This window comes from Symphodus melops (genome assembly GCF_947650265.1).
Source record: "Symphodus melops genome assembly, chromosome: 15".
NCBI lineage: Eukaryota > Metazoa > Chordata > Actinopteri > Labriformes > Labridae > Symphodus > Symphodus melops.
In genome coordinates this window covers 3,109,199-3,253,377 of record NC_136705.1, presented here as the reverse complement: position 1 = coordinate 3,253,377, position 144,179 = coordinate 3,109,199, and the positions used below count along the sequence as shown (strand labels likewise).

Genomic DNA, 144,179 nt, shown 5'->3' with positions numbered 1-144,179 from the left:
CGTGACGTCACAGAGACGCTGTCACAGCTGCAAGTACTGCAAACTGGGAAATAACTCAGGTCTTTTTTATGTCTTATTGTTCTCAGTCATTGTTTTCGAATGGTTTACCGAACGAGATCATCTTTTGTTTTTTTTAAACATCTGCCTCGGCCCTTGGTCATCGTCGCGGCGACGGCGCAGACTTCCCAGGGATCAGCTGTCCGTCAGAGTGTGTGGGCAGCATGACGTCTTTCTCTTCAGGGATTTTTTTTTTTCTTTTTTAACCTTTGATGTCGACGTCGTTGTTGTTGAGTTGTTCAGCCGCGGTGGCAATGATTGCCACTCATGCTCTGCACTTCTGTATATTCTGAACCCACTGCACATGCGAAATCCATCACTTCCTGTGCATCCAGACCATTTGTCTGAACAAAAGGCCGACTGTGCCTGATCAATCCTGCACATGCACAATTATAAGGTTTTTGTAGAGCAGCCATGACACCTAGCTGTGCCTTTACACTGACTTATATTTGCCATGTCAAAACATAATGCATTTGAGACAACAACAACAAAAACACTATCTTATGGGTTATGTATGTTTGATATTGTATTGTTTATGAAGTTAAAAAGCTTACAGACTGCTGTAAAGTTAAATGAACACAGGTGCATGGTTCAAACTTGAGTATGCAAACGTGCAGAGTGGACAAAGACACGAGCTACCTGTAAATGATCTCACTGTGCAGTTTGCATGTTGTGCTGTTTATGATTCCGTTTCCTTTCGACAACTTAACACTTCTCTTGTCACTGTGCTGGCCCCGCTGCAATAAGAGGTCAAAGGTCACATTCAGTCCGAGGCCAATCAAATTCAAGGTTTAATCATCACGTGATGTCTGTTGAGTGTGTATCACAAATCAGAGACCCAGCTTCAAAGACACAAATGTAAACTAAAGGAAAAGTATGCAATGTGTTAAAAAACATAAAAGTTGAATAAAATGTAGGATTTAACCCTTTACAGGGCACTCATTGAAATACTTTGAAATTTAAAAAATTCAACCTCAGAGTGTCATTGGGGGGACATAACAGAACTTTGTTTCTGTTTAAAAAAAAATTCAAACGTTTTTAATTTCACTTAGAAAAATCAACATTGACAAAGTTACCATATTTGGTTCAAATGCCACAACAGCAGGAGGGTGATCTCTTCTGATTGGCTGAGTGAGGATCACATGCTTCTTGACCTTTCTGAGGTGCAGAAGGGTGGCCATTTGAAATGTGTACCACAATTACCAAAAATAATCACTTGCCCGATGAAGGGTTAAGCAAGCACAAGTCTCTATTTCTCTTTTGATGCTTCTTGATAACCATTCTTTGTTCTCCGGGAACGTCCAACTTATAACAAAAGATTGTATGAAATTGTTAATTTCCCCTTAAATTTACTTGGATAGATTTAACGACTCTGCCTCAATTCTTTATTAGGCGAGGGAATATGAGCATGTGTGCATCAAGCATGACCAAACAGGATAAAGGATAAGCCAGCAGCATGCTCTGGACTATCTCTGCAGAAGCTAACATTTCACAAGGAGGACTTCAGGTTCTATTCTGAGCAAACATAAAAAAATCATTACTTTTCCGATCCGTGTTTTTATTACTGCATCCAAAATTTGTAAGCACTGAGGTCCAATTTTTTTTTCTTTTGAGTTTCCGTCTGGATTGCAGACGCACTCTGCAAACACACACCCACACATTTACAGCAGGACAATAATCAGCAAATATGCAGTTTATGGAGGATTTTCATGAGCGCTGAGTATAAAACACAATAGAGCCTGTTGGCCTCGCTGGCACATTATTAGCTTTTCCAGTCATTCCAGAGGCCTGTTGTATGTGTTATCCTTCAACTGATGCTCTGCACACCCCGAACATGTTTACATTCAGTAAAGCTCATTCAAAATGTCGACACAGTCAGATTCTCGCTGCACTGGGAGACAAACGCTGCAGTTCAAATGCTGCACTTGAGTCCACTAAATAAAAAATCTTGTGTTGAGAAAGAAAGACGGAGCAACAATAGATTAGTAATGGCAGCCAGTGTGTGAAATCTCTTTGTAGGCTCGCCGGGATGTGCTTCAGCATGAGACACACACACACACACACACCACACACACACACACACACACACACACACACACACACACCAAACATACTGTAATTGATTCAGTATCAATTGGCTTTCCCTGATTTGCATTGACTGTTAATGTTGCAGGGAGAGAGACGGACGCATGAGCCAAAAAGGGAAAAAAAAGAAAAAAAAAAAGAAGAAGAGGAGCGAGAGAATATGCATGCGACAGAGAGAGATCTGACACCGAGCCAGACAATGATGGGTGTTAAAAATGCACTAATGTGTATTGAGGTGGGTCATTAGATCACAGGCTAACAATTCTCATATTACAAGGCTAGAAGTCAGGAGGCTCTTCATATTTCAGGAGAGAAAATATTCATGCATCTAATAAATAAAGATTTGTGTGTGAGTTGACAACATGCACAACAATCGATATAATCTCTGTTAATAACCAAATATCACCATGCTAATATAGCTTATCAGTCAATATTGCTCAATAAAATCAATGGTCAATAAAATGAATAATTCTTTGCACTGGCTGAGTATCAATTTCAGCTCATTAACACACATATTATCACTGATTTCCCATTGAGGGACAGATTAAATTCCTGTTGCCAATTATGAGAAATCAATTGGCAAAACCGGACAGCGGAAATGGTATTTACAGCCGAAATAATCCACAAAGAATTCCCTCTAAATTTTCAATTTCCAAGCCAAGAATTTTTTTCTTCTTTCAGTTAAAAGAGACATGGCCATTTACCCATCAACCTACAGACACACACACACACACACACACACACACACACACACACATGCAAACCGTTCTCTTTTGAGACATTAGCGATGCTGTTTCTGAATGAGGGGTGCCTCAGGGATTATAATCAGAATTTTCATCTCAGTCAGGGATTAATAGAATAAATGGGCAAGAGAGAGAGCACTAACGGTGTGTGTGTGAGTGCGAGTGCATGTGGTGTGTGTGTGTGGTGTGGGTGGGCGGGTGTGCTGCCTTTTTTGCATCCCTGATCGGCATTTTGCCTGTACAGTCTTCTCTTTCTCACACACACACACACACACACACACACACACACACACACACACACACACAGGTAATGTCTGTTCACGGTCGAGGCTGTTTGATATGTAAATAGCAGCGTTCCGGCACAAGTCCGACGCTTTGTGTTCCTCTGAGCCTTGCAGCAGCCAAAGGAGCTCTCTCTCTCTCTCTCTCTCTCTCTCTCTCTCTCTCTCTCTCTCTCTCTCTCTCTCTCCGACCGAGGACATAGATACACAGACATCCCATTATGTAGGCAAGATGCATGCAGAAAAACATGCTACATATGCAGTGATAAAGGAAAAAGAATCACAATATCTGCATCATAGGGGGAAAATATTCCCTCGATACCACGAGACAGAATAAAAACAAAACATTTGGATTGTGATGTTACCGAGTAAAACTTTCAATCTGCTGACATAATGTTTAATGTGAAATATTTAGTGTTGATAGTCAGTACAAAATACTTGAAATGCTTTTTTCAGTTTAGTTATTGTGGTGAATTTGATGCCTTCTTGCTGAGCTGAGGCCTTATTGTGAAGACGGTCGACAGTGGAATGCCAAGCCAGCATTTACAAATAAGAAACACACGCATTCTTCCCTTGCCTCCTTTTATTGTCATTAAGAATGCTTTTTTGGACGCCGATCATCATGGCTTAAATTCCTGCAGATTTCTTTTTTTTTTCTGCCTTTCACATATTTACCTCAGCGTGACAGTTTGGGGTCAATTAGGATGAAAGCTGGGGTCGGGGAGGGAAATACTGGCTTTAATTATCGCCTGTGAGGATGGATGTGTTGCGTAAATTCAGCCTGTGAGGTGGTGTGTGTGTGCCCAGTGGCTGAGACCAGCTCCTGAGAACTCTCTGATTAAAGAGGAGGCATGTAAATAAAATGATGCATTCACATTACAGATGGATATTTTACGAGCCAGTTTTTCTCCTCGGTTTAAGCGTTTAATAATGCTCGGTCTGTCTGCTGCTTCGGCTTGACGTCAACTTCAGACAAGATATATAACGCTGCTGTCCTGTTTTCTTCTCCTCCTGTCTGAGTGTACAGCTGTTCCTACCAAGACGTTCCCACACACAATGCTATTGAAGCAACCAGACGCCTGTATTATGATGTAAATCGCTCTAATAACCCAGTTTAGCCGGTGAGTGTCTGTGAGTGAGTGTGTGCGTGTGTGTGTGTGGGAGTGGGTGTTGAAATGTATTGTCACAGCAGAGATACAAGCAGCTTTTTCCCCCCCCCAAAAAATAAAATAAAAGTGGCATTACGTCCTTAAAGCTGACGCACAGCAGACACAAATGCATCTTTGACAAAACTTTTCCTAATCGCCCCGTCCTGCCTCTGAAAACTGTGAGAACTGAGATAATTGACGACAACCGCTCATTGTGCTTCGACTTCCTCAAATGCAGCCTAACTCTAAAATGGAAACAAACTGCAACATTTAGGAATCCTGAGTTGCGTTCAGCGAGCAGAGTGATAAAGTGTGTATTTTGCTGCTGTGTTTCCGCTGCTCTATTTCATCTTCACCCCTTTTTTTTCCCCTCCCCTTTTCTCTCTTTCTGTAACGGCTAATTTAGTACAGGCAGCCCGCCACTAAAAACTACTGCTAATTAAAATGCACGAGGAAAAAAAAAAAAATGGCGCTGCAACAAATAATTAGTGGCGTTAAGACGCTTTAAATAAACGACTTTCCCTACTAAGAGAAAAACTAAAATTGGCGTTTCCCTTTCGCCACTCGCCTCTCATTTGCACTGAGAAAAGAGGCGGAAGGAAATGGAAGATAAAACTGGAGTAAAATCGAGTATTTCACCTATGAAGTTTGGTAGGGAGGTAAACTGAAGAGAGGGAAACAAATGAAAGGGATGGAGAACTGGGCTTCTGCGGGTAAGATGGCAGTGAAAGGGGGGGCAAAACCACACCGAGAGCAGGACACATCTGCTAGGGCCACATGAGAGAACTGCACACACAAATACACACACACACACACACACACACACACACAAGTGTTATGCAAGAACACACATTATGCATACCCAATCCCAGAAAGAGGCTGCAGTTACTCCCCAGACGAAAAGTCGCACACAAACACAGTTTTTCCAGCATCCAGTGCAACACACACACACACACACACACACACACACACACACACACACACAATGTGGTCTCCCAGGAGCACTCACACACTGACCAGCAGTACTAAGTCAAGGTCATCAAGTCTCTTTGCATCTGGCCCACAGGGGTTTGGGTACCATGGCTAAACTGGGGAAACTGGGAGGACACATGCATACTTTTTTTTTTTTTTTTTGCATTGTTTTCCCGTGGATCAGTCAAAGGACAAATAGGCAGACGTGGATCTGTAACATTATCCGAGACACACTAAACACTGCCCTTTACTCGAGACAGTAAAGACAGAAGACGATTCACACACAAACTCACAGACGGAGGGAAAGCTGTCGTAAATCAAAGCAGTGTGTGTCCCTTTTTTTGTGTGCTATAAATGAAAACAGAGGCGTACTCTCTCAGGTTTCCTCCCCACCTGTGACGTCCCTCTGTTGTTGTTTGTCTGAAACTTTCCCCCCAAACAGTGCTCAGCCAATCACATGTCTTTCCATCGCCATGATTGACATGTGTGTCCCCTAAAAACGCACTTGAGCTCAGTCAGCGACGGCCCACACACGACCAGCAGGAACATGGACGCCAGACTGGAAACTACCACGACACTCGCACATTGTGTCACTGGTAGAAAAACAAGGCCTGATGTTACACACAGACGTAACCCTATCAGCGGGTAAATCCCATTTAGACAGGTAGGATGGGGACAAAGAAAGCTGGAAGAGTTCATTTATCCGTCAGTGTGGATCAAATGTTTGTTATAAATACATCTCTGATTGATTTATCATATTTAACTTCCTTTTATCTTCACATAAGCCAATAATCACTCCCTCTGCAAAGACTCACAGCCTCAGAAAGACGCGTCTGTCTGAATTTGAGTACCTGTGCAACTGTGGTTTAATCCAGACAAAGGCAGTGTGTTGGTGTAAAAACAAGTCTGGTTACCTGGGAGGGGCTCCAGTTTGGGAAAAATCCCTCGAGGCGTCGAGAACCTGTCCTCGTCGTCTTCTGCCAGTGTGGCCTGGACGCCCACCTCCACAGGCCTCCTGCTGCGCCGGGAGCCCAGCGCAGGCGATGGTGTTAGGGCGAGGCCAGGGGACGGCGAGGGGGGCTTGTCCAGCCCCCGGCCAACAGTCAGACAGGGGGGCCCGTGGCATCGCTTCCTCTTGTGCTCAATGAAGAGCAGGATGTCCGCCAGGGGGAAGGTGGCCTGGCACTGGCCGCAGGTCAGCAGGTCCTGCTCCAGAGAGGGGTGAGAGGGGTCATGACCCAACCGGGCCAGCCGGCCCACGGCCGATCCTGGGTGGTGCCCATTGAAGTTGCTGCTCTCCTCTGAGTGCTCCGAGCAGCGTTCCGACAGCTCCTCCGACGAGATGACAGCCGTGGACAGAGGTTCGGCTGCTGGCGAGGCGGAGGGGGAGAACAGGCATGGAGGAAGAAGAAGAGGAGGGTGGGAGGGAAGAGGGAGAGTGAATTAAGCAAGTGACGGTTACGCTCAACAACAAAAGCAACAAGCACATGTTCAGATTTGTTCTATAATTAAAACCTATTGATTGAACTATTTGTGAGAATAAATGACAAGAGGAAAGGAAGTCACACAGAGGATCCGAGCTCAAGAGTCAAAGCTAAATACAAGCTGACATGTAGTGCACACAATAAGGGGACGAGAAAATGTGCCTTGTAATGATAGAAATGCATGCAATATGGGAGAAATGATTACAGCAGGAGCTGGTCTGGATCACACATCAGAAGAGTGAAATGGTGGGAAAGAATATGCTGAATAGCTGCAAAGCTCAAATCAGATTCCTCAAAGATAACAATTTCCGAGCCAATGACAGGGAGAGCTTAGAAAAATGACGGTTAAACACATAAGCTAAATATGTGGATGACTTGTCTATCCTTGTTTGTACAGATTTTGATCCTGTAATCAGCAGAAGGGAGAACTGTCACAGAGCAGCGTCAGAGCCGAGGAGAGGACGGGGAAGGCAGGCGGCTCGGTGAAGTGCGTCAGCGAGAAGGAGAACTCTTCCCTCTGCCCTGATTACATGAGCCTGCCTTACAGTTCTTAAATATCAGCTGCTTGTACAGCGAGAAATCACCCAAAAAAGAGCCGTTCAACCCGATTCCTCACCCCTCCGAGGGCCGGATTAACTCCTAACTACTTTTTTTAAGCAGCCTTTTGTGAGAGCTCAGCCCGTCCTGCAGCAGAGGGAGAGGAGTGTGAAGAGAGCGGCCCGCTGAATTAGAGGAGCGAGACGGGAGGACATAATTCACTGTCCCTCTTTTAAAGGAAATCTTCCAGTCCAAGGTGAAGAGTCTGACTCTGTGCTAGCCGCCTAATGCATGTTGACCTTCTTTACTCAGCCGCCAATTTCACATTTTAATGAACTTAAAACCACTGAGAGTCAAAAAATAGATTTTAATTTTCACTGTCTGGGTGATTGGTACAGATTTTGTCTGATAAAAGGGATCCTGTGCATGGATGTGTAACAATGTGTGTGTGTAGGTGTGTGTGTTCGTGTGTGTGTGTGTGTGTGTGTGTGTGTGGGAATGCACAAATGTACAAATGTGTGTGTGTGTGTGTGTGTGTGTGTGTGTGTGTGTGTGTGTGTGTGTGTGTGTGTGTGTGTGTGTGTGTGTGTGTGTGTGTGTGTGTGTGTGTGTGTGTGTGTGAGAGTGTGTTAGAGAAAGAGAGATAGGGTCTGAATGTGGACTACATCCCCTCAAGGAAATATCATTTGAATGCTGCGATCCTGCACGACATCTGTGCACAAACTGGGACATGGAGATAACATGATAAATTCCCGGATCGTACCAACACCACCACTAACCCCCACCCATCCTATCAACACCCCCCCCACACACACACACACATACACCCCACCCTGCTCCTCTTTGATTTAACTTTAGGTCAATACAATGCACGTTACACAACAGATCAAGATAAAAACAAAAAACAAAAAAATCTAATGAAAGCTGCATAAGCCCCTCACCTCTGAAGTTGAACTCAAGAGTAGATATCCGCTGATATGAAAAAAACAAACATTCAGTTGGATTTAACTGAAGTCGAGGAGGGAAGGGTGAAACCTAAATGTTATATTTTTTTTTTTGATTCTAGCAAGTCTCCATCCACAGAGTTCATTTTCCCTAAAATAAAAACATGCATGAATCACATGTGTATCTTCTTTTCAAGGCTCCACAGCTGGCTAGAATAAAGAGAGGTACAGTGAGTGTCTGTGCTGTCCGTTAATCTATCAAAACATGCATATTCACCTTCCCTACAGGACGGGGAAAGGAAGGAATAAATGTCCTGAACCGAGTAAGCATGAGGTCGACAGTTCTGCCAGCCTAATAGATCGATAGAAGCACGTAGTAAACTTATGTGTCTGTCTTTCTGCCCCAAATAATGTGATAGGATATTATCTGAACTTTTTGAAGAAAAAAAAATAATAATCAAAATGTGATCTTAATTCTCGGAAGGAGATGGCCATATATTAGTTAACGTTACAAAAAGCACTGCTTTATGGTGGTAACATTTTACAAGTCGATTGTGAAGTGACACCACAAACACCGGAGATGCACTGCTTGCTCAGAAATCCGTTAAAAATGTAGAATAAAAGGAAAAGAAAGAAAAGAAATCGCAGGTGATCTAACAAGAAACAACCAACAATGGGTGTTTTCTTTTAAGTGATACTGTGCTTCAATAGTAACTCAACCGATTATATGCAAACATATGTGGGGTGTAACGTTAGAGAGGGTAAACGGAGAGGTCTGCAGGCATATTATAGCGTAGCTTCATGCTGATTTCAGTCTGCACTTGTGTACGAATGTGATGCAAGGAGATACAAGCAAAGGAGGTGGGTTTGATGTGATGAAGAGGATGTGTAGATTTGGATATAGGGAGGTGTTGGGGGGAGGGGGGGGTCCTTCTCCCTCCCTCCCGTCCTTGCCATGTCTTGTATACTATCCCTATATTCTAAAGAGATCGCAAAATAGTAGCCCGTGTAGATAGGGGTGGCAGTGAAACTGATCAGGTTCGAGCTCAGTGCTGGATTTTCTGATCGCGCTCTGCCTCCTAGCGACGGTTCGTGGACATAGTGGCTGCGCTGTCACCCAGCCGGGGCCACACACACACACACACACACACACACACACACACACACACACACACACACACACGCGCGCATACATACATACATACACGCATTACACATACATACACAATCTCTACCCAAAGAAAACATACGAGAAAGCCAGCCAACAAACCGAAACATAATCAAGCACTGATTGGTCAAAAAATGGCCAAATATCTCCTGGTTTTAGATGTTCGGGCCACTTTGAGAGCCTCAGAAACGCTGCAAGGTGGCGTCCAGTGCTGCACATGGTGCGGTGATAGGCACCACTTTAATAATCATCCCGCAGTTTCAAAACACACATATCTGCTCTCTCGTGTCGTCTCATATTTAGCCATAATAAACTTGTCAATATGAAGTTTAAGTGCGTAAAGTCGGATTTTTTTCCCCAAACACGTTTCGAATTTTGCTCCTTTTAAAATAATATTCTGTGTTTAAATGAGCTGACTCTTAGTCCTCACTTCAACTGCACATGAAACTTTGGGGTCGTGTGACTTTTTTCCTTGGTTTAAATTTATAGCTTAATAAGAAATAATCCCAAATTGACAGGACTGAGTGAGGTGTCCTGTTGCTGTGTTTCTTGTCTCTCTAAGTCTTAGCAGTAGCAGCTGTAGTGCCGGCTTAGTGAAGGAAGCTTCTCATCTGAACTAAACATCAACAAACAGCTTTTACAAGGGGAAGCAATATCATGTTATGCATTCAGATAAATAGATTTGTGTTTTATCTACTGCCGAGCTGCTGACAGGAGGAGGTAGTTGTAAACAGTCAAACACAAGATTTCCCCTTCGTTCCAAAAATCCAAGTTGTTGTTTTTTTTTTGTTTTTTTGTTGGGTTTTTTTTAACCTGAATATTATCCTCAAATAGAACAAGAGAGTAAGAGAGCGAGAGAGCAGATGAGAACCGTCCTGCAGAGCAGCTATCAGACGGCGATATTCCGGGCATGATTTCTCCACGGAGCTCCGCGGAGAGAACGCGCTCTGCTACCGGGAGCTCTGCGCGCTTCCACTGACCGGAGACCGAAGGGGCATCGGAGACACAGCGCGTGCATCTATCAGCATATGAATGCACATTCTCACCGTGTGTCAAAAGTGCGGTAAAGGTTGTAAACCGAAAAACAAAACTTTTTTCTGTCTTTCGGGCTTTTGAGATCTCAGAATGGCTTTACGCACGGAGCTGTCGCACTTTCTCTCCATGCTGGTAAGTCCAGGGTCCGAGCGGTGCGTCCGGTGTCCACAAGCTCCCTTTTTCCTCCCTTTCCCCCTCTGTGCTGCATGTATTGTAAAGGAGCCAGAAGTGACATGTTTTCTTTCTTTTTGTTATCTCTACTTACGCGAAAAATCCCGCTTGCTTAAGTGCTGAGGTTTGCCTTGCTTGCGGCGAGACATGGTGACTGGCGGCGGCGGCGTTCAGCGCGGATCACATCGGGGAGAGCCGGGGTTACAGAGGAGACTCCGGTGGGGCAGAAAATATCTTCATCCAACGCCTTTGACATCCACAAGAGGAAAAAAATAAAAATAAATTAGAAATAATACAAAGATGGCGCGGAGGCGAAGATGGATCGCAGAATCGCCGTCATGGCTTTTTTGAGAAAGGAGAGCGGAGAAAAAAGAGAGAGAGTGTGTGAGAGAGGTAGATGGAGAGAGAGAGAAGGGGAGAGAGATGGAAAAAATGGCAAAAGCCCCCCCCTCCACCCCCCGCCCGCCACCCCTCCCCTCCCCTCAACCCCCCCTCTGAGCTGTGCAAGTTCAAGTGCACGGACGTGACGTTCCCGGCGAACTTGAACGTCAGGCGATGGACGGACACCCGACATACAAAAACATGGGCAGGGCCGAGGCACCCGAGTGGGAGTGGGAGTGGGAGGAGGGACGGACGGGACGCGCAATAACAACACCAATGGACGGTCATTAGAGGGAGAGAGAGAGAGAGAGAGCGAGAGAGAGGGAAGGGACGGGAGAGGGAGGGGGGCTGGACATGAGAAATAGACCCAGTGGAAGCCAATGGACATAGAGATCAGGGGGGCCGGACTTGAAGCACTTGGAGGGAGGGAGGAGTGTGTGTGAATGTGTGTGTGTGTGTGTGTGTGTGTGTGTGTGTGCGCGCAAGTGAGAAAGAGGCAGAGATGTCTAATGAAAGCAATATGCAGAGAGAGAGAGGGAGGTGGACGCAAAACAGGGCAAAGGAAGCCGCGGACAGGAGCTCACTGGAGGGGGGCGGATATAACACGGCTGCATACACTACAGACCGAAAGAGTGTGTGTGTGTGTGTGTGTGTGTGTGTGTGTGTGTGTGTGTGTGTGTGTGTGTGTGTGTGTGTGTGTGTGTGTGTGTGTGTGTGTGTGTGTGTGTGTGTGTGTGTGTGTGTGTGTGTGTGTGTGTGTGTGAACGAACAAAGTCTGTCGCATGTGGTGGCCACTGAATCAGTCCGAGAAAAGCGTTCAAAGCTATCCAAAATTTCACCTGCTGAACGCGCGCGTGCATGTACATATGTGCATACGTTTGTGTCCTTAAAGCGCGTCCCCCATATAGATGCTATGTTTGGCACACATGCAGAGGGGACGAGATGGTAGAATGTCGAGGAGCGCAGCAAACTATCTGGTTTCAGCGAACAGGGCGAACAGGTTGAACAAGCAGCAGAGACACAGACCATAACCTGGTGGCTTCACACATAGAAGGCTTTACATGAATATGCACAGAGATCTGCTTACAGATAATAATCACTTCCCGTCCCCGTTAAACAAAGAAGGGACGTTATTACATGCAATATCGAGGCTGGTATTCAAAATATTGCATTTTTTAAAGTAATATAAAACAGTTCTCTAACTATGTTTATGAGATTTATTAGAATATGTCCCACAGTTGTGCATTGTGATTATATGGATTTTTACAGAGGGTTGGACATTTTCCTCAATTTTATATATTTGTACAAAACAGCTATAAAAAAAAAAGTATCAGTGGTTGAACCGTCATGTATAATTCTTTGGAGTCATTGGAGGAAGTCCAGTCTCGTCTTGAGGTCTTGGTCACTTTAACGCCAGTTTTGTGCCATAAATTAAATTCAGCTGTTCCGATGTGAGTAAGGCGCACAGTCTGTACAGTATGTGGAGGTGTACAGTGTGTCTTTTTTTAAAAACGGGAAAGTTCACTATAGGGTCCTCAGCCCCTCTGCCCGCCTGTTTGTCTGTATGTATCTGTCTGCGTGAAATCCACACTGCAGCCGCCCGCGTGCAGACCGTGGGAGCGCGAGCGGGCACATAAGCGCCCCATGTAATAACTTTCAGATGTGCCTCAGGTTCGAGCTGCATACGGTACAGGGGAGGGTGTGATGGTGGAGGGGGGGTGTGGAGAGAAGAGGAGGAGAAGGAGGAGGAAGAAGAAGAGGAGGGGGAAGAGATTGTAAATACTCTTGTAATAAAGGGGGTTTGGTAATATAAGACGCGGGGCTTAAAACGGCGAAGTCGCCGCGCATCAACGGTGCGATCCGGGTTTTAGGACGCAGACATCAAGAGAAGAGGCACGGCGCAAAATTTTTGAAGAAGAGAGCTAAAGGTGTGGACAAGTTGAAATAAAAATGAGAAGGATGACACGGAAGGAGAAGGCAGAGAAATTCGCCCGAGAAGCGGCACCAGCAGGAGCAGCTGTCGCCGGGGTGCAGAGGAGAAGAAGCCCGGAGAGGAAGCAGCAGAGGCAGCGGCGGCGGAGGCAGCGGCTACTCTAGTGGTGCTTCGGAGACCTGGAGCTACGCGCACTGACCGAAGAGGACGCGCACTTAATACCAAGGGGTGGGGGTGGTGGAGGGGAGGCAAGACAGAAAAAAGGAGGAGGAGGAGGCGGGAGGTGATGGGAGAGGGACATAGAGGAAGAGTGGAGAGAGAGAGAGAGAAAAGCCGGAGGAGGAGGTTCAACGTCAAGGGGGAAAAATGCATGACCAGTGAGTGAAATATTTTGCAGGTTGTAACTCGCTGCATGGCTTATTAGGCGGACCGATGTACTGCAAGACTGTATGTGTTCGCGCGTGCACGACAGTGTATGCGTGGCGATTATCCCGCACAGGGTGATTATCCCGTTTTCGATAGTTTGTCAAAGTTTAGGAAGGATTTTAACCTCGCACGGGAGATTTCTGTTTTACTTCATCTTAACGAAAATCCTACATTTATAGCCATAATGTGTTGTTATACAACATCCACGCTCGACATAGTCACTTAAAAATAAATGATGACAGATTTAAACTGTTGATTTTAACTGCACTTGATATGACCATTATAGTTTTATGATTATTGAAACACAATTTATTTCCCCACCACGGAGAAAACAGGGGGATCAATGTAAGATTACAGAGCTACATTTTTACGACACAATTACTGCACTATTTCCGACAATAAGATGCGCGTGGGTATATGTTTGGAAGATCGGTTTAAAACGTGATCGATATTTTTTCAGCATCAACGTGAATCAGAAAAGGTGAAGACGTTAATGGTCACAGGGAAATTTAGTTTATATTTTGTTAAGCATCTTGTTTGAGGAGGAGGGGTTTCGGTTTCTGTCAATTTGAAGATTTACAATAAATTGCCAACATTTATTCTTCAGTCGAGGATCTTCTCCTCTAACTTTTTACCTGAATTTTGGGGAACTATGAGCGCAGTGTCCACTCCCTCGCATCTGTGCACTGATGGGGATTAAAGATGCGTAAAAACACTTGTAAAGTGCACAAAGGCTTTTGTTTGGAGTTTTTTCCTAAAAAATGACTCGTCCTTTTAGAGGGAGTAATTGGGGTAAATTATTCGTGACACTCGGCTTTCTCTTCATTGGGCATTGGGTGTCCTGAGTGGCCTGTTGCTGGCCTGGATGGCGACAGGCGGCTACCGCGCCCACCGAACTTGATCCAGTAACTCTAGAAGCGCTTACAGGCTCGTTGACACGGCGGCGTGTCCAACGCGGAGTTGAAAACATGAGGAAACATAGACTTCATCATGTTCCTCGTGTTTATGATGAGGTTTTTCACTGATGCGATACTGGCCGTTTGTGAATTTGGACTTCATTTCTTCAGGCTGATCTGCCAAATGTCTTGCATCCTTTGGCACCAAAACTTTTACCCACATATGGAGAGATGTATTTCTGAACCTTTTGACAGAATCCGAGCTCCGCAGCTCATCTGTTAGGCAAAAAATCGTTCTTCCGAGACCATGCCACCCCCAATTGGTACCCACACTTGAGGGGGCCCTCGATTTTACACCCCCAATACACACATCCGAGAGCACTAACCTTGACCTCTCCCTCCACCCCGCTCCATCTGTTGGCAACAAAGAGTGTTTTTTCCTTTTTCTCTTCCTCTCTTCTGCTCCTATCTCATTCTCCCATCTACTCCTCCTCTGACTTATACACCCCTCAACAAACACGCACGCACACACACACACGCATACGCATGCACATGCAAGGCAGGACATTGATCAAAGCCCGCAGAGCTGCTCGGACGCGGGGAGCGCGCGGGGGGATCTCTATATGTAAATGGAAGCAGCGCGTCGCCGGTTCCGTCATACATCAGTCAGCCTGCATGTTTAATGCTGTGGAGGTGCAGCGGTAATATACATGTATGGATGGGGAAGCAGGGCCGGATTGCATGTTTGTGTATACTTTTGTATGAATACATGCAACACCGAGAAACAGATTTTTATATTTGATTTTTTTTATTGGAATAAAACAAATAAAATGTAACCATTTTACCAGCAAGTCACAAGCGGCGTTCAGGTGTTTGTTAAGCAGAAAAAAAAATTTTTTTGCGCCGTATGTAGGCCACACTCTAACTTTATTCCTCCCATTCAGCACTTTTATTCGCTGGTTAAAGCGGATGCTACTCTCCCCAGCCTATATATTCAGTACATATATGCAGTTATTGAACGGACTTTGATGATGCGCCATAAAACAGAGAGAGGGAGAATCTCGGTTCGTAAGGAGCGTGAAAAGAGCGGACATGGCAGCAGAGCGGCGGTGGTCACATGCGTGCCTTCCCTGCACGCACGACAGCTCCGGGGAAATTGAGTGACTGGGGGCGCATTTCAATATATGGAAATGACCGGGGGGCTCCTGAGATAAATCAGCTCCAATCCCTGCACACCCCCAACCACCCTACACACAATATCCCCCCTCCCTCTTTGCCATGCTTCTCTTCATACCTTAATGTCCCCCTTTCTCTCTCTCTCTCTCTCTCAAGCCGCTGCTTTTGTTACTTTAGTTGTAATTTCCGAAACTGTGCGTTGTAATTCAACAATGCAGGCGTTCATAAACAAGGTCAGAACGAAAGGGTTTACTAAATGCATCCAACCCACGAAGGCTGATTCCGATGGGCGAACATTTTCTTTTTTTAAAACCAAAGATTTGATCTCAGTCTGATCAACGTGTGCAGAACCTTGGGTGACCTAAATGAAATTCAAAATGATTTATTCCTAAACATTTACCCTTTAAATCTAAAATCAATTTGACATAATTGGAAAACACAAAAAGAAATGTATTTAAAAGGCTTTTTATAAAAGTCTGTCTATACACCGCTGGACTCACCGGAGCCAAACTTAACCTGACTTTATGCATTTAATTAAATCCTCAGCAGCGTGGCCCCTGTGCCAAACCAAATAATTCTTTGTTTGGCTTTTAATTTGTTCATCCTGTTATTCAGTTGAACTCGTTAATAAAAAAATGTTTTATTTTATTTAACGCCTAAATCACAAAAAATTTGTTCCTGAAAGAAAGCATTTGACTTGTTTGGTTACCTGTGCTGAGACAGAAACACAATTGTCTGGGTTTTAATGTGTTCTTTTTTTATTTCCGATGGGAATTATCTTCAAATCCCTGTTAAATCTAGTCTCTGGCTTTTGCGGAGGAATTTCAGGCTTTGGTAGTCCCCCTCACATCCCCATACATACGCTCACAAACCCGGTGTACCACCACGACACTTCCATTTCCAAAAAGCTTAACAATAAAAGGAACGGGGTGGATTTCACAACGTGCCATTATCACATCGGGGGATGTGCGCGCACGCCGTTGCGTCCGCCCGGTGGTATTAGATGAAATCAGGCGGGATTACACGGCTATAGACCAAATTATCAGACCCCCTTTCCCCCCCTCCCCTCACCTCTTTCCACCCCCTTTTCCTCCTCCCTGTATAATGCCTGGTTCTGATGTGTCGGGGAATCCAAACTTTGTGCAAATATTTAAAACGTGGTTGATTTGAGCAGGTGGATTTTTCAAATCAAGTGACGGTAAATCTCTTCTTTTGCTGCTGCGTTAGGACTAATTGAAAATCCCCGACAGCATCCCTGAAGGGCCCCAGGAAGCCAAAGACCCCCGCTGCAGACTGTACGGGGTCCTATGTCTTTAGACAGTCATGCACTGTGCAGATTTTCTCTCCTCACCACCTCCACCACCACACCGCACATTCATCCATCTGCCTGTAATGCACGGACGTGTTTATGGCCGCCGTAGTTAAGTCGTTGTTAATTTTACACTAAACGGGTTGTTATGAAGATGAATGACGGGGAGGAGGAATGGCTCACATGGGACATCTGAGCGCCTTCCTGCTCTGAGAGGAGCCTATAGACTATAGGAGAGTAAAGGCAGGAGACGTGAGAGTGGATTGGTCTGCAGGGGCCGATTTGTGGAGATGTTCTTAACACGTCGTGGTTATAAGTCACTGATGACTTGTAGAAGGACAGACGCTGAAAGCTGCTTTAGTCCAGCATGCAACACTAACAATATGATACACTTATTAAAGCTAAAATAATATTTAACCTGATAACTTTCGAATGAGTTGACTCTCCTAATAGCCCCATAATCTGTAAAGCAGGAGATAAAACCTTACATTGCACCCAGTACATAGCGGAGTAAATGTCATCTCACAGACATGGACTCTAGCTCCCCCTAGTGCCTAAATGCAGTCAGTGTCAGAGCGCAGGGAAAGGTAAAAGAGGCCCCTGTAGGATGAGGCCGCCGACGAGGGCCCGCAGCGGGGAAAAGAAAAAAGAGCGTCAGTGTTGATTTGAAGGATTGGACTGTGAGCGATTGTGAGGCACCGATTTGGAATCATTCTTCTAAATCAGCAGATTTGAAATCAGCTCCGAGAAAAGCTCGTCAATGAGATAAAACACAAGGTGGAGGAGTGGCTCGAATTGGGAAGGGACTAAAAACCCAACATGTTCAATAACAACGCATTTAGTTTGACACTCAGAGTGATCCGCTGCTTCTATGCTCGCGTCCAGATTGTCGTTTCTGATGAAGTCACAAAATGAAACCAAATCCTTGAAATCCACAACAAGCATCACCTCTCATCTTCCCGTGCTTTGAATATCTATTGTCTATTTAGATGAACACAGAAGATCGTGCTAATAAACGGATACAATTGCATTCAACCCCAGATTTATCATTTCCTAAAGTCTAGCACGGTCACTTTTTTTTACCTCTCAAATAACCACCAAACAGCTGTTCTGTCGCAAGCCTGCTCTCATACATTTCTGCATTTTATTGATCAGACGTCAAACACTTTCTGTTTGACGTATTTTTGGTATTCTTTACTTTGAACAGGCTATACGGATAAAGTTTTTTTTCTCCAAGGCCTATTAAATCCGCGTGGCTTTTCACCTCCTAATAATGCCATTAAGGAAAGAAACTATTTTTAATCATCCATGATTTAAATATCGCCCGTGTGGTTTAGTTTTTAAGGGATTATTAATCGCGTCCAATAATCCCGCACCAGCGATCAGCGGCTGTAAATGAAGTCTGATCCTGTAAATCTTGTTCGTCTGATCAGGCTACACGTCAGAGAGCTCGGTGATAAATCAAGATTTTTAATGAATATCAATAGAAGAAGCAGAAGCCTCGAGAAGTAATGAGATTAAGCAGCGGCCGTGCGGGGCTGCGTGCGCGTGGCGGTGCGGGGCCGGAGTTACGGGGGAACACTATGGGAATGACTGCAACGACTTTTTTTTGTACATTGGAGGCTTAAAACATTAACACAGATAGGTGGTCACATTACAAATCTAATGGGTATGACACCTTTTTATTTGATCCGGGTCTGCAGGTCAGCTAAATCCAGTGGACTTCTGCGCGTGCTGATGGCAGAGTGGGTGATTTATTATCACAACTGAGCAATTAGACGCCACCATGTTAGTGGAGATTAAACAAGAAGAAGAGAATTTAACTTGAGTTTGTACTTTTAGTCTTTTGTGTCCTCTGCAATCCCACAGCATCCGTCACCTCTCCTCCCAGGCGTGCCTACAATCTGTAATGTAACTTCATGGGAATAAAAAAAAATTACACAATCATTTATAATAAAAATAATTTATAACAGGACAAAATGATTTCTTCAGTCATTTATTTATAATTGTTTTCGCTGTAGTTGGTGGAGTCATTGCTGCATCGACTAAGAAGAAATGACCATCCATCGTGATCAAATTATAAGTGATCAAGTGGAAATCTCGGTACAGGAAGTCCCGCATCATCCTCTCTCCTCCATCTATTTACAAGAATGGAAAAGATAACTGAAACCGTTTTAAATTAGACTCTATTTATCCCTCCCATAAGAGTGCATTATCAGATGACAAGATTGTCTTCATGGCATCCATGACATGTTCATTTATTTATTGCTCGAGTTTAGCAGAAGTTTGACAATACATTATTATAACGAGTGCACCAGTTGTAAATCAAACAGTTCCTGGAGATCAGCACTCAGAAGGAAGCTGACTAACCTGAGTTTAATGTGTGAGTCTCTTGTGCCCCCTAGAGAGAGACGCTCAAACAGCACACGGCTCCACTCTCTCAGTGACGGAGTGCAGGAGGTGACTGACTGGAGGACAGATTGGCTTTCTTGTCTCTTCTTTTTTACATCAGTGTTTATTGCAGATCTTAAAACAGTCGTGCAGCATGCTTCCATTTTCAGTAAAGTTTAAGGTCTCAGGTGAAAGCAGCTGTTCATGTTATTGTCACAACTTATCCTAAAATGAAGTCATTCTCCATCAAATACACTGTGGCATAAAACCCTCACACAGGCATAAGGGATGGACAAAATTAAATCATTACTGCAGGAAACCAGCTAATGCCGAAATCATGAGATACATAAACTGAGAACTCAAGAAAACAGGTCAGATTTTGGCTATTTCTTATCATAGTAAAAGTAAGTTAAATAGTTTGATGTGTGTCCGCTGAGGGCTTCTGTAGAAACATCCTTGCCCGACTGTAGACAGAAGTTATAAACTTCCTATCAGATTCAGATGAGATCAATCAAATCATTGACAGTCTTCTTTTCAACACGTTGGTTAAAAAAAAAGATAAAAAAAAAACTACATAAACAATCATCCCCACCACAGAAAATGATCAAATCTCTTCTCGCCTCAGTTTTTTTTTTGTCTCTCACAACATGAAGACATGAGCACAGACAACCAACAATGTGATATCAGAATGAAGAAACAGCGCCCTCTAGTGGGACTGGAGAGTGCACTGTAACCACCCACTCCTGTTACAATCAAACTTTTGCTGCTAAATGTCAGTTGTCTACAAGGATCCTGATTTGGTGTCCAAGCGGAGAACAGAACAGGCAGATAGGTGAGACAGGGGAAGGTCACCACTTCTCCAGACATCCATCCAAATTATTTAGAGAGAAGACCAACCAAATCAATCACCTCCATGAAACGTAACACGTGTCTGCTAACAACATCGTTTCTTACTTATAATGGCACATGTCTATAATATTTAGGGAAATGGAAGAGGTCTGATATTTCATCCCATCCAAACCTGTGAGACAAAAGTAATAGTAGTAAATCTTTGAAACACACACAAAAAAAAAACATAGTTTGTTTTCCTTTGATGATAAAAACCTTTCTTTTCTTTCTTAATCTCTCAACTTGTTTATTTCTTATCTAAGCTTAACAGCGCTGCTTTCACACTGTTGTCCTGTTGTTTGGGAATGAAGTTTGGTTAAAGGAGAGGTAGAGGTCATATTTAGAAAAACCCAAGTAAACGTTTCAGTGGATTATATGTTGGTGTAATGTAAGAGGGCAACTCCTAATGGCAACATGCATCAATTCAAGTTGGTGACAGAAGCGCTGCTTGTCAACAGGCAAGACAGGTAACTGCTTGGGGCCTGAGGCCAAGCCCTGAGGGCTCACAAACCTTACACCAAAGCAGCCACTCAAAATGTACAAATCCTGCAACAACAGTAGGAAACCTCCCGAAGGGGGCGCTGCGAAACGCTACATGAAGTATTTCTTTGAAAATCCGAAGTTTATCGATTAAAGTAAAAACAGAAAAATGAAACAGGAAGAAAAAGAAACAGGGAGGGGCCCTTAGTTGATTATTACCTCGGGCCCCAACAGAGTCCTTCGCCACTGGTTTGTGATGGCAGCATTTAGAAATACTCTCATGGTCTTAAAACGATGATGCGGTCAAAGATGTGACTTTTGCACGTGCACAGAAAAGACAGACAGATATTTTCCCTGAGACACAGAGAAGCTCACACAGCTGTTCAGTCCTAAAACCTTACGAGGCCTTAAGGGGCGTGTAGCATGAATAAATGTCTATCTACAGGCATCAAATCATAACATGAGTACACATCTGTATTACGAGAGAAACAAGAGAAACTCTGGCTGCCTAAACGAGGATCTTAACCATAAGACAGTCGCTGACATTCCTACTCATTCCAAGTCATCAGTTCATGTCAAGTGCCTTCAATTAATGAACTTAATATACTTCATAACTCACCTTGCATTACAAAAACTCACAGATCCAGTGTGTTTGTCTTTAAAATGAGAGAGGTTATGAATCTCTCCTCAGCTGCCTTTTTCTATGAATGAACTCACTTTCATTTGAAGAAGTAACACAGTGTACAAAACTGCTGACATGAAAACAGTAAAGACAGTTCTGAACGTACATTAGGGCAGCGCGGGGTAATTAGTGCCAATTTTTACTTTCAGTGCATTTCAAGCAAGGGGATTCCAGTCATGCATACAACTTAAATATGTACATATAGGATGTTGTGCATCCCTGGGAACAATTACTTTGGATTTCAAATCAACTGATGGGAAATATAGCTTTAGAAAAAAAAAAAGTGGATCAGTGGCACAACTTTCCCCAAGCACGGAGTGAGTTGTGCCATTCCAGAGAAGTCAGTGGGGTAAATTGTGCCATTAAGAAACTGAAGTAAAAAAAAGCAAGAACAATTCAATACAAATTATTTATTTAGCATTGATGTAATATTTACATTAAATCAATAATGTTTATATTAAAAAAACAAGGCCAAGCATCACATGAACACATAAATAAAAATGGCAAATGAGCACCTAATGATTTCTGAGCACTCCTGGACATCTTATTTGTCGAGGCTGCAGGGGAATGTAAATTTGTGTCTAACAATCCAACATAGTTGTAGATGGATTTCTTATCGGCAAACTTCACAATGACCACCAGCAGTCATCAGCAGATTGACTATTGTCCCATCATCATTATCATCATGAATCTGGACATCTGAACTCTCAAATTCAGTGGAATTGGAAAGTCTCTTCTGAGCTACTGGAGAGCATCTTCTTTTTGGGTTTGGTTGGTTTTGACCCCTTCAGAACTTCCTTCTTATTTCCTTTTTTTCCTGTTCAGCTGGTTTATGTCCTCTGTTGTGTGTCTTTCTACTGAGCTCATATACACTGCTGTTTTCTTCTTGGGTTTGATTAGATTTCAAAGCCCTTTTTCTCTCTGTGTCATTCTTTTTATTTTCCTGTTCAGCCTTTTTATCTTTTCTTTGTTAGCCACTGGTACAATTTACCCCAACCCCCTCGCATGTTTTGAGCTTGCATTATGTTCATAACTCTATGACTCATTGTGTATCTTACTAAAGCACTAAAACATGTGTGAACTGTTTTCAAAGTTTTCTATGATTGTTAAAACACAGCAATCAAAAAACCTTGATTGCAGAAGTTTTACTTTGGAGATCAAAAAAGTGTTTTTTTTAAGCTTAATTGTGCTTACCTCTCAAACCATGTGGCTCCCTTCTTTACAGGGACAGTGAAATGGATGCCTCTTCAAAAATAGGTGGTCACATGACTAATTTCTTCTATAGTTTTAGAGATAACAGGGGTGGAAATAATTACCCTTATAGGCACAAATTACCCCCTAATGTAAATATTACATCAATGCTAAATAAATAATTTGTATTGAATTTTTCTTGCTTTTTTACTTCTCGAATGGCACAACTCACCCCGTGCTTGGGGAAAGTTGTGCCACTGAACCACTTTTTTTTTTCTAAAGCTATATTTCTCAAACAGTTGATTTGAAATCCTAAGTAATTGTTCCCAGGGATGCACAACATCCTAAACTGTATGTTATATGTATCTATTCCAGGCTTCGTCCAGCTTCAACGGCATCCTGCAACAAGCTAGAAAAGAAAATGAGCGCAGTGATTTGACCCATTGTGGGCTCGGAAGTCTTTTTCAATGGGAATCTGGGTTTATGTTGCATTTCTCCAGAGGTCGTTTAACCCGTTCAGAAACAAGAACTGTAAGCCAACAACACTAAGTTTATATCGTTATTATGTTTATATTACTCACATTGTTTACTGAGGTGTGGATTTGATCTAAGAAAATAAACCGCAGAATGTGGAGAGAACAAATTGCACGTCATTCCAAATACCACCACACGGTGGCAGCACGAGCCTCTTTTTAGTCTGAGACCAGCAATAGTTAGTCCAAGTTGGAGTTGAAATGAACGAAGACACCAGTGTGATGTAAATGAACATATGTTGTGTATTATTTGTGCATGTGTGTTTGTCTGTGTGCATGTGTGTGTGTCTGTGTGCATGTGTGTGTGTGTGCGTGTGTGTGTGTGTGTGTGTGTGTGTGTGTACACCAGTTTAAATAGTCTTGTTTAATCTGTGAAAACGTTTTTTAAAGTGAAATAATTCAGAAGAAAGGGAGACCACTCTGTTCCAAAAAGCCATCATCTTCTTCCACACAGTCTTTTATTTGTAAATAATAAAAATGAACTCTTGAATATAAAACATACACATCAGTAGAGCCACATCTGTTATACAAACAAGAACTGTTGCAGTGAATACTTAGTCTTTCATCTAAAATTGTGGTTTGGGAGTGGGGAGCCATGGGGTGTAAACAATCAGTATTCCTGGAGTAATACTGAAAAAGGAAAGGGCAGCCGGCCACACCGCCAAGGGTTTCAACAGAAACATCCGCAAAATATGTCTGCAAAAATTAGATTTCTTATTGGCTTCAGAAGTCCAGTCCAAACCAATATCATCATAGACACGGGTGAGGGGATTTAAGGAGAAGAAAGTCAACTTTGTTCCAATGGGTTCTACTTGTTTTCTGCAATCAGGACAAAAATAAAGGCCTATTAGCGCCCCCTTGTGGCTCAGGGCCGCTCAGCGGCTTGAGCACATCCACAGGACGCAAATTCCCTTCTACAAGACCAGGAATGTTAGTGTGTCAGCAATGTTTTTATTTGTTCTTAACTTAATTCAAGCCTCTCTTCCTGGTTTGTATGTACAAGGTGTACTTGTGTGTGTGTGTCGGGTGTACAGTCAGATACACTCTTTTTATAGTCATACATCTTTATAATTTCTGTCAAACTCATAATGATACTTCATATATATTTAGCTGTTATACACACATTCTCTATCTCTGTCTCTAGCCCCGACTGTGTTAAACTACAGTTTAGACACCTACACCCGCAGATACGCCAGGGGCTCGAGTATGCTCAGTACTACAGAACAGCACTGTTATTTAAGGGTTGAAAGAAAAATGGAAACAAAGATTTTTTTTCTTTTTCCGGAGACTTCCTAATATGTATATTTAGACCCAGAGTGATAGGCGTGGCCTGGGTAGAGTTGTCCCCCCCTATTGGTCCGCTCCTGTTAGGGGGCGGGGATGGCTTGGCTTTTCTCTGTTTGTATTCATATTCAGTACGAGCAAACTGTACAAGAACATGCAACATACAAGCTGGCCTAAAAGTATGTGGAACTAACACACATAGTCTAGTCTTTTTTTCTGTTTCTGTTTTTTTTGTTTTTTTTGAGAATTGTTCGTTAATTTGTCTCGTCTTCTATTTTACAAAAAAGTAGAGAACAAAACAAAAAACGAAACAAACAGAACAAAAAGTAACGTGCATGCAGCTTGGGGGCCGATCCGGGGCGTCCCCGAGTCATGCTGCTCCCTCCTACAGGGGGAGTTAGAGGTCAGGAAGGGGAGGAGACAAAGAATGGGATGAGGGTTGGGTTAAGGATGTTCAGGCGAATCTGACCGCACCTTTATGGTCGGGCTTTGGCGCAACATCACTCGAAAACCAAACACACACATACACAGAGGGAGTGTGCACCGTACGGTACCATTCTGAAACCTGGGCGAAACAAAGAGACAAAAACAGCAAATTAAATCAAAGCAAATAATCATTGGCCTCTTTTACCTCTCCTCTTTCTTGAGACAAAGCGCAAAACTCTGTTTGCATCTGTCACTGAGCCAAGCTTCTCTTGTGCTTGCTTTCATCAACCACTAGAGGGCTAAGAATGTGCACCAGCGTGTGCAGCCTCACTTCACCGAGAGCTTATCGAACCACTGCCACACAGACATATCATGACAGTGTTACCATGGTTACACTCTAGAGACATCAGAGAACGTTTAGGTCATGGTACAGCTGAGGGCAGCTGCCGTCCATGCATCCGACTAACTCACACATTGTTAACACTACTCATCCCTGTGTTCTAAAAGTAAGCTTTGCTCTGATTGGCTGGAGGGCTACTACTGGGCGTGGGGGGGGGGGGCTCCACATATAACAGGTGCTTTAGAAGGGGCCGCACAGGAATGTCAGGAGAAAAGAAAGACAGAAAAGCAGTAAAGAGAGGTGAAGAATGGTGGACAGAAAAGTCTCCTGCTGCAGGAGAGAGAGAGAAAAAACAAAGAAAGCAAAGTTTGAAACTGAAAAGGTGTACAGAGGACGAAGAGGGAAGGTGTGAGACATGATTGTCAGACTCCAGCTAAGCTTTGATTGGCTAGTTCAGTCTCTCCCTCTCTCTTTTTCTCTCTTGCATTCCCTGTCGCTCCGTCTGGCTTTTCATTTGTTGAGCGAAGGCGTCTTGTTGTCGTCCTCAGGACGTGATCTCGCCCTCTGCTCAGTTCTGGTCCAGTAGCTGTGGTCCATTATTTCGTCATTTAAGAGATATTTGGGGTGAGGGTTGTGGTCGCCATTCGGTCACTAGGACCGAACGCCCGGTGGTGGTCCTGAGCTGTCCAATGACGTCTGAGACGCCAGCCGCGTGAGCGGAGCTAATGTAGGGTCCACCAATGAGGATGGTGGAAACAGTTTGTACCAGCCAATCACCGTGCTCGAGAGGTCCAGGTCCTCCAATAAAATCTGTGCTACACCCATAAAACATTTATGATCCAATCGTCCATAATCGCCCCAAACTATCACCTGCAGGAGAGAACAGAAGAGGAGAGTTAGCAAGAAAGGCTTCTTTTAAGAAACGTCAGCTCGTCCCCACACACACACACACACACACACACACACACACACACACACACACACACACACACACACACACACACACACACACACACAGGAGTTTACCTGAAGCACCTTGCCCTGGGGACTCTCATCAAAGAGCAGGTGCTGCTGGTAAAGCGGCTCCAGTGTCTTTCGTGCAATCTTGGTTTTCTTTTTGGCTTTACATGATCCATTATCCAGCAGGTACACCTTGACGTAGGGGGCTGGATACAGAGGGAGGGAGTCAAAGAGGGGGGGGGGGGCAGAAGGAGTAAAGGGATGGGGAAACTTTGTGTAACTGCGCTTGAGTTTGAGTGGGATATTTTGGTCGTGTCCTGAAGTGTTGTGCGTTACCTGGGAGGGATTTGGAGCCTGGTTTTTGGGTAAGGCCTCGTGCCCTGATCACCTCCACCTCCAGCTGGCCTTTCTTGTCCATCAAACCGATCTGAACATCGCCTTTATGTGGAGGAACACACATCTTCTGTTTTACTCCATTGTGATCTGCAGTTTCATTTTATAAATCTTGGGAATATGAAGTGGACTTTGACCGTGATGGAGGCGTGACTCACCCATCGCAGGTGTTGCTAGTGTTTGCCTGCCAACCAACTGACCGGGGCCTAAACCATCCAGGAAGTCACTGAACTGACTGTCAGCACCTAACCGCATACCTGAGAAGATCAAACTGACACACACACACACACTCACACAGTTATTCACAGTTCCTCTCTCTTTGTGAAATCTTGCATCCTACAGGACACAATCTGAGCCTTAAACAATCCCATTCTTCTAAATGAATAGAAATGAAGAGGTTAAGGGAAGCCGAAATGACAACATTATTATGAGACTTTATAAAAAGTGTCAATTCAAACTACAGCTGTCACTTTAACGCGTTAAGGACATTAATTAATTACAAATCCATAATTACAAATCCTGTAATTAATTAGATAATTTTTTTAATCGACTGACAGCACTAATTCAAACGTTGTTAGAAGGAACAGGACAGCAACTTTAAAAATGCTTTTTGTTTCTTTGATGGAGTTTGGTTGGCAGTTTGAACGTGCTCTCAGGATGTTGAGAATCTCAACGCTGCGAGGCTTTTGTGACACAGTGGGACACATGTTTCTGCTCAAATTTAAAATATTCAACTAAATGACCAGACAGCACTGACAGGTTTGTTTCCTTTTTTTTTTTTTACCTAGTAGTAAATTAGCATCTATTTTCGAAGGAGTATAAAGGACACATTAAAGGTTTGTTTTTTGTTTTTTTGCAGGTTTTGTCATCGAAGTGAAAAATTAACGAGAATAAAGTTGTTTTTTAGTCTACATTTATAGGCTATCAGAAAAGCAGCAGCCGTCTGGATGTTAACAAGGACTGTGGATCATCCAGATATATCTTAGTAAGGCTTTCACAAATAAGAGAATAACTTCCTTGTGTGAGTTGTGTGTTGAGTATTAAGTCCGTGTGGAATCAGCTTCTATAAAACCGTCTGACAAGGTCTCAAAGTATCTGATTAGTTGGAGCTTTACGTCTGCAGGTGTGAAACGACACATTCAGCATCACATCGTCATGAGCGTCAGGACCCTGAAAACAAGCTGCTGTAAACCGCAGTGTTTCTGAAGAGAACCACGCTCGCCTGCAGGAAATCGTCTCGTGTGTCAGAGGATGACATTGAAGGTTCTACTTTAATCCTCTTTGCACTGGAGAGTGGCTGCAGATACAACCTTATTAATAATAATTTTAAACCATATCCTTATTTAAATTGATCAACAAATTTCATATAGGAAATTAACTTAAATTTATTCTTGTAAAATTAGGAGTTTAATCTCATAAATGTACAACTTGAAACTTTTTTTTTTTTTGGAAAACTTTTTTTAATTGCCCTACATCATCTTATATATTTGCATCTTTGCATTGACTTCTATGTTATTCGGCTGCCCAAAAAGTTTGCATCGCTTTTGTTCTGATGCTCCGTTAGAGCTGTAGCCTGTTTGTAAAGACCATACCAACTCATGATTAACTCGTAATGGTACCAAAAGAGAGCTGTAAAACACAACATGTATTCTCTCTTGTCCTGTAGATCTGTTCTTGGGTCTGTACGTACTTCCCCTCAGAGCTGTAGCTGTTCATACTGCCGTCAGTCGACTCTCTGCTGGCCTGTCGGTTCATGCCTGACCCTCCCCGTGGATACTCGACGGCCATGCCCGTCTCCACGCTCCGCTGGATGCTGCTGCTGCCCTTACTTCCCTTCTTTCCTGTCGTCGTCTCTGTAGCCAACACAGGAGAGGAAAATTATCAACAGTCAGACCTTGGCTTGTCTTTTAGTTTCCAGGGGGCCGGACTTCACATGGAAAAATCCAAAACTCTACCCTTAATAATCATTTAAAGTCTTTCCCGGGATGTTTTTTTTTGTGTGTGTGCACCAATCACAAGCCTGATCATTATGAGGTAAAATAATATGTACGCCATCACATGCAAATCTATAATCCAGGGTGACCTCATCAACATAACGTGATTTCTAATCAACATAAATACAAAGACATTGTTAGACTCCAAAGGTTTGTGGTAGTGAAACACAAAACGAGGAACTCGGGAGGAGTTGTATGTGATGAGGTCACTGCAGGGGGGTGACTCTGTATCAGTCCATCTACAACAATCTTCAATGTTTAGCAGAAATGTGAAGACAATGTAAAAGAAAAAAGAAAAAAGGAAAAGTCGGAGGATTGAAGAAAACACAGTGTGCATCCAAGCTTACAAGAGGAGCTCAGAACTTGTTAAAAGCCGGCTGTTTCATCTCACACACATTGTTTGGTTCAGACTCACAGATGAAGTCAGATTAAACAAATGACTGAGGTTGATATAGGTTTTGAAAAGGGAGAGAGAGAGACAGAGAGACAGAGAGTGGAGATATGACATGCGACATCTGCGCCCTGAGAGGAGAGTCAGAATGTATCGGTAGATCCAGCATGCATGTGGCTCAGACAGGCTTTTAGCTAGAGCTGAATCAGCTTCTAAACACAAAGGAGAAAGAAGAAGGTGGAGTAAGGAAGCGTGCTGGAGACAGAGCTCGGGAAGGGCAGGAGGTGCAGGACTAACAGGCCTATCACTCCTCTCTGCAGCTGCCTGTCTTACTTCAATGTTTCTGTTTTTTCTTTCTTCATCTGTCTCATAAATCTGTGCGTTGTGATGATTCATTGAAAACATCCTTTCACATTTCTCAGAGAAATCCAATCATTTCTATCCTACAGATCCTTCATAATAGCTTTTTGTACATGGATCTGAAGTCACTGCCTGTTTTCTAAGTTATTCTTCTTTTCATATGTTTGAGTCTCAGTTAAAAACAAAAAATGCTCCAGCAGATTTCAACACCGCAGCAGAAAAAAACAGTATTAATCACTGCAACATAATCCTCACTCACAAACGTGCTTGATGAATCCCACTTAAAATGCTTGTTGTTGTTTTTTTGTTTCTTAGTGTAGAATATAACAGAAAGGATCCTTTCAGAGAGAGGCCTTTTAGATGAATGTGCCGTGTTAGAGGCACTGAACCCCACCTACAGCTGCTGGTCTGCTGTAATCATGTAAGTGTCATTGCAGTCTGTGTGCATTGAACTGTATTTGTGTTATAGTTCAGATCCAAAACAATACATACTGTAAAAAACAAAAATATTAAAAAAACAGTAAAAGCAGCTCCAGTGTTTTTGTTTACTGAATCTGAAAGCTGATGAAAAAGCATCTTAGTCCCTGTAGAGATCATTTCATGTATGAGAAATGGACTCGTGCCGTGGTCACTTCCTGTCAGCGCCTGTGTGTCAGACTTTAAGCTGTTTGTTTCCTCGTCTCTCGATCCTGGCTCGTGTTGTATGTACTCCCTGATGTAAATCGCTTTGTAAAAAAGCTTCTGCTAAAAGAAGTTTAGAAGAATAGAAGTCTGAATCTGTCCGTTTTAAGACGACACCCTCTTGGTTGATATACTCAGTTTGCTAACATGTTGCAGTGATCAAGCACATCATGCGTCTGTTGACTGGAGCAATAAACCTGAGTCATTCGACATCATTTTGAAGTAAATAGAGAGTCAAACAATATTTGATTATTATCATTTGATCATGTTGTCACAATGTGCCGAACTGAAGGAGCACACTTTACATCTCCTGAAGTGTCTGTCTGTCCGTCTATAAGCTACCTGCCTGTCTCACTATTGGTTTACCTTTCTGTCTGTTCGCCGCTTTACCCGCCGCCTCTGAAATAACACACACAACAACAACACCAATAAACAACAACGTAAAAAAAACAACAACACAGCATACACAACACCTGTACTAAAACATGAGAACATAGATATAGTTTAACATCAACTCCATAAAGAAATGCACAGCTGAAGAATCCAGTCCATTCCAAGGGAAATTTATAAAAAATACATGATTAGATTTTTCCCCAGAGAAAAATAAAAAGAGATGAAAAAAAACAAAAAACCAAGGAGCCCCCGTTTAAAGGATTTATTGACAAGTTTTGTTTCACGCCTGCACGCTCCTCCTCAGTGTGTCAATAAATGCTCTGAACAGGAGCTGCTGGTGTCCTAATACCGTCTAATCTCCCTTCTTAGACATAACAAAGCCATTTACTCGATGACTAAAGATTTAATAATCCTTCTTTTTAAATTTCAACCTGCACTGCTTGTTCTTTTATTTGGGCATTGTTAGTTTTTATGTCACACTACAGCCATCAATGGTTAATTTCATTGTGCAAGAACATGCATCACATCATCATTAAATCAATCAGTGTTTTCCTTTTTTTTCCAGTTCGTCTTGTTTAGAAATATATGCATCTATCTAACTGTTCCAAATTGGAAATCCTTTTTGTGTTTCCTTCTTAAATAACTTTAAACAAACATCACAGAACTCTGGGCTGCACACACGAGCTGTCAGAATTATAATTACAGATAATATCAAGTTAACATTTTAGCGCCCTCAGTGTGTGGTACTGAAACATCTGACGTTGGCGCCCCCCACTGGTTGTACAATTTAAACACAGTGGGCAGGATCGACACCGTGGGATCGACTACTTCACCTATAAACTAAAACTTTAGCTGTCAGAAAGTTTTACAAAGATTCTGCAATCAAAACTTCAAACAGTGTTGATTTAAGAGAAAATATTAACAGCTCCTCTCATCAACCTTTTATATCAGTCTCTTTTTACCGTCTAACATTCTCAATGACATTCTTCTGCTTCTCTTAGCTGTAGCACATCATGTTACAGTGATGACACAAATGTCCTATTTGACTGTGATTCACAGCAGACTAAAAGGCAGTGATGTAGGTGAGACGGCGTTCACTCGCTCTCTCTGGATCAGTGAGCTTGTTTAGATTTCCTTCTCTGACCTGTCTGGCTGAGTTGCGAGGTACTCCGGCTGCGTCTGGATGGAAGAATGGCTACAACACGTTGGCTGAGGCTCGAGCGACGCTTCTTGATCCCGCTTCCCAGGCTACCGAGGGCCGTGTCCGATTGGCTACCGTCGGCGTGCTCCATGCCGTAGATCTCGCCGCTCACGCTGGTGCTCTTCATCATGTGGCGGCCTGACGCACGCATGGCCCTGCTGTTGATTCATATCAGGGGACAAATAATGGAGCTGAATGAAAGTGGATTATTGATGACGACACACACAAAGAGCACGTGGGTGTGTTTGGGTACCTGAAGCGTCCCCGGGGTCTCTCTGACTGAATGGAAATGTAGCTGGTGCTACTGATGTGAGAGGCACTGCTGGTACGAGAGATGGCTGACTGGTCGCTGACATCACTGTCTGAGGACTTATGGGAAACATTTTCACTGCTCCGCCTCTGGAGCTGCAGGAAGCAACACAAAAACAAATGTTGCCTTTAGATATTAGTGTTCGAAATCAACGAATAATCCACCTTCAGGAGAGGTTGTACGGATGGCCCACTGTTGACGATGGAGCTAAAGAGCATTTTTTTTTTGTCTCTTTCAATAATTATTATGAATTTATATAATTTAGTCCAATCTGAACCAACGTTGAAACAAGGCCTTTTTTGTCATGGGTTTCATTTCTTCAAATGTTTGAGGGTCTAAAACAGAAGAGGAATATCAAGTTTCATACTCTAAAGCAAAGTGTACATATTGAACATGTTCGTCTTTGCTTATTTTGTGTTTAGTGTTGTACTTTTTGTACATTTAGAGCACAGCGCAAGTTCCTTAAAGGCCAATGATGTGTGACTTTGACGTGAGTACGGTTTTTAAAAGCAGATCTTTAAATGAAGGGTTGGTCTTTTTTTTTTTAAACTAGCATGATTTAGAAAGTAGGATTCTCTCAGTGCTCCCCTCTGTGCTTCCTCTAAAGCCACGCCCCCTCACTTCTATTACACTGGCTAAAGTCTTCAACAAGTATTGATTGAGCATGCAGGTTAGCATGTGTCCACATGAGGGACAGTGTAACACACCACACAGACAGCAGTGACACGATTCATACAGAAAAGTTTAACCACCTGCAAACAGGCGTGTGAAAGTCAGAGAGGTGCTATTTATCTGTCACTCCTTGTGTAAGTAAAGGATTTAACAGCAGCCTGTGTGGATTTATAAACACTTCTCTGTTTGACTTGGAACCAACTCATTTTATTGAGTGGTCTTCCCCATTACCGTGACATAATTTATGACTTCCTTCGACACTAAAGAGAATTCACAGCAATGCACTTCAGCAAACATTACAGAGCCCGTTCTCTGGCTGTAGAGAACGGGCTTCCCCCCCCCCCCCCCCCCCCGTGCTCCTGATGACACTATGGCCCACCTCCCGTTTGTTCTTGAGGGCTCGGTCCAGGTCCTGTTGGCTGGAGGTGGAGGCAGCTGACGCCCGGTTGGAATGAACCCTCATCTGGAGCTGACGAACACACTCCTCTGCTACCAGGGCTACACACACACACACACACACACACACACACACACACACACACACACACACACACACACTTAATCAGAAACTGCATGGTGACAAGAGTCTAAGGAAACATACAGTCCTGAATAAAATATTGAACACTACTGATTTCACCTGAAAGAAGATTAATAAAGTTAAATTTGCGTCGAAGGTTCAGTCATGAGAAACATCAGGTTAAACGTCAAACAAAAGCTACTCGGGATCCAGCACAACTTTTCAGCACAGTGGATTTGAATGAAGGGGAACAGAACCAGTTGTCTCCTTTCCTCCTCTCTTTCTTGGTGACAGAAGATAAAGATCATGCAGCCTAGTACAGCCGGGTTGAGCTCTGCCTTCCCTGTCCTCTTTCTTTTAAGTCTCCTTAGTTGGTAAAGTAGCTCTCACCTTCTCTATGTTGTTCTCCAAACGTGCGGACGCAGACTCGACCGTACGTCCCGTTTTTATTTATTTCAATTTTTCATTTTTTAAGTCCGGCTGTTTTTTCTAAACTAAGCACGCTTCATGATGATGTCAAGCTGTGCATGTGGTGTATCATGACATTCAGTACAAGAGGTAACCATGCTCAGGCTGGGTTAGCCCTGGAGCAGTGTGAGTGCAGGCCAGAGGTGGAACACATGTGCTTCACCTCGTGTTAGTCTTCATGAAAAGGCTCATAGTGCTCGGTTCTCTCGGGTCATGTTTGAACCAGCAGTAGTTGTGTTGCTGTTTGGCCTTTTTACGTCAAGGAGATAGCACAAGGACGTTTAGCAACGAAGGTAGGAAACTTCTCTCAGGAGTTCCCATCGGACACGAGTCACTCACGTTGACCTGCAGAAAGCTGTTTCAAGGGGCCCCAATTGATTTTTGCCCAAACAGACTCTAGAAACTGACCTGGATGTTAAAAAGCTCAGTCATCTTCCTCCCTGGTCTTATAAGCAATTTTAAAATATATATAAATTAACAAAATGCCCTAATTTCCTTCTGGCCCATTTAAACTGCAGAGAGGATTTATTTAACCAGTGCTTGTTTTCTGGCCCTGCAAGAGAAGGAATTATCTTTTTGAAGACATGTATGTTAGTGTTTGTTGAGCACACCCACCGACACACACGTACGTAAACTGGTGAGTCTTTACCTTGTTCTGCGGTGCTGCTCTGTGGGGGAAGCTGAGGGAGCTGTCGTACTCGGCGGGCTGAGGAGGACGTCACTGAGGAGGAAAGAGACGAACCACCTTGGAGGTGGCCCCTGAAACAGAGTCAAGGGACAGCAGAAGAAGACAGAGAAGGAACGAGACGGAGGGTAGAGAGAGATGAGGAGAGAGTTGAAGAAGAACAAACGTCACGTAAGGATGGGGAAGAAGAGTTTGAATCCTTCGCACTGGAGTTCCCATTCACACAGCCTAAGTGTTTGAAACTCACCTGAAGGACAAGAAAAGCTACATACAGTCACATCATTATGGTTTTATCTTGAGAATTGTTCCTATGAAGTGACACACTGTGGTTTAAGATTAAAGAAGTACTCATGGAAATGGAAAAAAAAACAAACAACAACAACCCAGCAGTCATGTTTCAGTGAACTATCAGTGGCAGCATCATGTTCTCAGAGTGAAGCAATGTGAAGCTTGTTCGGGGGTTGACAGTGAGGGATCCTGTGGCAGGAAAAGCTGCAGATAAACATTTAGATGGTGGAAAGATCACACAGACGAGGTGAAGGCCTTCAAACATGAATCCCACCACACCTGACCCCCGAAGAAGAGGCTGATTCCTCCAACCAGGATTCTCTTACAAAATACAGTATCCAAGTGACTTCGAGCATGATCCAAATGCAACTGGACTGCTTGATCTTTAAGACGTCCCAACCAGGCGAGAGGTTGAAAGATCTTTAAGAGCTTCAACTAGTCCAGTTGCTTCTGGATCAAGCTTCTAATTTACCATTTACCTGCAAACGCAGACAAGTCACATATGTGTCGAATCAAAGCAGATGCATTTTGTGCTTTGCAGCTGTAGCCTAAAAAAAGGCAGCGATAGATAAAAGTGATGTTTTGGTCACTAAAACATTCAGATTGTTATTCAAAGTGTTTGGCAGCATCATAGAAAGGCTCCATGCAGAACTATTGCTTAAGGAGCTATCATGGCAGTGAACACATTTTTAAACAATCCAAAACCATCAGACTCCTTTGATAAAAACAGTAAATGAACCACGTAAAATTCCTGGTTTGATTATCAGTTAGTGTATTTCCTATCGATAAATTGGGGGATTTACATTAGGGCCCGACCGATATGAGATTCCGATATCGATATATCGGCCGATATCTTTTTTAAACCTATATCTTCAATCTCACTGGATAGAAAGCTCGATGGATAGATATGTTATAAAAACACATAGATTATATTGATCCCTCATGTTCTGATATAAACACTTCTGAAGAAGATCAATGATGAAGACAAGATTCATTTTATATATGAACAGAAGAGTCACTTTGAAATGATCAATTATAAATCCAATCTATGTAAAGATAAATAGTTGAACAAACCTATGTATGTCGGCATATCAGAGATACAACTAGGTGATACAGATGGTCATATGATATGCTAATATCAGCTGATATTATCAGTCGGGCTGTAATTGACATGATTGATTAAGATTAGAATGAACTAAACAAAGAAAAGGGGCTCAGGTAAAACATAAGCAAAAAAACTATAACTATGAATGACCTCTGCAAACACTTTCAGATGTTGCTTTAAAAAATGTGGACACAGACCAGAATACAAACATGGAGATCTTACACATCTTCCACAGCACTGAAACATCTGCTTGGATATTACAGCAGGTCAACAATCACCTCTGACTTTCCACACTCGTACGACAAATGCACAAAGACAGAAGAGCAGCAGCGTCAGTACATCGGGAAGGTCACAGAAACACACAAACAGGTAGGATAATGACGGAGAGTGAGAGCAGCCCTGACTTTATCTTTGCCACCACAGTATCGACAGAAAGTCAGAGGGACACGCCTCTGTGTCCGAGGGCATTCATTCAAGGGGGCTTCCCCTTACCGAGCGGCCGCAGCGGGGCCTTCTTTCCTCTGGAGCCCCTTAAGATGGAAGTAGGTTTAATACTGGTACACACACACACACACACACACACACACACACACACACACACAAATCACACACAAGTGTCATACAAACCCAAAGCCCAGCAACACAGCGTGTGAGACAGCGGCATGCAGGGAGAAAGATGGGGTCGAGGAAAAAAACGAAAAAGAGAAAAAAGCAACAAGAATAGAAATAAATAGAAGCTCATCAAAAAGGTGTCAAATTAAAAACTAACAAAACATCCAGCTTTTACAAACTGGTAGGCCTGACCTTAATTTGTGAAATTGTAACCATATGTTAAAGCAGAGACTGGACGAAGACTGGGAAAGTTGTTTAACACAAAAGACGACATGCCTTTTGTAGCGTGAGTTTCTTCAGGTTGTTATCAAAGGTTTCCAGGATAGGGATGGATACGAATTTTTAAATATTACAATTTTCATTAAATTATAAAAAATGGAAGTATTCCTGCTCCTTCTATGATCTTTAAAATACTTTTGGTTGTAATGCAGAACTACTGCCAGCAGGGCGCATCTGAAAGCTGTTTGCTAAATACGCTAAAAAACAAAAGATGAAGAAAACATTTGTGTCGTGTGACACTATTTCTTCTTTTCATTGTAAATTGTTAAAGTTAAATTATGTTAAGTAATCCCGATGGTAAATCCGTTGTTAATGGCAATTTCCATCATGTTTTAGCATCAGACTTACAAACTAAGATGTACATCCCAGCCCATCTCTGGGAAAATTTGTAAGTGACAATAATTAGAATTTCCTTCAAATTATTGGATATTCACTTTTTTTTTTTTATCTTAAAGAGATCAAAGTAGGGGGAGTTGCTCGTCTAAAAGATACCATTGGTTGCTCCCTTTCCATTTTGTAAGTAATCTGTAATCTCTGCTTTCTATCTGAGGAAGTACAAGAGAGGTGCACACAGCTCATCTGGATGACTTCTGCTTCCAGGTCTACTTAAGGCCGAACAGTGCCCAGTTTTATGACCCGTTAGCGAGGATAGGTGTTCACATGCCGGCTGTGGAGCGCCTGTCTGTCAACCTCCTGTGAGGGTCACTGTCGCTTATTTAGCAAGTCACACGCCTGGTCGGCCTGCAAGTCGTTAAACTTACAACAGTGGAAAAGCAGGAAGCCAGTAGCTGGTGTCCATCTCGAATCGGCCTGTTTTCTTCTGAACTAAAGGTGTAAAAATGTATGCAGTGCAATGGTGTAATATTTTGTTGGTTCTGCAACCCCTTAACAAGGTTAGGCATGTATTCGTATCTCAGACAGTGTCACTTTAATGTTATTTTGGGTGTGGTTTCTAATAAGAGTGTGCCAATACAGATCATGAAGAAAGGGATACTCCATGATGTCATCACATGTTTTACCTAAGACTGAAACTGTCCTAACACAGTACAAAAGCCTCTACTTCACACTCTCTTTCTGATGGTCTAACGTGGGGAAATGTTAATCCCATCCCGCTGCAGACTCAGAATATTTTAAATATAATAGTTTCCTTCAATATGCTGAGTTGATTTTAAAAACACTATCAGCAGTAGTCAGTTGAAAATAAAAAAGAGTCCAAAGCTGGTTGAGAAATTGCGAGCCCCTCCATCAGTGAGCTCATACAATCCTTACCTGCTACTGTTAGACAGCTTCCTGCCATGAGTCTGACATTCAGGTGTGTCCAGGGTCCGAGGCTGCCTGGAGAACGGTGGATGAGCAAAGGGAACAATACACAACAGAAAAAGGTTGGACGGATGAGAGGATGGAAGAGAGTGTGACGGAGGAACATCATTTAGATTTTAGACGAGTCTGTCAGGCGGCTGTCAGCGGCCTTATAAGTTTATGATCTGGAAAACAGGAAATAGGAGGCATGCTGTGATAGATGGTATGACGGGGATATGAATAAAGGGGTGTCACACACTCATGCTTCATCTGTAATTGTGCTTGTGTGTGTGTGTGAGCGTGTGTGTGTGTGTGTGTGTGCACGTGTTTGTGTGTACCTCTTCTTTGTACTGAGGTGAATTAAAGTCTCTTGAGTAGGAAGCAGCATCCATATTCTCCATTCATGGACAAGAAGATGACAAGGATGATACATGTATGACACACATGCACACACAGACACACACACACAGACACACAGACACACACACACACACACACACTCCTGATATGAATTATGGACATTGTGAACTCTCAGTCATTTCGGAGCACTAAGCCTTGAGGAAGAGGGACTTTTTTGAAGACTGTGAAGAAAATGCGAGCACATAGAAGCTGCAGATGCAAAATCCCAGAACAGAAAGTACGCGAGGAAAAAGACTGCAGGAAGCAACTCAACGAGGCAGGAGGTCACACCATAACTACAACAATATACCAGATGTTTAGAAGAGCACAAACCAGGCACCAGAAAAACCGTGAAGGAAGAAGAGAAAAGCAAAAAGAGTCACAACTACAGCGACGACAACCACAACCAGGGATGAAGACCATCACTACATCTCTTGGCAACAGACTGGAAACCAGAGTAACACCACCACATCAAGCTGAAAACAAACAAACAAACAAACAAAAACAACGTGTGACACAATGAGAGTGAAAAAGCATTCATTTCACTCTCACTGTGTCCAGCTCGCTGACCTACTGCACTTAAAAACACGAGGTCAAAGGTCAAAAAGTGACCAGAGCAGTTTGTCACTTTATCTTATATTTGTTGAAATGAACTGAAAACCCTGCAGGTTCATCTTCAACTCTTGATGGTTTTAATTTGACACAAATAAAAAAGGATTATTTTGACATTTTTCGAATATACGTTGTTTGTTTTAATTCAGATAAGAATATTTGTCGATCTTTCATATGGTTTAATATACCCTGGCATTAACAGTCACGTTCCATGGGATAAAATATAATAACTCAAAATCTCCTGTAAGCTCTGTTTAAAGCTGGCATAAGCACATAATTACATTTTTACATATACAAGGAATTTGTCTCGGTGTTTTGGTGCTAAAATAGCAGGTATTTAAATAAAATACAAGAAGCTACCTTCCTTTTACGGTTCATATTTAACATAAAATACAACTTTTTCATTCAAATCTCAAAACTTTCCCAAACTGTTTCTTTGAAGGTTGTTGCAATTTGGAGGACAGGTCTCATATCCAGTGTGCTAATATAACTTATAGTTTGTTTATAATACAAGATAAAGTCACTCACTGCACTTTGGTCAGAAGAGAAAGAGCTGAAAGAATTAAGGTTGCAAATTCCCCAACCACTAATATCAGGACTCAGTGGGGAGAGAAGCATTGGCTGTAAAATGAAGAAGAGCTTGACATTTGCCTGAACCCAATAAGACCCAACTGAACCTGAAGGTCTTTTTAAAGAATGTGTTTAATATTAAAGAAAACCAGCTGAGACATTATTTTTCCTTTTATAAAATGAAACACTTGGGTCAGAGTTGCATCAGATTTGAAGGCAGTAGTCAAGCTCTAAGAGGAAAGCGTTTGGGGGTCCACCAAAGGGTACCTGTCATCTTCAGGGGAAGCATGTTGGATAAGAATCCTGGGACTTGCAGGACGTCTCCGGGGCAGGGAATGGGACAAAGGTTTTCTATGTGTACACATACAAAACAAATCACCCAAACAGTATGACCACATCTAATAGACATTTCAGAATTAGAAATGCCATTGCATTATTGGGTATGCAAGTACGTTTAAAAAAAACGTGCTGTGTGCTTGCCATCACAACAAACTAAACAAAGGACACTGTTTTAAACTGGCTTTGTACAGTTGGATAGGTAAAAGTGTGCTGATCTATACGTCCAGCACACATGAAGTAAGAACAGCTGTCATGAGCTCCACTGTCTCTCTCCTTTGAGCTCGACAAACAACTGATGAGCATTACATCCCCATCCTTTCTCTGTTTTCTTGTTTTGCATAAAATCCTTTCTTATCTACACACAATTGTTTGTAGATTTGTTGCTGGAACAAAAATCCAACATCAAATTTCCATATATATATATAATTTCTTTATAAAGTAATGAGATGTGCTATGATAACCTCAGAGCCTTAGGTTTGCATTTTTCCTGTCAACATCTTGGTTTTGTTGGAACCAGATGTGACGTCAGCTTGGACTATCACCAGGTTAGTGTGCGAGTCACATGACTGACGGCCTCTGACTGTTAGTCGTTGACTAACTTTGATTTCACTTTGGATGCTATTTGTGGCTGGTTAAATGATTGATTTTATAGTTTGTCTTTTTCTTTAAGTGGAATCATAAATTACAAAAGGAACATTGTGCCGTCTTAAGGAAGATATAAAGAGGACCATTATCTCTTCACAAGTGGTGGTACTACATCAAGTATTAGTTTGCTCTTTTTCTCATCTGCTTCCAGACAATGGAACTTATTTTTGGAACCAGTGAAGGTGACACCAGCTGGAATTAAAAAGACCGCAGGTTTGAGGCAATTCGCACATTAGCTTCACTTATTAGAACTGGAGTTGTACTCCAATTATTATATGTATGACTTTAACATTTGATTTAGCAAAAAGCAGATAACACTTTGTGGCCAGTCTGGACAATGGGATTATTATTAACCACGTTTAAAGGCAAAGTCAGAAGCTTTTCCGATAAAATCTTAATAATGTACCTAAACAAAATGAATGGGGATCAATCACCACTGACGGGCCTCTATACATGTGTGGTGGTCTGCAGGGACCCTGACCTCTGTGTGTGTCTTGGCGGGGAGCTGCTGTGTTCCCTCCAGCCAACGACTTGGGAGTCAAAACAATTCAGCGGTTGGTAAATACGACAGAGCGAATGTGGCGGCAAAGAAGAGAGTTGGCTTTCAACTGCAGCCTCAGAGTCGGCCTGCTCTTTGTTGGTGCCCGACACCTGGCGTTAGCTTGTGCTAACATGTGGTAGCTTGCAGTGTTGGTACAAGCAGTCAACATAGCGATACGTCCTGCAGTGAGAGTGCGTGTCTGAGGACGATGAGTCCAGGAGGAGGAGTTCAGTTTTAATGTTGTAGTTACGAGCTGCACAGAAAAAATGCTCCTGACTTCACCTTTAATATATTCCTCGTGGTATTTTGATTTCATTGAAGGTGACAGTTGTCCAAGAAAGCAGCAACATGGCACCAGACATCTCTAAAGATGAAGCCTGATAGTTGTCCTGCACAAATACAGGTAGCAGTTCTCTGGTAGAAACAAGGAGTGAAGCTAAGAAATGAGACGTAAGATTGGACTATTTAAAGCTGAGCAAGATGAACTGATAAGGTCATTCATTTTTAGATAAAACGACAGAGATAAAGGATAAGGAGAAGAGCACCAGTTCTGTTATCAGGGTGCTAATCTCTCTTGCATACACTCATACTTAGATGGGTTGATAAAGGTGTAGATAGCAATACTTCATTTCTGTTACATTTCATGAAATGTTTCGAGAATGACAGTATTGCTCATGGATGATACACTGGTGTGGATGATGCACCTTCATACACAAGTTGAAGATTGTGGTAGAACGAGGAAGCCGCTACGTGGGACAGCAGACAGAGAGGTTTGAGTGGCGTACAGCGACAGGGTTTAGGAAGAGTGAGGAGAGGGGAAGCTTAACCTGCAGCAAGTGGAAAGAACTACAAAGACCAGGAAAGGTTGGGAGTAAGAGACTACTTGAGCACTACAGGAGGGGTGGCAGGGGACAGAGGCTGGTACCTTTCAGTCTCTGGTGAGGGGGCATGATTGTCTGGGGTCAGACAGTTGGTGCTAGCGCTCCTAACCCTGTCCAGAGAAGGCTGCAGATCACTAGAGGCACCACAGCACAACATGCCATCCAATGGAGGAGAAGACAGGAGGAGAGGACAGAAACAAACAAAAGAGAAAAACAATGGACAAATGTTGTAAAAGAAAGTCGAGTTTGATACTCCAAATCATAACGCTAGTCTGCAAACTAAACCATGACTGGCTGACTGGCGTAAGAATGGGAGTGTCTGTAGGTTTGTCATGAAGATGAAAAATGATGGAGACAACTTTTTTTTTTTCTTTCTGATTGCTCGACGACTAAAACAGTCTGCAGGTGTGACGAGTATGCCTTACCGAACTGTCACCTCATCTGTGAACATTACAACGCGGTGTGTGATGGAGGAGCGCGTTGCCAGGACCGTGTGCGATCCAACAGTAGAGCTTATCTTTCGACATGCTGACAGCTTGGAACTAGTCACAAGATGGAAAAAAAAACAACAACATGCATTTGCAAATAAAACAAAATAAAGAGATGGAAGCTCTGACTGAGACAGATCACTCAAGCTCCTCTAGAGGAAATACTCACACAAAAAGAAGTTCCAAGAGTTATGGAGATTGTGCGTTACCGCTATAAGTATGTGGACTTCTGCAGATTGTCATCGTCTTATAGAAGGTATTTATTCAGATAAACACTGAAAACGTTATTTTCTTTAAAGGACGAGAAAGACTCACACCAGCACTACAGAATGTCTCGGGCCTCAGTATGCTTCAAATACTCTCTGACGTTGAGCTTCACCTGGTGCTACTGTCAAACATTGAGAAAAGTAAGCAGGGTGTGAACTTCTGTTTCAGGGATGGCTTTGAAAGCGTTCATGAAAAGACTCGTCATGCCTTCTGTTTGTGTTTATTTCTATCACAAAGCATGACGACAGCAGGTGGCTGCCCGACATCAGACACTGTTCACTGCTTTCCTTGGGGGTCATGTGAGATCACTTGAGCCCTCTGACACCCTGATAAATGGACCCATTTGTAGTGTACTATGCGATGTTATTTTAAATCCTGTGTGGTACATCATGTGGTTTTGTCATCACAGGTGCTCGAAATAATTCAGGTCCAAAGATTGACTTTGAGATGGAAAAAAAAAGGATCATAATGTCACGTTTTGTGAGGACTGCTCATGACTTTGAATCATCCATCTGGTCCTATTTACTCAAAACCGGGTTTGGTCTCATGACCATTTTTTTAAGGACTTGTCTTGAAATCAAACAATTTTACTCGGTCTTGTCCCAGACTTTGGATTTCAAAACAAGACCAGTCAAGACCTCCACGAGTTTTTCATGCCATTACTGTAATTAGAAGGAAAACAGTTCTTTCTAAAAGAACTAAGAACTTAAATTCAAACGTTATTTGATTTGTATCCCCTGGTTAGTCCGCAACCTTCCCTGAGTTAAAATCAAAGTTAGTTACCATAAACATTTAAATCGTAGCAAATTCAATGTAAAAGCTGGGGACCCAGGATGCACTTCACCTTTAACTGGTCACAGAGAGCAGAATCAAAAGACTGTAACCCAATCTGCAACCTAAATGAATTCTCTCTTGGTCAGTTTGGGATGAATTCAGCAAACATGAGTCTGTGTTTATTTTTCGGAAATGCAACTCTGCAGAGCTGATTCATCTCTCTCTGACTGGACTCTCCCCCAAAGCAATGGCCTCTGTCACTAATAGGCATTGAAGTATTTATAGCCATCTGTCGTGTCAAACTGACAAACAAACAGGAAGCTAAAGCGTACAGCAGCGTTCTCCAGGAGAGCTCTGTGTTCCTCGGATTACAGACGTTCATTTTATTCTACACCATCAATAATGTCATTTAAAGAGCCATTTGAAATAGGAGTGGAGAATTGGAGAGCTTTTCTAAGTATTCAACGTCTGTTTACTTTGAAGCATACTGAACCCTTTGTCATGTACTTACCTGCTTTTGTGTTTGTGGATACCGTTGAATAAAAGTGGCATCTTAGGTGGCAGTGTGTTACAGTGCTTAGCAGGTCTCCTGATGTTAGCGTGCATGCAGTAGACAGAAATAGGAAGACGGGAGGAATGGGAGGAAAAAGAAAAATGTGTGGAAGTGTCAAAGTTTGAATAAAGGGGACGAACTTATCCAGTGATTTTAGAATATACTGTACAAGTGAAGCTTTGTTATGAAACCTACAAGAAGAGATGTTCAAAGATCTCTAGGCTATTTCATTTTTACATCAAAGCATTTCCTTCTACTAACTAAAGAAAGGTTCAATACTTCAGGATTTTATGTGTCTTATTATCTTGTGACACATTTACAAACAGCTCACTCTTTGCTTAAATCACTGGCTAAGCTTGTGTCTTTTTTTTTTTTGCAGTGTAAGCGAGTAGAACTCCAGCAGCCCATGACAGGCGTACAAGCAGCGACAGGAAAGGCAGCTCTCATCTCGACAGACAAGATTAAAAACACCTGTCTCTCTCAAACACATCTGTGTGTATTCAGAGTGCAAACAGTAAATGTTCCCAGTTTATTATGTTTCCATCAGACGGGTGTGATTAAACAAGGAAAAGTCTCCGATAAGACAGACAGATGTGTTCTCAAGCGTGTCACCTACCTCGTCGTCTGTGAGACCCGTGTGGACATGACCACGTGATACCCAAACGTTAAATGCTTCTAAAGTCTTAAACTACATGAAGGTATTTATGGGAAAGAGATGGAAAATGCTGATTTTTTTGTTTTTGTTTTGCGGAGCTCAATCTTATGAATGACTGAATAAAACAGGAGAATAACTACATTGTTTAAACCAGGGCTGCCCAATCCTGGTCCTCGAGGGCCACTATCCTGCATGTTTTAGATGTCTCCCTCTTCTAACACACCTGATTCAAATGATTATCTCATCGTCAAGCTCTGCAGAAGCCTGATAACGATTCTGAACATGCAGGATAGTGGCCCTCGAGGACCAGGATTGGGCACCCCTGGTTTAAACCCTATTAGGCTAACTGCTGATCCGTTCTGTTACAACAAGGAGCAACGTGAACTACAAGCACAGTCCAGTAGTGCCCTCTTGTGGATCTTCGTCAACATTACACCTGAACAAGTCCTCTTTTCTTTTCTTTTTTTTTTTTTTACGTCTTTCCAGCTTCTGATCTACATGCTTTATCATCTCATACTACCTCATATTGCCCTTTTAATTCCAAAAATGGCTGAAAAAAATTATTTGAGCATTTATTAATGTCAACAAATCCCATGAAAAGACCCCAAAAAACATTTTGTTTGCGTATGTTGTCATATATCCACTTGCTTTCTCGCAGATAACTTTATTGAAGCTAAAGGCAGTTTAATAAATTAGGTTAAAATCACTGCTGTACTCTGTGAAATGTTCTTTCATTTCCATGAGCTGCAGTTCCACACAGCCCTATCTGGAGACAAAGACCTGAGACCCAAGCACAGGTTTTGTTCTATGATTTATATAACTTGCTGCTATTAATCACACCAAGTCTCTTTATCTAAACAAAGTCTACCTTTTGTATAAACCTTATTTATGTATCCCCTCTATTCTTACTTGATTGTATTTGTTTACATTCTTGTGTTTCCTTCAAAAACATGAATTTCTTCTCAAGGAATCCATAAAGAATCATCTTATATTTTGTTGTTTGATGGCTAATCACGTCGAAGTTGGGTTCCTTTCTCCTGAGTTAAGTTATAACTTTAGTTTCAAGATTTTTTCAGTTCAATTAAATTAACTGGCCTCTTCAAGGTCACAGGTGTCTCTTCCTTTTATAACTGTGCCTGGCCAGTTTATACGTATCTGGTCTAGGATCTAAAAGAACTACCAAGGTTCATAAGGGTTTGGGTCTTCGTTTTGGGGCTTTCTTATGCCTTGGTACCAGAGATAGGACAGAGGTTAAAGTAGAAAATCAGGGAGAGAGTGAGTGGGGAACAACACACGGGAAAGAAGCCACAGATCAGATTCGAACTGGGCCGTCTGATTGGAGGATTATAGCCTCTGTACATGGTGTGCACACACACTAGGCTGCTGTCGCTCATCATTTTAGACTTTTTAAGACGTGTTTTGTGAACACACTCACTGTATTTAATTAAGACTCGGTACACCGTCCTGCTTCCCTTAATACTCACTAGAACAGCCAAAATGTATTAATCCGCTGTAGAAAATAGTCCCCCTTTAGAGGCTAAATTTACCTCTTAGATAAAAAAACATCAGTAAGCATTTGGCATTATTTTTTTGGAAATTAAAATCTTCACTTCTCTGATCAGTTTCCACACATTGATGAAGAAACAAAGAGAGTTAAGACACGGAGAAGCATTTAAAAAAAAAGACATCGATGGGATATTTTCAGAGGATTTGTTGACTGGAGAAAACTACAAACATTTGCCAGTCCTGTTCATAATTTGGCTTCTACTTAAGTGTGTTTTCATTCTTTATCTTCAAGAAAAACAAACATTATGCAACTTTGACTCTATATATATATTTTTAAATGGCAAACAGCAAAGTAAAAGTAAGAGGAAGACAGTTGTATATGTTGACGCTCCGCACATATAACACTTCTACTGATCCAGGAGAGAAAAAAACAAAAACAACGTGTGGTCAGAGGCTGGTTTACCTGGTGTGGAGGCACTCAGCACTTTTGCCTCGCATTGATTGGTGGATCATGATGACCTCACTGTGGTTACCATGGGGATGGATGACACATGAGGAAATCAACAACAGTCAAAAATCCAGAAGAGCAAAAGGAGAAGAAGGTGAATAGGAAAGTGGAGCTGTTGCTGATTGCTATGCACGCCAGACAAACGCAAACAAACAAACACACAAACAAACAAACACACTCACGCAGAAATGCCAAAGCTGTTCTGCCTTAACACTGCTCAAAGTCACTTAATACAGTTTGACAACCAACAAACAGCTTCTGCTCCAACAGAGTTCGTTAGCCAAAGGAAGCGGCCATTAAAAAGGGAAACTGAGTGAAAGAAAAGGCAAGGAATGTGTTTTTTTAAATGACAAGGGTAAGCAAAATAATTTAACCTTTCTGAGAAGTACAGTTGAAGCAAATGTCATGACAGGCACTCACACTCTGCGGCAGTCACACAGTTTGCACAATAAATCTGCTGTGTCATACTAACTGGACCACAAAGAAGCTGTCAATGTCACACACCAGAAAGAAAAAAAAAACTCACAGTGAGAGAGAGATATTTTTTGGGAAAATCTAGAAGGAAAATCCTGCCGACATTTAGAATAATTCAATGTTTTACTGTACAAGCAGTGCTCTGGAACAAACACACACCTGTCATCCAGGTACTCCTCCTGGTGGCGACCTCGAGGAGCATCGTGGTAACGGGTCGGAGAGCGAGAACGACGAGTGTAAGAAAGCTCATCATCCAGACTCCTGAAAGAAAGGGATGAAGGAAGACAAACAATTAAGACAGAAAGAGAGAAAGAAAGGAACATTTACGTCAGGTTGGTGGTCAGGCTGTATTGCAGCAGACTCTTGGTGGGGCTCATTTGGCTGAGATAGTAAAAGCAGAGCTGGCAGCACTGTGTGTTCTGCATCAGACAGACTTTTCATTAGTAGATGGACTCTGTTTGCTGGCTTCCAACAAATTCCTCCTGCCTCCCTCCGCCATGTTGCTCTTACCTCTTACATTGTCTTACTAATGTCTTCTTTCTCTTCTGACATTGGCCCCAAAATTAATATCCATCATCTGACATCAGGCCATGCTGCCAAAAAAACTTCAAGGGGAATTCCAGTTAGATTTAAATCTGGTCTATTTAGATTTTAAAAAAACAAACAAAAAAAACGTGTAAATTACATTTGGGGTCAAGCGAGTGCGTTCATGTTTTTGAACAGATCGATTTTTAACTCACGACTGAGAGAGTCAGGACTTGCAGAGCGCTGCATGTCAAAGTCAGATAAACATCACCTGGTATGTCCCCAGACATGGCTGCTTCTGTAGAACAGTCCCAGGCCTGAAACCTTTAGTAAGATAACACATTTTCTTTTTGGAGTGAAGCGACTTCTGTTCGTTGTTTTTTTTTTTTTTTTCTCAATGATGAGACTTTGCTGTGTTTTCACGCAATGCTTTTATTTTGAAATTGTCCTCCAAACATGTTTGTGTTTAGTTAAGTTTGGTTAGACTGAAATACCAAGAGTACAGTTTGTGAGGTGCATGTGGTCTTTTCAAGGTTCAACTTTTATCCCAGTGTTGGTCCGTCTGTGGGCTTGATTCTCATTGTGTAGAAATAAAAAAGATTTTTACTTATTTCACAAAGCAGGTCTTGATTTATTTAAATTCTGCAGACATGATATGTAGTTAAGATTAAGAAAATTAAATCACAATATATTGTATTGCATTTGTCAGCATATCACAAAATGTTTAGAATTGCAATGATATCATATTGTGATCATATTGTACCATGGGGCCTCTGGTGATTCCCACCCTTATTTTAGGGATCCTTTCTATAATTTAATTGGACATGAAGGATAACAATCTGCGCGTGTCGGGGGGGCAAACACAGACACTGCACTATTCTGCAGTCACAGAAACCTCACTTTGCTGCTGCTTGATGCTTTTTTAAAACTTGTTATACCCATGTGTCATTAAGACCAAAATATGTGCGCAAAAAAAAGAATACGATAAGTCCCCTTTAAGACATGTTTTTGTCAAATACAATATTTTGGAGGGACTGAAACAAACTCAACAGATGCTGCAAATATTATCATTGTTGGTATTCATTTAAATAATTTAAAGCTCCCAACGGAGGGTCAATTTACATGTTCTAATATTTCATGTACACTGGATATTGATTTCACATTAGAATTCAAAATTATTAGTGAACAATTTCTGCAGGTTTAAAGGCAGGATTGGTAATTTTCTCCAGATACACTTTTTAAGATTTTGGTTGATACCGCCTTTAGGTCCTGACAGAAATCAATAACTCAGGTGCTCTGAAAAATGAACAAGCTGTAATCTGTAGCAGTTTGTTAGCCTGTTAAATTTTCAACCAATCCATTTTTTATGAACCAACCAATGCCTCCCTGTCACCCTGTTCGTTCTCGACCCCATGCATGCACGAGCCCACACTCAAAGTATGAGCTGAGGTTCGCTTCTGGACCGATGGCACATGTGCGGGCCGTGGCTTTAGAAGAAGCACAGAGGGGAGGGGGTGGGTGCAGGCGGAGCACTGAGAGAATGCTACTGTCAGCATCACGTGAGTTTTCGCCTTTAATATAACTCTCGAGTCATCTTGTTGAAGCCCTCACCTCTGAGTGGGAACGTTGGGCGGCCGTGACCTGATTCTCCCCTGCTCCTCTCGGTGCGGGGAGACCGAGCGGGAACGTATATGATGGGCAGGCGTCCTCTGCTGGTCCGGTACTTCCAGGGTAGATGTAGGCTCCCGCTGCCTCTCCCTGCCTCGCCCGTCTGCCGCTGAATAGGAGAGAGCATGTACGTGCACGCGCACATAGAAACACACAGTCGTGAGTAAAGGTGAATGAGTTGAATCTTCTGTTGATGTGTCAGCGGTTTAACATCCTTAACTCTGGTGCACCTGCTATGTTCATGTTCTATTGAAACACAACAACGTCTCTGTTACCACCTCCGAAGACAATACCGAGGGTGGACGACTTGGTCCCCCATTACGCCTCTGTCACAGCAAAGTATGGTGGCTTGAAATGGCAGTCTGAATAGAACTCATCTTACTTTATATTTGACAAAGATATGATGGAAATTCATATTCAGGAAGTACGAAGCTCTACGGTCAAAATATATATTCAACAGGAAACAAGAGAAATGTTCCCATTATTTGGTGGCAGCAAAGGTTATTTTTTTCTGTCACTATTCAGTGATTATCTGCCTTCTAGTGTTTTTTGGGGTGCAAGGGCATGTCCAGAGGGTTGGCTTGGGCCCTCCTTAAAATCCAAATAGCCACCCCAGCTGCCACCTCAAAAATCCTAAACTGTGATTGGCTATTTGCCTTGTGAGAGGAGGGAAGAAAAAACAACTTTTTTCGGCTTTTTTCTTTTTTTTTTGGTTAATAGCTGAATATGTTAGACGACAGAGGGTTAACAACTCGTACCATCTTTTACATATTAACCACTAAGGATGGGGCCTGATGAAATCGAACATAATCAGGATCCTCCGTCACGATGAAACTGACTATTTAAAGACATCTCTAATAATAGAACTGCTGCTCACTATTTTATCCTTCGTGTGTCCTGTATTCTTTTTTAAATACAGTTTAAAAAAAACCGTCTTCCTTTTGGTGTGCAGATCGAAATATAAATAGACGGACTGATCAGCCTTGAAGGAAGTGAACGGCTGTGTCAGGCTTTGTTGTGGTCCCAAGGTTACTGGTTTCATTTCCGAGAGAACAGCATCTCACAGCGGGCTCTACGTTTTGTTTTGTTTTTGCTTTAGAAAGTGCAACTGAGGTTTTTCATTTATTCCTTCCATGCGTGGACATTAAAACCAAAAGTTGATAGAAGTAGAAGTAGTCTTTTTTTGCATTCATTTTATCTCTCCTTTTATAACGTGAGGTACACGTTTACGTGAACCATTTTTACATCTTTTAAGTTTAAATGTTCACTTTTCAGCGTCTCCTACATGTGCCAACGTTGCCTCCTTTAAAAAGGCTTCATTCACATTTCATTTGTGCCTCATTCCAGGCATTCGAGGACTAACTTGACAGCTGACGTCTCTCTCTCTTACTACCTACACCTTCTGAACGTGTCTGTCCGGCCCAAGAGTTACCAGCCGATCTTAGATGCTGCATAAAAAAGCATTATAATTAAAAAAAATCTTAACTCTGCTTGAATTATCAGTTAACGCGACCTACTTTCCAGCCACTTTGTTCAGTGCGATCGTCGTGTCTTCCCCCCTGCAGCCCAGCCCAGCAGCTGTGAGTGACAGCTGGCATCAGTCCTGAGAGGTACACTCGCTATACCAATAAGCAGCTCTGAATAATGTTGTAAACAACATATATTGGCATTTCAAGGTCTAAACCTTGAAAATACAGCAAACCTAATCTTTGTCAAGTTTTTTTTAAAAAGAAGCCCTGTCTTATATTTGAGTAAATACCGTAGATGAGACCTGTGGAAGAGTCCTCTGAGGCAGAAGGTGCGAGTGCTCCGTGGAGCCTGCAGGGTCGTCTCCCCACGCAAACATGTACTGTAATATGTGACAAGCCAGAGTTCCCCACACGCTTGATTTAATTGTGGTGGTCGGCCATACTATGTGGTCTCTGTTTTCATTTTCATACTGGTATACGAATGCTACTTTGCGTTAAGGGTCTGTTAAGTCTAAAGTACTGAATAATCTCCATTCATCTCACAGGTCAGTCAAATCTCAGCACTTCTGTTTATATTTAGATGCATAGTTGTCCACAGACCACTGCAAGACAAACAATATGGCGCGCTGTAAACTAAACGGTTTTCGTGTTTGTTCCAGCAGCTGAGTTATCTGCAGAGGTCTCCTCCTTTCTGAAATATTCGGGACAGCTGCAAATATTCGTAACTGTGACTTTAAACTTATTCATACCCTTGTTCCAGTAAAGCCTCATTCCCCCAACCCCCCCAATTCAACACCACAAATAAGACAAGAGTTGGTGGGAAACACTGAATGTGATACTAGAAAATAATCCCCACCCACCTTTAGACATTACTGCTGTACCCTCATCAAATTCAGGCTCTGTTACACGCTGAGAACCTACACAGTCATAGACACAGACACAGACACACAAAGATGTGTATTCACACCACGCACGCACGCACACACACACACACACACAAACACACACACGCATGAAGCATCAAAACACAAAAGTGGAATAAGGGAAGGGTTGCAAAAACAGACATCAACACGTACATGTTATATTTGGTTGTGGACAGGTGTGCATGGACTTACGCTGCAGCTTCTTGCCGGGGGTGTCTGTGTTTCGTCGGGGTAGGTACGGGGAGGGTCGGGGCAGCGGTATGGATGAGACATCGTGCGTTTGGAGTGGATACCAGTGAGGCTTGTCGTCCAGTAAGGCCGTCTCCAGCTCTATTAGGATCTGCTCAAGTCATAACCCACATCATAATTACATGTCTTCCTTCTGCTGAGGACTGCTGAGCGACAGAAAAGGTTGACTACAATACATTCCCTCTACACTTCCAGTGTTATGTAAAGACCTTTCATGTTAGATGTGATGCTTGCGATGCTTTTACAGAAGCTCTGAAAGTTGGGAAATACATTCTAGTGATCCATTACTCAGTCTGATCTGCTGTTGAACGAGTGCATAAAAAGCCTTTGACACAAAACATTTTCTATAATTTTTTTCCTGGTGCAAATCTTTTCTTGAATCATTTCGATAGGTTGCTAACTTTCTATAAGTCCATTATTCCAATAATAGACCTGCAGCTTGCTCTTTTTCATTACTGTGCACCACTGATTTTGCTGGTTAAAACACACTTCACTCCTCTTTTTGCTGAGTCGTAGAAAAAAAACATGGATTCACAAAGTTAATGCCAAACACAGCACACTCTTTATGCTAATACACCACATTTAATTAAATTCATTTCTGTTTGTGTAGCTCATCATACTCTTACATTGCCTTTCTTATTCACGTAGTTTTCATCTTTAACGATGCCTGAGGAAAATATCTGGAGCTTTAGCTTCTAGGGGCTCCACTGCAGTCGCTAGCGCATCGCTAACATGTTCAGTCTGCAATCTCTCAATACAAACATGATTTCTGCTACTCCAACACAAACACTTCACATCTCTGTCTTTCATGTTTGTTGCTGACATGATGATGCAAGTGACTTCATTTGCAGGAGAAACCACGAGGTGACTACTATGTGCAAAGCGAAAAGCTTTCAAGCTTTCAGGAGCTTCATTCTGTGTGTCCGTGTTTTTGCAGTACCTCTCCCATAAAGATGCTGTCTTCCTCTGGTGACCTGGGCTGGTCCCATATTGTTAGCTCCAGCATGTGGTTGCGGAAATCCCTCCGATGGACGTGACTGTAGACAAACGTCTGGTTCCACTTCGGCTCGCACGTCTTCTTCACTGTTTTTGTTCTTCGTTTGCTCTTATCACTGTTGAACACCACAGATACTGAGCCAACCAAGTTGACTAGGCTCACCTTTGTCGCCCAAATTCTAAATCAGGTCTTCACACAACATGTTAGAAACGATCGTGTTGATTTCTAATTTCAAGTCTGCAAGACATGGCTTCATGAAGTAGATAACTCTACTCCATCCAGCAGTGGTTAATGCTTAGCAGTACAGACTCAGAGTAGAATCATTTGACCAAATGTGGATTTTACTAGCTCATCAAATCATCATTAATGAGCTGTAGATTATTTTTTTGTTTCTATGATGGTATGGTTCCGATTCCTCTTAACTCATTTCTGATCTCAATCAGTCCACCTAACAAGCTGAACGTAATGCAGTCTAATGGTGTTTACCTGGATGTTGTAGGATCAAATAACTCCCTGTGTTGACATACCTGCGGTCAGGGAGGAAGTACATTTTGACGTAGGGGCTTCTGGGGCGTCCATCAGGGCGAAGACAAAGATCCACAGCCTGCATCACGTTGACGATTAGCTGATGACCCGCTTTGTCGTACCAAAGCTTCACCTGGGGGAGGAACACACAAACAAACCCGATGCTGTGTTTCACTTTGACACACCGACAAGCCAAAGTCATACTTATGGCGCACACACTTACTGAGAGCTGCCCCGGCATTAACTGGGGAGCGTCTTGGAGCATCCCGGGACTGGAGGGAGACAGGACATTTAAGGATGGTCTCTCCATCTTCTGGGATTCAAAAGAACTGGAACCTGCTGTGTGGACAGAAGAAGGACATTGGATTTGAAATTTCAGACTATAAATTTCAGAGGTTTTGATATCTTGACTGATCCAGGCTCAAGTCTTACTGTTGATCTAAATTTAACATCTTCCAGCTATTTTTAGAAATATAAATGTTTATTCATCCCAAGGGGCTTCAGATTCAATCAACCTGCACTCTATCTATCTTCTATGTATTTATAATGTATTAAACATGCACATTATGTAAATGTATATTAATGAACCACTGACAGTACATTTTACTATGTTGTGATCACAAAGGAGATACTTACTAGATTCTAATGGAGGGTGGGACGTGTCTGGGATTCTTGGGATATCACTGAAAAAAAAAAGACGTCAGTCACTGACATACTGGCACATGACTTAAAAATGGTTTAAAGTTAGTGTAATTGTTGATGCACAGGCAGGCATGCAATCTACTAGAGAAAAGGAGCACAGTCATTAAAAGTCATTAGGAGATCAAATGCTGTGTGGCTAAAAAAAATGGAGCATTAAAGAGAAAATGTGGGCAAAGCCAAGTTGTTCTCATATCTGCAGTGTTTCCCAGACTCCTTCAGACACTGTTACGGTCAATCATCATTTGGAGGCAATAGAAATGGGAACCAGTGGTTTAATTATGAACACACCACCACCCCTACAGTGACGCATTATTGTTGGGAAACAGCACGATAATCTGAGGAACACTTATCAGTGTAATTTGTTTTAAAATCAAAATCCAGAATGTGTTCAGCATTTCCAATCTGCAGCCGGGAAACTGATGTTTGAACACATCTGGAGGCAGTATTTTAATGCTTCACCCACCGATGTGGCCAACAAAAAAAGTACATTTTCTTTGAAGCAATAGTTGAATATTTGATCATTTACACTACTGCATGTTTCTTTATTTTCAAAAAATGTTTTTGGACACAAGTGAAGCAAATATATATATATATATATATATATATACAAGCCTGGCTGAGCTAACAGATAGATAGATACGTTATTGATCCCGAGGGAAATTCAAGCAAACAGGGCATCAAGCTTGGCACTTGTTAACCTTCAGTAGCTTGAAGTGGCGGTACGTATACAGTAACCCAACAATCCTCACTCAGGGTTTAGTGAAGTCCAGGGATGTGCATGACAAGTCTACTAAACACTGAAGGTTGTCACACTCACTAGAATTACTAGTTGGTTAAACAAGTTTTGTATATTTCATATCTTGCCCACGATAATGGTTTATGTTTATGACGTGCTTAAGCTGTAATGCAGCCACCTGCCACTAGCCGGCACTGTAGCCATAAACTGACTGCAGCCTGGGCTAATGCACCTTCCCTCCTCGCTTTAGTACTCGGAGATAAACCGGCACAGTTTGCCAAAATTTTGATCTCGAGAACTGAGATAAAATATACGACGGCTGTATTTGGCAAAACTGGCATATCGATCAGACAAATGTGAAACCACAGTGAGCACAAGCATGGAGGAGGACCGAGGGCCAGTGGTGCTAGTTCTGCTAGACTCCTGTGGTAAACCCATTTGAAGTTGCTGATTGCTCAATTGAGACTGTTTTCTGAGCGTTTCTTACATTTACACTAGTTTTTGGCAAGTCTGAATTAAAGTAGATGTTATGAATCCAAACAGAATGATGTTTAGGTATATTTTTTGTCAGGGCTTATATGCTAATGTTGCATTAGTCCAGTTCAATAGCTTAACTCTTGGCCTGAACTCAGCTTTAGGGTTAAATGAGAGGATGGATGTCACTCACATGCCTGTAAGAACAGAGCTGGAGTCAGGAGGTTGTTAGCCTAGCTTAGCATAAATACTTTAAGCAGCATTTATATGGCTAACATAAATACACCTAATTAATATCCATTTTGCTGTTGTAACCTTTTTTTTTTTTAAATCCCCCGAGTCTTAAAAAAAATAAATAAATAAAATAAAATAAATAAAAGGTTTGATTTGAAATGCAAATATTCAACTGATAAGTGTTTCATGGACCCTCGGCTGCCTTTGAGGCCATTCCAAAACCAAACAGTGAATGAAATTAAAGAGACCTTGCTTGCTTCATGAATCCCCAAATTTTAAAATCAAAGCGGAGTAAATTCAAATATTCAATTCTATTTTGACACTGGAGGAATTTAACTTTAGGATCCTCAGGATCTACCAGGAATGAAAGAAACAGGAATTCCAGATGCTGCAAAACAGTTCAAATGAAAATAAAAAAGCTTGCAAAAGAAATGCTACATTGATGGACATTTCCCAAAAGGCCATTTTGCATCTCTTCAAGTGAACTTAAACATAATTGGAGATGACACATCAAAGTTTTTTTTTTTTTTCAACAAAAGCCAATTCTTGGATTGGTCAGCGTTTCTTACAAACAGGGTTCAGTTCATTTTGTTTAGGGATGCAAAATGGCACCAGCAAAACCAAAATAGTTTCCATAAGCGTGAGAGGAACAAGAGGTCCTGTAAAAAAAGGCAGATTACTTACTGATATTTTCTATACACCCTTCGTGAGTGTTAGGAGAGAAATTAATAGATTCAGCTTTTTCCTCATCAAAGAGCGTGTAAGATCAAATCTTAAGAAAAGCTTGGAGAAACAGTGGCAGCTGAGGCTGATATAATCCCTTATAATGGGCTAACTAAAGCCCTTTAAATAATCATCATTTCCTATGGACACAGTAAATATCACGCAAGGATTTTGAACACATAACATCCGAAGATAGATTTATGAAGACTGATTTAGATGAAGGGAAAATGCTCTGTTGAGTTAGAAGGCTGATGATCGACACAGAAACTTCCTGTCTGGGTGGAGTAATGAAATACTTAATGCTCCATCACTTAATGAAAATATGCACTTTATTAAGTATAAAGGCCCTGAGTCATCTGGTCAAGATGGCATTTCATTAAAGCATCAATCAGTGTTTCCTTAAAAAAAAAAGAATGCTGTGTTTTCAGATACCTAAACATGCCTTTTTCTGTAATCACTTATGATGTGCATGGCTGAGTTTTTACAAGCCATCAGCCTCAAGCATCAGATGCAGCCTCCTCTTGTCTTTTATGGCACTTGAAGCCTGTTTTATTTGATCAGTAAACATTCACCTTATATCATCGTGGAAATAAACACAAGAGCTTGTTTTAAGAGGGGACGTATGAGCAGACAAAATGGAAATCTCCTGCTCCGAAACTTGGCAAGCAGTCGCAGCGAGTAATGGACGGCTATTTTTAATGTTTAGAGTGCAGTCGTGATCGGAGTACAAATAAATGTCGCTGTTTCAAGTCTTATCTGAGGTCAGCCAACTCTGAGTCAGAGCCTCAGCGTGATTAATCAAGGGGTTAAATTCAACGAGGCATTCAGTGTGATTACTTAATGAAAGCTAAAGAGCTGCATTTTCAACAAATATCAAAACACAACCCCAACAACGCGTCCAGTGTGAATTTGATTCCTGACTTACCCAATAGGCCTGGATACCACCAGCTCCACTTGGGGCTCGGCTTGAGACTCCAGGATGATGTTGTAAACTTCCTTCATCGTTGCCCCTGGTAACAGCTTCCCATTCCACTGCAAAACTTCATCCCCTGAAATAAGACGTGTATTTACATTTGACAGGGGTTCAAATGTGTAATTTTAACAAGTACACCAGGAAGGACTGGATGCATAATGGCGGTCGCCACATTGTTTTCCAATGACTTTCTCCAACCTGGTATTTGATCAATCTAGAAACAGGGCAAACAGCAGCTGGTAAACTTAGCCACGCCCCTATTCAGCCCCCATAGGGTGCCTACAATTAAAGAAATTATCCATTGACAGCAAATAAAATAGATCAGGTTATTTCTACTGTGAAGAAGGTTTTCTAAATAAGGGACCGAGAGTGGGCGTGGGCTGTTCCACTCACTCTCATGTGGACACTTGAGGAACTGCAGTTGTTTATTTTTTTTTACTGCTTTGCTAATTTTTAAACCGCAGATGTTTATTATTGAGGTAAACGTTCCTATGAGTGCATGACTTCAATTGCTGGTTCGAGTCAAACAGACAGGTGCCAGGTTTATTTTTGGAAGTGGCTACCTGTGATTGACAAGTTGCTACAACAGCCTGTCATTCAGGATGGAGGTGTAGCAAAGATTATCCACACTCTCTATCTTAATATGGTCTCTTCTGGATCGAAACTCCATCATGAATATTGCCCACAGCAAGTCTTCAGAAGTCACAGTGTCTACATGGGTGTCTGATTTATCATCTTCAGGGTCGTTTCTAAAAACAGTGTGACAGGTGTGACGATTTAGACTACCTGCTCTGAGATGTCCCACCACGTCAGCCAGGCTTCCTTTCTTGACTTTCGTGATGAAGGCACCTAATCTCCCTGACTCTGTTATTCTGCCTCCCACCACCTGCGCATACACACACACACACACACACACACACACACGCACACAGTGAGGGAGAGAGAGAGAGAGAGAGAGACCAATGTCATAACCATGTTATCAGGAGAAGAGACATCACAAAGATTAAGCAACAAGCTGTAAGTATTAAATCTATTCTGCCCTCTCACCACAAACAAGAGGGCATGGAGCGAGAAAGCCTGAGCCAACAACAAACTTCACACACGTGTTTTGTGGAGCTCTGACACTTATTTGAACTTCCTGAAAATCAGCATATGTGACATTTGAAGTCTGGCATGGACAGTTAGCAGTTTTTTCTTATAAATTCAGAACTTTTGTCAAGCAGTTTAAGTAAAAACCGCAAATACAAACACACTGAAAAGATGTCTTATAATGTCCTCCGGTTAAACACATTACTCCAGCCCTCTCGTATCAGTGACCTGTGTGTGTGTGTGTTTCGTGTGTCCACTCTCACCTTTAACCCCAGCAGAGCTCCGGCTTCTTTTGGCATGGTGGCACTCCTCTTGCTGAGGGTGATTCTCCCGATCAGATGGTCACCTTCCTTGGACGGTTGCCAGGTTACAGGATGCTGCAACAGGAGACAACAAGAGACGGGTGCAGATTCACTGAGAGGACACACGAGCGAGCACACACACAGCTACGGGTGCAGAAACACACTTTAAATGCAGACATGTTTTAGAAAGAGGGGCTGAGCACCCGAGCAGTTTGGGGTTCAATGCTTGCACAAGGGAACCTTGGCAGTGCTCTTGAAGTGAACTGGCAGCACTCCAGCTACAGTGCCAGACCAGTTTCAAGACTTGGTCGATAGCGGGACCTGAACAGGCAAGTTCCCAACCCAAGTCTCTACAACTTTTGCTCTTAATATTATACACTGTCTGTTTTTAACCCTTTAAATCCCCCTGAGTTGGATTGTGTATGAACAAGGCGCTATAAATAAACTTGGCCTGCTGATATATCTCAACCTGAAACCAATGTTTCTATTTGAAAAGTAAACACAGGAAAATAACAAACCCAGACTTGTGTTACTTGAGTGGTTTTGTCTCTTGTCTGATTTTAAGTGCTCAGTTTATAGGTAAGGCCGTTGTTTACATATCTATATTGAACAGAGTCAGTGCGGAGTGACTGATGTTATGCAATAGTTAGAGTGTTGCATGTATCACCTGCCTCAAACGCTCAAACATTCTTGTATGTCAGTAAAAGCTTTCACAACAGAAGTTTTTTTTAATTAATTTTTTTTATCTGGATTTCAGATGCACTGCATTTCAATTTGATAAAAAGGGAAACAAAACACATCTCTGTGTCCCACGAAAACAGTTTTGAATGAGCTGCAGTTCGGATTGCATGTGAAAATCTCTATGTGGTTTATGTGCATCATGAGCATCTCCAGTTTGTTAATGAAGGTCAAACAAGTGACAAAATCATCTGATCGAGCAGTATTTACACGAGGTATACGACATGTTCACGCCACATGTTAGGACACTGCACTTGCTTTTGTGACGATGGAATCAAAGAATGAGAGGAGGAAAACACTTTGCAAGTTTGCATTGTGAGAAAGAAGTTAAACTGTCAATAAAGAAATTTATGAATGAAGCATAACCACAAGTGAGATGTTTGGACGGGGATTCTTGTTTTTGTTTTTTTTAATAGACAGAGACATCTATTGGAGATATTGAACAATTGAAAAACAGCAGACAGGCAGTGATAGCTGCCATCACAACTTGTCAGAGAAAGAATCAGGAGATGCAGGTAAAAGTCGAAAACATACAAACATTAGAGAGCATCTGAAAGGCTGCTACACCTACATACCTGACATGCATTTGAAAACACAAAGGTACCACATTAAAAAAGATCTGCAAAAACAAAGCAAACTTTGACGCTCAATAAGAAAACAAAGAGTTAAAGTTGAGATAAAGAACTTACATGCCAAACAGTGGGGTCATGAGGGTAGCACTCCCAGTCGCCTGCAAGAGAAAAGAGACAGACTCAGATACTGAGGACGAGCGGACGACTTCCTTCATGTTCCAATCAGCCATTCAGACTCTCTCTCTCTCTCTCACGCACGCACGCACGCACACACACACACACACACACGCACACGCACGCGCACGCACACGCACACACACGCACACACACACACGCGCACACACACACACACACACACACACAGCAGAAACTGTACATGTACTGTATAAACAGCACATACCAGCCCTGAGTCTTCTCATACGCAGCTCGGCCAAATATGGGGGGCTCTTCAGAAGGTATTTGTTTAAAGTTGGGGGGGGGGGGGGGGGGTACGTTTATTGAATATTCATTCCTGGGCTCGAATTAGAAACGTGTGACAGGACTTAAACTGAAAGTAGTCCATTCAGACAGTGATGATAACAAAGGACGGTTGAGACTTTTACACTGTGTTTGGTCTCTCACAGAAGGTTTGCAGAGAACATCTTGTAATGTAGACGTTTGTTTAGTCGTACAATCAAATCAAAACTTTGAGAAATAAAAGGCTGAAGGATTTTTTTTTTTTTCAACACCAAAATATCCAGAATATTGAATGTTATAGTTGTGGTAAAGAATAAAATCATTATTATCAGGAGCCCCTGAAGTCCCAAACAATAAAACGTGTGCCGTGTTTTGTTCCTTAATCAAATAAATGATTGCATCCATCAATAAAAATAAAAACATGTTTATATATGCATTTAAATGATTCAAACGATTTCTAACAAGAGATAGATTTTGTTTCTATAGCCAGAAATCTTACAGGTCAGTGCAACTTGTGTTAGTTTATTTAATAAAGTTTGATGATTATGTGCAATTTAAATATATTTGATCACTTTATAACATTTACATTTATTGGAAGAAAGTGTAAAGGATTTACAACAGTTCTCTTTGATATAAAAATAAAAAGTCTCATTTATCCATCAGGTTGAAGTGAAAGCCAAGAAAGTGAGCGTTAGTAGGAGCTATGATTTGTACTGAGTCCTGCTGACAGAAAACAGATGGTCAATTGTTGTATATGAATTCTCTGCTCCAATAAATAAACCTTCAAGGTTTGTCCAACAGGATCAAGCTCACTGTTTCTGAATAAGCATTGTGTTTGATATTTAGGACAATTTGGCAGAACAATCCCACGTCAACCTCACTCTCTCATCTTTATCATGTGGTGCCTATGAAGGATGTTTTCACATTAGGCACGAATGTTTCATACCCTGAGCATGATTAGAGCCCACTCAGATCTGGTCCGGGGTCCCTATGATGTGAAACCACCATAAGTCTCTCTGACAACTGAGTGAGATTCATTAAGTGATAACATTTTGATGCATCAGGAAACGTTGGAAAAGTCTATAAATGAAATTTAAGAAGAGATTTTCTTGCTAATTGACTTTATTTCTCTATTAGTTGAGTTCCACGTTGATGGAGATCTAAAACTCTGTGTGCAAACGCAATGTGAGGACACATTTCATCATTGATTTCTTAAAGGCTCAACTATATTTTTTAGGCAATTTTTAAGGTAATGTCATATTTTCCTCATGTGCAGCAGGAGTTTACAATTACACAAATGTTTTCAGTGGTTCAGCTTCAACTCTTGTTTTAGTCCCAAATCACATCCTCCCTCTGCACACATGGGCCGGGGGGGCCGTGTTGAAATGTGTGCAGGACCTCGGCGACACTGTTATGACACAGAGTAAAGCAGAGCCAAGCGTTCCTAGGAGCCAGGAGGCTATGAGGTTAATGAGTTGTGACAACTAATAGTGACATTATGTAATCTTAAAGCAAACGCTCTGACGAGAGACGACCACGTCTCAGTTTCATAACCGAGCGGGAACAGTGGGTGGGAAGCATGGGTGAGTGTGTGTTCTTGTGCTTCTACCCTTTACAAGACCCTATCGGTGAAGATTCACTACAGAGCTGGATGTGTGTGAAGACTGGTAGGAACTGATCGCCTTCAAATGTTCAATTAAAAATGCTGCGTAGCATTGAGTGTGAATGATACCAGAGATACACTGGCTGAACATGAACCGATGTTTAATTCGACACGGATTCTTTCTTCTGTACGTCTTTGTAATTCTTCATGTTTGTTGTTTGAATAAGAAATTTGATCGGATATTTTTTGAATTCTTGTACGAAGCCCCAGCGCTTGAAATGTCATTGGAACTCGTCTCACGCCTTCCACACAGTCAACACTGTCCGACACGTTTAACCACGAAAACAGGTGACGTCTTCTGTCCAATAAAATACCTCTTCTCTGATTCAGAGGTTCGGTATCACAGCTATCCAGCGACACAACAAATACACATCAGCTGCTGACCTCTACTGGCATGACACAGTTTCTGCCGATGGGCCGATGATCAGCCAATAAAAACAGTGCATAACTAGATGATACTGTATTTCTATTGGGCGCTGTCTTTATACTCCTGTTGATGGATTATTAGAGTTTAAATTCCCACGAACCCAAGTATCAGTAAATCAAAGTCTCAAATGTTTGCGATGGATCATCATAGTCATAGTTACACAAATGTTCTTTTTAGTGTTTAAAGCCTCAGTAATCTGTTGTTCTGGACCGTTCATGTTCATGGAACAGATCTGAGCTGATCCTCGTCTCGCTAATCAAGACTTTGAAATACCTCACAACCGAAGGATGACTGTGTCAAATTATTAAAAGAAGATTTACTTTAAAGTTTCATAACAAGTACGTTACGTTTTCTTAAATGTGATCACAACATGGCTTCATTCAGATGACATTTAATTAGCTATAAGACTTGCACTCGGAGTGCTCAGGCGGTGTACATGTTACGCTTTGTCTTAGTGTCAAAATGACTGGTATTAGCCGTTCAGTGCGCAGCAAGTCTTCAAGCTAAATGGTCAGGCTGGATTCTTTGATTAGAGAGAAAACTGCTTCACTTATTTCCTGAACGAAACATTGTGAGGTGTTGAAACTTTCTGGAGCGAGGGACAAAGATGCAGAGAGATGAGTTTTATAAATATCTCTCTTCCCCTTTAAAAGTACATCATACAATCTGTACTTGTCTCGCTAATCAAGACTTTGAAATACCTCACAACCGAAGGATGTGTCAAATTATTAAAAGAAGATTTACTTTAAGTTTCATAACAAGTATGTTACGTTTTCTTAAATGTGATCACAACATGGCTTCATTCATATGACACTTAATTAGCTATAAGACTTGCACTCAGAATTAGCGTTACATTTGCAAATGAATAAAATGATAAAGCTCTTCGGAGTTGCAATAATATTTTTTATTCACGGTTAGAAATGCCAATCGGAGTTTCCTAAAGCCCAAATCTTATTTGTTTTTGTCTGCAACTCAAAGATCTCTCGTTTCACTGGTTGTGCAGAATAAGCCTGTTTCTAAAATAAGTGTTAGTATTTTATTACACACAACATGATAGCACGTCTTTAAACAATGACAGATCATGGACACGTGTGCTCGTTCTGCCTGTCGTTATCTTAAGCAGACATTGACAAAGTGCTCCGATGAGAACAAGGAAGCGTGCAGCTGCCTGGACCCAGACCAGACATCTTGACATCCATCAAGTGGAGGTTTAGGGCCAGAGTGTTCTGTCAGGGCAGGTTTTAAACACACCGCTGTGGCAGCGAGGCGCTGCTTCCTTTTTTAGCTCGAGACTGAGTCCAGGTCAGCTTGGCGATGTGGGTGCTGGCAGCAGAGAAGCGACCAGGCATGTAAATCATTGCAAGATCAGAACAGGAAGCATTACACACACACACACACACACACTTGAATGTGTAGTCAGTCACAATACAGAAGATTCTCTTTTACTAACTTCTATCTTTCTTGTCCTGCAAGTATCCTTCAAACACACTTTTCAATCTTTAAATCCTATACTTTTTTTAAACTCAAATTCGTATATTTCTTTGCAGAATTTTCCAGATTTAATTCGACATCAGAGAGCTCAAGTATCATTTTTTTGACAGTAACTGGCCTTACACTTTGTTGTTGTGTCCTGGGTTGCGGAGGAGAGTGTGAAAAGCTGGCAGTGATTTTGTCTCTACATTAAGCATATGTTCACCCGATGTCAGACAACTTTACACCAAGTTTACATCTTGATTCTCCAACCAGGCTAAAAGACAGCTCATGAAATGCTCACTCATTTTGGCTGCTTGGTTTCCAGTCTTTTAGGCTAACTAAAGTGCATCTGTACCCTGGAATTTCCAAAACTGCCATTCAGCCATCAATGTGTCCACATGGTCAGGTCTGCGGGGGGAATAAGACACGCCCCCTAAATTATTTGCAACATCAGACAGTCTATGATATGGAATGAACTACCGTACCCCGACCTTCCAGCTGAGAGAAGACTGCACCATTAAAGTCTGTTTAATTCAAATGAGCCACACAAGTGGCTTGTAAAGAATTTAAAAGTAATTTTATTTTCTGTGTCCACTGAAAACATGCACAGCGACAGTTCTTGCCTTTCTTCCGACACGATCAGGCTCTTTCTAACCTGCTCTCTCTCTGTCATAGAGAGCCACAGATGTCTGCTGTTCTAACAGGCTGGCTGGCTCCATGAACAAACACTGTGCCTGCATGACCAATGTGTGCGAGAGTACTTATTTTTCTAAAGTCTCTTTTGACATTTCTTGCATCCTTCATCTTATCAGATAATGACTTGAATCATATGTCATACTTATACAAACTGCATGCTGTTATAATTCCTGTCCGTCTTCTGTTACCCCTTCAGTGTACCACTGAACTTCTCTCCTGCCTCCAAGTCTACATTACTTAGTTCTCAGCCAGGCTTATTTATTTGTAGCTTTTTTTATTTTTCCAGCACAGCCGCATACGTAGCAGTTCCTAGGAACCTTAAGTAGCGAAGTCACATATCCCAGCTTGGACATGACAAGGTTGGAGTGTAAACAGGAAAGTGTTCTCAGGCTTGGGGACATGGTTGGATATGTGAGGCAATACGATGTCAACACAGGGATCAAATGGGGTCAAACTGCCCCCACAACAGACATACTATCCACCAACACACACATGTATACTTTGTGTGGGATCGTTCTCCCCTTCAGGGCCGAGCTGAAAACAAGTTAACATGACACACAGAAAACATGCTGGCACACACACACACACACACACACACACACAAGTTCACGCACAAACTCATTATCAGTCTGGCTGTTATGTTCTCAGACATTGTCAGTAAGAGATTTTTTAGATGCTAGTTTTGGTCAACTCTTATATTTAAAGAAACATGTCACACACCTTAACTACAAAGTCAGAGCTTACAGTGGTTCAGCCAATCACAGAGTCGTATCAGAGCTGTCTACCTGCTCTGCTCGCTAAACCCAGAGAGAGGGAGTCATCTGATTGAAGGCAGCAGACTTACAGTAGAGAGCTCGCTCTACTGCTTACATTCAACTCCCAAGATTTAGAGATGAAGTGGAAGTGTATAAACACTGAGGGCTTTAAGAAAAGCCTGAGTGACATCAACCATCTGTTCCTGCAGGGGGCGCTGGAGTCCCATCGATGGCGCTCTCAATGCTGGAAATGTCTCAGCCTAACTTTCAGTCAACCTGACGACAGGCTGAGAGCTGAAGCCTCCTGTCAATCATGTCAGCTACACAAAATACAGTGTGTGCCTGTGAGGACAGTAACTCATTAGGAAAATATCTTTTTTGTATTTTTTTAGCAGGCTGTAAACACGTTCATTCCTGCTTTAAAAAAAAGCATTTTTTTTAAATGTGGTGTGTATGTCACTTCCGATGTTCTTGTAGCTGTCGTCAAGCGGACCCTCGACCAAATGCAGGATTTTGCACTTCTGCGTTGGCTTCATCTTTCAACACTGGAGGTTGCTGCTTCATAAACACCCCACTTATTTAACAAATAGTGTGAGTCTTGCATTATATATATATATATATATATATATATATATATATATATATATATATATATATATATATATACATTTACTGCCCACGATCCTGGCTGAAGAGATGTGTAACTTCATGACAAGTACAAATTGTACTTTTAAAGGGGAAGAGAGATATTTATAAAACTCGTCTCTCTGCATCTTTGTCCCTCGCTCCAGAAAGTTTCAACACCTCACAATGTTTCGTTCAGGAAATAAGTGAAGCAGTTTTCTCTCTAATCAAAGAATCCAGCCTGACCATTTAGCTTGAAGACTTGCTGCGCACTGAACGGCTAATACCAGTCATTTTGACACTAAGACAAAGCGTAACATGTACACCGCCTGAGCACTCTGAGTGCTGGCGGCTGGCGTTAAGTATGATGCAAGTGTGATGGTCCAATGCCTAACAGGACATGTCAATCAAATGTCAAATTGGTTTAACATTTGATCTGAGAGGCTTTCAGAGTTAGTCTTACTTCAAAGCACTTTCTGGCATAAAAAAAAGGTAAGAAACTTTCATAAAGCAGAGGTGAGAAGGAACATTTCCTCAGATGTCACATGTGATGGATGGATAAACAAATGAATGGACAGACAGATGTCGATACGTCCCGTCCCCTCCATCGCTGATATCAACAACAGTTATTTCATGCACACAGAGCAATGATTTATAACGTCTCTCACCTCGTTCGCTGACACTTTCGATCTCAGCGTCTTCACAGCTGCTGTACTCGGGCGTGGTACCTCCCTCCTCCTCCGAGCTGCTGACGCTGGTCTGCCTCTTCCCTCCAGCCCCCAGACCCCGCTTCGACTTATAGGGCCTCGGCGGTGGCGGACGTAGAGATTCTGATTGATCAGAGCTTAGTGAATCATTCCGCAGCATGCTCTCAGCCTTCTCCCTTTTGGTCCGTCTAGCTACAGGTCCCTGGCCAGGCGCGAAGCCAGGGCCTGTACTTTGGGGCTCTCTAAGTTCAGGAGGCGGGGCTTGCTGAGCAATGTTGTGTTCATGTGGCCCGCCAACCCCACCCACCGTCCTCTGACCGGGCCGCAAGCCGTCCCCTGCCTCCCCTACTACAGCCATGCCCCGACCCTGCGCAGGCACAGGGTGACCCCGGCCTCCAGGAGGAACCGGCCCTGCTTGGCGAGGGGAGGCACCACTGTGGTCCATGTGATGGTAGCCCCCCTCTTCTGTCCGTCGTCCCACGGGATCATGCTCCAGAGAGCGTCCCTTTGACAGCCGCCGACCTTCCCTTCGCTCCCTGGACTCCCCCCTGAGGTCCCGGTCCATGGAGACCTGGGTCTGCAGTCTGGGCTGACGGCGCTCTCCTCGACCAACTCCCTTCCCATTTCTCCTGGGGACGAATCAATGCAAGGAAGGACAGGCAAACAAGAGAGGAGGTGAGAGTGGATGACAGACAAGGTATTTTATTTCAACAGATTCGCTGTTGGTGTGTTTGTTGTTTAAGATTAACTTCAGAGGAGAAGCCTTCTCCCGCTCAGCGCCAGCAGAGTCAGTGAGTTTTCACATTCAAGGTCTGAAACACCTCAGACAGCACTCTGAGGAAAGTGTGAGGAAATCTCTAGAGAAGCTCGTCAGCGGTGCTACCTCTGATATGTGTCACCTATATTTGTCAGCTTACGTGTCTCTTGGTGGTTCACTACGTGACCTCGAATCATTGCCAGGTGTGGTCCCAGGTGCACCAGGTCGGCTGGGGTCTTGGATTGCAGGGGTGGATCCCGGGGGTGCTTGGGAGCGTGACCGGAGCTTCTTGTCACCTGGAGTTTGGCACACAGACGGCTCGCTGACAGCTGAACCGAGGCCAGCGGGGTTTCCAGCCGGACCGGTGAACCACTCACCTGGCTTGGTCAGGATCTCCTGCTGCTTCCGGCAGTTATTACACACCCAGATCACCTGTTGGGGAAAAAAACCACAGTGGGTCGAGATTACAATCACAGCTCGGCGAGTTTTTATGATAAATATATTGTTCATACAGTCACATGACATTCATTTAAAGAATGTGCAGCCTGTAAATCCATCTCAACCAGTTACTTTCCAAACCCATAATCTAAAGCTGGGCTTCAATCAATCAGTCGCAGTCACAGTCAAACAGGAAATAGAACAATGCACTTCCTGAAGAGCCACACTGCTGCCAATGAGTTAAAAAAAAAAAAAAAAAAAGGCTTTTGTGGAAGCTTTTTAAGATCGCCATCATGGCAGTTCTACCAGGGAGCAGCTTGGCTTTCAGCTGTGTGCTGCTTCTGTCCTCCAAATGAAGCACACAAAGCCAACTGGATGATAAAAGGATATTGTACTCGCTGCCAAAAAAATATATATATATCTATTAGTCTCCTATCGTTTGTTTTTCCTATCACACATATGCACAGGGGCCATGCATAGGCTGCGTTCACTCACTGGATTCATGTTATGTAATGTGTGTTTACACAAAAACACACCGAGTTTAACACGGTCTCCATCGTCTTTATTCACACAGCATCGCTAATCATTGCTTTTTAATCACTGTATGTATTTCTGAAGGACAACCGTCGGCCCGTTTCAACAAGGACCACATACTTAATGCCTTCTGAATGTGATGACAACTTACAGCCTTTAAACATGTTTTCAAACCTGGACCCTGTTCTTACACATCTCTTTGGTTAATTCACAAATACTGTGATAAAGTTTTTTTTTTTTTAAATGAATTGAAATTAGAAAAGTGATATACAAGCTCAAGTCCATTTACCATTCCCTATATATATGATCAAGAATTATTGGAGAAAAAATATGTGTTAAGGAGATGTAACAAATAGTGCAAAGATGTGTTCAAGTCCTGTGTTCTGCAGGGTAAAATAACAGCTTTTACACAGTGTGGCTTTGTGTAAAGCTCTGAAATGACTCGAGAAATTAAAGCAACAGAAGCAATTTCAAAACAGTTTAAACCTAAAAAAACATGGTGTGTTTAAAATTCTTCTTCTGAGATAAAATGTCAGATTCTCTATCGCTATGAAAAGTCTAGTGTACGGTTCAGGTTCATCTTCTTAACATCCGTCTGAACTGCGACCTCCTTTAAAAAGAGTATTTTTATGACCAAGTGCTTTAACTTTAACGACGCTCGGACAGGGCTTCAAACACACACTCACAGAAATGCATTTAAAAAAAAACTAAAAAAACGTGACGTCTTTGATGACTCTTCCTCATGTGCACATGTCTTGTCAACATCGCTGTCGGCTCATATCGATGAGGGATGTGGGTTACGTCCCAGAATAGATATGAGGATTCATCCAGCAAGACAGAGCGGAGCGTGAGGGCCTGCAGTGTGAACACAGTCATAGTCACAGTCCTGTGTTGACATCAGTGCCAGCAGAGGGGATGACAGGGGAAGTGAAGCTGGGCGGGAAATGAAGAGACAGTGAGAGGATGGAGGAGAGGAGGGAGGGAGGGAGGGTGGGGGGGTTAGAGTCAGTCCCTCTCCTCCAGCCACCAGGGTTCTCATTACTCCTGAACACTCCCCAATGACTCTTTAAAGAGAGCTAAAATAAAACACTCCGGCATCGGCCATCTCCTACCCCCCCCCCAATCCCTCTTCCTCCCCCCTCTTCCTCACCCCCCTTTTCCTCTCCCTTCCATTTCTCCCTCCTCCAGATTGCTTTTGATTAAAGCTACAAAAGCCGAGGAGAAAACAGCTTTACACCAACGCAGCTATATTTATCCTGCCAAACACCCCAGCACCACCAGGGAGAGAGAGAAAACGTGTGCTCAAACACACACACACACACACACACACACACACACACACACACACACACACAGAGCGAAGAAAGCAAAACACTGCCTCATGTGGGACATTATAGCTTTGGTAAAAACATCCACCAATCTGTGATTTTCTTCAGCCAGACCAACAAGGTGGACGGCTGCCAGGTGAACACTGCAGCGCTCGTCCACTCGTTCATACATGTGCAGGGAGGAAGTTTCAAGAAAGTCAAAAAAATGTTCATTATTCACCTGCATTACGTCTAACTCGTGAAATAAAAGGGGATAACATTCAATTTATAACACAAAGGCTGGATGTGTAATGCTTTAAAGGGTCATTCTGGTATTTTTACCTGACCACCAAGTTACAAAAGCAGGTTTGTTTCTACATTTTAATGTGTAAAAAAGCTTTTTGTAAGGTTTGTTTTGGAGCTTTTCATGTGTCTTTTGTCAGATAGGTCAATGAATAGAAAACACGAGACACAGGTCAGATTCAAATCCAGGCTGTCTGCTTGTACTGCCACCTCTGTGAACGGGGCCGAACACACCAACCACTACGCCACAGGCACCGCTATGATTCCTTTTTTAAGGAATTTGGTCCCAGAGTCCGCCTGTAATTGCTGCAGTGTGATACCCGTGTGCAAAAGCGCCTACTTGATCAGACTAACTGACCCATGTGACGACCCCTGACTGTCACTGCTCCTCCTGCTGCTTCGTGTTTCTCCCCGCTCAGATCGCCTGCAGGTTGAGAGGGGCGGAGCCAATTAATTTGATGTTGTGCACCTGGGCAGACAGGCGCTCCGTATTTAAGCTGGCTTCTCATTCTTTGGCTCTTTGGTTTCTGGGCTTTGTTTTGCCTCCACACATGTTCACCATTATTTCATTAGGACGTTCTTAGTTTTTAAAAGCTGATCATTTAAATCACTTTCAAACTGTGTGGTCTCCCTGTTCGTCCAGCTCACTCAGTCTGAGTTGTGACACCCACACAGATCATATTGCAGCCATTACAACCTCTTCATGGGCTGCAGGCTGAGATACCCTGATGAACCCTCAAGTCATTCATAATGCAATGTAGTTAAGCAAAGAACGTTTAAAAACCCTGAAGTTACTGCAAATAAAAGTCACAGTGCTGGATTTTTTAGGTTAGTAAATCATTAATTTGTGATTCTTGATCTGACATTTGTACATTTTTTATCCCCTAATTAAATTCTGCAATCAGATATGTTGGATGGTAAATCTTTTCACCATCGCCCACGAGTTTCAAATTAAAGCTGAGAAACAGAATTGTGTAGCATCATGCAGCAGCACGGTACGAGGAAGGTGCGTGTACTTCTGAAAATGAAATGCATTTACTTGTTACAGTGCAATGTAGATCTAGATATTTAAAGTGTAACAGTAGAAAAACACCACGGTCAACTTCTTTGCAATTTAATTAGAAAAATCAGCATTTACAGAAAAAGGAACACATTATAAACAATTTATCAAAAATCACTTCGGTAGGAATGTCACACTCTCCCAAAAGAAATTCCCGACGTGCTAATTTGGCAGGGAAATTTACTTGTAATCACGCTTCTTTAATGAACTGTTCAGAAAATGTGAACACACAAACTAATCATCGACACTGACACATAACCAGGAGGAGCCACTTTGCAAACAAACGGAGTATTGAGATTAGAACACATCCCGTGAATGAATGAAAAACTTCGGACGCTGTTCGCTTTGAAAAAGCTGCTTCCCTCCCCGCCAGCTCAAAATCTCAGACCGTGCCACAGGTTGTAGCAGTTCCTATACGGCATCAGACACAGGGGCTCCTCGCACACCTGGCACATCCAGGATGTCATCTGGTGCCTCCCCCTTCTTTTACAGAGGCTGCACTGCATGCTCCCCACAACTTGGTACCATCTAGTTGGCTGGATGGCCACAGGAAGGTGCTGCCATGACGCCACTCTCGGCGTAAGCCTGTTTCTTCTTTGGATCTGCACGCATCCCCTCGGCCTGTATCTCCTGTCGCTACTACAGCAGCAGCAGCAGCAGCCATGACTGCGTCTCCCAGAGACAGGTGCTTTATATCTGCTGTATCCTCTGGCCTTATATGAATGTGATGGAGCTGCTCGTCTCCGACTCGGTGTTCTAGACCTGCTCCTCAGAGCTCTACGCAGACGAAGGGTGTCAGGAGTTGAGTGCATTGTCAGAGGAGAAGAAGGAGAGGAATAAAACAGGTCTTCCTCCTCTGGAGCATCAGGCTCAGTCTCCCCAGGACTAAAAACAAACACACAAACACAGGCAGTTTGAAGTCACTCTCACTGGTCAGATGGTCAGTATGGTCAGTATTCTGAAAAACTAAAAATGTGGATTTAAATTAACACAGCTATGAAGAGCAAATGCCATATGGTCAACAATTATATTTGAATTATTGTGAACAAAGGTGTTTGGTGGGATCTAGGGTAAAAGGATTTCATAGCACATGGAGTGCCTTTTGATTATGTAGGTCAACATCATCACTCTAACTAGCTGAAAGTTAGCTTGTTAGCGTTCGCTAACAGGTAGGCTAGCTGAGGATGTCAGGTGTGGCACTTACTCATCCACGTCGGACTCCGTCGCTGACACGAACTTGCCCGTGTCTTCTGGAAAATGCCATTCGGTGTTGCAGACGGCGTCGCATTCCTCCCATGAGCGACTTCTGCTCACTTTATCCAGAAGACGCCACGACTCGTTGAAACGCCTACTCGACATTGTCCCCGCTTAAAGATTGGAGACGCGTCATGCGTCACGCGTCATGAGAGGCACGTCTCGTGTCTGCAGGCTCACTCCGTGGTTCCCAGAGTGGGACTCAGGACCCATAGGAGGCCGTGAGACACTGAGAGAGACGTCTACACGCCTCCCATAACCAAATAAAATATGTTTAAACTATTTAAAATAGCACAGCTAACCTTTATTGTAAAACAACTTACACAAATAAGTAAAATTAGTTTAGTAGGGTTTCTGCTGCAATGAAACTGATGTAAAAATAAATCCTTTCATTAGACTTTTGCACACAATAGTGTATGGTGGTTTTTTTCTTTCCCTTCAAATAAAAATACACATAAATCCTGTGTGTCAGATCATTCAATTTTCCACTCAGGCCAGTTTATACATGGAGATGAGACTACTTCTGTTCGGCTTCTCGACTTTCTCTCAGTAAATCCAAAAAATGTAACCTAATGTAAATATACCTCTAGTGACAGTGGTTCCCTAGTCTCTTATTTTGGTGGTATTGATCTGAAATCTTTATAAGAATAATAAAAACACAGACTTAACACACACGTGCTCAAACGATGTGTAGCCTACAAGACAACAGTACTTGAATAAAAATAAATAAAGATTAAGAACAAGAAAAACATCAAGTGTTCGGACGTGACGGTAACGATGAAACAGCCTCCAGAACAAAATATCTGGATATTGATTACTGGGCGTAGTCAGTATTGGGAGTACTACTTGCTGCATTTGCACTGAGAGGGAAAGGGAAGTTTTGATCATCTTTAATAAAATTCTTTATTTCAGATTTTAGAGGAAGATTTAGAGGAAAAAGCCCCCATCAGACCCTGCAAACAATGCCACGTTGATGTACACTTTTATACTAAATGCTGGTCACAGGTTACTCCTCTTCTGTTAGGCTTCCTAAAAAATATAAAAAAATATTTATTTATTCAATGTGGCCTATATTTAGTAACACATTTATGGATTCAGTGAGAGTTAGTCTAGTTATTTCCCATTTCCAGCAGTTATTGCCACCTTTGTCAGAGAGTTTTGATAGTGCAGAACAAATGGCCAGTGTTGTGGAGAGATGGAGTGGTGAGCTGTTATTTTAAAAGACACTCACTTAATCCCATATAATCCCTGTATTAGATCACACTCCGATGGTGAAACAAGCGCTGGAGAGGAGTATAGCCGGGCAGAGACGAGCATGGCAGCAGTCTCTCACACGCACGCACGCACGCACACACACACACACACACACACACACACACACACACACACACACACACACACACACACACACACACACACACACGCAAAGAAGAGACACGCATGTTTGTGGCTTGTGCACGCTTACACAAATCCTTACTGTACATGCAATCAAATTTATGCACACAAGCAGATACAAACGCCTGCTTTCATCCACACATACACAAACTGCAACAACATCAGCAATGTGTCACAGCCCCCATCGCCCCCTGAGAGGAGTTTGTGAGTGAAGGAGAGAGCGCAGAGAGAGAGAGAGAGAGAGAGCGAGCGAGAGAGAGAGTATAGCTTCTCTGCAGATGGAAACTAGGACACCAAACCCCTGTGTGTGTTTGTTTTGCGTCCTGCTGCATCTGTGTGTGTGTGTGTGTGTGTGTCCATCTGTGTATGTGTATGTGTGTGCCTATTCGTGTCTATCATGAAGCAGGAGTGTGTATCCACTGGAGTGTGTAACCGCATGTGTGCATTGTTGCTCATGTGTGTATGGTGCATTTGGGTGAATGCGTGTGTGTTATACAGTAAAATAATGAATTATCCAGCAGTGAAATCTGTGTGTGTGCAGTTCGGTATTTGTTTCCTGGAGAGATCCTTGTGCATTTGTGAAATGTAGGATTGTAATGTATGTGAAACTATTATAAGGTTCAATACCCAAGCTGCTCTTTGGTGCCAATGGCATCAGCCAATGGCATTTGAAAAAAAAAGGCCAAATCGTTAACTCCTTTTGGCTCTTAAATTATTGATTTCTTGCACTTGTTTTCTTCGAAATAAAAACAAACTCATCAGAAACGTCTTAGCGTCATAGCCAGCAAGCCCCCAAACATGATAAAAGTATGTTGTGACAAGCAGTGCTCAGTTCGTTGGTGCACTACCATGTCAGACAGGAAACGTTGGGGGATCACAGACAAGCTTCGGGGTGAGGTTGGATTTGAACCCATGACTGCAGCCTTCGTACACAGAGCGTGCAACACAACCACTAGCCTACTAAGTAATACACAACGCAAGCCGCCCAGCACTTTAAATCAAGTTTTAATATGTCTGAGCAGCTTTCACTTGTATTGGAATAATATTTGACCAGGAGTGTCTTTACTGTGACTCAAAAAAAAAAGTATTACCGTAAATTCCGGACTATAAACCGCTACTTTTTTCTCACACTTCGAGCACTGCGGCTTCTACTCCGGTGCGGCTAATGCATGGATTTTTCTTGGGGGACAATGAGCTTCTGCCGCAAAAACATTTGACTTCGTCACGTCGGATCTTAATATCAGTCATTTTGCGCTTCATGCACGCACCCTCATGATGGAAAACACACGGAGAAATACATATGATGCAGCTTTCAAGTTAAAGGCGATCGACCTGGCTGTCAAAGAAGCTAACAGAGCTGCTGCACGTTAAGATGACACTGACAGCGACAACAGAGACTGAGGAAGTGAGTAATGAAGTCATTCTGAGGCAGTGAATGGATGGACTTTTTCTTGTGAAATATATTACGGTCATCTTTTTCATCAGCCGTGTTACAGACACCGTCGGCTAGGCTTCGTATTGTAACGGTTCATGTTGTAAAGTCAGTAGTTGATAATGTGTTCATAATTCCGATTATGTGGAGAGTCAATGAATGCACCAGCGAGAACGTGTTGAGTGGCTGTATGAGAGAACGCTTGGGGAGAGAGTTGGATTGTTACGGCAAGTTATGGTTTTGCTCTCTGCTGTAAACGGTGTGGTCACGGCCGACAGTGATCGGGTTATTAAAAGTTATTATTTGAACGCTCTCGTCGTCCTTTAACGTCCGTACGGACGCTACAGTATTTGCGGATGTTACCGGTAGCCTACGTCTGTGTAAATAGCTCTTGTTATAGCGTGGACACCTGCGGCTTATAATCAAGTGCGGCTTATATATGTACAAATACATTTATTTACTTATTTTTAGCCGGTGCGGCTTATATCCAGGTGCGCTCAATAGTACGGAATTTACGGTACTCAATTAAAAAAAATAATAGCAGTTTTTTTTTGGTTGTTTTTTTTAATTGCTACTCAAGGCTTTCAAATGATCATGTTAATATATGGATGAACTGAATTCATGATGAAGCCTAAAATCAGCCTTTATGTGGAACAAAGCAACGGATATTCTTTCTGCATTTCTATCTCTTGCCCTTTTTTAAAAATTTGATCATCCTCGTCATCCATTATGAGAATATTGGGGAGGCGTTCTTCCATCATGGTAACTTTGGACTTAAGCTGCTGAAAGTTCTTTGAGATTTACTTTTATGAATCAAAGCTAAAAACCTTTGTTTGTCTCCTAGACTCTTAAAAACAAATTGGACACTTTTTTTCAAAGCACGCTACATTCAGTACTTAGTATGTTGAAGATCTTTATTTAAGAATTAGATGTACTCATAGAGTTAGCATGGACAGAATGAGTTAAGATCTTTCAAACATTAAGAAATGACAGATATCTGTGTTGGCCTGCAGAGCGACGGAAGCTTTAATATAGTAACTTTTTTACAATAAATATTTGGGGCTGAAAGTTTGGGATGAACTGAAGCATTTTTCCTCGAGGGATGGGAGAGGAGTGGGAAGAAAAGGCGGGACCAGGAAGTAGAATCGGCCAATGACAGCTTGACATATAGCACCGGCAGCATGCAAGGCGGGCGCCGTAACCGAGGGCGTCAATAAATCCTGTGCTAAGGATGAAAGACTGCCACAAAGGAGATTAGTGTCCACAGCAGCTAATGAGGTACTATATCAGCACAACCCGGCACCCGCAGCACTACACAGAAACACACACACGTACAGTACACACACATACACACATGTACAGTACACACAAACACACATACATACAGTACACACATGCTCATACACGCATACATGAATTCACAGGCACTCAAAGTGCATTGTATTTGTACAATAACACATGAAACACTGGTCGTACAAGAAAGCACAATGCATGATGGGATACACGCTTTCTGTTCCTCATTCACACACACAGAATGAATACTGCAGAGAGGTAGGTCCTTTCTGTCCAGATGTAGCATGCTCTCTCACACACACACACACACACACACACACACACTTGCGCATCATTATTAGGTCAGTGGGAGGACAACTTTAGCTTGAGCTTCACTCTCTACATAAACAAACACAGCCTGTTCTCGCATGAAGGCAAAGATAATAGCTTCATGGACTTGCATAGATGCCAGGATGTAGTGTGTGTGTGTGTGTGTGTGTGTGTGTGTGTGTGTGTGTGTGTGTGTGTGTGTGTGTGTGTGTGTGTGTGTGTGTGTGTGTGTGTGTGTGTGTGTGTGTGTGAGAGAGAGAGAGAGAGAGAAAGCCAAGCCAAGAACTCCTCCAATATAAATAAGTAAATAAATGGTTTAAGATTTAATTGTGTTGGAATGCTTCCTCTCCAATCATCAGCGTGTTTGACACTCACACATACTAACACACCATTTCTCTTAACTTAGACTGATTTAACTGTTCAGCCATGAAACTGCACTTCCCTATTTGAACCACTGAATGTCTCTGGTTAGCAAAATTTAGCACCTTGTAATGTGAAGACTCACCTGAGTGAGTGAGAGCTTAGCATTTTAATGTGTGTGAAATAGTCTTCAGTTCAGTATACAGCATTTAACATTTGATCTAAGTGACTGCTCTGTGTTTAAGAATAAAACAGAGAGTGCTTCATCCAGTTCCCTTCACACACACACACACACACACACACACACACACACACACACACACACACACACACACACACACACACACACACACACACACACACACACACCAATTCGTTACGCGTCTTAATCACTTGAGTATCCCTATAAATAATCATGGACTGGTTTGATGTACAATAAATATACAATCATGCACAATATATAGCAGTAACCTTTCTGATTGTTTAAGAGAGAACAGCTCTATCTGTAGAACATGTTGAATCTAAGGGGGAACTTTCTGAGGTCACTTTCACATGAAGTCGTGTCGACTTGATCCGATTTAGGGGAAGAAGTTGCATCATTGTTCCTTTCTAATTTTTATTTGATGTGGTTTCCTTTCAGACTGCATTTTTTAAAGCGCACTAAAACCCGTCAAATGTTGTGTACCGCAGCCATCCGACACTAGTTATGACTGTAGCTCCGGTCTGCTGCCATCAGGCTCCGATGCTGTGATTTAAAGTAAACTACAAAACAGTGGAAGAATGGCATCCCACATCACTTTAGCAGTGTTTGATCTCTTAAATGAAGATGAAGTGATGCTAACATGTCGGCTCTGTCAGGTTAAACTGGTCTATGGACTGAAGCCATGGGTAACCACATTTAGCACAGGCATGTGCAATGTGGCAATCCTAATGTTAGCCTCGTTCTGCAAACCCATTTGACATTGTTTACATACGCCACAGTTCAACCCACAATGCATTGCATTTTGGTCCGGAACGTGCTGCACGCTACAGCGAACTAAACTCCGGTGCACATGGCAGCGAATCGTTGTTAAGCGGACCAGAGTTCAGTTCTTTGGTCTGTCGCAAAGTTTATTTGAGCATCACACCAACCCGAACCAAACAAAGCACCCAACAAAGTGAACTCGGGTCAGATTTCCCCCCAAAAAAACTTTTTAAAAAAACAAAACGTTGCATATTTGGACAACCCTTTCAAACACACAACAAAAGACAGTGCTGCTGAAAGATGATGCTGAAAAGTGAATCGTTGAGGAAGACTGCATAATGCTTTTTCACATGTAGACACTGAAATGTGTTAGATCACATGCCATGTAACGATTCCCCCAAAAACCTTCATGAATTACAGCCGCCTTCAGTCTATTGAAGCGGACGCAGCATAAAACCCTGTAAAGAAAGTTTACAGTCTGGAAGGAACATGCTTTTAGCATTCGAGCTTTAACATGTAAAACACTAGCGTTGCATTTGAAATACAAATATGAGCAAGTTGCGGGTTAGCAGAGACACTAATACTAAGGAGCTTTGTGTATTGATAAAATTGAGAGTCACATTGTTCATGCCGCAGATTTTAAATCCTCATCCTAATCCCTGTTCACACAGGACTAGTATTACCTGGGGACATTTAGTAATTTGTCATGACTCCAGAGGTTTTCTGTGATCTTAATCCCATTTAAATCTGCAGTGTCCATCATTTGTAATATGCAGATTCAACCAAACAAATGCTTTTTTATGTATTTTGCGAAACTCAAAAGTCATGTAACTGTAGTCCTCTTTTCAAAGCACGAAACACCAGTCTGTTATTTTCCTGAGATTTATTTTTGGGGCTTTTCCCTTTATTGTGAAGGACGGTGGATAGAGTAAGAAACTAGGGAGAGAGAGAGGAGGAAAGGAGCCACAGGCTGGATTTGAACCCAGGCCCCCCTTGCAGGACTATAGCCTCCAGACATAGGGTGTGACCTTAGCGCTAGTCCCCCCAGACCCCATTCTGCTCCTTTGTTATTTTTAGTTAACAAGTGAGTAGGTAATCTTTGAAACTTTTCCTGAACTTTATGCACAGCTCAAACTCAGGGTCTGAGTCTGTGAATGGATCAGTACTGCACACTGTCATATTTGCACTCCAGTGTGTGTGTGCATATGCACATAAAACCCCATCGCAGAGAGAACGTTTGGGGGTGTGGATGTGTTTGTGTGTGTATGTGGGAGTGTGAAGCAACAACCAGGAGAGAGATGGCCCCCTTAAGACCAGTCAATGAGAGATGGACGTGGAGACGGACGCAGCTAGCGAGACTAGCAATCAATAGTAATCATGAGGCGCTGTGGTGTTAACAGCAGATGACACATCGCTCCGGCTTTTCTACTGCGCTGTAGCTCGACACAAAGAAGCACAGAGCCATAATTCCTTGTAGGCTTAGATCAATAAATATACATTTCCACAAGTATCAGACACATAGTAGGATTTTTTTTTTAAAATTTTTAGCTATTCCTGACTTTATTTGAAAGCTCATTTTTCTCAGAGGGTGCAAGACTAACTTTTGTAGCAGCAGCTGTTAAGAGGTTTCATGTCAGATTTAACGAGTGTTCCTCCTGCCCAACAAATCTGTGTTTAGTCCCCCCCCCCCCTTCCCAAAAAAAGAAAATGTATTTGATGCTTGGAGGAAATCTACACAGGCATCACTCAGACTTGTCTCTGAGGTTATAAACACCTACTCCAGGGCAGGCTGTGATGCACAACCATCCCTGAATTACAGCAACATTATTGAACCAACGTGATGACTGAACTTGCTGAGTCTCATACTGTCTAACAAATGTCTTAATGTAGGAAAGAAAGACTGTGAGGTAAGGAGGAAAACTTCACTTTGACCTGAAACAAAGGCTCAGAGAGGAGGTGCCTCTGCTCAGACTCCTAAACCTGTGGACTATGAGAAGTAGACTTTTGGGTTTCACAATGGAAGCCGATGTGGGGCAGGTCGGCCTTGGGGAAAGGTCGTGCGCCCAAGTTTGGGCAGCAAAGATTTAACTTTGAACTCTCCATCAATCCCAGCTCTCTTTTCCGATTCCATAAAAAGGCATAAAAAACCAACAAATAATATTGAACAAATAGCTAAGCCAATGTAGAACTGCCGCATTCTTGTTGTTCTGCCAGCAGGGGGCAACTCTGTTTAAACCAATCATAAGTCTTCTTCTACAGCATGATGTTCATTTAGCAAAGACTGTTGACCATCAGGGTCAAATGAACAATTATGGAAGAGCAACTTAACTTCAACTTTATTTTTTTCCAGAGGGAAATTAGATCTGCAGCATGAAATAAGATATGACAGGTACACAAAGACAACTTCAGAATTAAAGTCACAGCTCAAGTGAAAAACTCAACAAACCAGAGGCTGAAACAGTTCAGACACGGCACAGAAAAACGCATCACATAAGATGCAATAATGAACTGAAGTCTTAGTTGCAGCCCTAAATGTATCATGAAGTAATCAGAAAATATTAAAAGTATCCACATCCCCTCCGCCCACTCCTTCAACTCCAGACATCGTTTCAAACAGGCTCTAACCAGCGTCCTCTATGTCTCATGTAGAGGAGGAAAAGCTTCTTCTTTTAAACAGCAGAGAGTATATTTATAAAACCAACCTTACATCTATGGTTAACAGCAGCAGTGGGATGAAAACATGGGCAAATCAAGCAGCCGTGCCTGTAATTCTGAATCAGAATTGCTCTAAAAACAGCAATCTACCAGTGTCGAGCAGTCAGAGTTATAGCCACATAAAGATCGCCCCACAGAAATACAGCCTTGGACTTTACAATTAGAGAGCGGGAGAGGTGTTAGTGAGCATGTGTGACTGGGTGTGTGTGTGTGTGTGTGTGTCAATGTGTGAGAGAAACAAAGTAACACACAACACTCCTCTTTAGCGTCCCCTGAGAGGACGAATCAAGACTTCAAAAATGGCCCTCTCTGTGAGAAACACTTGGCTTCGGTACAACGACACACACGCTCGTCTCTGCACTATAGCGCTCGGCCATCACTGCCGATAATGAGCCTCGGATATCGTTAGCACAACACGTGAGGCTGCACGCACACCACACTGCAAATCGTGATCAAAACTGGATGTTTCTCTCTCCATCGCTTACATTCAGACAACAGAAAGACAAACAGGTGCTGTATTTAAAGCAACAATATGTAACTTTACATCTTTTCAAAGTTCATCTCATAGTACAACAAAAGGCAGAGTAGAGTCTCTCTCGTGTGCACGGATCGCCACGCTCTCACTGAAGAACGTATGTTTGATAGCGGGCCGCGATACTTTGGCGAGAAGCGGGTGCTGCTTTTCTGCAGTTAGCCCGTCTCTATAATGTTTGATAGAATGGGAAGACGGTGACAGATGAAGGTCAGAAGCAAAACCGCTCTCTATGATTTACAACATTGCAGTAGCACTTGGAGACCTTTGGTGGGCGCCAAAGCACATTCGAAAGCACAAATTCCTACATTATTGTTGCTTTAAAGCTCCTGTGGGGAATTTTCGATTAATGTTGATTTTGGTGACTCCCGTTGACCTAGCAATAATTCTTATCTCTTGATGGTGTAGTGCTTCACATGGGTAACTAGTTTTGGGTTTGTTTGTTTTTTGTTTTTTTTAACGTGCTTTTAATGGTCTTATTAATTATTATCTTTGTTGTGGCAGATTTAAAAAAGGTTCTGTGACTTACTTTACCTGACATCTACCCAGCAGTCACAGTTAGAGGCTTAAAAAAGAATGATAGAGTCACTTGTTTTTCTTTATCAATAATAAAATCAGTCAGTGAATAGAGACGTCTTTTAGTATAAGAAAAATGAAGATCTAGAGTTGGAAAAAAAAAACGCTTTTCGGATAAGAGTTGAAAAAGTGTTTTGGTAACTACACCAGAAGACAGATAGTGTCAGTGAGGAAAGTAACTTCCTTGTACATGCCAATATTTTTGGTTTATTGCCTGGATCATTTAGTTTGCTTGAGCGTATTGTGGAGTCTGTTTTCAGCACCATGGACAGCGGAGAGAGGAAGCGTTGAATTGGTTAAGACCTCAAAAAAAAAAGAACGCAGTGGATTTGTTTTTGGGAATCCTGTGTGGTAATGCATAGACATGCAAGGTCGATTTTTAAAACAGGGAAAATGTGCAGGTAAAGAAAAACTGAGCTCAAAGATGCATATGTCAGTCTATTTGTGTCTTTGGACAACAATTGATATGAGTTGGCGTAGGACAAATTGATAAAGATAGATTGATGGGCTAATGGGCTCGAGTTAATCTCGTAAAAAGATTTTTTTTTAAATCCTGATGATAAAAACAAACAAAAAAATAACTTCCCAAAAGATCCACACCTTTTTGACACACTGCAGGTCACTACAAACCCTTTGAAAAAGTTTTTTTACATCACTGTTTTCAGAATAACCTCCTCTTATTTAGTTTGCCTGTGCATGTTGTGAAGCATGATTTCAGCACCATGGACAGAGGTAGAGTTACCGTCAATTAAAGGACCCATAGTCTGCCCTTTATGGGGTTCATATATCTAATTTATGTGGCAACTTAAGTACGTTCACAATCGCTAATCAGAAAAAGTGTCTGTTTTCATGAACAGCCGCTCCATGCAGGATGTGTGGGTACAGAGCCATTCTCAGAGTAACTCCTTAGCAAACATTCAATTTGACAATACAACACACTTAAAGGCTACCTGTCCTTCAGGCCCAGGATCCACCTTGCCAACACTTTCACTTTAACTTTGAGTGTTTAGTTGAGTGGAGTGGAAAAAGCAGGGCACAGTAACTTCCGGATGCCTGTGCCAGGCAAGATTAATCAATCCCCAAGTAATTAAATGAATCCATGTCAAACTGTAATTCAAACTGGGTCTGCTGTCCAGCTATACAGCCAGCGCTACATAAGGCGGCCATTCTGCCAAAACGCTCCTCTTTCGAGCCAGTGATTGTTGTACGGCGCTTTAGCGAGGGAATGAGTCTGCTATGTACAGCACACCAAAGCACTCTCGGACAGCCGTGTTGCTCGAGCACAGCCAAGTCTCATCAAAGTGCCGGTTTGGCAGCCGCCCTGAGGGAAGCCAGCCAAGGCCAAGTAAGGTTCTAAACCTGACACAACTACACAAGCAGAGGAAGGTGTTAAAAGGCATGCCCGCCGGGAGCCCCTCATATCCGATGATGCTGCTTAACTCTTGTTTAACCATATGCTACATGGCCGAGGAGGGGGTCGTCTTTGGAGCAATGGAGCACGCCAACATAGTCAAAACTTAAGTGTCACAGAGCAGAAGACACATGTGAGATCGGGTGGCCGAGCAGGTGTGCATTTATACATCCTTCTCAACTGAACATAGTACTTCAGGGGACATTATTGTTTTTTTATTTCATCTCCAGCCCCCTGATATTGAACATCTCGTATTCAACCGTTTCCCTGGCAAAGACACAGTTTACAAAGTTTCCAAAAAAAGGATGAGCGGCCATACACACAAAAAGTCACACAACATGCATGACCCACACACAATAACATTATCTTTTCCACTCGTTACTTGAAACCATGAATACATCCAATTAGACAAAGCGTTGATATCATAGAAAACATTGTTTTGTACATCGAGTCCTGAGATATCGTCCCTTTACCGTTTGGTGAGGGGCGTGTGAATAAGCAACTGAGTATGACTTCAGTAGCAAGCTGTTCGGAAGTGTGCACGTGAAAACAGCGAAAGAGGAATTAGTATTAAATTGAGTCTGTTTGACAACCAGTTAAAAATCACCCAGCAGTAGATTTTAGTATCTTAAATGTCTGTTTAAAGACCATGTTCCTTATCTGTCCTTTTACACATCCTCTCTGTGTTGGCACGCAGCCACCTCCTCCCACACGGTAACTTCTCACTTGCGAGATCTAAAAATTGTCCATGCTGTACTGCTTTGTCTTCGTGGCCAACCTCCAAAGTCAAGGCTGTTTCTCTACATGTAGTGCATGCTGGATGGTGCAGGAATATTAGAAGGTATGCAAAAAGAAAAACAGATGAAAAGATGGTTTTAGTTCAGTTGTAGCACGAAGCAGTTTCCAGTGAAATCACTGCAGCCGCTGCTACTCCTGATAAAACCCCGTGCCTCCTGTAGTAATGATGGACACATGGATTTGGTACAAAAAAAAGAAAAAGGGACTGAAGACACACAAACATACATTGAAACTGAACCCGTAAAGTAGGATTGTCTTGCAGGTTGCAGGCAGAATTATGTGGTCTGGAGAAGAAAAAAAAAAGAGAAAACACAGCACTCACCACTTTGTCCTCCTGCAGCCAAGTCAGCCATTTATGTAAAATAAAAAGAAAGACAGAGAGAATGTGAGAAAAAGATGATATCATGGTAATGACCCTACAGAGACTTCATAGAAAACAATGTTCTTCCATTTTTAAGTAAACATTTCCAACGAGTCCTTTTGCCTGACAAACAAAGTCTGTTATATGAAACTTGGATAAATAAGGCAACTTAAGATGAAGTTAAGATCCATCGTTATCTGGCCATATATTGATTCAGTGATCAACCTTTTTACTGTCCTCAACACGAGGTGGAAACTTTGATCTACGTCATCAAGTTAAATAAAAGAAAATGAATACATGTTGACATTTCTGAAGGAGTTAAGCGGTTACATCTTAGCTTTTACTGCTAATCATACTATTACCGTTATTACTGATATTGTGGCTTTAAATCGATCTTATTCATTGCTGTTGTTGTTGCTCTGTTTGTCTCCATCCTTCTCCTTCTTTCTCCCGTGTGTTTTTTTTTCTTCCCACTGTAACTTCGCTAAATGTTGCTAAGTGCTCATGATGGATTAGTGTGGGGTCTTTGTAGATTATATAACAAAGGAAAAGGTATTTCACCATCTCTTCTGTAAAGCCTCTTTAAGATAGCATTGATGAATTGGCTATACAAATAAAGATTGATTGATTGATTGATTGATTGGTAACATCTCATTCCACTCGTCTTATTGTAAACGTCAATCTTGGCAGACTCTGTGACTCTGCTATTTGGTGTCCAATGAAGTTGAAAGTTGAATATCAGGCTGGGTATCAAGAGTCTGTGTTAGCCTAGCTTAGCAAGAAACTAGCAAGAAACTAGAACCGAGTAGATAAAGTTTATTGAGAGTTGTCTCTCTTTGCAGGATTTGGCACGCCAGCAGCAAACAGTACATTTCCTAATGTTTGCACATTGTACCAATTTTACACAGAATGAAAATGAAATGCTAAAATGACAAGCAGACTTGGACATGGGTGGCAAACAGTGTTATGTTAGCATGCTAACACCTTCAGTGTTCCTTCAGTGTTCCTGAAAGCAGGGGTCGTCCAAAGTTCAACAACACCAATATCATCTGTAATGCTCACTTAAGAGCACGAACACGGGAAAGATGACGGCATAAAGAAGTCATCCCTATGATATAAGGATTTGCCACTGGTCGAGCACTGGGTGTCTGGCGACATGTCTGAAAATTACAGCAAAGGTTGTGCTTTGATTCAGTTTTCACAAAGTGGATGTTCGCGGGTAAAGGTATGCATTTCTCTGAATTTTTTTCTAATGTTGGAGCCATTAGCCAGTGAATGTTATTCTTCAATTCACTGACACAAATGGAAGAGTGTAAAGAGCAGCAGGAGAAGACTTTGATCACATTTGCAGATGTTTTGTGTCTTGCATGTCTTTGTAAGCTGCTACTGGATGCTTCCAATTTCCCTCGGGATCAAAATCTGTCATCAGTACCAATCATTGCAAGAATAATGTAAACTTGTCAAAAGAAAGCTCCATTAATATGTAACCCACACTGTGTTTTAAAAAGAAGTGAGAACATGTATTCAGATGATTGAAATTATTGAAATGAGAAAAACAACAAAAATGTCAAACAACATGCTCAGATTTCTTTTTTTTTACTTAACACTAACCCAATTGATTTTATGTATTTTAAGCATGTCAGATTTGTTATCTATATTCACACTCAGTGCATCCCCATTGAATGTATTTAAAAAGTTAACATCTGAAAAGAGACCGTTATATGAGTTAACAAATTCATGTGCCGCTGTTACTTTTTTCTACGCTGAGCTGAAACTGAAAGTTTTTCTCAACATCACAACGTATTCATATGTTCAAAATAAGACATGAAAGGTTGTTTTTTTTCTGTGTGTTTTTCACAGTAGCAAAATTCACCTTTCAAAGACCTTCTCTCATTGAATGCAGCTGCCGCCCACCCAACACAGCACCCAGGACCCCTTAGCTGAACTCTCCCCATGTTAGTCATTAGGGTGTGCTTCAGAGTGTGTGTGTTTGTGCGTGTGTGGGGTCATTAAATGTCACCCTGGTGATGCAAGGGCGGGGGAGAGAGTGGGAGAGGGGACGTCACTTATTTCAGTGGAAGACTTGCGATGCCAACACACACACACGCACACACACACACACACACACACACACACTTACACCCTGCTGTGTGTGTATAGGGCACCTCCGGACCCCTGGGATACGGAGACGGAGTAGGAGACCACCCCCCTTTGTCCACAGCTCAGTCTAATGCCCAATTAACCTTTACCAGCTCCTGCCTGGGTCACACACACAGGCAAACCCACACACAGGCACCAATCATATTCACATATACACACACAATGAAGACACACACTCACATCAACACACATTCAGAGCATACTATACATTTGCTTTTCAAACACGGCTCAACACCTCCACCTGAGCGCCAACACCTGAGGCCCTGCTGTACGTTGATTGGACGTCCACTAGAACAGCTGTATGTGCTTTAAAAGAGAGCGGACACAAGGCGAAATCTTTCCTTTAAGACCAATTCATAAAACACAGCAAGTTCAGACTCTGTGAAATAATGTGTTAAAATGAAGTATTTAAGCAGAATATTCAAGACGATCTCTCCAGTAAAGGCACATAAAGCCTAAAAATACACCCAAGTATTCATCTTTTACAGAAAGTTTAACTTTCCTCAAGGTGGCTTCAACTAAATCTTTCACATGACTACAATTCAAATCTCAAAAACAAAATGAAAATAAAAAGTGTCTGTCATTTTTCTTTGGCAATAACTCGCTCCAACTCGTGCTTATTTTAGCATGAGAAGAAATAGAAAGGTCTATGATAAATAAACTGCAACAAAGAGGAACATTTTCATTTCCTGCTAACAACAAAAGATCATAAAACGAGCCAGTAAAAATAAATAAAATGAATAATAAATAATTAATAATAATGAATAATTAATGTAAAGTAACAACATAATATAAGATGACTTATCAGAGGTGAAAGCATTACCCTAAAGCTCATTTTAACACATCTTTTTTATGATTCAACAGACATTATTTTGCATAGTTTATCAGTTTGTGACTGGTTTAATACTTGAAAGACTTTTTGTCAGTTTGTGACTCCATATTAACTTCAACACGTCAAAAGAGCACCAGTGGAAGTTTGAGGGGAAAACTTTAGGATGGATTACCGTATTTGATCGTAGAGAGACCCTCCCCCCACAGCGGGCACAGAACTTGGTCTTGCAGTACGAGCACAGGCTCCCACAGCCATCTGCAAACTTAGTCTTGTGGCAGATGCCGCAGGTTGGCGCGTCATCCCGGTGAACGGCCGAGCTCGCCGCCACCGAGGCCTGCCGGATCACCGTCTCCCTGTAGCTGGACAACTGCTGCTGGATACCTCTGTGAGAAAAAAGAGCAGGAGGGAAACATGAATATGAGATGATTGTATTCTCAGGTTAACAGAAGATAATTCTTTATTCATCCCCGGCGGGGAAACTCAAGAGGTGCAGCAGAAGAAAGACAAGAAGAAGAGCATCCATGCGAGTGCAAGCAAAATAAATATGAGAGACAGAAAGTATGGGAGATATGTTGACACTTACATAAACTTAATTATAATGTTTGTTTCCAAGATGTGACGGGGGTTTTTACCCTCAAGTATAGATGTGTTAGTGTCCATATGAAGCTGCACTTATGCACAACCATGACTCTAGCTTAGCTAAATGCTAATGTCTCCATATTGAAATGAAAACAATGACATGGTGAAGTTTTTGATATATTACAGGTAATAGTTAGCATGGTCCAAAGCTTAGTTAAAGGTGTTAGCATGCTAACATTTACCCTTATTATCAAAAGTCTCCGTTGTAGCTATGTCTCTAAAATGTCGGACGTGTGCCTATTTTATCAGTGCAGATTATAGGAACCTCAAAAATGGATCTTAATGTTAGTCAGACCAACTGTACCTGCATTAAAAGGTTGAGGGTTAAATCACATGAAAGTGACACACGCATTGGAAGACACAGTGGAAATCGACTGAATCAATGGAATTAGTGAAGAAACGTGCTAACAGACTACTTATTAATGGTATGACATCAGAGACAAAAAAAAAAAAAAGCAAGAAAGAAGGAAATGCAAGAATAGTCACTGACCAGAACTGAACAGGCTGCCTGCAACAAGTGGGACAAGAAACGTAGCCTCGGTAATAGTGCGTCTGCGCTAAACGGACTAAGCTAAACCAGCAGCCTAACGTTATTTATTTAAAGTAGCATGAAAACAGAGAATATTATTAGTGAAAGATTGATTTCTAAGCTCGTTAAAGGATTTTAAAAAATGACAACATTGAGCAGACATTACTACATAAAAAAGATGGTGAAATTGACAAATGTGATCAAACGCATCCAGATGCTAAATCGATGACTGAAGCTAAAATGCACTGCTATTCATCACTAAGACAAAATACATTGTCTCAATAACGTCAAAAACTCCTGATAAGCAAACATCAGGAGACCAAAAAAACAACCACATTTGGATAAAAAAATAAATAAATGAAGAGCTGCACTTTTTGATAGCTGAAAATCCAGAGGAAGCTAGCTTAATAAAATAGCAGGGTTCATCCTGTGGAAAGCTAATTTGTAACACTTCTCTCAATTTTAAATGCTAATCAAAGACAAGCAAGTTACAACCAGTTACTTTAGGCTCATGATGGTGCCATAGGTAAAGGATAAATGGACTTGGGTTTGAATAACACTTTGCTACTTTTCTGACTGCTCAAAGCCCTTTTACACCGCAGGTCACACCGACAGAAGCTGTAGTGTAAAGTGACAGAATGAAAAGACGACCAGGATCAGACATGTTATCAGTAGTCGAGTTCAGTTTTGATCAAAGGAGTGGACACACAAAATGATGATTCAACTGCACAAATTAAAGAGTGAAGAAATAACAAATAATAATGAAATTGAACTACAGTTTTTCATTGCATGAATAAATAAATACATCAACAAATCAAAGCCGAAGTGAAGGGAAACCAGAGGATGAAGGAGACAATCGTTGCATTAAGTCCAGTCGATATCACCACTCTCTCTGAATTGTTTGTGTGTTGGTGCAGTAGACTTTTTGGTGTGTGTGTGCTTGTGTTTCAGGCCGCCTTGCCGACTCAAGAAACTCCTCAGATCGATGTGGGAAAGAAAGGAGAAGAGTATTGGTTTTATCTAAGGCGTTACAGTATGTTGATTAATTGGATTTCACACTATGGAGATTGAGGAGGGAGCAAATAGAGGGGAAACAGACCAGAAAGGAGCTGACGGGCTGAGAGGACACACTGGGTATTCTTATTTGATTTAGTCATGCTGCTTTTTCCTGATTCTCACTTGAGCAGGCAGGTGTCTAAAAAAAAAAAAAAGTATAATAATTTAAACAAGGCACTTAATAAGATTGTCTTACATATTCTGTCTATGCATCCTTTCATAAGCATTAAAAAAACTGGCAGCATAAGAAATGCAAGTAAAAACAGTGATGGATGATAAATACCAGCGTTAAGGAACTATGACTAGGATAAAAGGAAGCAGGAGAGAACAGTACGGAGCTAGGAAACAAAATGGAGAGGAGATAGAGAAGAAGAAATAAAGTGAGGAGAGGAAGAGTGAAGAGACTCGGGTATAGACTCCAAGTAATTCCATAATCGTGCTTGAATAACCACGAAGGGGAGACCCCTTGTGTCCACACTTCAAGCTACAATTTAGAGGAATTTGGTTTGGTGCTCTCTGGTGCCCACTGAAAGGCAGAAAATAAAGTCCATCTAGTGATTAATGTCCAATTCAGACACATCAATCTAAGTTAGATACAAAAATAGAAAGAGTAATATAAACTACTCAAGAACTGCAAGAAAAAGAAGCTACCTTATGTGTTTCAATATTTCATTAGCAACATTTCAATAAAGAGGCTGTCTAAAAGTCCAGATATGCATCTAGCAAAATATCTAAAACACTTTATGCACAGTTTTTTCACAATGTAAGGAAAAGCTAGCTGAGCTAGCTGAGACTTGTTGGACTACAAGTTGTAAACCCAGCTCTGATGTCCTTGCAGTAAATCACAGCTCCGTCATTTAACCATCAGTCAAACGGAGTAGAGCATTTGAAGCATGCTGTATCATTTTCTCTGACTGCAGGACCAGTTTACTTACAGACTAGGGGTCAGTGATTCAGCCTCCTCCCCCATCAGCTCAGCCTTTAAAAAACTACAAATCCCAGCAGTTGAGGCCAGAAAAAAAAAAGACCTACATCCAGTCGTTTAGTCCACATTGCTCTTGGTGTTCATCGGTTCAAACTAAATAAGAACCCTTCAGAGACCCTAAGGACCCAGTGAGGAAATGTTAACACCTGCCCACACACACACACACACACACACTGCTGATGAAGTTAAGTGCACAAGCACACACTTCCTGGGATAGCCAAAGGTCAGGGTGAGGTCACCTGCTGCTGCAGCTCGGCAGGATTTGCTTCCTGATCCACCACTCACACTGTGACTGTCCCAACTGCTGGTTCTGTTAAGATAGACTAATATACAGACCGTACGCTCGTTATATCGAGCCAGTGGGACTGATCTGCAGGTTTCTTTATTGAACCATTAACCTGTCCTACAGGCTTGTTCAAGAAGAATTAAGCTGAACTAAAACCTCCACAGTTGAAAGTTGAAGTTGTTATCGTAGCATCTTTTTTAAACCAGAAACAAATGTTACATATGTCTCTTAAAAACCTCCAGACCCAGGATGGCGCTTGGAGCCCTAGTGGCGAGTGCATGCGCCCCACATACAGAGGGTGAGGTCCTCTGAGGCGGGCGGCCCAGGTTTAGGTCCGACCTGTGGCTCCTTTCCTACATGCCATTCCCCACTCTCTCTACTCCAGTAGAGACAGTCATTTTACCTCACAGGACTCTGGTGCTGCTGGTCAACTGCTGCGTCTTTGTGTGGTTATTGTGTTAAATGTGTTTTTAAAAAGGTAGCGTAGTGTCATGGATCCATCTAGAACCGGCAGGGTTGATTGGGTTTCAGATATGCAAACACCTTTTTGACATTTTGGGGTTAAAAATGATTTCTAAGCTCTCGAGATAAAATAATTTGAAGACCGAAACAATGGTCTCCTACCGCTGACCCACAGGACCCACAGGTGTTGCTGGGACCGCTGTCTCAATCGGTTTGGCTTGTTGTGTTATTGTGATACTTTAGTTGGTTTGGATCCAAAATATTTTTTTTCAAACGAAAGATTTGCCTGGCAAAGAAAAACCGAAGTAATGATTAAAGCAGGAACAGAAAATCAACTCCCACATCCTGTAAGATCATTTTACTTGTTTTGTCTTTGGAGTCTGGTTGTTTAAAAAATGAGAAAACAATCTCCCACATCGTCTCGTTTCAATGTGGCATCTTTCTTCTTAATTCACTTTTTTCTGAAGCTTTGAGATTCAACGTGAAGATGAAGGGTTCTGTTTTGCTTCTTATTAAGATTATTTGTGTTGACTTGTTATTTTAAAGGCACTACTGTTGATGATAGGTGGCCTTCATCCAAAATAGCTTTTATTGGTATTAGGTTGAATAAATCCTTATTGGCTTGGATGTAACTACACTTAATACAAGAAGCATCCCTCACTACATCCTATTACTCTCCTGTCTTTATCGTCGTTCTGTCATTGGGTTCATCAGGTTTGACGATTATTTTAAAAACCTTTACGTTCCAGTTCTGACGCCCCTTCTTCTCTTGCCAGCTTCCTTTTTGCTGAATGTTTGTACTTTCCTGACCTCATAGCACATTATTCACTTTAGGTCCACTTGTGTTCCTGTTTGGTCTACTCGCTCATCATGATTAAAAAAGAGGCGTGTGAACAGTTACATGTGAGAGCAGGTTAGGGCAATTAATCACTATTAACTGTAATTAAAGCAGGCAATTAGTGCATACATATTTCTTTACTGCAATTAAGAGAGCGTTATTTTGTCCCTTCGGGCTCACCGTAGAGCGTCTCCCTGTAGTCTCAGGGATGTAAAAGAAGGACTCGGCTGCGTATGTCTCATGTCACTTTAACAAACTCTCAGACAGCTCAGCTGACGAGTCCACAGTCATGTCCACCTGATGACATCACACACTGACCTTTGTGACCGTCCACCTGATGACATCACACACTGACCTTTGTGACCGTCCACCTGATGACATCACACGTTGACCTTTGTGACCGTTCCTGTTTGAAGTTAATGTCTCAGCTTAAGAAAGGAAGTGAAGAGATTAGAGAATCCTTCCTGCATGTTTTCCCACATTGCTCTTTTGTGCAGCGTTTAAGAAAACGCTTAAGATAATGACTGACTGATTGAGGTGTGGTCTTAGTGGCTCTGCTTTATCTTACGTTATGTGTTGACCTCTTTTCCTGTTCCTCTTTATCTGTCTCCTCTCTTCTTTCCCCTTCCGTTGGCAGACGACAGTGTGCCGTGGATCGTTAATTGACGGACGGTTGCCGTTAGTCATGAGTTAATTTTTCACCCATGCCATCTCCCCTTCACAAGATGAGCTATGCATAGAAGCATGTTTCAACTAAAACCTTAAGTATTTTATAAACTTTAAAAAAACATGTTTTTAGAGTTAAAGCACAGAGACTGTCACTGAAATTAGAAAACACTAAGATTTTGCATCCAGCCCACCATCTGTCGGCCCATTATGTTTTGGATCACATCCCAAAATGCTGTTTCTCTTACAGGATGTGTGATGTTGTTATCACTTAACAACAAGCTAAACTAAGAACCAGATCCGACCTCGTCAGTCAACAGAAGCCAGGTAGTTTACGGACAATCCAACACAAATGGGGGTGCGTTTGCTTTGAGTCTGTGTGAGCGTGTGTGTGCGTGTGTGTGCGTGTGTTTTGTAACAAACAAAGTAGGACGTTGTGTCGAAGCAAACAACAAGGAGCAGGAAATATATCAAGTACGTCTCTGCAAGTCAGCCAACCACAACAAACCATCAGATTCTCTGTTGACGGTGAGAAAAAGAAAAAGCCTTTATCACATCAAATATCAGCGCCAGGATATGTATGAGGGGGGGATTGTTATGAGAACAAGACAGGGCGGAGAAAAGAGGCCGTTCGACAGGGAGAGAGAGAGAGAGATCAGAAGGAAATGTACAGTATGGAGGACAAACAGAAAGCGAGCTCATTAAGAAAAAGCAGGAAGATATCCATATTCAAATGCAGTAAGACACAAGGTTAAAGCAAAGTGAGAATAAAAGCGTCTCCTTCTTGTGCACAGAAACTTCACTCTTGGAAGACATAAAAACAAACCAGCGTGTGTCTATGTGGGGGCATACTTACATATTTTAAACAAACGGCCCATGATTCACTGCAGAAAACATCATTAACATAAAGTGTCTCATCATGAAGCTGTGCGGCACTAACAAGCTCTGCGCTCGGACTCCGCATGCGGAAAGAAGCCGAAGCATTGTCTGCGAGAATGTCCCGATTAAATTGGATTACATAAAAGAAATGCAAACTAGTAAAAATCCCAAATACAGACAACAGCTCCAGAGCTTCACTGTGAATGAGGGCATCTTGGAAATCTACCATCTTTCAACAACAATGCGTCTGTTGTTTGTTTGTTTGTTTGTGGTTTTTTTGGAATAAGAAACTCTGAAGCGTAAATGAGATTTTTCTAAGATAACATTTTAGTTTGTCTGTGCATTCAAACTTTTAGAAGCACAGCCCCATCTGTCACTGTGAATAAGAACGTTCAGGAGATAACCCTCATTTCAGCCCTGTCCAGCCTCAGCCTCTGAAACCAGAGGTGCACTGCAGTCTCCATTACAATATTCAGTAGTATGCTGCAATTTTCATCCTAGGATGGTGAAGGGATGATCCTTCCTATTCTGCCTCTAATTGGCTAAATACACACTAACTCAATATGCAAGAGTAGTCTTAGGCCCTGTGTCCTGTGAGTCTTTTTTCGATGGTTTTTAAACGAGTAGAGAGAGTTCGCAGCAGAAAGCGGCCGTCTGGAGAAATAAAGAAGCGCCCAGCTTTTCTTTTTTTTTTTTTTGTCCTCGAGCGCTCAAGTTGAAAATCTTTCATCTTTTCAGAAAGGCGCTGTTGACGACATCGCCTGATCGCCCACTTTTTTATTTTATTTTATGGTGCTTCACGAGCCGTCTCAAAGCTTCTCAAGTTAGAGGCACAAAACATACATTGAACATACGTGACGTGTGCATACTCACACACAGAAAGAGAAGAATTCATGTCCATGTGATCCCTAGAACAACACGCAAACTGAGTTCAGGTGCAGCCGAGTGTTCTAGACAGCTTAAAATTTCACGAGAGGAAAATTCTTGGAAGTAGATATTAATCACTGAAACCTCAACGTTGTGGAAACGGATCCAAAGAAAAGACCATTAGGGGTGAACTCTGTAGTGTGGCCCTTTGGTTCCTATCAGACACGTACTGTTCATCTTTTAAAATGAGCCATGAGTGTATCTATTTATACCAAAGGGCTAAATCCTTTCTCGGAAACATCTGTGAGCCTTTGTCGCTTTTTAGTAATGACGAAAATAGAAGGAAGTAGTGCATTCTTTGGTGACTATTTTCAGGTGCATACACTCTATTAGTGGGTAAATTTAGCTTCAGCATGAGTCAAAAATAAAAACACTGCAGTGTGCAGCTTTTGTTCACGGAAATCAAAGAACATGTCATCGAATGTGAAGGCTCATAGCGTTTTTTTATGAGCGTTTTTGGACAAGAATGGAGCTCTATATGGCATGAAGGAACGAGATGAAACGTTGGCCGTATAGGTGACTCAAAGAAGAGGAGTGAAAAGGGTGAGGACGGGTGGAGGAGAGAGGAGCAGAAGGGGAGGAGGATGTGGACAAACTTTACAGCACTGTGACAGACACTACAATGAACCATCAGTCAAAGCTGGACAACGACCTTTACCTGTCAAGGGTAAATGAGGACACACACACACACACACACACGCACACACACATATATATTACATGACATTTTAATAGAGGAGAAAACTTCAGTATACTTTAAAAACATTAAAAAACAAGAATTTAGTCAAATTAATATGATAGACCAATTGAATGCAATGTCAGGCCTCGTGTTTCGGTTCATAAATTCTTCTCTCTGATGATCGCAGCTTGATGGAGGTTGGGAAAAGGGTTCTGAAATAGGTCAGTGACCTTTTCATGGGCGCACCCAAACACTCTTGTTTGTGAGTTGGGTAAGCCCTTTATTCAATCTGGCATGCAATCACATTCTGCCCCTCACTAAAGATTGAGCACAAGCCATCAACTACTGATCTTCTGACTCCATGATATCAGTTTAATGATTTCATTAGATGTTGTTTTTTTTATAGTGCACCAGAAAACGGTTTAAGTCCCAGGGGTGGGAAAGAAGGAATTCACTGTCGTTTATTTTGCCCTCGTCTCACTTCAACCATCCAGCTGCCGTAAATACCAGTCGGGGTCAGATTAATCTACCATGAGACCCGAGGGCACGATAAGCTCTCGTCCCCGCAATGTGGTCAAGTTCCCATCAGGTCAGCGGGCCTACTCTACAATCTGTTCCATGTTTGCAGTGTGACAGTTAGCAATGTGCAACCAGAGCAATCAGAAGTTGACAACGTCATCGAAACGTGAAAATGATTCGATTTCCTTCCCATTTCAGTTGATATCTTCATTTTATCACCAAATTAAACGTGAGTCGATCACATTTCCAGAACTTAAAGCCAAGGTCCCCACAGAACCAGGAGTGACACACAAGTGCACAGCTGGAGATCGTCCCTGGACTTCAACAAATGACTCACTGCTAACTTACAAAGTGAAAAGAAACCCCCATCTGATCTCCCTGTAATACATTGTGCTCCATTGTTACTCCCTGGAATAATGTAGCATGGTGCTTTTTAATGAAAGTGTCTGTGTTTACACCATGTAGTAGTTGTAGAAGCAGCTTTAGATCTTCATCCTCCATCATGTTTTATTTGCTGAGGTCAAATTTTCAAAACGATTAAAAAAGTAATCTGTCTCACTAAAATGTAACCAAAGACGCCTGAGAAAAACGTGAAGAAGCTGCTTTTTAACATCCATGGATCCATTGTTCATCTTAATCATTTGTTTTATAGTGTTTTATATTAGTGGTTATTTTGTTCTGTTGTCAGTTCAGGTGAAAAATAGACATTTGACACACACACACACACACTCACACTCACAGGGACTCTAATACCTCATATATTTAGATTTGAGTGTCATTGTTACCGAACATCGATGATTAATCATTAATTAGGTCAATTGTGTTTTTTTCACTTTGGTGATATTTTTAATTAGGGCCCGACCGGTCTGAGATTTTTGGGTCTGAGAGTGATGATGCTGTTTGACTGGTGAACGAATCGAGTAATATCGGCGTGTATCTGCGATAAAAGCAGCCGATACAGAGAGTTAGTGGATATGCTTATATTGGCCGATATTATCGGCTGGTCGATGAATAGGTCGGGCTCTTATTTCAGAAGTATATGGGTAGAGGCTTCAAATCACCTCTTTGAGATTTCTGCCTCTTCCTGCACTTTATATTCTCTACTTTTGTTTATTTTTGTGAATATTTGTCATTGTGCAAATGACATGTGAAAGGTCAAGGATTTTATAAAGTTTAAAGCAGAGAAGGAACAGATTGTCGATGCTTTTCTCTTTGCTTGAGTTCCATTCTCGACAATAAGAGAAATCTCCGGCACCACCTGTCTCCTCCTTTAATCACCTTTCATGAATTGGCGTCTCAGTTGTTGGAGCTCCTCTCGGCTGCAGACCTACTTTGCAGCAGTATCCTTGTTAAATGTGGCCATGTGCACACTTTAAACCAACCCATATTCAACAAATATTCGGTTTTAATGAAGACTTTCTCATGTTGGAGCCAAAAATCATCAATTATGTGTCCACTCATGATCTCCCAGTTATTTCCGTAGGCAAAAAGCATCCATTCAGCTCCCACAGTTGCTTCCCAAAATGGTTTTGGACCACTTTCTCTCAGAGAGCTGGGGTCCTTGATCAAAGACCAAAGTTTCAGTGAAACAACTCCCGAAAAGTTCGAGACCACCTGCTTGACATCCTGTAGATGTGTCCTAAAATAAAGCAGTGTCATTACTGCTGCTCAGCCAAAAAGTTGGCACAGCCTCCTTCTCTCCTGGGCTTTCATAAAGCAGTGTGGCATCAGGCTGGGATGGGGAGCCAGCTTCGACTCTCTTTCCTGTAGTGACTCAGGCCTCTATGGCTCAGTATGAGTCACTGCTCCAGTTCCTGGATCGATATTCAAAAAGCAGGCAGACATGAATCAAATAACAATGAGTCAGTGTCAGAGAAAATCACCTCGTAGCCATTTGGAAATTAGCTCTCCACCTCTCTCTCCGTCACATTCTCATTTGCTTCCCGACACTTAATTTTAAAGTAACTTTGCTCCCTCGGAGCTGCAGTGAGATGTTTAAGTGAAGACCTTCAAAAGTTTCATCCTTTCAAACTCTTCCTCCAAACCTCTCTGCATCCTCTTTAGCATCCCACAACTTTCTCCCTCACTCCCTGTTTTTAATCCGCTCCCCTGCACACACGCGCACACACACACACACACACACACACACACACACACACACACACCGACACACACTCTTACTGTAGAGGAGTCATCTACAAGATTGATTGGAACTCATTCTGTTTCCTATAATAGACGAGTATTAAAAAGTTTCCTCCCTCGCACGCTATTTGTGAAATTGAATGGAAGGTAAAATGCATGCCAGAATTAGAAATGGGCTTCCGGTTTGTGCGAGAGTGTGTGTGTGTGTGTGTGTGTGTGTGTGTGTGTGTGTGTGTGTGTGTGTGTGTGTGTGTGTGTGCTTATAGAAAAGCTATTTGTTTGCATGCAAAGGAGATCCACCTACACTCACTTTAACACCCTTTTATTTGCAGAAAGGAGTGTACAACCTTTTAAGGCTGATGGGAATCGAGGGATTATAAAACGGCTCACATACGTTGTGCTCGGCTGCATCGAACAGACACGAAGTGCATGGATGTAAATTTGTGTGTTCCTGTAATTGTGCACACATAAAGACCCTTGAGATGTGTCTCATAAGATGGCATCTTGGTGTCATATTAATCAAAATGTGATCTGTGAACGGTGGGATCACATCTGTGAGTTCAGCAGAAGTTTGACTCGGCGTACGTGAAAAAAATTAGCTTAGCCCCGACGCCGCCGCCTCTTCTTATTCGTCCTCATCCCTCTGTATGGACAGTACGGAGTTAAAACTGAATGTGAGGATGAGGAAGGGAAGTGAAGGGGAAAGGTGGAGCTCATCTAAGTCTGTGTACATCATGAATGTACAGAATGAACTGGATGCACCATCAGATCCCGGACCCCTTCATTTCTGCAGTCAGTGTTTTTATAAAAAGATGAATGACGCGTCTCCACCTCCTCCCGCCAAAACACCCACTGCCCTGACATCCAATGCTAGTGATGTCATTTCTGGAGCCAGGGTCTGTGCAGGAGGGATCATTAGGTGGAGCAGACACTCATGGTAAAGTAAAGTTCAGGGGCCTAAAAACTGAGGTACGAGTACCACTGATTCCCCCCCCGTAGTACGCTGGGAGTGTCTCACATGGGACTCTCAGATTTTTAAATCTTTTTAAATATAGATACACAAATCAAATGGTTGAAAAGGGAGGAAGCAGATATGGATGTTTACTATTTTTTGCATTTGCATTTGTGGCTCCAAACGGGAAATATTGGAAAGAAAAGTGCGGCAGAGACATCGAGCAGTGAATCCAGGCGAGGAAGAGGCGACGTTGTTGACCCTTCAGAACCCACAAAGAAACGTCACTAAACGAAAATGTGACCCGTCGACTTGAACGAATTATTCCAAATACTCTCCTCGTGGTTATCTGCTGTTTCTCTTTCCTACAAACGTTTGGTTTCCTGATGGTCGTCCACACCATGATTATGCCGTCTCTGTGCTTAATTCTCCTTTAGTGCATGTATGTGCTGTGTGTTAGCCTGGCTGATCACCATATGGCAGCAGGGACATGGAGAATCTCTCGCTCTCTACTTTTCTCTTTCTGTGCCAGGCTCTGTTGTTCCTCCTCCGTCCCTTCCCCTCCCTCACTTCCGTCAGAGAGCTCTCCATGCTGAGCTGCTCGGCTGTACTCTCACCTCCCCCACTCCCTCCCTCCATCCCTCCCTCCGTCCTTTTCTTATATCACACTCTCCTCTACTTTCTTTTTTCTCTGTACTCATATCCCACTCTTTTTATTTACTTCCATTTTTCAGCGCATTTGCAACGGTGTGTCATATTTATCCAATCTGCCGTCAGCGTTCAACAAAGTTTGGGTCATTAATTCTTCAGGATCTGATTCTGGTTTTTGGGGAATCCCAACAGAGAAGAAGGTGATGATTCATGCCTAAACAGACAGTTGTGATTTAACACGCAGCAGTGTGAGTCTGTGTGATGTTTCGTATCTCTCCGAACCACCTCGCTCCTTCTGCACACTCCTCTACTCTTCTCACCTCCCCCCTTCCTCCCCTCTCTCTCTCTGAGTGTACTCCTCTGACTGCTTCTCCAACCACGTCTCTCTCTCTCTCTCTCTGTTTCTCTCTCAGGCCGACCGGCTTCTTCGGAAATCACTCTCCTCTTTCTACCCAGGACAGTGATCATCTGCAAACGATTTACTGGGATTTCTCTAACTTTCTCTCTCTCCCTCTCCACTCGCAGCCAAATGCACTTTAAAAACCAGAAACTACTGAGAAAAGAATCATGCTAACGATAAAGCCAAAAAAATAGCATTTTCATATTAATATGTGAAAGTGTTTCTGCTTGACTTCTGCTCCGTGCCCTGACATGCCATGCCATTTGAATGAGGTCCAAAATTCATTTAAAAATGTTGTTAATCAGAGCTAGAGGCTGATATATGATTACATGCTGTTATGTCCCTTTCTTCACACCGTAGTTTAGCAGCCACAGCGTCCTCCTACAGCAGCAGCGGTACAGATTAACAACCCCACTGCACCCCACTCTTCACCTTAACTCTCAGACCCTTCTAATATGCACCAATGTATTTATTTTTTGGGGGCTTTTTTGCCTTTATTGTGAGAGACTGCACTACATGCCCCAGTATGCACCAATTATGACATGATAAGTTTTAAAACAGTGAGACTAGTTACGTTGGTTGGGAGTCTACAGTCACAACAAATGAAATGGTGATTTCTGCAGAGATAAATGTGTTTTTCAGCTGTTAGATTCTTTTTTTTAAAACAGAATTTACTGTGTGCTTTTCAATGCAACCAGACTCCATTGACCAAACCTGTGATTCTCCTTTGAACAGAAAGACAACAACAATATTGGTGAACTGCACACAAACAAAGATTGGAGCACAGCATCAGTTTACCTGTACAACTCTTGTTTTCTTTTTTGTCAATGGAGTCTACAGCGGCTTCGAAAAGATGGATGTCACCTAATGACAATCTGAGCCGATCAGGGGTAAAAATACGCACTGGTTAGGAATACTTGTTGAAGGATAATAGAAGCCATTACAGACAATTTCAGGCCAGATTTACTCAGCGTGTTGCAGTCATTGCAGCCTGTCTCATGGCTCCAACCTGAGGCAATCTGCTGAAGCCAAAAACTTCAAGCTTCATTTTAGTCATTCAGACTCCAAAATGTGGTAAAAAAACAAAAAAAGGCCCCTTTATCAATAATTAAAGATAACTTAAAGATGTGAAGAAGATTGAAGAAGAGACTTAGAAGAAAGAAAGAAAAAGATCAAAGATAAAGATAAAGACAAAAAAAAGGGAAAGATGGAGAGTGTGGGATGGAAGGAATGATAAGAGAGAGAGATAAAGAGAGAAAGAGGAGGGACAGATGGAGAGAGCACCAGAGCCAACAGCAGAGCTAAGTGGGTAGTGTGCTCCCCAGACAGCGCTCCATATGGCCTGGCAACGCCATACACAGCCAGGCAGCACAAACACACATACACACAGCATGTGTAAAGCCATATAATCCTCCACACAAACAATCTCATTTACACACATACTGTAAAAAACAGCCACCCCCAATCATCAAAAATGGAAAACATAACCCCTTTATAAATATTGATACGACCCCTTTATTTGCTGCCAGTTTGCATCTTTTAAGACCTGATCGTAAAAATCATTCGTAGGTGATGTTATCTGGCAAGTTCGTTTTTAGTTAAAACAACAAGCCAACTGTTGGATTGAGATTTCTTTGTTATCTGCCAAGATCATTTTTGGGGCCAGGTTCATAGTACATTTTTAGAGAGAAATCTGGAAAGTGGCAATGTGCAATTAGGGAATCGATTAGCCAGAAACTAAGGGTGCTTTAAATCTATAACACCATGGGTCCTTGACTTGACTTGATACGTCTCATTTTCTGATGCAATTTGCTTATTCTCATTTCTGACAGTTTACATACATTTTGATATATTTATATTCCTGAACGGTTATGTACTTTTTTTTTTTTTTGCACAGGCTTAAAATATACAGGTTTTATTTTGATTTATGTAAAAATTTCTTTAAATCTTAATTCGGGTCAATAAATACATACAGGTGGGAGGAGAGCAGAACGTTGTTTTTGGTTGTCACAAACCATGTTTTTGGAAGCTGGATGCTGGATGTTTTGAATTTCCCTCAGGATTAAATCAAGTATCTGTCTTTCCATCCAGCCATCTGAATGGTTTCCTACATAAGAGGATCCAGGAATATTCACGGCTGCTTAAGTACATTTGCTGACTTTCTGTTTTGACTCCACATAACGCCATCTCGCCTGACATCTTATGATAAAACTACAGCTTCTTGTGCTTTTGTTTTAATATTTCTGTGCAGCTGCTTGTTGGAGATGTTGTCTCTTAATTGTGGATGATCAATGTGATACCCATCCTGATCAGTGAGCCTCCACACATGCTGATCACCTGACGAGATCCTGGTTTATTGAGTCAAACGTTAACAAGTGCATCATTTTATTTGAGCATTTTTAACAAAATGCTGGGGTGTTGAAGTGTGTGTGTGTGTGTGTGTGTGTGTGTGTGTGTGTGTGTGTGTGTGTGTGTGTGTGTGTGTGTGTGTGTGTGTGTGTGTGTGTGTGTGTGTGTGTGTGTGTGTGTGTGTGTGTGTGTGTAGATGAGAGATTGGAAGGGAAGTGGGATGAGGGGATTTAAGTTGTTTGTAACACACACTGAATTAAGTTAGTGAGATAAACTGGAGATTTAACACTGAATAAATACACAAACAAAACGTCCACACTGATTTGTGTATCTTTGGTAGTTTATTTGCCAAAATGGCTTCTGTTTTCTGGGAACGCTGCAACACTGCTACAGTAACGTCAGACACGTAAGAATGAGTCGAGGCAGAACGTAAACTCCTTCTTTGGAGATCCCTTGATACAGTTAGCAGGCGCTGTTTTAATTAATTAATTGAATTGTTCATCTGTGTTTTTACAGTGCTGATCTACGTCACTATTACCAACTCAACATGATGCACTATTTTTTATTTAGTCTTTAAATATCCATTTTATAGCATCATTCCAGAGTACAGCTGTGGAAAGACAGAGATGTGGGGAGAGAGAGAGAGAGAGAGAGAGATGAGGTGCACCACCAGGAGTCGAACCGGCATCCCAATGTGCGTTATTTCAAATGAAAGATTTGGATGGACAGATTCAGAATTTCCATCAAAAGGAGGGAAAGATCAGAAAGTGTAAATCAAGGAAAACGGGAGGTTCAGTTGCGGAAAGGGTTAAAAGGGCGAGCTGAGACAACGGTAACCAGTTAGCTTGTTTGAAATTCCAGCATTATTCCATTTTAAAAAGAAAAAGTGTTCGTCTTGAAGGCAGAATGACTCTTAACCTTCATGAATGTTTTGGGGTTATTTTATAAGAAATACACTCATTCAGAAATGAGCCAAGGCTGCTTTTCCTGCCTTTAATTACTAACTACACCTTGACAGAAAACACTGAAGTCAGACAAATCACGCATACTAACCCATAAACGGTAACCTTTAACCCTGGTGCAAATTAGAGACCTCCGTGACCATCAAACAATGTCTTTGTTACTCCTTCGTTTGACGATGGAAAAATCCAGTTACAATCAAACAAAAAGCTCCCTTTACATTTTTTAAATGTAAAAACTCCGTCAAACACACACACACACACACAAACACACACACACACACACATGTATCTGAGTGTGTGTCCCTGTTGGAGCCCAGAGTCATGGGACGACCTTGAATAACAGCCAATCCTTAAAGGAAGTGAGGAAGTGACTCCTCGCCAATCCCAGGGGTTAATGAGGTTACTACGGCTCTGCTGGGCCATCGCCATGGTACCCTGCTGTCAGGGGACACTGGGCCAATCACATTTAGTGTTGTGGACGTAAACATCCTTACATTGCAGTACATCTTCATCAGCCATACAGAAGCCTGCAGATGTCTGCAGGTGATTGGAGGGAACAGTTGGATCCGACCTGACCAGTGAGTCACAGTGATGCAAAAGGCAAAAACATGAAAATATATTCATCAATTTCATTCACAAGTTAGATTCAAGGATCAAGTTATTTGTAACTTATACTCATAAGGGGTGTATTTCTAAATTTTCACTACTAAGTTTGTACTGTAAGCTGTGTGTGAACCACAGACAAAGACGAGAGCACGATTTGTCCGTGTTTATAAAACACATTCTCTGAATATTCCAAATGCTGCTTCGACTGGGTCACTGCATTACCTAGCGGCACAAACAGTTTGGTAAATTTTCACTGCAGGTTTCTCCAAGAACTGAGTCTGCAGTATCTTTCCTTTCTGCCCACTTTGGATGAGACTTTAACAAAAATGGACTTGCGCTTGTGTAGCGCTTTTCCACCGCAGGTCACACCTACACATTCACACACTGGTGGCAAGTAGCTAATCCATTCACTCACATGCATAGCGATTGGGGGTTAAGTATTTTGCCTAAAGACACATCGGACATGTTGCGACAGGACTTTGGAATCGAACCCACAACCTTCCAGTTGAGAGACGACCGACTCCGCCCAACTGAGCACTAAGTACAGCGCTATGAACACAAAATGAACAGATTCATTTTGTGATTTTATACAGGTGAGGAAAAAGCTACCTCATGATGCAGGTCTGTATTCATGCTTTTACAGCTCCAACTTTTCAAATACGTCTTTTTGAAGCAGCCGTCAGAAGTCATGTAGCTTTTGCTACTAAGCTTCATAAAAACCAACAATGTCATTTCGCAGATGATGCCGGTTGGTGTGATCAGAGAAGCCCATTGCAAATAAGACACAAGAATGTCAGGACATAAAAAAGAGAAACTTTACGTTGGTTTTAATGCATCCTTAAAATACATTTTGCTCCCACAACATAATAATACCATCACTGTCTTTAAAGCAATAATTCAAGGTTTAGTGTCTGTGGTGTTTCATGGAGTCAGTTTTAAAGAATGAAACGTAAAACTTCAAGAGGTGGACCTTAACAAGAACACACCACTTAAACTAAGGATCATGTGGACTTCCAACAGGAATACAACATTAATTTATAATCCACTCAGTGACAAAGGGTCATCATCACACACACTGTGACACAGAGATGTTATCATTTGAAGGCCTTGCATATTGTGATTAACTTCAGCTCAAGCACTTGATGTTCCTTTACAGACTGAGAAACTTCAACAACTTCCGGGCTTATTAAAAGTTTATAAAAGCCCGAGAGACAAACTCAAAAGTACATAGTGGTCGAGTTTAAAACGAGCCATTTTCTCTCGCTGCGTTCTCAGATTGGCGGCGGCTCAGTCAACAGCTCACAGGAAGTCCATTCTGTCTGTACTGAGCCGATCAACCTGACAAACGTTTGGCAGGAGCGCACCATCAGCAGCCAGGTTTTCTCTGCCCACCACCATGTTTCCTACAGACGTTACAATCATCTGTGAATAAACATTATGGCTTCGGAAATACACAATGAACAGCTGATGTCTGTCATCAAGGGTTTCCTTGAGCTGTGCGTGTTTTATTGACAGTACAGGAATGTCCATTGTTCTACAAATATAGATTATTTAAAGTCTGGGGATTTTGATTTCGGTTCAACTTTTACAAAAAGCAGCAGTCAGACTTTTAACTCCAGGACAAATGTTGTTGAATTATCTGGATGCTAGGCTACCCAATCATGGCTCTACATATCAAACCACACATTTGCCTTAAGGATATACACATTTACATGATTTGCGTGTCTTACATTAAAATCACTTAGGCGAGGTTTATCAGCACCAGATCAACAAGACGGGGGGAATAATGTTGGAATACTGATTGAAATGTCTGCGGAATAATCCGGGGAATACTGCCCGGAAAGGCACAGATTGTATAATGTTACAAATGGAGGCCATATTGTGGGATTCCTCAGTGAAGCAGATGTGCTCCAGCTGACTTACTCTGTAATCCTACTCACTCTCTGATCCAACACACACACACACACACACACACACACACATACAATGCACACAGATAGAGCATAAACAAGCTTTGATCATTGTGTGGCAGAAAAAAAGAAAGACATTACTGGCTGCAGAAGTCACCGCAAAACGAACAGGATGCATGAAAACTCGCATTTCAACGGGCAAATAAGCCAGCGGGGACCGAGATGCTCATATAACATCAAAGAGTGGAAACGGTCGAGTCTGTTTCAAGTAACGCGTTCGCTATTCAAGTCTGTATTAACCAGCGGCTGATCAAATAACCAGGCTTCACACACAGAACAACACACACACACACACACACACACACACACACAGTGGTGAAGAAAAGATGATCACTCAGCATTTTTAAAGAATCACTCCTGACCAAATCTCTGCTAATTGGAAACAAGATGGGAGGCGTTATTCCCGGAGAAGATTCTGTGACCTCTAAGCACCTCCATTTTCAAGATGATGTTCGAAGCATTACGCAACTTAAATGGAAATTTAAAAGTAAAAAAAAGGGATGAGGCACGAGTCAAGCTGGAACTACATATCCTGATGTCAGTGAAAATCATCAACATCTCTTTGATAATTTAAAGAGACTCTTTCTAAATGTTATGAGCGTCACTGACAGAGATGTATTTTTAATCGATAAAGAAACAACAGTGTTTGTGTTCAGTGTGATTCTTACCATGTGCTGCTTTAAACTGAGCTGAGCTCTAACATGCTGATGTGAAGAATCTATCAGTTTGATCAGTCCTAATTGCTCCACCGTGATGATGAGTAAAAAATAAAAATCGACAGGATAACCTCTGTAATTGGACGTCTGCTTTTAACTTCATCTTTGATCTGTCTGATGTTATCCAATAAAGGGACAGGTGCACATCCAGAGGCTGAAACCGCTCAGATGTCTCGTCCCCTTTGACGTCCACATAACCCCCTTTCTGTGAGAAAACATGAGGCTTCAATCATTACAACATGTGCAGCCCAATGAAAAGAGGGATCCAGATCCAGATCCATAACTTCAGTGGAAGAAAAAAGCTTGACAAAAAAGTTCAATATATCCCAATACAATCTTTTAAAATTTAATACAATCAATTATTTTAATGATCAATAACGTCAAAGAGCACCAAAGCTTTTCAGAAAACTACAAATCTTCTGTTGTTGCACAAGAAAGACAGTAAACAGTCTAAATTGCACAAAAACGGAAGTGGAAGTTTGCCTGCAATTTTTCTTTTGGTAATAAAACAAAAGAATTTAACAATCACTTGGAGCTTCAGACAGCTGTTTTTGATGCCCTTGTACAGAAACAGGTAGCAATAACATCTGAGTTTTATGAGAGTTGTATCAAGTTTAAACATCCGGTATGTTGAGTGTGCCACCATTTAAATAAACTGAACTGCGTTTTAGCTGAATCATCTCTTCTGTCTTCTGTTCGGTTTTAGCTTACTTTAGCTCATCAGTGGAGCAACAGATCACATTATGCAATCTGTACCGTGAGCAGGCTCCTTTGACACCCGAAGTGAGTGGTGCGAGTGCTCCTGGTACACTTCCTTGGCCATGGCACGGATGAAAGAGGTGGGCTTTGGCACGGTATGTTAGGATGCACGAGCACAAGGACGGGCACACAACGTAGACTCCACTGTGCATCCCTTTTCTTTTATTTTAGAGTCTATCTGTCTTGCAAACCAAGCGTGCTTCATGATCACGTAAATGTGACACGTTATGTACGTATATCCTGGAACAATGTGAGTGCAGGCCAGCTGGGGAATGTGGAAGGGGGTGCTATTTTACTTCAGCACAGAACGGGGCAACAGAGCCGAGTGTGAGTGTGCCCGAAGTGAACCATAGTAAACCTTTTACTCCATCACCTGACCAGTTGGGCCTGACCACACCTGATTGGTTAATGTTGGAATGTGATGAAAGCATCATGGACCTGTCGATGACATGCTTCAGGGTTCCTTGTGCATATATATATAAGATGCAGTGGAACAGAAGTTAGTGACCTGGGATGGGAAATGTAATGTGCAGCGAAAGAGATCAATGCATTCATGCAAAATCCTGCACCGCGTGTTTACTAGCTTAACTACACCAGGTTACCTACAAACTAGCCTATGATGTTTTTTAGTCAGTTCCTCAAGTTTCTACCTTTGGCTGACTGCAAAAAAAAAAAAAAAAAACTCTAAATAGTTGCCATATTGAAATACAGCCTTATGGTGCATCTCTTGCAAACAGTCAACAAAAACCACCTGCACAGAAGCATCCACATGATGGAAGTCTTCCCTCCTGATTAGCAGCTTGACAGGACAGCTGAGCAAACTGAGAGACAGCCAGAGAAGCCTTTCTAAAAGGGGAGACAGCATCTTTAGTTCCTAAAGACTCAACGGGACCTGGACTGGACTTATCACACTGATTGTGTCCATCTCCAACACTAGAAACTACATCGTTACTGTCTGAGAGATGACAGACAGCGACTCTATCTTTGTGTTTAACACAAAGGTTAAGGAGTGTGTGGATTCCTGACGTTTATTTTCACTAAAATATTTCCTGACAACAAATCCGGCGGTCTAAACAAGGCCACTCCACTTACAGTATCATAGAAATTGCATAATAATGGCCTGAGTCACACTTGTGAAAAAGACCAGAACACACATTTATCTTTCATGCCGTGACTCATCCAAGGTGTAGAATAAATTTCACAACCGAACAGGAATGTGAGACAAAAGGACAGACTGCAGGCTAATCAAAGGAGGCTGTTGGACCAGCGGGGTGTGATGACGATAAAGTGACGCAATAGCAACTATTAACCACTCTCCTTAACTAATTTTAGGACAGTTTAGAATCCTACAAAGGGGGGGTGTCGACTTGTTGGAGTAAAAAATGGAACTCACCGGACGTCGTTTTGCTGCGGAGGTTTCTTCTGGCCAACCAGATTAACCGTTCTTGCTTGGATAGGCTTCTCTTCTCTGAAACATACAAAGTTAGGATTTTGACTTTGGTCGCTCTCAGTTAATCTGTATGCAGATCATTTACACATCTCTGAAATCTCATTGCAGGATAAACAAAAGCTCGCTGAACGGCCTGGATGTGTTGTCCGACTGTTTGAACTCGTTGTCTCATCATCGTATCTTGTTCTTTAATGGAAATCTCTAATGTTTTTATAAATCTGGGCACTAGTTTAGTTTCAATACAGAACTGTATGGTCTGAAAGAATAGATGGCTTCAGGTTGTATTATTCCTTCAGACCATAATGAACATAAAAAATGAACCCAATCAAATATTTATCAATAAAAAAAACAAGTTTATTTACATTTTACACAGAGCTGGGAATGTTATTGATTATTTCAAGTGTTGACATTATGGATTCCTACTCAATCAATCAATCAATCTTAATTTGTATAGCGCTAACTCATAGCAAGTGTTATCTAAGACACTTTACAAAAAGCAGGTAAAAGACCGTAGTCACTGCTAGATTACAAAGGCCAAGCGTCAATCCGTCATGAGCGTAGAGCTTAACAACATTGAGTTAGAAGTTACAGTGACAAGAGAAAACTTCCTCTTGAGAGGCAGAACACTCGGGCACATCCAGGCTCTCGGTGAACAGCTCTCAGTCGACACGACGTCAGGCTACAAAAAGAGCCCTTTTTCAAGTTTTCATCGCTCTTTTCAAATCCTGACAACTCCACAGACTATCATGCAGAACACAGGACTTGCTAGTCTTTCCCTGTCACAATCGTTTCAGTCGTTTGTGTCGTTGTGTGACCTTGATGTTGGACTTGTAAATTCTGACCCAATGCTTTATTCGCGTGTGGGCAGATAGTACATCGGGGGGCGCCTGTAGTCTGATGGTTAGTGGATTCAAATCCAACCAATAGTATGTCTCTCATCCAAAGTCCTATCTTAGAATAAAAGCATAAAAAAACCCAAAATTTAAAATATAGGTAGAGAGAACTGTAGGCCAGTAACTTAGTTAAAACTATATTTGTTGAAGGGGTCCAGTAGCTATGAAAAGAGAAGCTATAAATAGTCTAGTCTCAAACACATAAATCTGTCTTTGGAAAAATCCTTTTGGTTATGTTGTCAACAATTTCAGCCTGACAAAGGCAAAAATAACCACTTTTAGAGGAAGTACTTGAAGAGGCCGCTCGGCTTGTAAAGAGGCGCTGGTTTTAAAGCAAAGGAATAAGAGTTTGATGTCTGTTGTTAGTTTTCATAGCCCAGCATCTTGTTTCATGTCAACTGACTTCAAACAGTAACCTCACTCAAACAAACAAACCGAACTCTCAGGAAAACACTCTCAATGTTTCACATGACGCACCCCGGAACATTTCTAGAACTTTTCAGGCAGACCGCCCCCTTAAGTCTTCCTGACTTGCTTTTCAAAACCTGCACCATACAAAGGGAGGAGGGGGGATCTGAGGAGGGAAGACATGATGATAAAAAAAAGAATAAACGATGCGGAAATGGAAAATGAAGCGACACAATGCTGATGTGCGGATTCAATGCTGCTCAGTCTGAATGCTGGGTGTAGTTCGACACATATCAACAAAGTTTGCTCGCTGTGACTTTTCCGGAATCAGCTCATCCCAACTTTTACAAAGCAACTGACAGGAACAATTCCAGGTAAATATGAAGTGAATGATTCTGCAGCTTGTTTTGCGCTCATACATGAAACTAACCACTGAACATTTCAGGAGTTTTGTGCATGTGTGAAAGCACCATAAGCTGTTAGGAACGCCACATTAGACTCGCTTTGCAGTGCTGGAGAAACCCTCACAAGCCTGAGACAATGACATGTTTTCAATATGTCCACTGACACGTTTACTGTTAGATTCAAAACCAGCTCATCCATAAAACATGAAGCGCGGGCTCTGATCAGTCGGATCACAGAGGAAACCGGAGAGAGAAATCCCCACCAACGCCCACCCTGTCTGAAACAGAAGACGTGTCTTTTATCGTCAATACTGTGGTGGGCACCCCTCTCATTAAGACACATTCCTGCATGTTAGATACGATGATGGCTCTTTCTTCTGAGCATGCTTTGCCGCACTGACAGGTATAATAACTAGTGACTGATGAAGATTGACGTCCTCGCGGTACTCTGCTTAAAGAGGATACTGCCTTCCTGACAATCCGATGGACTTTTTCTTCTTCTTCTTCATTAAATATAATCATTCAATAAACTAAGATTTGGGCTGTTCCATTGGTGTCTGCTGACAAATAATGAAATGGCCGTGCCTTTGGGATTTGAGGTTGGAGCATATCAACAAATAATGTACTCTAAATACATTAACATACATACATTAAAAAAAGCCTTAGCTACATATAGATTTTTCATTGTGTTCTCATAGCGTTTCAGACATCCACTGGCTTCGGCTCACATCTGTAAGGCACGAAATAAATGAGCTGACTCATGAAATAACTTATGTAAGCTCGGCGATATTAAGCCTGAACAATTCCAGCAACTTTGCAAGAATCTGCTAATACGTTTGAATATTGAATCCAAACAAGATCATCAGATGCTAAAGTGCAGATTAGAAAGTCTGCAATATGCCAGTTCACTCATGCACACACACACACACACACACACACACACACACACACACACACACACAACATTACAGTTATCGATCACACAACTCCAGCAACTTTGGGAGAGTTTGCTAATATTCTTTAATATTGTGTAAACAATGAGAGGAGGACAACCAACGTGTCTGTAACTTCTTGTTGAACTTACTGCATCACAAAAAAATGTTGATCAAAATGATGCGTCAGTCTCTCTCTGTGAGTCCTGTCGGATCACAGACTAATCAGCACCAATTCTTCAGACTTCTTCGTGGGATTTGAATCTTTAATGTTCTTGAGGTAAAAAATTCCAGGACTCCATGATCGGTTACATTCAGTCATGACAGGATGTGATTCATCTTTGAGCATAACAGTAACCCTTAAATTCACAGATGACACACAGAATAGTTGATGGACCCGATTGGTTTCTATCAGATGTTTTTCTCTCTGAAAGATTTAGTTGTCAATTTCAGAAATGTTTGACTTTTAGTTTTTTTTGATGTTTCAAATCTCCCTGCAATATTATACACCGTGTCGATTTTCTAAACGCTGATATCAAATTGCTACTGTAGACAACACAAGCCTTAATACTGAGCTCAGATTGCACGTTGATCCCCAATGATCAATTGTTTTCCCCCGTGTATTGAGTCATAATGACAATTAAGGCCACATTTGGGACGCCTGAAGACCGCCCGACAGAAAGTCTCACATGTTTGACTTTTTTTTTTCTGCCTTCTACGACGTGTTCCGTCACGTCGCTGACGTGGACCAGTGAGAGCACAGAGCGCTCTGCACACGTAAAGGTCACAAACAAAAAGCATACAAACAAAAAAGGCAAAGTGAAAGAAGACTGATGAAGATGGAACAAGGAGACACAGGCAACAAAATGTGCGCTTCTTGTTCGTTTGTTTCATCCACAGTCTTCTTCTCCAGACCTCAAACCCCGCCCCTCTTCATCACGATTGGTCGGATAACACCGTGAAGTCTGACGGTCGATGGCTCTGTGATCGCCTGATCGGACACAATGAGCATCGTAGCAGTCGTGTGACCTCAGCATGCATCCATACATTTCGGGGACTCCAGTTTCCAGTCATAAAAACTCAACTTGAGTTATTTCTCGGGATCTTGACCTTTTATCTCGTCTCTGGAAACAATGCTGTGACAATTTGTTTGTTTCTCGTAATCGTGACAAAAACACTGAAATGAACTTTTAGACGTGGGGAAAACCAACGTTGTCATTCAGAGACGACAACATTTAGTTTAAGTCGAACCCCTGTAACCTAAAAATACCTCAAAACAAAATGTCTAGTTGCATGTCCGCTGAGGGCTTCCGTAGTAGATCAGCAAGGCTAAAATATTTAAAATAAAGACAAGCCTACAACATGCACTTATCACAGTGTACTTCAGTGTATCTGCTCTATAAATAGCACATACTGCTCATCCAGTCGTGATGAAACTGATGAAAGAAAGCGCACACCTGCCAGTTGTTCTAACCCTGTTTCATCATTTCTGTATTGTAAAGAGGCATGGCCTTAAACTGTCAGCTAGTTTGACGCTTGCAACAAGAAAATGCACAAACCTTGAGTATTTGTAACTTCACTTCAACGCACAACAGAGGTTGACTCCTATGTGTTCATAACATGCAAAAGGACTGCTATTCATAGGTCACTGGTGTCTGTTGTATTGCCGTGGGGAGGGGCTTTACTGTACTACGTCTCTGTACTTATGTAACTGGGATTTAGGCTTTAAAGAAGATATCAAGGATTGTAGCAGAGGTTAACAATTCTTCCCTCAGTCTATCTGTCTGTTGTTTATAGCCACTTTAACGCGGAGTGATTATTGACAGGATGTCATTGTTCACCCACATTATATTCACCATCATATCATAGCTGCTTTGAACTCACAGTAAATGTACCATATCGAGTGATCCTGTGTGCGTTAATAGCTTGGAAAGTGAGGGTGAGTATACCTAAAAATGCTCCTAAGTGTGGAGTATTCTCTGCCTCTCTGCATTACAACCCACACTACCCTACTGCTAGCACACTCACCATGCATGTATTAGTCAACCAGTGCAGCTTTTCAGTGCAGACCTAATCGCACAGACACACACACACACACACACACACACACACACACACACACACTGCTCTCCATCCAAACAGTGATGAGAGGAAACACTTCTGAGGCCAATATAGTACAAGACATGTATGTGCTGACAGCCCTGCCTTATTTGCAGCCGCCACAGTATGACATGACTGAATCCACGGCTTCTCATACATTACTGAAAATGATCCATAGCCACTTAGAGTTGGAGCTATATATTGGACATTTCCTTCTTTAGATGCAATGAATCGATCTTCCGTTCCAGTGCTGGGCTATCGGTCCGCACAGAGGGCTTAAAATAGAACAGGGACGTAAAGCTTGAGGAGCGCCTTGCTTAGGTGGGTCGCTCTATCTTTTTCTATCAGCCCATCTATGCATGCTGCTCCATGCAGACCATGCAGAAAATGTTTGAACATTCTCTGGTCCTGGAGGAGGTAAAAGAGGAAGATGTGGGCTCTTTCCTGCACCAATTGCAGAGGCCAAATAATCAGGAGGAGACTTTTCTCCTCACAATGCATGCATGTATGTATGTACAGTATGTACGTATGGATTGTGGTGGTATAAGAGGAGGAGGTGGGTGTAGCTCCTGATTCAAAATGACATTACACAGGCACCTTCTCCCTCGCTGTTACAGGCCTACTGGTTCTATAACAGCCCGTGTGATGTCTGTTGCAAGAGCACTGGCCTACATACAGTGCATACGGCTGGGAAAGGCTCAACCGCACCCCAGAGCGGAGAACAGCAGCTGTTGAGATGGATGCTGCACAGATAAAAGCCAACAGGGAGGGTTTTACTTTTGCAACTCTGAGTGCCAGGCTGCAGCCAGACTTCTGCTGAATCTATCTTTTAAATATTTCAGTTAAAGTCCTGAAGTCCAACTCAGGCGTTGGGGATTTTAAGGAAACAGATTCGTTTTTATTTTCTGATGATGATGAGGCAAGGCGATGACATGCCTCTTCATTTCATCCTTCCGTCACCCTAGTCTTCCTCCTTCCAGAGCTCCTGACCCACAGTTGGAGCAGCGAGAATCTGCGGACCGGAGGGGAACCTGGTGCACACTGGCCTGCCATGCATGCACACAGCTGTAGTTTTTATGGGTCTGTCTGTTTGTTAGTGAGTGAGTTCTGTGTGGCTTGACCTGCAGAATCAACACACAGAGGGACACACACACACACACACACACACACACACACACACACACACACACACACACACACACACACACCATGCATGCATGGGCAGATACAGTGCTGAAACATCTCAACCATAAGAGAGAATGGAGGTGGATCTTCAGAACGGAAATAGCCCAGGCCCAGTCACACACGCACACATATACACACACACATTCACACACACACACACACACATACACTTACGCACGCACGCACGCACTCACGCAAACACACACTAACTATCCCTCTCCTCTTCCTCTCTCTTACTTTGTCATGGCCTCCTCCTTCGCCTCTTCTTCCCGCTGCCGAGCCAGCACTGCCATGATGATCTTCCGCTCATCCTCTGTCAGATGGCTCAGGTCCGGCTCCGGGATGGCCGGGGCGACGGGTGGGCGCGGGCCGCCCCGAGGGCCCACCGAGGCGAACATCTTCCCCACCACCACCACCTTCTCTCCCTCTTCCTCCTCCTTCCTCCTCTTCCTCCTCTTCGCCTCGGTCGGGATCACGGATAGAAAACCCGCTGGCGAAGCCTACGGATCACGACATGGCCCACGGATAAAGCGGCGGTTTGAGCGACTGATGTGGAGTTCCCATGGCAGTAGTGGGGGGCACCCAGGGCGGCGGCGGCGGCGGCAGCGGCGGCAGCAGAGTCGGGGTTAGCTCCGGTAGTAGTAGTCGCAGCGGTGACGGTGGTGGTGGTGGTGGTGGTGGTAGCGCTTCGATTCCCGGTTTTCAGCCTCTCCTTCTCCCTCTTGCTGCTCCGCTGTCTTCTCCCCCCACCCCCCTCCCACCGCCCGCCTCTCCCCTCCACCACCACCGTTTCACGGGGAGCCCATCTCTCCGGCGGTCGGTCGGGATGCTGGGACACGGGAGGAGGCGGATCTCGCTGCCTTCCTTCAGGCCGGGCAGAGAGGTGGGGGTCCTCTGAAGACGGCTCGGGGTCTCCACTCGGTCCGCTGGGCCGGCTGGCCGTGTGTCTGCGGGGCGAGGCGGACTCTTCTTGTTTTGCAGCGCCGCCGCTGATGCTGATGCTGATGCTGCTGTCAGGGAGACGGAACCGTCAATGGGACCGCAGCCCCTCAAGCGCGTTCACTGCTTCTGCGACGAGAGCGCGCGGCCCTCATTTGAGAATGGGGGCTCCACTCACCGTCAAGATGCGCGCTCACTGACAGCCTGAGAACACACTGGAAATGAAGGGTTCCTTAAAGGTACATAGTGGCTTTTGTCGGACCATTCACAGTCAAACAAAACATCTCTGTATCATTTCTTTTTTATTCAGTCAAAAGATCAACACAGCCATGACATGAAACCATTGGTGGGATAATGGATCATCGTTAAGAACATAAATGGATTATTCGGGCTACACGAGATTGTAAACCTATCTACATTACCCAAAAATCTTTCATGGAATCAAATGGCAGAACTTCCTTTTTCGTTCAAGTGTTAACTTTCAGGTCTTAATCTGCAGCCTGTAATTAAGAAATAGACTCTAGTTTTTAAAAAATTATGTAAATGCAGACCAGCTTTGAAAGTGCGTTCTTTTTAATGGCCAGCAGGGGGCAACTCCACTGCTTACCAAACGAAGACTGCCTGTGTTCATCAATGAGAAAATGAACTAACTTCTCATATGATTAAATCCCCAGTAAACTTTTTTATTTTATGAGTGATGGTCCTAATTTGAGTTCAATAAATATGGCTGTATCTGCTTTAGGAAGTGTTGCTATCAACCAACCTATCATTCAGGATAGAGGCATTAGGTATCCACCCTTTGGTCAAAATATTGTCACATCTGGCAACACAAAAAAAAGGGGGGAGAGAGGGTTACCAGGATTTTATGAATTAACCTTTTACCATCTGATAAATAACAAGAACTACAGCCTTTTGTTATTATTATATATTATTTGTGGTGGGTAAATGTGTTAAAATAAACTGATATTTGTATTATGTAAGAAATAATGTATTCAAGCTCATAGCACCATGTTGTAGTACTACATGAAACCCTTCACTGTGAGAGTGTTGCTCTCCTCCTCCTCCTCCTCCTCTTCTCTCCCACCAATTGCGTGTCAGAATGACGTGCATCCCCCTTTTTTTTTCTTCCCTCCCTCTCTCTCCCCTTCCCTCTCCCCTCCTTCCTTCTGTCCTTCCTCCGTATAACAGCAAGCTTCCACACACACACACACACACACACACACACACACACACACACACACTCACACACAGCATCTTAAACAATCCCTGAGGTTTAACATGCAGCCGTGTGCATGTTTGGCTATGGGGTGACATTTACAGTATGTCAGTGTTCAACATTATAATCATAGGCTGTGTGTGCTGGAGAGGGGTTCCCTTCCATTACTATTGAAATACAAGGATACATGACTCAGCTGACAAGTAAAAATCACTGACGACAAGATCTAGATCTGAGCGTAGAATCAGAAGGTCTTTATTGAACTCTTTATAGCCACAGATTATGAGTCGTTAACGTTTATGTGATTTGATAATAGTCAACATTTTTTACAGCTCATACTGTTTGGACCAGGACGCAAACATGCACCCACAGGTCACTACATATTGTGTGGTGAGGCAGTATACTTCTTGTGTCAGCCAAAACATTTAGACAGACACAAGTTTTCATTTTGTACTTTTTTATAAAGTGGCGATGCCTGTCAGCACCTGTGTGTCCGATCGGACTTAAAGCTGTGCCGTTGCTCTGATTTACATTTTTTCCTCTTTTCTACATCGTTTCTTGTTTTGTACTCTCAGATGTACGTCGCTTTGGAAACACGCCTCTGCTAAGTGAAATGTAGAATTGTGTTGGTGAAAATCTGGAGGGAAGTTTTCTTTAGAAGTTAAACAAACATAAACTGCAGATGATAACTAATTAGATCTTGTTAGACTAACAGTATTAAGTCATCTCCTTAAGCTTTATTTCAGTCCACAGTTTGATTATATTATCATGTCTGAATGTGAAGGGAAAAAAATTTAAACACTTATCTCCCCTGCCTTAAATCTATGACAGTAACCTTTTTAACAACATGTGACCCCCGTCCAATACGTGTCAGGAAGCACCTTTAAGCATGGGTTCCAAACACCAGTATAACCAAAGAAAAGAATAAAAAGACGAAGAAGGAGTAGAACAAGACATTTTATAGGATGTTTTAACACAGGTTTCAGAGAACTCAACTCAAATATGTTTTACCACGATGTGATTGTACAGACAATAAAGCCAAACTTCAGAAATACTGTTTTAATTCTTCTGATTAAATCATCTAATTCCTATATTTCTCTTGTTTCATAAAAAGGATTTTAGAGAAACGAATCCTCTGTGACCATCTGAAATGTACAAGTCAATAAGTAGATATTGGTCTTTTCATCCTAACTGAAGTGTTCATATTTATTCAATTTGAACTTTTATCTAAGTATGCTTGGACCGGTCGATTCATTGTAGGCTAAGAAACTGCATAAAAATCATAATAGAAGGCACTATCGGCTCCTGAAGCTGTCTTTATTTCAGCACCATAGACAGCGCTATAAGCAGCTGCACGGCTCAGAGAGGGGGAACTACACAGAGAGGAGCAGTTAGCTGCACATCCAAAGATTGCAGCATGCTGGGAGATAAGGTGAGGTAACTTTATTTGTACCCGTAGGTAGATGTGGTTGGCAGTGAGAGCCTCACAAACGACAGCACAGGGCAAAACATGATACTGTGAAAGTGACAGTTATGTAAACAAAACAACAACAACAACCCAAGTCGAGACCAAGCCCTTCATTGTCATCGTCACTGTTTTAAATCCTCCCCCCCCCAAAAAAAAAACTTTATTGTGGGAATGCAACAATGCACACATGCATGACTTGCTCAGCCGGCCTCACTCAGCCCAGAGGAGGTTCGTACTGTATGTAGGGCAGCAGTGTTAAGCTAGAAAGTCAAAGAGCTTAATCATGAAGCAAGCTAGTTAGTTAATGATAGTTTCTTTTTCTTTTCTTTTTTATATTATACTTGAAAGAAGACGTCAAATTCTCCTCTTTGACAACACATCCACCCGAGCTGGCAAAGAAGATGAAAATGTCCTCAACTTTTTAGCTTTCTGATCACACAGTGTTTCATTAAACATGTTATTATCCTGTGATACAAGACCAGCTCATGCACAGGCTTGTTTCATAGCTGATTCATTAAATTAGAAGTATTTGGCGTGTCGCCGTCATTTCTTCTCTTTCAGCGTGCTTGGACCAGTTTACACAAACCTGCACTTGTGGCCTGCACGCACATGAGCCCGGGCGTTCTCCTCCTGTACACTCACTTGTTGCTTGATTGTTATGTTGATGTGCTACTGGGTTGGCCTTGGCTGTATGGAGTAACCGAATCTAAAAGCAAAAACACTTTTTAAATCATAGTGAAAGACAAAGAAGTAAAGTCTAAGTACCCAGGGATCTTAAGCCCAGAGTCCCTGAGAAGTAATGAGACTTTTCTATGAAAGCTCTGTTGTGAAATGTTTTCATCTACACATTTATTACATTTTTATTTCATGCATTTTCTCGGTTAGCAGGAATTATGAGATATTTACTATAGTCTGTTTCATAAAGAGTTACATAGCATTTTATATGGGAAGCAGGATTTTCACACAACCCTTCATTGTCATTACATATTTAAATATTAATGTATTATTTATATTTTTTTAATTAATAATGTTGATTTGTTTATTCAGAAGAACAAAAAACTCAAAGCTTTACGATGAACTATCTGTTGACAGTAGAGATTATTTTTGTCCTGATGTTTTTGATGTCTTGTGTGAAGCACTTTGAATCGCCTCGTGCAGTATAACTAAACTTGCATAAGATTAACATTAGACTCTAAAATCCTACAATCAGCGGGTCAATATGTGCAAACATTATACTATTGTGTAATCCAAGGATGTTTAGAGTGTGTGTGTTTAGAAGCTGTTAGAACTGTGCTGGTGTTGCAATGAAAGTGGAAGCAGATAAAATGCATGCGTGGTTATGTCAGAAACAAGTGGATTCATTCAAGAGGTCACACATTAAACATCAAACAAACAGGGTTCTGCAGACATGAGGAAGCCTTCGAATCAAGGACATTACAAATACTGCGAGTATTGAAATCAGAGTCAAGAGGAAATGTTTGAAAAGAGATAATGTACTTTTAATTGAATGGAAGTGGAGCATTTAAACCCAATCCAACATGCAGGTATGTCAAAGCTACTGTGAGCAGTGTTTGATTTGGGTCTGTTCTTGCGGCCCTCTGGCAAAGCATGACCTCTTTTCTCTTTGTTGATATCGTCTGGTGGATTGTTTAAGTATAGTGCTTTCTTACAAAAAAAGATCTCACTCCGCCGTCTTGTGACAGCAGAATTAATTAAATTTACAGCGGTCACTCACAATACAATAAGACACGATATACACTATAGTTCCCTTGGGGGAATGTGTCAAAGCGCTGCCAAAAAATCAGCTGCTTCCACGAGAATCAATAAGTAGAAAAACCACATCCACATGTAAACAGAAAGATACCAACGCAGAACAACACATCTGGCACATATTGCACCAGATCTGCAAAAACACAGCATGAGCGATAAGATAACAAAGGTAAGAGAAAATAAACATGATGCTTTTGCACAGCCATATAAAACATTATCCACAGTTTTGATTGACGTGGGTACAAAATACTTTTTATAGCGGTTCAGTTTACATCCTCATGCAGTGTTAAAGTTTTATGTGATTGAATGTGTTGTAAACATGTTTACTCTGTTTAACCAAAGGCTCAATGAAGGACACAAGTTGGAAATTAGCAGTGCCATACTTTTCGCAGCACATCAATTTGGGGGCGGCAGTAGCTCAGTCTGTAGGGACTTGGGTTGGGAACCGGAGGGTCACCGGCTCAAGTCCCGGCACAGACCTAGTCCGGAAACTGGTCTGGTAGCTGGAGAGGTGCCAGTCCATTTCCTGAGCACTGCCGAGGTGCCCCTGAGCAAGGCACCGAACCCCAAAAAACTGCTCTGGAGCGCTCGCTGTGGGCAGCCCCCTCACTCTGAGACCTCTCCATTAATGCAGAGTGAAAACCGAATTTCCCCTCGTGGGATTAATAAAGTATATAAAAAATTTTAAAAAAATTCATGCTTTGTATTGAAACTATGTTTATTTGCATTGTCCCTATTAAATAAAAACATTCAAAGTCAAAGCTTTGGATACTCGATATCGTCTGCCTATAGGTGAGCCTTTTTTTTTAAAGACCACAAGACTACACATGTACAACCAGGGGTTGGCGCTAAAGCAACATTGTGGATTAGATCACAAACCCCAAAGAGAAGAAGAAGAAGGAGTCGGTCAAGCCTGAGCCTCAGACTCCACAGCAGGTACATGTAGAATTTCCTAAAAATTAATTGTAAATGAATAAAGAAACAATATCTAGGCCTGTGTTATTTGTTGTTGTATTTTCTGCCCGTCTGTGACAGTCTGCAGTAATAGTCTGTTTACTCAATATACGCCAAGGAAAACATAGAAATGCTCGTTTACAGCTGTGTTCGGACTGTCTCGACATAATCCCTAAATAAATAATTATGCTAAAACAGGGGAGCTGTTTTTCCTGTATAACACCGAACCTGCCGTACAGTAGCCTATAGGCCTATTCAACAATAAAGTCTGGTTTATGTATGCGTTCTGCTCGTAATAATTGAAGTTTTATTTTTTTTTTTTGCTGCTTGAACGTAACACCTCTTTACTATTACTCTGTGTAAAGACCATAACGGAAACAGTCCACACCCACTGGTAAAGACAGACTGGCAGAACTTTCATCCAGCATCGATAATGTCGTAATTAAATCTGATATCATGATTCTTTTATTCGAATTTATCAGTCGTATCAATCATGTTGTCTGTGGTTAGTCCTTCAAGAAAGAAAAAAAAAAGTTGTGAGTGACTCAACTCAAATCAAAGATTTTGGTTTGAGAGCAAAGTGTTGGTAAACATTGATGCGTTCAAGTGCTCCTCAGATTAAACAGAATCCGGAGTGAAGAAGTTTAGAAGAAGAAGTTTGTTTACTTTGTTTATTGTTGTGGAAATGTCATCACGCCCCAGACCATTTCTATGAAACGTCAAAGTATTATTATACTATACTTATACTAAAAGTGTCTTCGTCCTGTATGACATTTTAACTGAGCTCCTGCACCTCTCAGCTGATTGACATGTTGCCCGTTGTGGTGGTCCATGGAGGGGCGGGGCACATCCCAAAGGAGCGGGCAGAAAACTCCACGTCAGGGGTGTCTGCAGCAGCCCGAGCGGGTTACATGGTTCTCAAGAGAGGGGGGAGCAGCATGGACGCTGTGGTGGAGGCTGTGACCCAGCTGGAAAATAACCCCTCCTTCAACGCAGGTAACACGCACGCACGCACACACACACACACACACGATTATACACGTTTATTTCAGGAGGCTGCTCCTGAAATTCTCCTCACCTAGCTGTTCTCACAGCAGGAGATTATATTTTACATAGAGAGGGGTGGTTTGGGGGGTCCTGAGGCAAGACGATGTGTGTCCCCTATACCAAAGGTTCCCAAACTTTTCAGCTCGCAACCCCCAAAATAAGGTTAGCAGGACCTGGGGACCCCCTCATGCATACACTCTTTGCACCGTGCAGCAGTCACAGGATATAAACGTCACCACCCAATTCTCCGTATAATATTGGGTTGTCCGTATACTGTTGTGGAAAAGGTACAAGGAGAAACTCCAGGTGAAGTCTGCAATATGGCTGTTTGTGTTCACACATGCAGCTTCTTCTGGAAATTTTACAAACATTTTTACAAAATTTGTTTTTGTTTTCCATCTTGATTTTTTAATTTTTAATTAGGGTGGTTGCCTGAAAGGACTATTAGATACTATAAGATATTTGAGGTTTTGCGAGCAGTGGTAAGCCCATTCAAATACATTGATAGAATGTTCTGGCACTCTGGCAGATCAAAGCTGAATGTCAACCAATCAGTGAGCAGCAGGTGTTCACAGATAGAGTGATGACATCATCATTTGAGTGGGACCATAGCATTGGGACAAAGTTCTGTCTTAGCTGTTAGCTGACTACAGTTAAACAGTTTTACTGCAGTATAACTCAAACACGTACACAGACGGCAACCACCCTCACAATTTCTGCTGGAATTGTCTAGTTATTATTTGAAATTGTTTGTGAACTTCAATTAAATATAATTTTCTGCTAAATATAATTTTATACTTGTACAGGAAATAAATAATGGCAGTTGCCCATTTTCAATAATAATAAAAATGTATTTTTTTTAATGATTTTCTTTTTGCTGTCACAGCAATCTCAGTTGTAAATGAATGAACTTTTGGTGCGCCATACTTTTACAGCACTTTGCCTATTCCTGTAAAGGCAAAAACAACAAAGACCATGAATATTCAAAATAGCATATATCAGAAATGTAACAGTCTCATAATTCAGTCCACATCATGCCCCTGTTATTATTAGTACACAGCCATCTCAGAGGCTCAACTTCAAAAACTTCAATTGTTAGATGTCTAAGGAGCCCTAACATCTGAACCTTGTTTTGTCTGTTTTCAGTCTTTTTCCAAGCTGAGAAACCATCGACTGTCCAACATTTGCAGGCCCTAATGAAAAAGCCAATGATTTGTCACTGCATGCATGACTTCTATTTGGAGCTGTTATCCGTGTCACTTCTGTCAATTCAGAGGAAGGCGATAAAGATATCAGTGGCGCTTCAGTAAGAAACTCCTCTTTTCTTTTGTTTCTGACCAAATCAAGAAAAAACAAAAAAGCTCTCTGATGAAAAATAATGGATTTGTGGGATTCAAAGGGCAGCACACAGATTGTAGGAGCCTAATGTCACATTTTATGCTTCTTTGCTGAATATCTTCTCTGAAAAATATATTTCCAAAACTTCAGTTTTGGAAATATATTTGTAAATCGCGATCCTGAAGTCATTGTTGCTCGCATATAGATTGGTGTAGTTTTGAGTCCTAAAACCAGGTAGTGAGTTAGCACTTTAGCGCCATGGGTTCCTAACTCTAAAACTCAATGGGGATTTTGACTGGGTTTTTGTTTAGACGCCTGAAGTAAGGTCTGTGGTTAACACAAGCTGAAGAGATGTAAACGTTTTCGTTTTTCAGAAAAGCTCTGAGTGTTCTCGCACTCATAAAGCAAAAAATAAAGAAATGTAATGTTTCAGTCTCCCAGGGGATTCTCCCCTCCCGATAATCTTAAGGACGCCCTGATCATCATAAGATAATCTTATAAGATCATCCTGCCGTGTGTGGTGTGTTCAGACTGCTCTCGTCTGGTCGGAAGAATGTCGGGACCGCTCCGATCTCAAATCGAGGATATTCAACATGTTGGATTGTTTTGGCCCGATCTCTCATCATGTGTGGTGTTTCCGGCCTTTAGCTGTTAGCTGACTACAGTTAAACACTCTTACTGCAGTCTCACACACAAACGCATACACAGACACACACACGGCAACCACCCTCACAATTTCTGCAGCAATTGTCTAGTTTTATTTAGTATTACTCTGACTAATACTGAGCCACATTTATCAAAGAACACTTTTACAATATTAAATCTCATTACTTGTTAAAAAAAAAAAGAAGCTTTTTAATGAACTTGTTTTGAGCTGTAGCCCAGCTTGTCGACCAACATGAAATAAAGCACAACTCCTAATATATGAACTTAAAGGGATACTTCACCCATTTGCATGAAGCTGTGTATCATTAGAAACATGGTAGTAGTGTTGAATGGTCGTGAATCCAGCCCTCATTTTGCCCTGAGACGAGAAAAATATGTGATGTGATGCAATATGATGCTTTTTGCAGAAAAAAAAAAAAAAAAAAAGTATCCCTTTAAATTGCTGGATTTTTTAAAATAACTGTCACAGATAATTTTCTGATTTCTCTCCAGTGATGTAAGACTCTATCAAAGGATTCTTCATGTTTCAGGCTGTGGGTCGGTGCTGAATGTGAAGGGAGAGGTGGAGATGGATGCTTTTGTGATGGATGGGAAAACACTGGCGACTGGTGCAGTGTCGGCTGTACGCAACATAGCTAACCCAACCCAGCTAGCAAGACTGGTAATGGACAAGGTGTGTAACTTTGAACATCGGTCAATCAGTCTTTATTTGTAAAGCGGCTATTCACAACAACAGGTTTCTCAAAGACCCAACATGACTCCACTGTAAACAAACGCATGGTCATTTATAGCAAAGAACAATTCATATAGAACTCCTGAGAACTTCTCGAGACTTTCTGGAGAACCGCCTGTGAAATTTTTAAAGTTCTCTTGTGGTCTCGCTTTCAGACGAGTCATGCATGTCTCACTGCAGAGGGTGCCAAACAGTTCGCCCGCTCCATGGGTGTCCCTGAGGTGCCCATGGAGTCCCTCATCACTGAGTACTCCCGCATGCGCTGGAGGAAGAACCTAGCACCTGATGCCAACCCTGTGGAGTGCCAAATGTGAGACTTTCTTTTAAACGTGAAAGAGAAGAAAAAAAAAAGTGTGATCCATTAAGAAGTGACTCATAAAACTCAGTAATCAGTCTTATCCCAGAGCCTCTTATTTAAGAAAGTAAAGATTTAATGACAAGCTGAAGACTTTCTAGAACACACTGAACTCAAGAATCCTCCATAGCAGGAAGAGTTGTGCAGCGGTAGATACTGCAGAGGGTCGTATGGATGTTTGGACAGGTTTCTCTAAATCTGGGTCATCAGTGGAATTCCTGATTACTGCTGTGAGTCCCAACGGATTACAGCTGCGCCTGTCACAAAGGAACGAGCTCTGTGCAGATGGGTTCCCTTTAAAGAGCATATTGCAGGTTAAAAAAATTTTTTAATTAATATTTTATATAGTCTGTTAATGGCTGTAAAATAAGTAGGTTATTTTTTTAATATGTTCTACAACACATAAGTGCTCTAATTTAGAGGAGAAAGTGGCTGTTTTAGCATAGCCGTTTAGAACGTGCTTTTTTTTCAACAACGCGTCATATGACGTAACATGAGGGAGTCCCGTTCTCTGACTCTGCTTTGATTGGCTTTATGCGTCCGTGTATGAATGAATGAATGAAGCCTTTATTGCCCCTGGGGGAACTTGTCTTGCACCGAGAGCATCAAACACTTTACAAACAAACATTTAGAAGGCAGCACAAAAGAATTAAAGCACAAAAAAACAGGCTAAAACATGATTAAAGAGGAGTAATGATACGTGGTAGTGAGTGAGAACAGACAGGATGCCTCCCTGCTATAGTTTGTAACTTGAGCGGCGCACATTCAGGTGCACAGTGTAAGTGGCTTGATTATTCATAGTGTGTTTTGGTGAATTATTCTCACAACCTCAGAAACGATCGAACAGACACATTGAATATTTCGGTATCAGACACAAAAACGTTTCCTTATTAATGATTTAAATCTCTGGCTGTTTAACATAAAATATTATATACGCAGACAGAAAGCGTTTAATGATTTGATCTGCTGGAATCCTCTGTATATTCTCTAGTGTGAGCGTAATAGACACCGGACAGTCTGTTTTAATATATGTAGTCATACGATTTATTATAAATCCAACTCTGTTACAAGAGAGCGCGTGTGTGTGTGTGCGCGTGTGTGTGTGTGTGTGTGTGTGTGTGTGTGTGTGTTTGTGTGTGCGCAGTGGGAAAAGACGGAACGCGCGGTTTGGAAACAAACAGAAACACAAGCTTTACGTCGGTCCTCTATCCAATTAAAACTTTAAACTTTTTGTAGTAGCCTAATATATGTGCACGCATTAAACTGTGGAGTGTGTGCGCTGTTGTGCATGTTTGTGTGGATTACGTGCGCCGTGATCCTGCACCATACACTGTATTTTCTATAACAACGTGAGCACTGGGCTGCATGAGGAATAAACAATTAAGACATGGTGCTGCATTTGCACAGGCCGTGTAATCGGGTTCTATGTCTGTCTGTCTGTCTCTCTCTCTCTCTCTCTCTCTCGCTCTCTCTCTCGCGCGCGCACAGCGCGGCACCGTAATACGTTGTACAGATTTGCCGTTTTTACAAGCAGCTCCCATACAATGTAAAGGTGAATGATCGTCACTTGCACCTTCTACAAATAGTTTTTTAATTGATTGAATGTGATTACAAACTTTACATATGCTGATGTGAACACAGCACTCGCCCATATATGGCGAGCTGACACCTGTCACTCAGCAGGACGCCTGCTCCGGGTCTCTCCTCACACCACAGCTTCACTTCTCTCCTGAGGCCGTTATTCCTTTAATCCTGCCTGTTTCTGCTCTCTATCACATTTAACAGGTTTAGAATAATAAGCCAGTGGACCATTATATGTAAAGGAATACATGTCTTCTTCCTCTTTATTGACGGGAGTGACACTCGGATCCATGATTTTCTATGTTAAACAGACGGGGATTCAGCGGGACTCCCTTATGTTACGTCACAGCCGAATGCGGAAGTAAAAAGCAAAGACGTGCGAAAACGTACTAAAACGTCTCCAGGAGACCCTGTGGGTTATTAATTTCAGAATTTCTTTAAAAACAGTATTGTTAACGTATTTTCCTATGATTAGTTAAGTTTTGTCTTTAACCTGCAATATGCTCTTTAAAGAGGGTTTCTGATTGAACATGGTTTTTAGGTGACATGAGTTACAGGTACAAAAGGTTTGATCATTCTTCAGCTGATCACTTTGAACAGTTTTTGCTCCTGGCAGGGTCACAGCAAATGGTCGATGTGCTTCTGTTGGGTCGGGAACCGAAGTTAGTCTTGAATGTTTGCATAAAGATTTGTATTATTTTTCAGTGTCACATGTTTTGTATCGTCCGGGGTTCAAACTGCATCACTTTCAGTCAATGAATCTGATTGGTTGAAAGCAGGTTGTCAGTCCTGAGTGTAGACCAGTTCAGGACCGGTGCTCTAGACTACTCAAAAGCTGCGACATGTCACATGACTCATTGGCACAGTGATGACAGAGTCATATTATCTCATCCCCTCCACACACATTCTCACGCCTCTTAATGCAGAGCTCGTGTTTGTTTTTCTCATCGTGTAGGGGGAAGATGGGCACGGTGGGAGCCGTGGCCGTTGACAGTGAGGGAGTTGTAGCCTGTGCGACCTCCACTGGTGGGATCCTGAACAAGATGGAGGGTCGGGTCGGGGACACGCCCTGTGTAGGTCAGTCCTCAAACGCACCGCCTCAACATAAAGGTATTTGTTGGAGAGAGACAGCGAGGTCAAGATTAACCACGAGGCAGGTAAAAATCGATTCAAAGGCGTCACGGTTCACATCGGTACTCTGAAAAATGAATCACAACTTGACTTCAAGCAGGCGTTATCATGGCAGCTATGAATCGAATGGTCTTTTAAATCGGAGGGGTGGAAGCATTTTGGCTTCAAGACAGAAAATGACAGCAGTGAGAAGATAACAGCCGAGACAAAAGTGGTGTGCAAACATTGAAAGACGACGGGGAACAACACAAATAGCACGACCAACATGATGCAGCATTTAACCGACAGCACAATGAGCAGGAATCATTAAAAAAAGCCGAAGCAGCCCAGCTCGCCCAAACGAGGGCAAGAACCAAAGAGATGCACGACCTGCGTCTGTGTTTTCATGAAAACAGTGAAAGGACTCTTTTGTTTTTCAGTCATCGTGTATCTGCAGTCACGTTTTCAGGAAATAAATCATACCATAGGTGAGTGATTCGCTCCATCCCTTACAAAAACTAAAGGAGATTTGAACCTGACAAAGGTTGATTCTGCTAAACCTTTGACCTGTGTGGTTAAACTAAACCTGCTTCATGGTAACATGGTGTCACAATCTTTTCAGTTTTGCTTCATTTATTTTGTCAAAAAGGCATCACAAGTTCCCGACCAGTGTGAAGCAGTGGGACAGAGGGAGAGGAGGTGCCAGACCAGAAGTTAGACTGCTGTGATGTGAAATGATTGACTGTTAAAGAAAAGCATGGAGAGATCCTGTTAAACGCTGCTTGCACATTAACATGAATAGATGAGTGAAGAAGAGAAAAAAAAAAAAGGGACCACAAACTGAACACCGACTGAAAGTTTGTCGCAGATACAGATTTTTAGCAAAGTAAAAACACTCTTTGTTGTTTTACAAGACAGGACAATGGATCACCTGTTCATCTTTTAAAATGCTTGTTTCTTTCTTTTTTTTTTTTTTTGTTAAACGTCCAATGACACATTTCGATCCAGTCTCAGGAAGTCTGGAAATCTAAAGGTTGAAAAACGTCTGTGACACTGTGTAAGGCTGTGTAAAATCAGCTCATGTTACGGGAACAAGTGGAGTTTGTGTGTCTGCATCAACACTGACTGTATGGTCACTTTACACAGCATACTCTGTGAATGTGTTGGTGCTTGGAGCCGTCAGAAGACTGGAGAACAACTCTACAAGCTCAAGTCCATTTACCGTTGACTCACTGATTCCTGCTCATTGAATCAGAGCCACGGCTCCAGTGGCTCATTCTAATAAGCTAATGTTGCCTGAGTGATGTGCCGGCCTCCACTGTGCCGGTGTGGCAGCAGCTGAATCATCTCGGCACTGATTCGCTCTAAAGGTTTCGAGCTGTGAGTGGAGTTTGGACACTTGGACGTCTGATCTGTCCCGATCAGTCAATGAATGACTCGGCTGTCAGGAGTGGTTGCCGCCTCAGACGTCTGACGTCAACATAAAAGGCCGCAAGATAAACAGAAGAAAAGGGTTCTGATCATTTAGAGACAGAAATCCTACTTTAAGTAGGAGAGTTAGCCCACTGATGCATCACGACACAATCTGATTTCTATCAATCCTGAAGTCTGTTTCAGTGTACTGAGCTGCTCTTACGTCACTTTGACTTTATGGATCTGGAAGCAGCTCAGATCCCTTTTATACAAATTTATACTTTTACTTTAGGGGTTATACATTTTCCAGCAGTGAGCCGTCATGTCTTGAGATTTTAGAAAAGCCGTTCAGAGGAGCACAAAGAGTTGTTCATTTTTTTCAAATAGACTAACTGTAGGTCTGCTTTATGAACTGTTTGATAACGTCAGGACTCTAAGCTCAAGGAGCAGCTGTCCTTCGGTGTTTTTAATCCGAAATGAAATGATTCGATGGTTCGGCTGTCGATGCTTTTAGCTCGACTGCTTGAACTCCTGATGGTTAGATTGGAGAGATGGTGCTTCTCTTTGAATGCCACCTGTTTCAGGTTGTGGAGGTTACGCTGACAACAGCTCAGGAGCCGTGTCGACGACGGGCCACGGAGAAGCCATCATGAAGGTTGTGTTAGCACGACTCGTCCTGTTCCACATGGAGCAAGGTAACGCTCTCTCACACACACACACACACACACACACACACACACAGCATGTACATGTTGACGATAAACCCATGAAGTGAGCGCAGAGGTTTGCTGGAGTTGCTCAGTTAGCATTCCTCTCTCCTCTGTTCTCAGGTCAGTCAGCTGAGGCGGCCAGTGACTCTGCCCTGGCCTACATGAAGTCCAGAGTGGGCGGTCTTGGTGGAGTGGTGACGGTGGACCCTCAGGGTAACTGGGCTGCTCGCTTCTCCAGCCGGCAGATGGCCTGGGCTGCAGCCCAGAAGGACACGCTGCACTATGGCCTGTACACCGGAGAGCACTTCACACAGAGCGTGGACGAGCCACAATGACACGGCACACAGTTGAATGTGCACTAACGGGAAAAATCTACTGAAATCAGAATATTAGTATGCCTAATATGAATACTGGTATTGTGAATGAACAGCTGTGGTAGTGTTGATTAAATGAACAGTCACGTTCCAGGAAAGGAGCGAGAGGAGCCATTCACAGACAAATCTGTTTTATTGATCGTGTGATTGAAACATACCAAATAGCCCGACTGATTATAACTCACTGAAATGATCTTCAGAGAGGCGAGGCAGTGAGAGCACCGTAGAGTCCTCACACAGTGCAGCCGACCTCGGACACCCCCAGACTCAGAAGGCAGATATCCACTAACAAAGAATGTGCAGGTAATAAAGTCATGATAGAAAAAAAACAACAAACTCCAAACTGTTTTGGCACAACGTCTAAACACAGGCAGAAGTATCAGAAGGCGAACAATTAAAATGTTTTTAAAAAAAGCAGTAAAATGGCCTGAGGTTAAGAAGAGCCTTATCCATATCATGACGTGTTTCTGAGTAAATCAGGAGGCTGTCTGGATGTTCATGTTGTGGATGTTGAAATACGTGCTCACACACTCCTTTACTTTGTGATGAACAAAGTTTACAAGCTCACTGAGACGTGATCGTTAAAGGACCAAAATGTTTTTCTTCACATGATCTTGACTTTAAATCAACCAAGTTAAAGATAAGTTCATTTATTAGCAACAAACCTCCACATTTAAAGCGTCCCTCACACTGACACTTCAAGTAGATCTTCTAAATCTGAATATACAGCAGCTGTTGCACGTTTGAAATACAAACATCTGGCCTAATGAGCGAGTACTGACAGATTCAGGTGGATACTCCTTGATACGTAGATAGCTTTAGCAGTTTTATAAACACAGCCATGATTCTAAAACCAACCTCAGTTTAAATATGTTTGTGTGATTTACTTTAAAATAACAGAAATATCTTTCTTTTAATAAACAGCAAACAACCTGTGTGATCTGATCTGATGGTGTCATTATGAAATGCTGATGAACAGAGAATAACAAACCTGCTCACTCACAAGATCTTACTGTAATATTGTCTTTGTACTGTAAAATGAAACGCCCCCATCAATGCAACGTTGTGACCAGACACAGTTTATGTTAAACTAATGCTGTCATGATTGAAATGCTGAAGTTGCATGTTTGTTTCTTCAGGATAAATGTCTTCATCTCTGACCGCTGTGAGTTTCAGTTTTATATCTGTTTGAAGAGGGGCATTGTGTGTTAAAAAACCCTTACTGGTGTTATACCCTTTTAGAACCACCAGAGGGCGCTGTTTCAGTACAAATCAGCCCAGAAACTCACAGAGCACACACAAACTGTCTCTTCCTGGTTTTGTTTTTGGCCTTTTTGCTCAAATCCAAAGTAAAGAGAAGTTTGACTTTGGACTTAGAGTTGAAGGTCGCAAAGACATTTCAGTTCTACCAAGTCCAGTTTCCTGTGATTCAAGCTTCCAGAACCTAAGCTGACATCTAGTTTAAAATGTATCTCAGATGGGAATATTAAAAACAAATCTTTCATCAGTTCATTGGCAGGCTTGCGTACCTATGTGGTCGGTCGTTTTGAGTCTAAACACCACCGTCCCAATGACCTCTGCACTGTAATTGGACACGTGTGACCGCTGCATCCTGAGTCCATGCAGTGTACGATCAAATTCATCTTTGCTTTGCAGTATTATATATAAACTGTCTTGCTGCTGAGGAAGAGAATAGCTTCTATTTTTACATTCTCTTCAAACCAGAGCTCACAGCAACGACTTCCTTTACTATTTAAAGAGACTGAAGATTGCTCTTCTTGCAGCAACCTCTAATAACAGGAAGGATTGACTCTCAGCTTATTTATTTTTTTCTGCATGAATAATGCCAGCCTTTACAATATTGTACATTTCCAGTACTTGTTAGCCAAACAGATGACATTTGATTTTAAACGTTAGCAAGAGGATGAATCTTTAAATCAGATGTCAAACAAGAAAGCACAAAGCCCAACATTGCAAGATGACGCTGCGTGTTTAACCTTTAAAAAAAAGGCCAGTGTTTAAATATTCAGCTGGAGAGACAGAAGAAGAGTGGAAAACGTGACGATCAGGTGGCAGTGTAAGACCTCTTGAATATTCACTGACCATTTAAATGTCATGCCCAAGGACACCCATGGGGGGGGGAGTCCAGCTCAAGGATAGGACCTGCAGAGGTTAGTAAAACATGGTCCATCCTTATTTTAAGCAACAGTGACCATTTCATTTTAGACCTAAATACTCACCATTACCTCTTAAAGCAATAAAAAACATGTTTAATTTATTGTTGCTTCAGTTAAATGTATGAATAAATGAATCCTTTTTTTTTTTTTTGGCAGTAACTCTACTGACATAAGCGAGCCCAATGGGAGCTAATGTTAGCGAGGAGGCTAGCTCTAAAACTACTGATGGAATGTGAATACGTTGATTGAAATCATGTAGTTCCCCTTGTCATCATCCTATCCAGTAGTTTAATGGCCTGAGTTATAGAATAATGTGTAACCTGATGGTGATCTGTCTGACTATTTCCAGTGCAGAAGCTTGAACTCACCAACGAGAGGATTTCAAGAGTCCGAGAGAGGAACGCACTGAATGAGGAACTTGTGTGTGAAACTGTAGCTGAATTCACCATCAAACCGCCTGTGATTACCTGTTGTTGGTTTCAAACCTGGCAAACCTTAATATTCTGAGGACATTCGTATTATCTTCCCTGTAAATGAGGAACATTTAAAACAGGTAATATTATGAATTTTAAACAAAAGAAAGTTCGACAAACAGATTCTCCCAGTCTTGCAGATGAAAAAAAAATCCGGCATTTAATAACAATACTGACTGACTCATGGCTTTACTTTCCAAAGTGTGAATGGCATAACCTGTGCTGAGCTCTCAGTCCTCGGCAGAGACTGACCTGATGTGTTTTGGCAACAACTGTTGACTATGATGGTGCTGTTCCATTATCAGACTGTACAGTCCAATTCTGAAGTGTTCATATTTCCAGCTGAATATGTCAGCCTCCGTCTCTGGAATATTCTGGTTTTATCCTGTTCAAAGGGAGCAGGCTGCAGTACGCTGTCCATTTGTATATACAGTCTTTGGGTCCATTCCCCGCCTCTCCTGACACATCAGTGAAATCTGACCTGCGGTTCCTCTCCTCCCCTTCCTTTGTCTCTCCTCTGCAGTGTTTGCATTCTCATGTATACCAAACACACATTTGCTTACACGTGCAAAGACTGCCTCTCCAAACTCCCATGCTTTTCTTCATTTGTATACAGCATATATATCCTGACTGTTTCCTTTAGATTCTCTTTATGGAGACTGAAAGGGAAGGTTGTGCACCAAAGAGTGTGTTTCAGCCCTTAATGCAAGTTTTAAACTGATTTCCAGTTTAATTTAATTTAACAATGATCAGATGCCACTGGCATATTCTTCTTTTTCTTAAGCTGGCGGTTATTGTGTTTGCTTTAAAGAATATTACAAGCTTGTGGATTTCATTTTTGAAACTGAATGTCCCCTTACAGGATTAATAAAGTCTATATTATGATTTATACTTTGTGGGGGGCGGCAGTAGCTCAGGCCGTAGGGACTTGCGGACCAAAATATAAAAGTTGGTCTGGTAGCTGGAGAGGTGCCAGACCATCTCTGGAGCACTGCTGAGGTGCCCTTGAGCAAGGCACCGAAACCATCTCTCCATTGATGTATGACCACAGGTCCTGCTTGTGCATGAGTGTGATTCAGGCCTGTGTGCGTGTGAGAAGCATGTCCCTACAATAACCCCTCAGGGATTAATAAAGTATATAAATTAATGTTTTAAAATTATTATTATCTGTATTGGTTGTTGATTTCTTAAACTGTTTTGATCTTCTCGTCGACTGTAAGTGGGGTATCCTCCGTATAGGTCACATCCTCCTCTGCTTTGATTGTCAACTCTCTCCCCTGATCCCCACATCCTCAACGTGCTTTGAGTATAAACACTCATTCTCCAAACTTGAGGTATTTTATCTGCACTTAGATCCTGATGCCAGTAAGCTTCTGCTCCAGTTTGTACCCTAAACAAAGGCATAATGAGGGTAGTGGAAAAAGCAAACAGAAGAAATGTTTACTGCCACTTTCACACTGATCATTTACAGTGTATCTGTGAGGGGAACAGTTTGACTTTCATCCTTCAGCGTGACGAGATGTTTGTGAAGTGAGGACATTCAGGTCAGCACTCACTTCTGCTACCTCTTCTTCTCGGGGCCGGTTCAGGGTTAGTTTTGGGCTCACCCAGGGTTACCCAGACAGCACACAGAGCTGGCACAAAGGCATCCCTGAAGTGGGACATGGCGGGTGTCAGGTGGTCGTACTTGTTCTCTGTACATTGGATGCAGCACTTCTTCCTGAGGTAAAACATCAGTACTGGGTTTTTATGGTGCTGCTATGTGTGTATCATCTCTCCACAAAGCTTATCTTAGTCAAGGCTGTCTTATGTAACTAATGTTTTATTACACAGCGTTTAACTACTCTGACTAGTTGATATGGTGTAGTACAAAAACTGAATCTCCTCCGTTTCAATCGCCATTGATTTTAGACGGGAAAAGCTACCCCCATTCGTTGAGATGGCGAGGAGTTAAATTTCATGGTGTCACTATTTCAGATGACCTTAGCTTGGACTAAACCAACAGTAACATCGTTAAAAAGTCTCAACAGCGACTTTTTTTCTTAAGGAAATTAAAAGAATTTACCTTTAACGGTCACATCTTATGTAGCTTTTACAGCAGTGTTTTTTAAAACGCATCCTATAGCCAGCTCGCTCACTGTTTGGTTTGGAAATCTCTCTCTGCATTAGAAAAAAAAATCCTAAAACAAAGTTGTTCGTCTTGCAGGTAGCACGATTGGTGTTAGCCTGCCAAGGTCTTGGAGCTATTCACTGTGATAGGCTCCTGTCATGCGCCCTCAGCATCACCGGGGACCTCAGAGGTCAGCCAGTCTTTTTGTTCCTCTTCCCTCAGGCAGACGGTATCGCTCGAATAAAAGCACTTTGTCCCGTCATGCAAATACTTTTTTCCCCATGCGCTGTGTGCAACCTGAGCAAGCTTGTATGATCTACAGATACGTTTTTTTCATGTGGCCCTACTGTCTCTATTCTTTTTGCTGATCTATATTTATAGTCTGGTTTTTAAACTTACTGTCCTGTGTCTTAGTTGTACTGTTTTACCTCTTGCACATGCTTTCAAGTGGTTTTATACTGCATATGGCAATAAACTGAACTAAACTGCAAATCATTACGACAAACAGCAGATATTGGTCTTGCGTCTGGCCATGTTGTGTAATGTGTGTTTGGAGGACTTTAATGTTAAACCAGAAGGTTAGGGTTTTGATCCCCAGCTCTTGCAGCCACATGTCAAATGTGTCCCTGGGCCATTTTATCCTGAGGTATCCTCAGGCAAGACACTTAACCCCAAGTTGCTCCCACTGCTTGTTCTGTGGTGTATAAATACGTATGGAGGGAATTAGTGACACTTTAGCAGCCTCTGCCACCAGTGCGTGAATGTGTAGGTGTGGCATGCAGTGTAGAAGTGCTTTGAGTCGTCTGTTGACTAGAAAATCCATTCACCGTGTCTGTGGTCTCCAACGTTTCTTTAAAGTCAGCCTTGGTGGAATGAGACTATATGAGACACATGAACATCACATCCTGCCTCAGGATAAAATATCAGGTTTATGGTTTGATATTTGACATAACGTCAAACTTTAGGTTATAGTTATTTTTAGGGGGTTGAATGTGGTCAAATGAGGATTTATGGGAAAATGAGTGCCCCTTTACATAACCGAGCCCTGCAAGCTGGAGAATGTGTGCACATAAAAGGAGACGTGCTATTGAAGTGTTCTCAGCTGATCCGCGCGGAATGAAAAGGACATCAGCATACAGTTGACCTCTCAACAGTCAGCAGTGTGGAGGTTGATGCAGCCTCTGCAAGGTGAGACAAGGCCTCTGAGGCTGAGTTTCCTCACTGACAGGCACGGATGTGTTCAGGTCCAGTGGGATACACCAGTGGGTTTCTGTTGGACTAGTTTGTGTCTAAACAAAGCATTAATGTGGGCTGGCACATGCTCAGATATCTGTGTGGGGCTATACTGCAGATTGAATGTCCTCCCATGTGGGGGGGAAGTAGAAAACAGACACCATGAAGCTTCCGCTAAGGTTAATGCAGTATAGGCTACAGTGCGCACGAGCTTTAAATGAGTATCTAATTAAGGAACACAATGTTATGGAAAGGTCTTGAGAACATATTGTCAAAGCGTGTCTCTGTGTGTGTGTGTGTGTGTGTGTGTGTGTGTGTGTGTGTGTGTGTGTGTGCGTGCGCGTGCGTGTGTGTGTGTGTGAGAGAGAGAGAGAGAGAGAGAGAGAGAGAGAGAGAGAGTGAGAGAGAGAGAGAGTGAGAGTGTGCTAGCATCTGAGTCTGCAAGGTGAGATTTGGCCTCTGTGTCCTACAGCTTGCTGGCACTTGGCCAATCTGAAAACTGCGTGAAGTTACACAACATTACAAAAGACAACACCGGAAATGATGTCATTATTAAATTAGAAACAGCAGTAATTTCACCGTCAATAATGCAACCATGCAATATTAACGTAATAGTCACAAAGTATTTGAGTTTTAGAGACCATTTTTATCATTTAAATAAAAGCTGTATGGTGCCTATTTAGTCAATGCAGACTTTTATTTTGAAAAAACAACAAGAAGCAGATTACTGTTGTAGCAAAGTAACCATTCCGTGAGAGCTTCACAGCGGTCATTGAAAAAGGGGGCCGGACCGCGTCCAGGTTTCTTCCTACAAAAAGCAGCAGACTTTACAGTGGACAGTCAAGACCGGGGACATCGGGATATCGACTTTAAGAAACCACAGGGACAAATGGAAGGAATGAAATCGTCCGACTTCCTGAACTTTTAAAAAGTGTGTTTGTCATCACCATGTTCATCCCCGCTTCGCTGCGGACAAGAAGACCGACAGAAGACCGACAGAAGACCGACAGAGGACCGGTCGGCTTCTTTCTCCGGAGCACGCAACAACACGTCAAGGTCTCTACTGTCCCTGAAATAAAGAAAGCAGCAGAATGTGTCTGCTCTCTTCATATGCTGTTTGCAGGAAAGTGGTGAGTTTACTTACATCCGGACTTTTTTAAATTGTCTCTTGCATGAGCTCACTAAAGTGCCCCCCCCCAAAAATAAAATAAAAATAATAATAAATAAAATAATGAAATTGGATTGTAAAGTCGATAGCCTGCATCGACCATAAATACAGAATATTAAATGTAAAAAAAAAGACTTTTGTAAAAACAGAAATAACTTAGGCCTATAGTGATTTATTTATGTATTTGTCTGTTTGCATTGTAATTACGTTTAACAGATTAAGAAGTTATAAATAGCCTGTCAAATGGTTTCAATCTCAATATTTGCTGAATTTCTATAAGTGCACTCAAGCTCCACATGTCCTTCTCATAGAGCTGCAGATATGACCTCAAATCAACATGATGATTAGTCCAACATTTTAGTTTCTGCCCCTCATAGTTCACTGACATAGTCTCTATTTTAAATAATCTCAACTCTTAAAGCTGGGATAATGTTGCACATGTAATCATGTCTGATTAACTGTTTTATGGTTTTTTTATTGAATCTTACAAAACTCAAAGCATCACTTCAAATAAAAGCGACACATTTTAGTTTTTAAAGTACAAATTAACATTTGAAAATATATAACTTGCGTTCCTTGCAAACAGTTTTTTCCTCAGTCTTAACATGACTTCTTTGTTGTTCGTTGTCGTCTTCTCGAAAGACGAAATACGTAACAGAAGATTTTAAGAGTTTCTAATTGATAGTTATTGTGTTTGGCAGAGGCTTTCAAAGTATAGGTGCAACTTATGGTGCATACAGTAAGAAGTTGTGTTCTCTGTAGGATAAGTTGTGTTTGTTAAAGTCTTCACACATGGGATTTAAAATATATATAATTGGGATCGCTTGCAAGCGCCAACTGGAGGTCATCGTTAAACCTTGTCACCATTTACCACAAACTCACTGAACGGTCAGCTCACCAAAGTACGTTTTAGTAAGATAATGGGTAATCTGTAATGTGCTGCTCATGAATGTGACACTCTCTCTCTCTCTCTCTCTCTCTCTCTCTCTCTCTCTCTCTCTCTCTCTCTCTCGCTCGCTCTCTTCATCCATCTCTTTCCTCCCTCGGGATGATGGTCTGTTTGTTTCCCAGGCGGAAAGGGCTTGTGGAAGTAGAAGACTGAGTAAAAGTTCAAAGAGAAGTGTTCGTTGTTATCTCATTATAGGCAAATGTGAACATATCTTAAACAGAACAAAGTCACAATAAAGGCCTTTTAGACTGAGGACGTCAGTTTGCAGGTTAACATGATTCATAGTGGGGTGAATATGGACACTCTTAAAGGTGTATCTGGTTGGTTCTTGTCTCTGTTGTCGTGCCAAAGCAGGAAATTACTAACATTCCTGACATGTTCAGGTGATGTACAGTACACGGGTCCATATGTGGATTTAGAGCAACTATTCACTCAACAGGCTTTAAAGATATAACAGTGTTGGCAACCACTTATGGGTCTTGTAAAAATGGTTAAATCCAGGATTGATCCGTCATGTTGGGACTTCTTAGATCGGCTGCTGTACAACTACAATTTTTTCTGTTTCAAAGTCCCAGAACAAAGTTTGATTTATGAGTGCAAACTGGAGAGTTTGTCATATTAACTGTTGGTGATAAAACTCCATCCACCCCGTTGCACCACTGCCTTCTTGACTTGACTCTTCAAACAAATCCAACATGTTTCATAATATCAGGAGTTTAAAGTCTCGATTATCCAGTTCAATGACATGGGGTGCCTGTAGCGTATAGTGGTGAGTGCAGTCTCATGTACAGAGGCTGGAGTCCTCCAAGAGGTCTCATCATGTGGCTCCTTTCCCGCATGTCATCCCCCCCCCCTCTCTCTTGCCCTGATTTCTGACTCTCCTGACTCTCCTATTTCTGAAGTAACGGAGTAAAAGCGCCAAAATAAACCTTAAAAACCTTATATTAATAATAATAAACAAAAAAGTCAAATAGAGTGAAAACTTTGATTCAGCTGCTGCGACGTCATGGCCATCGACCGCAAATGCAAAAGCACTCTTGGACTGTTTTCTTTTAATGGCCTTTAAAACTCTTAGACATCTTCTAACGTGATGTAAAACACATTATAGGTGTTGTTCTTTGCTTGCATAAAGGATAACTATAAACATTTAGCATGTAGCACAGTGCCAATAATTGACTGTGGGGGGAGTTTAGTTTATTTTTTCGGGGTCAGTCTCCTGTTACAATAAAAGGAGCAGCTTTAGCCTTTGCGGCTAATGTCCATGTTTTTGGAAACATTTTGTTAATCAGTCTTCAAAGAACATGAAGTACTCCTTTAACTTGAGTGTGCAGACATCACGGCAGTCCAGCGCTCGAGCTCCACCACTAATTAACATTAGATCATAAATCCTAAACTAAAAGGTGTTGCTGCGACACAGGAAGTTTTTTTTTAAATTCAATTTATGTCCCTCTATTCCTGGCTGTGATTGTGTGTAAGTGTGTGTGTGTGTGTGTGTGTGTGCGTGTGTTTGAATGTGTATGTGTGTGTAAGCTGGGTTGTTTGTGTTGATCCAGCCCTCTGGGTTCTTTGTGTTTGAGGAGGGGTCTCCGGCCTCGCAGGGTTGACCTCAGGGTTGCCATGGAGACAGCAGGAGCGACTTCCTGAATGCTCGGCCCATCCCGCAATACATTACATGAGGCAGGCATCTGCAGTCCGGCTCTAAGCAGGAGTGGAAAAATCTGGAGGAAGGCGAAGACAACTGGGTTTTTCTCGAAGCTTTGCTTTCACTACGACGTGGAGTTACATTAATGAGCTCTAATGTGGAGCAAGTTTAATAAAATAACACATTAAGACTATAGATCAAGACACCAACACATTGCATCCAAAAGACACAGCTTCTGACAGAAATGTGTCCATTAGTCCGTCCGTTAGTAATTTAAGAAAAGGCGGGATTTGCCACTAACAGCAGCAGAGTGAGACCTTTTCAGTCAATAAATCGATTCTCCCTCTGTGTACGTACACTGCGACATGCTAACATTCAGTATCTGTGATGGCAGGGCTTCAGTAGCTGAGCTTTCTTTGGCTAACCAACTGAATATTATCATGCAACGTATTAAATGAAAAATGTCTTGTGACCTAAAACATTACAAAATAGTTGTTTAGAAATGTTTTACCGTCCAATCGTGTCGGCCATTTTTGTGGGTAAACTCAGAAAAATATCCTAAAGGTAAAACATGAAAATAATGAAGGCTGATGTTTAAGTTTAATGTGTAATTAAGCAGAAGAAGTCAAAATAGTCTCGCATGAGCAAAACTTCTGTTTCTACGCATTGGTACAGGCTAACGCTAACCATGTGAGGGCCATATCAATCCCAATTACCGTCCATTGTTTTTAGTGTGTAAAATGACGAAGGATTCGAATAAATAGTTGAACTTTTTGAGCTTGACAAGAGTTAAAAGTTTTATTTAACTGGTGTCTGCAGGTCAAAGTACAAAGTCGAGCTGGAGGAAACCGCTAACGCTGCGGCATCCAAAGTTGAAAACTTGTGCGCCTTTAAAGCTAACTCATTAAAACACTGTTTAACTCTTACACAAACAAGAATGTAACAGCAACATTTTTTTCTCCAGTTGTCAGTTAAATTTCCTGCCAGTTTTTGAATTGTTAGCTGTGCACTGCTACATGTAGCTCGTTAAGTTAGCATGGCCAGTTTCCTTTTTGGCTGCAGGGCTGCCCTTTACATGAACCTCAAACATTTGACAGTTATCACAGCGCTGTGATCACATTACACCATGTGCTTGGCAGGTGTGTGTGTCCTTTTACTTTTCACACAAAAACGAACGTGTCCTGCACCCATTGAGAAACAACAGGGGTTTATTATCAACTCTTCCAACAACATTGCTAAACATAGTTTCCTCAGAGCCCCTTGTGCTCTGCACCCGAGGGTGTCGAGGAACATTAACCTGCAGTTTGTGTCCTTTAGGAGTCAGCGGTGTTAATAATCACAGTTCTGGTTTCACAGACCAGCAGCTCAGTTAGTATTCAGGACCGTGATCGGAATATCTGCTGGTGTGTTAAAGTGCTGAAAGAGAGACTGATGTACAAGGTGAACAAAGCAGGGCGTTCAAAGACAGGCTGGATTATCATAACATAGAGAACGCAGATTTGACACTCTGTTTCTCAGATTAAAAAAACACATTTATAATTATTATTTAAAAATGTTTCATTTTAGAGAAGCAGCAGAAATCATGAAACCTCTAAACTGAGCAGTCAATGTTTAACGTGTTCAAATACTGAGTGACCGATTCCACTGAAGAGTCAGGAGTGTTAACAGGAGTGTTGATCGTATATGAAGCCTTGATGTCTTTGTCTGATGTTTTTTTTTTTTTTTTTAACCTTATGTTGAATATCTTCTTGGGCAGTGATTCTCAACCGGTCTAACCTCAGGACCCACCGCCAACTCCCTCTTAATATTTTTCAACCAATCAGATATGTTTGATGCAAAATTGTGCAGTTTGGACGTCAGACAATGTGACACATGTCTGACGATGAAAAGAAAAAAACCAGCAGACAAACAAAAAAGCATGTTGATAGAAACAAGCTTCATGGATGAAGTTTCCAATGAAGTAGGGGTTCTGATCCACCAGTTAAGGAACCACAGTTCTAGGGCATTGGTTCCTCACCTGGGGTCAAACATCTCGACACTCTGACTTCTCTGATGTTGTCAAAATTAGATTTGAACATATGAAGAAAAATCAGGCGGAAAAAAGTTAGTGGCTGGTTTGATCTTTGGGTTAGAGCCAGTGTGTGTAGTCCTGTTCACTTTGGATTCTTTCAGTGAAAACAATCCCGGCTTTGTGTCACTTTCTTTCCTTGTGAGGGGCTCAGGTTTTCTCAGATACGACTCAGGGGGGCTCCCAGAAAAAAGGCTTAGAAACAGCTGTTTTCTGCTAATTGATGCATAAGTAGATTGCAGATGATGGGCTGAAATTCCTGCAGCGCAAGTCCTTTAGGCAGATAAGATCCATGAAATATACATCCACCAAAATTGCTTGTTTCTGCCGCTGACATGATCAGATTGTTTTCCCAAGTGTTTGACAATGTAAAAAAAAAAAAAAAAAACAGACCTGTTTCCTGAAATCATGGCTGAAAAAGTGACTGCAGGAAAAAGCTGAATCTTCCACTCTGTACATATCTGCAACCTGATGTAGTTTACAGACAGCCATTTGGGTTCTGAATAAAATAAATGAATATGACTGGCTTTACATTACAGGGAGGCAGGATGTGTTTCCTTTCTCCCACTTTAACGTCTCCTGAGCTTCGACCTGGACGTGTTAAACTAAAGCGCTAAGACGTCTTTGCAGTATTCATATAACTGTGTTTAAAAACACGAGTTTGTGGTCAAATGATAACACGATTCATCAAACTCACAAGTGAAGAGGAAAAACGCTGCACTTTGGCTCTGGACACAGCGACAGGAAGTGTCATGGTCGTTCATATACTGTCCCTCTCTGACGCTGTTTAATCTGGCACACTGCGGCTGTCATTGTGTTGGTGTATGTGTGGAGCACAGACATTTCTTTTCCTCTGTAGCAGTTTGAAGATAAAAATATCACAGCAGTTTTTTTTTACTCTTTAATTGACATGATGGCTTCTAACTGGAACCAATGACACTATTCTTTTTTTTGTCTCCAGAATCTCAGGTGCATTCTGGGTGCACGGCGGTACGGTGGTTAGCGCTGCTGCCTTACAGCTTGAAGGTTCCTGGTTCGAATCAAAGTAGGGCTGTTGTGCTTTCCTCGGGTACGTGCAGCAGGAGGCCTACAGGTCATGAGACACGCACACTGGTCATGTTAGATTCTCAGGATAGTAAGACTCAAGGACTCATAAGAATCTGACTGATTATCAGTTGTGCTCCTCTTATTCAAGCGGTTTCTGTCCAAAGTCGAAGTGCCACCTTGCCTTGGTCCGCAGGGTGTCGAGAGCGGAGATTTGATCAGAGCAGGACTGCGTGAAAGCCAAACTGAAAAAAGTTCCCCTCAGTCACGCTCTGCTGTGCATGTTCTTTTGATAAGACAGGCCCAGTTTTCTGAATGGCATTCACAGCGTGCACTACACAAGAGCACAAAAGAGTCCTGTTAACAATTTAAACCACAAAAAATGCAGCCATGTTGCTTCATCAGAAAAACGAATCAAAGGCCGAATCATGATCTTTTAAATTAAGATGCACATTCTCTTAAAGACAGTTTAACATCCTGTGATTTCATCATGGGTGACCAGATAATGGCGTGCTGTTAGTTTACTGCATGTAGAGCCTTTGGCTATAGAAATGAAATGTTATGAGAGTATTTGTTGTAATAACGTTTAAAGGTCACTTTGAATACCAAGGTCAGAAGCGAATAGATTAACAAGTAGAGGATGTTTGATTTATTTATTTCAGCTTTAATCCCTTTAGTGACACATTGCAGATAAAACAAATCTATAATATAAACAGCTATAATAAAAACTGCCCTTCCCATGTTCACTTCTTGTCCTGAGAGACTTTTAAAATGTACCACCACTCACATCTCAACGTTTTTATCATCCTTAAAAATGCAAAAAGAAGTTCTCCTCCTCTCATATTTACGCTCTTAAACTGTCCCTTAAATACAACAATAATAAGGACAACTTTTTCTGTCTCGTGTTCGTTTCTGCCGGTTTCCTCTTCCGTCTTCTGTCTTCCTCTTGCCCCCCTCCTCCTCCTCCTCCTCCTCCTCCTCCTCCTCCTCTCTGTGTGTTACTCGGTTGCCAAGTGCTAAGAATC

At 42.1% G+C, this 144,179-nt stretch overlaps 3 protein-coding genes and 1 long non-coding RNA gene across 13 annotated transcripts in view; 1 reads left to right on the top strand and 3 right to left on the bottom strand.

The window, feature by feature from the left end:
* Positions 1–11,425, bottom strand: part of LOC306835462 (B-cell lymphoma/leukemia 11A-like) — a 52,553-nt gene extending 41,128 nt beyond the window's left edge. The window contains exons 1-2 of one of the 2 annotated variants that reach the window (XM_079362008.1): positions 10,720–11,425; positions 6,201–6,656 (exon numbers count right to left, since the gene is read on the bottom strand). In XM_079362008.1, the coding sequence (XP_079218134.1) occupies positions 6,201–6,656; positions 10,720–10,774 (511 nt within the window). In that variant the 5' untranslated portion in view covers positions 10,775–11,425. The remainder of the gene's footprint in view (positions 1–6,200; positions 6,657–10,719) is intronic. The other variant, XM_079362009.1, reaches the window with a different exon arrangement.
* Positions 11,426–23,352: 11,927 nt separating this feature from the next.
* Positions 23,353–116,317, bottom strand: rims1a (regulating synaptic membrane exocytosis 1a). Of its 9 annotated transcripts, XM_079362408.1 has the most exons (36): positions 114,854–116,317; positions 108,638–108,712; positions 87,445–87,655; positions 84,242–84,253; positions 67,399–67,670; positions 66,443–67,110; positions 59,798–59,838; positions 58,332–58,445; positions 57,766–57,865; positions 56,932–57,055; positions 55,968–55,985; positions 53,774–53,820; positions 53,361–53,476; positions 53,140–53,270; positions 52,556–52,727; positions 51,559–51,706; positions 51,304–51,360; positions 48,918–49,083; positions 46,941–47,042; positions 46,263–46,322; positions 43,597–43,674; positions 41,982–42,098; positions 41,601–41,690; positions 39,418–39,501; positions 37,908–37,964; positions 37,540–37,605; positions 33,951–34,060; positions 32,696–32,814; positions 31,588–31,739; positions 31,278–31,492; positions 30,107–30,139; positions 28,005–28,167; positions 26,473–26,585; positions 26,258–26,359; positions 25,988–26,127; positions 23,353–25,831 (listed from the first exon to the last, which is right to left on the bottom strand). In XM_079362408.1, exons 1-36 carry the CDS (start codon positions 115,012–115,014, stop codon positions 25,613–25,615), a joined length of 4,653 nt encoding a protein of 1,550 aa, XP_079218534.1. In that variant the 5' UTR covers positions 115,015–116,317; the 3' UTR covers positions 23,353–25,612. The 9 variants fall into 9 exon arrangements, with proteins under 9 accessions (XP_079218534.1, XP_079218533.1, XP_079218528.1 ...); XM_079362407.1 differs by lacking the exons at positions 51,304–51,360; positions 55,968–55,985 and having other exon boundaries at positions 114,854–116,315; XM_079362402.1 differs by lacking the exons at positions 37,908–37,964; positions 41,601–41,690; positions 41,982–42,098 and having other exon boundaries at positions 53,361–53,485; positions 114,854–116,315.
* On the bottom strand, positions 70,919–72,435 carry LOC306835740. The gene is made up of 2 exons (XR_013780683.1): positions 72,085–72,435; positions 70,919–71,765 (listed from the first exon to the last, which is right to left on the bottom strand). It is a non-coding gene; the product is annotated as an uncharacterized lncRNA (long non-coding RNA).
* A 4,585-nt stretch (positions 116,318–120,902) lies between the features above and the next one.
* asrgl1 (asparaginase and isoaspartyl peptidase 1) lies at positions 120,903–131,450 on the top strand. Its single transcript, XM_079363487.1, has 7 exons — positions 120,903–120,945; positions 121,764–121,959; positions 124,545–124,687; positions 124,903–125,057; positions 127,639–127,760; positions 129,791–129,901; positions 130,037–131,450. Exons 2-7 carry the CDS (start codon positions 121,773–121,775, stop codon positions 130,249–130,251), a joined length of 933 nt encoding a protein of 310 aa, XP_079219613.1. The 5' UTR covers positions 120,903–120,945; positions 121,764–121,772; the 3' UTR covers positions 130,252–131,450.
* The last annotated feature ends 12,729 nt before the right edge of the window (positions 131,451–144,179 follow it).

Bases quoted from the DNA above. Each gene is read 5' to 3' on its own strand.
- asrgl1 (XM_079363487.1), top strand. From the start codon at position 121,773: ATGTTGCCCGTTGTGGTGGTCCATGGAGGGGCGGGGCACATCCCAAAG. The intron at 125,058-127,638 runs GTGAGACTTTCT...CTCATCGTGTAG, and splicing joins AACCCTGTGGAGTGCCAAAT to GGGGAAGATGGGCACGGTGG. The intron at 129,902-130,036 runs GTAACGCTCTCT...CTCTGTTCTCAG, and splicing joins CCTGTTCCACATGGAGCAAG to GTCAGTCAGCTGAGGCGGCC.
- rims1a (XM_079362408.1), bottom strand. From the start codon at position 115,014: ATGTTCGCCTCGGTGGGCCCTCGGGGCGGCCCGCGCCCACCCGTCGCC. The intron at 87,656-108,637 runs GTGAGTTCCATT...TTTTTCTCACAG, and splicing joins CCGCAGCAAAACGACGTCCG to AGGTATCCAGCAGCAGTTGT. The intron at 51,361-51,558 runs GTAAGTCCATGC...ATGACTGTGTAG, and splicing joins CCCCGGCAAGAAGCTGCAGC to GTTCTCAGCGTGTAACAGAG.